General features: G+C 39.4%; 9 protein-coding genes, 2 long non-coding RNA genes and 1 pseudogene across 14 annotated transcripts in view; 7 read left to right on the top strand and 5 right to left on the bottom strand.

Annotated features, from left to right (window-relative positions):
* lnpa (limb and neural patterns a) overlaps positions 1 to 11,384 on the bottom strand; it is a 13,115-nt gene extending 1,731 nt beyond the window's left edge. Inside the window, exons 1-12 of the mRNA XM_052566306.1 lie at positions 11,218 to 11,384; positions 9,924 to 10,020; positions 8,848 to 8,889; positions 7,747 to 7,934; positions 7,545 to 7,603; positions 7,387 to 7,427; positions 5,722 to 5,805; positions 5,586 to 5,637; positions 4,927 to 5,112; positions 3,376 to 3,481; positions 2,406 to 2,476; positions 2,084 to 2,245 (exon numbers count right to left, since the gene is read on the bottom strand). Of these exons, the coding sequence (XP_052422266.1) occupies positions 2,084 to 2,245; positions 2,406 to 2,476; positions 3,376 to 3,481; positions 4,927 to 5,112; positions 5,586 to 5,637; positions 5,722 to 5,805; positions 7,387 to 7,427; positions 7,545 to 7,603; positions 7,747 to 7,934; positions 8,848 to 8,889; positions 9,924 to 9,950 (1,018 nt within the window). The 5' untranslated portion in view covers positions 9,951 to 10,020; positions 11,218 to 11,384. The remainder of the gene's footprint in view (positions 1 to 2,083; positions 2,246 to 2,405; positions 2,477 to 3,375; positions 3,482 to 4,926; positions 5,113 to 5,585; positions 5,638 to 5,721; positions 5,806 to 7,386; positions 7,428 to 7,544; positions 7,604 to 7,746; positions 7,935 to 8,847; positions 8,890 to 9,923; positions 10,021 to 11,217) is intronic.
* Positions 11,385 to 12,785: 1,401 nt separating this feature from the next.
* LOC127965503 (uncharacterized) lies at positions 12,786 to 16,266 on the bottom strand (annotated as a pseudogene).
* An 11,511-nt stretch (positions 16,267 to 27,777) lies between these two features.
* evx2 (even-skipped homeobox 2) lies at positions 27,778 to 31,428 on the bottom strand. Its single transcript, XM_052566293.1, has 3 exons — positions 30,790 to 31,428; positions 30,021 to 30,259; positions 27,778 to 29,548 (listed from the first exon to the last, which is right to left on the bottom strand). Exons 1-3 carry the CDS (start codon positions 31,190 to 31,192, stop codon positions 28,940 to 28,942), a joined length of 1,251 nt encoding a protein of 416 aa, XP_052422253.1. The 5' UTR covers positions 31,193 to 31,428; the 3' UTR covers positions 27,778 to 28,939.
* A 41,630-nt stretch (positions 31,429 to 73,058) lies between these two features.
* Positions 73,059 to 74,361, top strand: hoxd13a (homeobox D13a). The gene is given in 4 exon segments (XM_052566192.1): positions 73,059 to 73,546; positions 73,549 to 73,686; positions 74,137 to 74,228; positions 74,230 to 74,361. Coding segments are annotated over 4 exon segments (753 nt in total). The 5' UTR covers positions 73,059 to 73,155.
* Positions 74,362 to 77,104: 2,743 nt separating this feature from the next.
* Positions 77,105 to 78,889, top strand: hoxd12a (homeobox D12a). The gene is made up of 2 exons (XM_052566191.1): positions 77,105 to 77,735; positions 78,048 to 78,889. Exons 1-2 carry the CDS (start codon positions 77,174 to 77,176, stop codon positions 78,284 to 78,286), a joined length of 801 nt encoding a protein of 266 aa, XP_052422151.1. The 5' UTR covers positions 77,105 to 77,173; the 3' UTR covers positions 78,287 to 78,889.
* Positions 78,890 to 81,947: 3,058 nt separating this feature from the next.
* Positions 81,948 to 84,171, top strand: hoxd11a (homeobox D11a). Its single transcript, XM_052566065.1, has 2 exons — positions 81,948 to 82,705; positions 83,452 to 84,171. Exons 1-2 carry the CDS (start codon positions 82,108 to 82,110, stop codon positions 83,682 to 83,684), a joined length of 831 nt encoding a protein of 276 aa, XP_052422025.1. The 5' UTR covers positions 81,948 to 82,107; the 3' UTR covers positions 83,685 to 84,171.
* A 3,044-nt stretch (positions 84,172 to 87,215) lies between these two features.
* Positions 87,216 to 90,282, top strand: hoxd10a (homeobox D10a). Its single transcript, XM_052566062.1, has 2 exons — positions 87,216 to 88,853; positions 89,516 to 90,282. The coding sequence occupies exons 1-2, from the start codon at positions 88,133 to 88,135 to the stop codon at positions 89,788 to 89,790; spliced, it is 996 nt and encodes a 331-aa protein (XP_052422022.1). The 5' UTR covers positions 87,216 to 88,132; the 3' UTR covers positions 89,791 to 90,282.
* A 1,068-nt stretch (positions 90,283 to 91,350) lies between these two features.
* Positions 91,351 to 93,957, top strand: hoxd9a (homeobox D9a). The gene is made up of 2 exons (XM_052566063.1): positions 91,351 to 92,603; positions 92,911 to 93,957. Exons 1-2 carry the CDS (start codon positions 92,069 to 92,071, stop codon positions 93,150 to 93,152), a joined length of 777 nt encoding a protein of 258 aa, XP_052422023.1. The 5' UTR covers positions 91,351 to 92,068; the 3' UTR covers positions 93,153 to 93,957.
* Positions 93,958 to 97,746: 3,789 nt separating this feature from the next.
* On the top strand, positions 97,747 to 117,452 carry hoxd3a (homeobox D3a). 4 transcript variants are annotated; one of them, XM_052566061.1, is made up of 4 exons: positions 97,747 to 98,039; positions 113,583 to 113,645; positions 116,001 to 116,542; positions 116,704 to 117,452. In XM_052566061.1, the coding sequence occupies exons 3-4, from the start codon at positions 116,101 to 116,103 to the stop codon at positions 117,450 to 117,452; spliced, it is 1,191 nt and encodes a 396-aa protein (XP_052422021.1). In that variant the 5' UTR covers positions 97,747 to 98,039; positions 113,583 to 113,645; positions 116,001 to 116,100. The 4 variants fall into 4 exon arrangements, with proteins under 4 accessions (XP_052422021.1, XP_052422020.1, XP_052422019.1 ...); XM_052566060.1 differs by lacking the exon at positions 97,747 to 98,039 and adding an exon at positions 100,896 to 101,036; XM_052566059.1 differs by lacking the exon at positions 97,747 to 98,039 and adding an exon at positions 109,145 to 109,344.
* On the top strand, positions 103,683 to 108,173 carry hoxd4a (homeobox D4a). The gene is made up of 2 exons (XM_052566064.1): positions 103,683 to 105,271; positions 105,691 to 108,173. Exons 1-2 carry the CDS (start codon positions 104,803 to 104,805, stop codon positions 105,990 to 105,992), a joined length of 771 nt encoding a protein of 256 aa, XP_052422024.1. The 5' UTR covers positions 103,683 to 104,802; the 3' UTR covers positions 105,993 to 108,173.
* Positions 117,453 to 119,342: 1,890 nt separating the features above from the next.
* On the bottom strand, positions 119,343 to 120,928 carry LOC127965306 (uncharacterized). The gene is made up of 3 exons (XR_008155272.1): positions 120,791 to 120,928; positions 119,865 to 120,009; positions 119,343 to 119,714 (listed from the first exon to the last, which is right to left on the bottom strand). It is a non-coding gene; the product is annotated as an uncharacterized LOC127965306 (long non-coding RNA).
* Positions 120,929 to 123,686: 2,758 nt separating this feature from the next.
* Positions 123,687 to 125,342, bottom strand: LOC127965307 (uncharacterized). The gene is made up of 3 exons (XR_008155273.1): positions 125,136 to 125,342; positions 124,209 to 124,353; positions 123,687 to 124,058 (listed from the first exon to the last, which is right to left on the bottom strand). It is a non-coding gene; the product is annotated as an uncharacterized LOC127965307 (long non-coding RNA).
* Between the last annotated feature and the right edge of the window lie 18,837 nt (positions 125,343 to 144,179).

Here is a 144,179-nt window from a genome sequence, read left to right as displayed (position 1 = left end):
CTTCAATGGAAGCACTGAGAGCTCTTTGACTAATTCTAAAATATCTTAAAGAGCCACACAGATGGGAAATCAAAAATTACCTGTATTACAGTGTATGATGTAGCTGTCCATCAGTGTAAACAATGTGCAAATAATTAAACCAAAAAGTACACGATTTATAAAGTTATTGGCTTCTAAAGTAAGGAGTCGACTCTGAATCGCTGAAACGAGTCGTTATAGATTTCAGATCTTTTGCCCATCTCTATGTACGTCACTAGAACACTTTGCATAATAATCTCCGCCTACCGTCTTGAGAGAAACGAAACTCTGACCTGCCCCACCCCCCACACACACAGACGCTCTGGTTGGTGTGAGAGCATCATGTCGAGGAGACAGTGTTTTTAATTGTAAAGGCAAGTTTGTTTTATTTTCACTGCCAAAGAATGAAGATCAGAAGAACCAATGGCTTAAATTCATTTTCACCACAATACCAGATCAGTACAACAAATCCCTTTTGTTGTGTTCACAACATTTCACTGATGACTGCTTTTCTAATCTCGGTGAGTACAGCGGGATTTTCAAAGCGTTTGGCCATAAAAGAGGGTTCATTACCAACTTTATTTAGAATAACGAGCATCTCCGAATCACAACGCAAAGTATGATTATGAAGTTATGTGTTTATTTTCTCCCGAGCGTCTTATCAGTATGTGTGCTGTCTGCGCTGATCGTCATGTACAAACACGTCATTAAAATGAAGTGTAACTCCGTGAATACTCAACGAAGAGACATGAGAGCGATATCTATAGAAAGCTTGACATGTCTACTTTAAAACTAAACAAGTGCTGCCGAAAACAGATATTCTGATATGAAAACAACGCGATGTCTGTTTTTCACGTCTCCCTTCATTACATCCAATGTGACCACGCCCCCGAGCTGAACGCGCTATTCAGATTCAAACTGAATCGCGCTGCTTGAATACACCCACACAGAAGAAAAAGCAGCGAGACTGTTCAAGTTTTTTATTTTACTGTTTGCTTCGCGATGAGAGGAATAAGACATAATTCACCCCAAAAAGATGCTAACGCATTGTTTACCGTGGAGGTGTGTGCGGAACAACCAATCAAAACTGACTATGTTAGTTGACCAATCAGAACACAGTATGCTACCGAAAGGTGGGGTTTAAGGAAACTGAATCTTTTGAACAGCTTCGCACGAACCGTTTGGGGATCTCTGAGAATTGAGGTAATTTTAAAATGATATTTTGCCAAAACGACAATGTTTTTTAACCTTGGATGGATTTAAACCTAATGTACAGGACTTATAAACAGTGATAGGAAGCTTAGAATTTTCATCTTACTGGCTCTTTAAACTGTGTTCAGAAGATGAACTGAGGTCTTACGGGTTTGGAACAACATGAGGGCCAGTAATTAATGACATAATTTTTATCTTTTAGTACTTTAAGTACTAATAAACAGCTAATATGTGAATAATAGTCATATTCTAATTAGATACTAGTTAGTGAGAATTGGTCCTTATATTAAGTGTTAAAAACCAAAATGAAAATTTTTCCATAAAAAAAAAAAGAACACTAACTTTCAGAATGAAGATGCATAATTGAGCACACACACACACACACACACACACACTCAATGTATCATCAATCATCACTTGCTATTGACTGAGCACATAATAAGAGAAGAAACAGCAAGACAGTAGAGAGAGAGACAGAGAGTGTGTGTGTGTGTGTGTGTGTGTGAGTGTGTGTGTGTATGTCGGGTAGAGACACAGGGTAAAGCCCTACTAACTAGACAGCACTGAGGGGAGGAATATAAGACTCTAACGCCTTGAATCACCTCACAGATCTTCTCTCAGCACATCAGCAAATGTCCTCTCAGAGGGCACGAGCAGCAGGGACTCTCTCACACACACACACACACACACACACACACACACACACACACACACACACACTAGACCTGCAGTAAACAAACCCCACCCTTCACAAATCATGCTTTAATACCGCGCACAAGTCCTGAGAATATCAGGAGCATCTAAACATCATCTCCTGCTGCTGCTCAGGTGAACTCTGGTGGAGATCTGGTACCTGGGGCAGGAGGAGAGCTAGACAGGTCTGTCTCCATGGCAACAGCAGGGGGGTCTGACTCTGGGCTCGTCTTGGTGTCTGCGGTGAATTCTGGGAGACGCGGGGCCTGGGGACGTGTCTTCCGGGCCGGGTTCAGGAAATAACAGTAGGCACATCTGAATGCTAAAACAAGCGATAAAAACAAACTCATGAATATGAAAATATACATGCAGATCATTAATGATCGGTGAACGCATGTGTTTACATTCAGAAAACTTCCTCTTCTGGAATAAAGAGCTCGGTGACTTTCTGAACAGGCACAGCATTCTTCTCTCAAACTTACCAATATATTCAAACTCCTCCTTTAAAGCCATGCCATTATGAGACGAGCACTGCTGGCATATCAGAGCGTATCTGCAATAAAAGAGAGAGAAATCATTTCAACTGAAAAAAAAAACAAATAAAAAAACATTTTGTTTAAGTCTAAAGCTGTAAGAGACCACATGACAAAAACTGACCATATTCTAAACAGATGCTAGTCTAATAAATCTAGCTTAGCCTTCACAACTCAATTTACTCAAACTAAAGTACAAAACAGCTAACCAAGGCTGCATTTATTTGATCAAAAATACAGTATAACCGTAATACTGTAAAATATGTATACATTTTACCCAACTGTCTTCTAATTTAATATATTGTAAAATGTAATTCATTCCTGTGATGCAGAGCTTAATATGTCCCTGGAAACTGTAATGGGTTTTTCCTTTGATAAATAGAAAATTCAAAAGAACATCATTTATTAAAAAAAAAAAAAAAAAATTATATATATATAAATTATATATATATAAATAAAATTATTTCATTATTTCAAAATTATATCATATAATTCTGATCCAATTAATGCATCCTTGCCAAACAAACTTTTGAATAGTAGTAAATATTTTAAAGAAAGAAAGGTATTCTTAACCTTCAAATGTTAACATTTATTAACCAGCCCCATTATAAAAAAAAAATGTTTTTTTTTTTTTTTTATGTTTTATTTCATTCCAGTAAAAGTAAAAGTTTGATCATTTAGGCAAGTACCAGTACACACAATTTTTTTCAGCTTTTCTTATGAATTAAAAATATATATATATATATATATATATTCAGTATGTAATACAACCAAGCTGATATTTATTCTCTAGGTTTGGCTGAACAGAAGCTGAACTTCTCTGTATTATATGGTGATCTTTCTTTTTCGGAAATCACATCACACCATGATTTTGCTCAAAGTAAAGATATAAATCATGGCTTCGAGACAGAGCATTCACCTGTTCTGAGGTCCATCACCCACTAGGTACTCAACGACCCTGTCCATGGCTCCTCGCTCTCTGGGGAGGATGGGTCTGGCCAGCGGAGGACCTGGAGGGTGCATTCCTGCGCGCACACACACACACACACACACACACACACACACACACGTGTCAGTGCACTCCACAGACGTGTGACAGTATCTGTGGCTCAGAGCTGCGTGGCCGATGATGAATGATAAGGGCGACAGCTTTTAATAACGACACTGATATGGAGCTCCCTCCTCATGCCCGCTGTGATCCACACTCATAATTAATATAATTTAACATCAAGAGCGATCATAGCGAGAAGACTGGTCATTTCTGCCAGACTTGGCATAGTCAGGAATCCCTGCTGCTGACTCATTTACCAGCATATGGAGACGCCGCAGTGGACCAAGGTGCTTTTCACTTCCAATTGCTTCTTAAAGGTGTTTGCTTGAACAGGACCCAGACTGTTAGCACACAGCAAAACTTGCACGACTAACACAGCAGGCTCTGTGTCACCTGTCAGTCACTGCTAGCAGATGTTTGGAGTCGACTGCATGGGGATAAATGAAATAGCGCTATCCATCCAAAAGATAAAGCTGAAACAGCCTGCGGTTACTCCGGTGTTACTTTAGTATTAGTTTTGCACAATTAAAACATTTATTAATATTCTTGAATTAGCATTTACTTTTTATATTTTCAGATTTCATTTTAAATTGAATTTTTAGCTTTTTTTTAGGCATATGCGTTCACACCAAAAGCAAATAGATAATCAAATTCACGTCTACCGCGTCTAGTTTGCCGCTTGAACGTTTTGAATACATTCGCGCGTCTAGAGGTTCAGTAATTTCACTTTAATGGCAATGAATATGTATTTTTAATTACCGCTGAAGTAAAATAGCCAAACATAATATAGGAGCCTGAGAAAAACACTAATTTTAGAAGAAAAGTTAAGACCATTTAGAATTGTTTTTTTTATAAAACACAGACTGGAGTGGCTCTAGTGTTTTTTGTAGTATTATTTATATAGCAATATCATTACATGACCAATTACTTTTACATTTTCAGCTTTCGTTGAAAGTTTATTTATCGTTTTAGTCATTTTGTTGTGTGCTTTTTTTTCCAGCTTTATTAATTTTAGTTCCTCAACTTAATATCAGTAAATTGTCCATGCAACAATTTCAGCTTTATTCTTAAACAATTTTAATTAACAACAAGATCTTTTTGTCTGTTTATTTCTGACTCAATTCTGATTGCAATGTGTGCTCTGATAGTTTTACTGTGATTTTAGGCAAATGTAGCAGTTAAATCAGCTACAAAAGAAAAAAAAACACATGCATGCATGAAAAAAAACAAACAAACAACAAAACAAAAAAACACTTTGGCATCAACCACTCATACCCCTCTGATTTTAAGGGTAAGGTCAGGACTATGACTGGTCAGTTTTGTCCTTTAAACAACAACAACAACATTACAGATCTGTGATGAAAAACCATTAACAGCCCTTCTATGACTAGTAAAGCCAATGAGGTACATGAGACGCACCCATCACTGCTCCAGGCGTCCCAGCCGGGGTTCCAGGCCTCCGGATCAAACCATGTGGGGTTGATGTAGACAGACCTTTTTCAGGTGGCCCTCCCGGGGCAGAAAGTGGAGTGGGGGGGGCCGAGGGGCCAGGAACGGGTGGAGGACGTCCAGTAGGGCGAGGGGTCACAAGCCGCTGACGCAGCTCTGAGAAGGAAATGACACGATTCTGACAGTGAGATATGAAACCAGATAAGCTGAAGAGTACACCTGGGGTTGATTATCCCCACAGCCCCAGTTGGGGTGATCAAGAAACAGGAAATTTACTTAATACAGAAACCTGCCATTTCAAAGTCGACTCTGATTTCATCAGCAGGAATTATTTATTTATTCACTTTTTAATGCCATGCCAGCATCGAGGCTATTTTTTCGGCGATTTCTGAATAAATTAGCAAAAGGTTCTAAAAGATGTTTCAGATATTTTCACACTAGACAAAAATTCTAAAATGCATTTCTGGTGATACATTTTTACATTTCATCAGCAGGAAAGAACACGTATTAAAGATGCTACAACAAGTTATTACATTCCGATGACAGTCTGGAAAAAAAATAAATCATAAGAATGCCATGAACATGGGTCAACTGTGAGTTGATTTGAGGGAACAGATTTGATTGCTCACCTTGGCCTTGTCTTGGAGTCGCAGGAGGGCCAATGGGTTGAGCCTCTAACTCCTTCAGAGAAAACCAAGAAAAACACTTCAATATTTGCAAATTTAATGGAGTCATTTGTAGATTTAATTATAATAAGGTACTTACAAGCTTTTTCTTAGAGTCGGGGTCGAATCGCTCCAGAATCAGCTTGGCATTTTTGTAGGTTTCAGTTTCCATGACCTGTTCAAGCTGTTTGTGAAAACATTACAATCACATGAATCACAATTACATCAAATAATGATACCAACTGGTTGGCATTAATACTGAAGACACACATTGATATGATTTTTTATTTTTTATTTTTTTATTCCAATTTATAAAAAAATCCATCAGTCCAAGTCAAATGAAGGAACTAGACCTGCTGCTTATATCTGTGCTTAAAAGCTGAAAAAGTCTTCTGTTTAGTTTTATTTTAAAACTCCATTTCAGGGAAAAGAGCAAATAGTGCTAATTATTTAACTTTAATGAATAGAATAATTACAAGCCTTACTGCGATAATGGGGAGTGTGAAAATCCATCAGCTGTAATTATTGAAAGTTATTAGACATGACAGTGGATGACAAGCAATTTCTCAGATTTATTTCCTCCCATCACTAAACACTGTTCATTTTAAGACAAGTCGTTAGCCAAGCACTTTACCAAGTAAAGTCTCTTTGCCAATTACCCGCCGTCTTCATTGATTTCAGATTATTTATTAGGAGCAGAAATGATCTCTTTCTCTCACTGACAGCAGAGGGCCACAATATGATGAAAGGAAAAAAGGACGTTGTTGTGCTAACATTCGCATTAGTGGTCGACCGATATATAGCAAAGACAGATATATCGGCCGATATTTGGCCTTTTTCAAATATCGGCACCAATATCGAACTTTATTTTGATGGCAGTGCCTGAGTACACACAGTGCTCACACTCTCTCACTTGTTCACAGTCATCTTTCACAGTTCTGTCGAGATACGGATAGAAGTCTGTCTAATAAACCGATTATTTATCCGATTACTTTGTTTAACGGTTAAACAAAGAAATTAATGTATACAGAAATTGTTATATTGCTTTTATATCAGGCATATTAGTAATAGAAATGCAAACATTATAATACTTTCTCGTTTGCTGTCAGCATTAAGCAAATATGCATTTATATAATTTAAACAAATCAACGAATGACTAATGAACATTTAATTTCACAAACCTTGCAAACTTCGTCGAAGTCGAAGTCAAAACCAGCATTTTATCCATACGTGTTCTCTGCGTGACGGTCAGTCCGTATGAATTTAATGCTTTAAACTTGTTATTTCAAATTATACTGTCCTTTATGAATTTGCCCCGTCATATTCATGTCATTTTAACTCTGTACTGTGTGTAAAATAAGTGTTACCTTGGCTTTATCTGAAAAATCTGATTCCCAGTGCACACAAACATCCCAGAATACTGAGTTGTACTAAAGTATAATCATGTTTCTTTTACACACTTATTTTTGAATCCATTGTCAAACGATTTCAAATTACTTAAGTATTAATAATATTTAAATAATAATAATAATTTCGGCTCTATATCTGCTATCGTATACATATCGGTTGACCACTAATTAGCATATGACTAACCAGCTCACAGGGGAAGATGGGAGCACACGGACTGCGTGAAATTACAAACTCGCTCATATTAAAAGATCCAAACATATAAGAGAGAGCACCTCCACTTTCTATAAAGCTGTGAAAACAGACAAAAAAAACAGGAAGTGACATTCAAAGACATACACTGCTACTGATTACTCACTATTTTCTTTTTCTCTGCTCTCAGCTCTTCTAATTTTTCATCTAAGATGCAAAAAATAAAAAGAACAGAAAAATGAATGCGTAGATACGATGAACACCACTGGCTCATCCTAACATAGTGACCTCATAATGAAAACAAGTTCAGTAAGAATCTCTTACTGTTTCTCTCGGTTCGTTTGTTGTATAAAACAATCAGCAGTTTCCTCAGCAGCCAAACTCTGCAAACCGGAAAAGCAACTCATTTATAAAGTCATATGATCATTTGGATATTCATGCATTGCATATCAAAAGATTCAAGTAACTTCAAATTCATACTATGTGCCATCGGTCTGAATTCAAAAACTGAACTGAAAGTACTTACAACAGAGGAAATAGCAAGAATGGTGACGCCACTATTAATTTTCCTATCATCCGCTCTGGGATGTACCACACATAGACGACTGTACAGGCGATCAAGTACAGCAGGGCCGAGTACAGCAGCAGTCTGTAAACCCATAACTTCAGCTGCTTCTGGTTCTTCTCTCTGTATTCCTCAAGGGACTGGATATCCTGAGGGAGATCAATTAAAACACTCCATAAAACCCCACAAAGCCAGGAATTAGAGAGTGGCATTCAAACAGCAGAAAAAAAACACTCAGATTTGGAGTATAATTCATATTCAATCACATTTCTATCAAAATTACAACAAAAATAACACATGATGTCTTTAAAACTGTACCCGGTATTGAATACTAAGCCTAAAGTTCAAATATATTTCAGAAAAATGGCAATTAATGAAACTGTGTGCATGCAAAAGCTATCAGTAGAACTTTCAGGTGTATGTTTCAGCAGGATCAGGTCAAATAAATGCATGCATGACGGCTTAAGGACATCGAATTAAAGTAAAAATGTAAAATATCCTGCAGCATACAGAAAGTATGAAAGGAAAAGTTGTTTTGTCTAAACTCGAATCAAATCCCCATGACCTAAATACCTAAGGCAGAACTTGAGAGACAGGCTCTAATCAGAACCTGCAGAAATGAAATTTAACTGCGTACTGATCTAATCTTGTCAAGACACACACCAGGTCCAACGTGTTTAAATCACATTTTGAAGTCACATTAGAAGGCTTTGCTTCTTTGGTACAACCAAGTTATTTGTACAACACTCAAGCTCTGAGATATGGCAACTGAACAGACCTCTCTCAGTGAGGTAGTACTGTATAACCCCCATCTTAAAATATCTAATGACTGTCACACAGTGCCTTTCTGCAGCAGACATTTGTGTCTGTCTGTAACCATGTGTTATTCTGAGACACAACTGAACCTAAATTACATAGATAAAATAATAATAAATAAATAGATACATACACCAGTTCAAATTATTCCCATGGCCTGAATGCAAAAGGACACCTTCAATGTTAGAAAAGTATAACAGACTGAATGAGTGAAGTCAGGAAATGGTTGAAAGTGCAGTTTTATACCTTATCAAGACCCTCCAAGACCTCCACGGTGGTGGGCTTTGCCTATGGATGGATACAGTACAGTGAGCAACAATAAAGCAAGCTGGTAGGAGGTACAGATGTTCACAATTGGGACGTTTCTCTATTTAGATAGCAGGGGTGATGAACGGCGGTCCTGGAGAGCCACAGTCCTGCAGAGTTCAGCTCCAACCCTAATTAAATCTCACCCAGAGTAACCCCTTCAGACATTGATTAGCTTGTTCAGATGTGTTTGATTTAGGCTTGAAGCAAAACTCTGCAGGACTGCGGCTCTTCAGGACTAACGTTCACCACCCCGGTATATAGCATGTTATATTAATATCAAACCACACTCTTAATTATGAAACTTTTGAAGGAATAGTTCACCCAAAACATAGAAATCGCTGTAGATTTACTCATCATCATGCCATGCAAGACTAGCATTACATCACTTGTTCACCAATGGATGCTCTGCAGTGAATGGGTGCCGTCAGAATGAGAGTCCAAACAGCGTATAAAAACTTCTTGCGAAAATCAAGCATCAAAAGCAGTCCATAAAAGATATTATCAAATATGTCTGTGGATTTGGATGCAGGATGTGATTTTGATGGACATTTTCACTGAAGGAAGCATTATTATAGATTAGAGACAGTTTAAAGTTAAAACACCTTAACAATATATTTGTTTCTTACAAACATGCAGCTTTTTCCTTCAAGACTACTTGGATTATTGTGATGTTTTTATCAGCTGTTTGGACTCTCAATCTGACGGCACCCATTCACTGCAAAGCATACACTGCTGAGCAAGTGATACAAGGATACATTTCTACAAATCTGATGAAGAAACAAACTCATCTACATCTTGGATGTCCCTTAAGTGAGTAAAATTTCAATTAACTTTCATTTTTTGGTGATCTATTCCTTTAAGGCTTTGTAGCATTCAAGAAAGACAACAGCACGCCATACGTCTGTGTGACATCTCTTTCAATCCACTTTAAAATCAAATTGCAGATGTTAACATAAATACTGCATACAGCATAAGTGTACATCCTACAGGTTGAGTGAATGAAGCACGTTTACCCTCCAGCGAGACACCAAAGCCCCCATCTTGTGAGGACAGTCCTTCTCTCCAAGCCTGGGCTCTGTTTCTCCTGTCGTCCACACCAAAGCCAGACACCTGTTCACAAATAAAGGCAACCATTTCATTCAACAAAAACAATACTTAAGACACAAACAAGATTATGATCTATGTTTTCCACTTGGGAAAACACACGGATTAGATGAGAATGGATTATAAAACCTAAGTAGGCTTTTATTCACAAACATTTGGGTGCTTAAGTCACATTTATTAAAAGTGTGCATGTCTTCAAACAAATGCTGCTTGAGTTTTTTTTTTTTTTTTCTCAGAACCAAGTTAATTTTCTGATCCATTTGATTTTTAGTAGTAATCAAACGCACACGTGTTGATTATCATATTAGCCTGCAATATGACCCATGAATGTTCCAATACCTTTTGTCTTCCTATATCTATTGCTTAGTCATTTTAAACCAAACAAACGTATTTTTCGACAGATGCTTTGCTTGAAGAGTGCATTTGTGCAGTTCTACTTTACAAAAAATACCACTCAAAGTTAAGTTTTGTTTTCTGTTGCAATGACATCTGATCTTTCATTCAGAAATCATGGCATGCAATGCATGTGCAAGTGCTTCCAGATCCCACTGTATCTCACACATGCAGGGTCAGATGCATGAGTGACATCAAACATCTTCACAGCTCACACAAAACCTGGAGGCTCTGGAAAGTAACAAGACACTCCTCTATTTTAAACTGCAGAGTCCTCCAGAGCTCAGAGTGTTTGAAGAGTGGATAGTGGTGAGAAAACCCGCTGGAAGCACCAATGAAAGTCAGTTTATTTATAACTTTATTCAGCCTCACCCTAACAGCTTGGAATGCGGTTTAAGATCAAAATCAAACTCTTATATTCCGGGAAAATTCAGGTCTAGTGTGATTAAATCTAACATTTACTTACTTTTAAAAAACGATTCGCACTATATTTTTGAAACGATGATTAATCAAGAAACTTCAACAATTTCATTCTGTCAGCAAAAACATTGCGCTTTATACGTTTTAGCATAGCATATATTTTCCGACAGATTATGTTTCCTTAATCTATAGTATCAGGAGTATTTTAACGTTAAATGCAGACCTACAAAGCCTCACTTTGAGAAAGCCTAGCCTGCTGCTGTCAGCTGATACAGAGACGAGATTAGACGCCGTGTTGTGCTCTCTGACACGCACGCCCTGTTATACAGCGATTTTGTGCATAAACACGCCGAAAACAAACACAACAAACGATCAATGAGGATGCCTTACCCCTGAAAAAAAGATATTATCCAGACGAGACTCGCGATATTATTTCTGCACTTCCACAACCTACGTCATCAAACTGTTCCCACAAGCCCACGCGGCACGGACCTCCTCCACTTCACTGCTCTGTCACGTGATCGAGCACTCGCTCTCTCTCAAAGCGCGGGAAAATAGAACGAACATCACGCCGTGCTTCTGCAGAGTTTACGTCACGGCGGAAACAAGAGATTTCAAAAAGTTATACGCTATATATATGCTTATATTGAGTGTTTTAAATTAAATGATACTATAATAATACTATAACAGTGTTACTGTATTTGAAAACGTTACATTGCTGTATATGCTAATATAAAATGTGCTAATATAAAATGTTACATTCACATTTCCTTCATAATTAATGTTTATTTAAAATAGTGACATTAAAATAATAGTAGCTTGTAATCCATTTTAAAAGATATACTTGAATGAATGACCAATCAGTAAGAAACTTTGTATGAATAGACTTTTATGCTATTGACAGTACCAGTAATTGGCTTTGTGCCATACATGACACCAGTTTACTTGGATTAAGGTAATGGGACAGTAGGCTACAATTTACATCTAATATTCTGATTATTGCTTATGCATATTACTACAGTACATGTAAACTGGCAAAGACACACAAAACAGACACAGACAACTGTAATCCACTACTTTATGACTTATATGTCTTTTTTTATATATAGCATACTTTCTGGAGAAAAGTAGAACTAGAAAGGTCTGCATGAGGTGGTGAAATGTACATTGCAAATATGTGATGAGCAGTTTGGTTATTTTTTTATGTAGCTGAAGAAAATTAGCCTATACTAGGTTTGTCAGTTCCATTAATTCCCATTCCAAAAGATAAAATAAAAAAAAAAGGCTTGAATGTGAATATATAATGGTTGTCTTTGTTTAGGTGCTGTATAATATGATGAGGAGAAATTGGTATGTCCTTGTAGAGAAACAAAGCATATAGGGCATATTAAAGGCTATTCCAAAATCATCTTACCCTCAAATGTAGTTTTTCTGATGTAACTATATAAATATGCCTATTTAGGTTCAGTTATATATATATATATATATATATATATATATATATATATATATATATATATATATATATATATATATATATACATACAAACAAATAAGGCACATTTTTATGTTAACATATATAAAATGTACACAGTAAACAGTAGCAACCTGCCATTGTTTAATTAAGAAATTATTTCTTCCTTACACTTAAATTTAGTTTTTTTGGTGTAACCTAATGTCTGTTGTTCTTGTTCTGGTTTTGGTTGATTCAGTGATGTAACATAATATTTTTAACTTCAAATGAATGAAGCACATTTTAGGTCATTATTTCGGTCAGCTGCTCAGAGCTGACAAAAACAAAAACATACAACAAGAATGTATGTTTTGCCATTATTATAGAGGGTTAGAATTTGCATACCTTTACTGTTGAATAGTGAGTTTGGATACACCTTCTGGTGCTACTTGGACACGTCATCGTGAAAAACCCGGGATCATAGGGTGTTTCGGGTCTTTAATCTTCATACACCCTCACCCGGGCGACCCAACCGGGGGTGATCAGTCCCCGGCTTGTGTCCAAGTGGCAGGTTGCTCCACGGATCCCCCCTACGGATCCACAGCCACCGAGAAGCCCTCTCTGCGGCCTCTAAGATGTTTGTGGTGGCTTTTTTCAATCACTCCAACTTCACTCCAAGGAGTTTGAGGGTTCGCATCAGTGAGTGGCCAGCGAAGCCTCGGCACCCGACCTCGACTGGCTCGCAGTGAGTTTTCCAGCCATTGTTCCGACATTCCGAGCTGAGCCCTGCGTACTTAGCCCTCTTACGCTCGTGGGCCTCTTCAATACGGTCTTCCCAGGGGACAGTTAGTTCCAGGATAACCACTTGCTTGGTAGACTCAGATGTTAGCACCATGTCTGGGCGGAGAGAAGTGGCTGTGATGTTGCCTGGGAACTTAAGCTGTCTTCCAAGGTCAACCTGAAGCTGCCAATCATGAGCAGTGGAGAGGAGCCCCACCGTAGAGCTAGGCCGGTGGAATTGTTCCTTCTGCCCAGCTCTAATGAAGGTGATTGTTTGTTTGGGGGCTGCCTGGGTCTTGCTGAGCTGGATCGCTGTGCAGATGGAGTCCGCCAAAGCCTTTAGCACCTGGTCGTGGCGCCAGCGGTACCGCCCTTCCCCTAGCGCTCTTGAGCAGCTGCTCAAAATGTGCTCCAGTGTGCCCCTCTTCTTGCACAACTTGCACTCAGGAGTGTCTGCCAGGCCCCAGGTGTGCAGGTTAGCTGGGCTTGGGAGGACGTCATAGACGGATTGGACAAGAAACTTGATCCGAAATGGCTCTGCTTTCCAGAGCTCTGCCCAGGTTATTCTGCGTGGATCTGCATGTTCCCACCTGGTCCACGCTCCTTGTTTGGACATGCTGGCCATTTTGGTGTAGCGTTCTTCCTCCACCTCTGCTCGTATCTCGTCCTGAATCAGTTTGCGCCTCTCTTTTCCATGAGCCAGATCATAACGTGGCTTGGGAAAACAACCAAGACCTGCTCGTCCCATTGCCACGGAGCCCACCAGCGTTTTGTGCCTTAGTCGTGCCTCAGCTTTAGTGACGGCTTCTTGCGCCTGCCACTTTCTTCCGGTCTTCACGAGGATTCCTGCTGCTGCGACTTTTGTGTCTTTGGAGTCCCTGTACATCAATACCTCTCTTGAGCGGTGACTTTGAACTCCTCTGATAGTCCACTCAAAGGAAGATGCAACTTGGTGGAATGGCCGTAAAGGGCAATGCTGCTCAAGGACCGAGGGAGCCCCAGCCATTTTCTGAGGAACTGGCTGATAGACTTCTCTAGAACCTCGACTGTTGATGTTGGTACCTCGTAGACTAATAGGGGCCAGAGTATTCTTGGCAAGACTCCGTGCTGGTAGATCCAGGTTTTGAATTTTCCGGGGAGACCACATCTGTCAATCGCAGTGAGCCAGGTAGTCAGGTCGCACTTGGTTTGTTTTATGGCAGCTGAGTCCTTCAGGGAGCTATCAAAGAACATCCCCAAGCTCTTGACTGGTTTTTCAGTCACTGATGGAATCATGGTCTCTCCCAGGGCAAAGCGGAAACGGTCGGACACTTTACCCTTCCTTAGGACCAGAGACCTGGACTTGGCAGGCTTGAAGCTCATCCTTGCCCAGGAGATGAGCCGTTCCAGCCCCTGTAGAAGCCACCTGCACCCTGGAACAGATGTTGTCATCACTGTTAAGTCGTCCATGAAGGCTCTTATGGGGGGCTGACGGGTCCCAGATTTTGACTTGGGCCCTCTGCATTCCACCTCGGCCGACTTGACAATCATGTTCATGGCCAGTGAGAAGAGAGATACAGAGATTGTGCAGCCAGTGATTATCCCCTTTTCAAGTTGATGCCATGAGGATGTTACTTGGCCTGAAGAGACTCGTGCGCTGAAGTTGTAGTAATAGTCCAAGATGAGGTTGCGGATCTTGACAGGAACATGGTGTCTTACCAGTGCGGTTTCAACGAGCTTGTGTGGAATAGACCCGTAGGCATTGGCCAGGTCAAGCCAGAGAGTTGCCAGATCTCCTTTGCTCTCCTTAGCCTCCCGGATCAGCTGTGTCACCACCCCTGTGTGCTCCAGACATCCAGGTACTCCTGGGACTCCTCCCTTCTGGACTGAGGTGTCAATGTAGGTGTTCTTCAGGAGGAAGTCTGACAGACGTTGGGACACGATTTTGAAAAAAATCTTGCTTTCAACACTGAGCAGCGAGATGATGCGAAACTGATCAATGTTGCAAGAGCCCTCCTCCTTCGGAATCCAGACTCCCTCAGCGTACCTCCATTGCGCAGCTACTTTCCCTCTCCGCCAGATCACCTTCAGGATCTTCCAGAGACATCTGAGGAGCTGCGGGCACTGCTTGTAGACCTTATAGGGGACCCCGCTGGGACCGGGAGCGGAGCTGGATCTTGCCGCTCTAACGGCTTCTTCCACCTATTTCAGCGTGGGTTCAGCGCTGTCGAATTGGATCCCTGGTTCAGGTGGCGCCACCAAATCCCTGCAAGGTTCAAGGTCATGGTCCCTCAAGGTGTCACTAAAAGTGGCGTGGAGATGGTTGTCGATCTCCTCTACCGGGCAAGCGAGGTGGCCACTTTGCTTCTGGCCCAGTAGTTTCTTGATAAAGCTGAAGGGATTGCCAATGAAAGCACTACGTTTCTGAGCCCTTTCCTTGCCCTTCCTTCGGTGCCGTTCAGCTCTCCTCAGTGAGATGAGTCTCTTCCTTATGATGTTTGTGAGTTCTGACAAGGCAGCCCTTTCTTCTTCCTTGGCCATCTTGAACTGACGTCTCAGGGATTTTAGTTCTTGTCTCAGCTGACTGATCTTGGCTTCTCGCCGGTTGAGCTTCGCTGGATTCCTACCTCCTCTTCTTTCCTCGACACCAAACCGCTCTGCTCCCATGTTCATTATGATGGTACACATGGTCTGGAGCTTCTGGTCGACACTGCCCCTTGAGATGGATTCCAGGCACTTGTCTACATCCTCGTCCAGCTTAAGCCACTCCTTATTGTTTGCGGCAGGCCACTTCACCCTACGGTGTTCCGATTTCCTGCTTGGTGGGGGAATTTGTGTGGCATGGAGGTTCCGGGTACTGTGGGGAGATTCCGGACCCGGCTCCTCCTCCGTCTCACCAGGTTCAGCAGCCGGTGTGACAGTAACTGCTGCCCCAGCTGCCGTACCTGAGCGTAGCTTCACTTGATCCCTCCTGAGGCAGGCCATCTTTGCCTGGTGGATCTTCAGGCCCTTCAGGTTTTTGCAGACCTTGCCGCAAATACAGACTGCGCTCGTAATCCGTTGTACATTTGCTTGGGTCGTTACCGGTAATTCCGTCCGATTGGGATGCTCATTCTCCCCCCCTCTCGGGTATCCCTGGGGGTATATTTCTGTGGGGTTCTTCGTAGCTTGTTGTGGGTGCTCCCTCTCAGGAGCTGCAGGTCGGGGGGCTAGCCCTCCCTGCCCCCGGTTGCCGTCTTTCCGAGCTGTCTGCTGTCTCTCCAGCCGTCGCCACTCTATTCGTGGATGTCATCCAGACTTTCCTGGAGGTCACTGGCTGTGCCAGGTAGGTTTGAGTTTGGATACACCTTCTGGTGCTACTTGGACACGTCATCACGTCATAGTAATTATATTACAGGATAATTGGTTAATCCATTTATTTATTTATTTTCTGATGTTTAAGTAGTACATGGTCTCTGTCATGCATTGATTTATTCATTTTTACAATATCCCAGTATTTGTCATTAATTTGGCTATATGGATGTCTTAAACTGTCCTGAAATATAATAAAAGCTATATCATCCCATTCAGCACTTTACAAAGTACTGATCTGAAACTTTATTTTAAAATAAAAAGGTAGCTATCAGTGAATATTACACAAGACCATTTCAAGACTTCATGTTAAAAAAGCAACGGCAAATATTTTTTGAGAAACCTGCCAATGCTTCTGATGATTGGTGCTCTCTCTTCGGAATCTGATAACTCTGAAATGGAGAGAGGATGGGGCATTCAGTATGAAATCTAGAGCTAGCATGTGTGCTATAAGGACCATGCATGGGTTGGGTTGGACCATACTGCCTCAGCTGGAAATAGTGAAGATCAGCACCATGGACAGCAACTGTACTCATAAATGTATAACTTTCACAACACAGTGTGAGTAGATTAAATCCAGTGCACTGTCACGCTGCCAGTCTTTGTTTTCCTGGGTGTTCCCTAGTGAGCTCACTTCTCCTTAGGCACTTCACCATAGGCACTTTAATTCCGCTAGTCTGGTTGTGTCTTCACAGTAATTGCACTCCAATTAGAATCGCACAGGTGTTGACAATACTCTGTCATTAGTTTCCCTATATAGAGCCGTCTTTCTCTGTTGTCATTATGGAGTCCTTACCCTATGTGTCTCATGCTCTCGTTCCCCAAGATTTCCTCTACCTTCTCGTTCTTCCGAGTTCCCCGTTTCATCCGGTTCCCTCTTTTGGTTTTGTTTGTCTCTCATGACTGTTTATTTTGTATTTACCCTTCTGTTTAAATAAAACCCTTACCTGCATTTGGATCCAACCCTCTCTTTGTGTTTCTCCTAAACCCTACCGTGACAGAAGGACTCCATCAATCAAGGATCCAGCGGTATGTCTGCTGCCATGTCTTCATCAGCCAGCAAGCGAAATGGTTTTGAGGGCTCTCGCCTAGTGGTGTTCCGGGGGACCAGGGGAGGTCGCTCCGGAGCAAGCGGTCGAGAGGAGGTCCGGCAGCGATCGCCACTGTGGCCTCCCATCGAACCGAGATTCGGATGGGGGCTGCCATTTCCCCAGGATGTCCCGAGAGGAGAGGGGAGATGCAGATCGGCTGAGCCAGCGCCGTGGTACCAGATGGCCGCCAGTCCTGTGCAGCGGCACCAAATGGCTGCCAGCTCAGCCCCACAGCACAAGATGGCCGCCACCCCAACCCCACAGCACAGGATGGCCGCCAGCCCAGCCCCACAACCCAAGATGGCCGCCAGCCCAGCCCCACAGCACAAGATGACCGCCAGCCTAGCGCCACAGCCCAAGATGGCCGCCAGCCTAGCGCCACAGCCCAAGATGGCCGCCAGCCTAGCGCCACAGCCCAAGATGGCCGCCAGCCTAGCACCACAGCCCAAGATGGCCGCCAGCCCAGCGCCACAGCCCAAGATGGCTGCCAGCCCAGCACCACAGCACAAGATGGCCGACTCAACGACACCGATTCTCCATCGTAGAGGGCGGAGGAGGAGACAGGCAGCTACTGTTCCTCAGGACCCGGAGAACGTTCCCGAGCGGGCCGCTGCCATCCATGAGGCCATTCCCGATGCGGTGCCCGCTGCTGTTCCGGAGGCGGTGGCTGAGGCTGTTCCCGATGCGGTGCCCGCTGCTGTTCCGGAGACCGAGGCGGTGCCCGCTGCTGTTCCGGAGGCCGAGGCGGTGGCCGAGGCTGTTCCCGAGGCCGAGGCTGTTCCCGAGGAGGTGCTCGATGCTGTTCGAGAGGCCGAGGCTGTTCCCGAGGCGGTGCCCGATGCAGTTCCCGAGGCGGTGCCCGATGCAGTTCCCGAGGCGGTGCCCGATGCTGTTCCCGAGGCGGTGCCCGATGCAGTTCCCGAGGCGGTGCCCGATGCAGTTCCCGAGGCGGTGCTCGATGCAGTTCCCGAGGCTGTTCCCGAGGCGGTGCCCGATGCAGTTCCCGAGGCGGTGCTCGAGACAGTTCCCGAGGCTGTTCCCGAGGAGGTGCCCGAGGCTGTTCCCGAGGAGGTGCCCGATGCAGTTCCCGAGGCGGTGCCCGATGCAGTTCCCGAGGCGGTGCCCGATGCTGTTCCCGAGGCGGTGCCCGATGCTGTTCCCGAGGCGGTGCCCGATGCAGTTCCCGAGACGGTGCCCGATGCAGTTCCCGAGACGGTGCCCGATGCAGTTCCCGAGGCGGTGCCCGATGCAGTTCCCGAGGCGGTGCCCGATGCTGTTCCCGAGGCGGTGCCCGATGCTGTTCCCGAGGCGGTGCCCGATGCTGTTCCCGAGGCCGAGGCTGTTCCCGAGGAGGTGCTCGATGCTGTTCGAGAGGCCGAGGCTGTTCCCGAGGCGGTGCCCGATGCTGTGGCCGAGACTGTTCCCGAGGAGGTGCTCGATGCTGTTCGAGAGGCCGAGGCTGTTCCCGAAGCGGTGCCCGATGCTGTTCCCGAGGCGGTGCCCGATGCAGTTCCCGAGGCGGTGCTCGATACAGTTCCCGAGGCTGTTCCCGAGGAGGTGCCCGATGCAGTTCCCGAGGCGGTGCCCGATGCAGTTCCCGAGGCGGTGCCCGATGCAGTTCCCGAGGCGGTGCCCGATGCTGTTCCCGAGGCGGTGCCCGATGCAGTTCCCGAGGCGGTGCTCGATGCAGTTCCCGAGGCTGTTCCCGAGGAGGTGCCCGATGCTGTTCCCGAGGCGGTGCCCGATGCTGTTCCCGAGGCGGTGCCCGATGCAGTTCCCGAGGCGGTGCTCGATGCAGTTCCCGAGGCTGTTCCCGAGGAGGTGCCCGATGCTGTTCCCGAGGCGGTGCCCGATGCGGTTCCCGAGGCGGTGCCCGATGCGGTTCCCGAGGCGGTGCCCGATGCAGTTCCCGAGGCGGTGCCCGATGCAGTTCCCGAGGCGGTGCCCGATGCTGTTCCCGAGGAGGTGCCCGAGGCGGTGCCCGATGTTGTTCCCGAGGCGGTGCCCGATGTTGTTCCCGAGGCGGTGCCCGATGCTGTTCCTGAGGCGGTGCCCGATACTGTTCACGAGGCGGTGCCCGATGTTGTTCCCGAGGCGGTGCCCGATGCTGTTCCCGAGGCGGTGCCCGATGCAGTTCCCGAGGCGGTGCCCGATGCAGTTCCCGAGGCGGTGCCCGATGCAGTTCCCGAGGCGGTGCCCGATGCTGTTCCCGAGGCGGTGCCCGATGCAGTTCCCGAGGCGGTGCTCGATGCAGTTCCCGAGGCGGTGCCCGATGCTGTTCCCGAGGCGGTGCCCGATGCAGTTCCCGAGGCGGTGCCCGATGCAGTTCCCGAGGCGGTGCTCGATGCAGTTCCCGAGGCTGTTCCCGAGGCGGTGCCCGATGCGGTTCCCGAGGCGGTGCCCGATGCGGTTCCCGAGGCGGTGCCCGATGCAGTTCCCGAGGCGGTGCCCGATGCTGTTCCCGAGGCGGTGCCCGAGGCGGTGCCCGATGCTGTTCCCGAGGCGGTGCCCGATGTTGTTCCCGAGGCGGTGCCCGATGCTGTTCCCGAGGCGGTGCCCGATACAGTTCCCGAGGCGGTGCCCGATGCAGTTCCCGAGGCGGTGCCCGATGCAGTTCCCGAGGCGGTGCCCGATGTTGTTCCCGAGGCGGTGCCCGAGGCTGTTCCCGAGGAGGTGCTCGATGCTGTTCGAGTGGCCGAGGCGGTGCCCGATGCTGTTCCCGAGGCTGTTCCCGAGGAGGTGCTCGATGCTGTTCGAGTGGCCGAGGCGGTGCCCGATGCTGTTCCCGAGGCGGTGCCCGATGCTGTTCGAGTGGCCGAGGCGGTGCCCGATGCTGCTCCCGAGGCGGTGCCCGATACAGTTCCCGAGGCGGTGACCACAAGGCCGTGGCGGTCTTCTGCTCCGCCCTGGGGGACTCTGGCGGTGACCACAAGGACGTGGTGGTCGTCCGCTCCGCCCTGGGGGACTCTGGCGGTGACCACGAGGACATGGTGGTCGTCCGCTCCACCCTGGGCGACTCTGGCGGTGACCATGAGGACGTGGTGGTCGTCCGCTCCGCCCTGGGGGACTCTGGCGGTGACCATGAGGACGTGGTGGTCTTCTGCTCCGCCCTGGTGGACTCCGGCCTCGACCACAAAGACGTGGTGGTCTTCCGCTCCGCCCTGGAGGGTTTTGACTTTGACCACAAGGCCGTGGTGGTCTTCCGCTCCGCCCTGGAGGGCTCTGGCCTTGACCACACGGCTGTGGTGGTCATCTGCTCCGTCCTGGTGGACGCCTCAACATGTCCTTCATGGACTTATGTTTTGTGTTTTTTGAGTTCTGTTTCTGTCTGTTCCCTTTAGTTTAGTCCGGTCCTCCTCCCTCCTGGTCTCCCTGTTTTATGTTTACATTTCTGGTGTTTGTTCCCCATGTGTTCCTTTTCCGGCCCTCCGTCCCTCCCCCTGAGCCTCCACCTGTCCGCCTCCCTCCTGGACTCCTTGTTTTGTGTTGCACCTTTCCATTTCTCCTGGTTGCTCATGTCCCTGTTTTCTGTCCCTCCGTCCCTCCCCCTGGTCCGCCGCCGTTCCACCTCCCTCCTGCCTCTTTTTCTGTTGGGGTTTTCCTGAGTTTAGGTGGAGCATCTGGTAGCTGCTCCGTAGGGGAGGGGGTAATGTCACGCTGCCAGTCTTTGTTTTCCTGGGTGTTCCCTAGTGAGCTCACTTCTCCTTAGGCACTTCACCATAGGCACTTTAATTCCGCTAGTCTGGTTGTGTCTTCACAGTAATTGCACTCCAATTAGAATCGCACAGGTGTTGACAATACTCTGTCATTAGTTTCCCTATATAGAGCCGTCTTTCTCTGTTGTCATTATGGAGTCCTTACCCTATGTGTCTCATGCTCTCGTTCCCCAAGATTTCCTCTACCTTCTCGTTCTTCCGAGTTCCCCGTTTCATCCGGTTCCCTCTTTTGGTTTTGTTTGTCTCTCATGACTGTTTATTTTGTATTTACCCTTCTGTTTAAATAAAACCCTTACCTGCATTTGGATCCAACCCTCTCTTTGTGTTTCTCCTAAACCCTACCGTGACATGCACAGTGTACTTAGACCATGAGGAGATTCAGCATGTATTTGGCTGTAAGGTAATAATGCGTCTTACGTGAGTCACTGGAACCAGTTGTACAACATGTTTCTATGTCACTGGTTCAAGTGAACATGATCTAAAAACAAGACATTGATTATAACGCCATAGAGAAGATATGGGGGTCAGTTGAAACTAAAAATGTTTGGTTGCCAAATTTATTAAGTAAATGTAAAGTAAAGGGTAAGTAAATTAATTTTCCTTTTTTGTTGAACTATTCCTGTAAGATATACTAACATTGTGGAGCCACAAACAATACTTTTTTGGCTTGTGCATTTGTAAAAGCTTAGGTTGTTATCCTCTGGTAGTGGGGGTTGCAGTATTGTATACCACTTGTCCCCACAATACATAAAATCTATAAAAGATACATTAAAGGCAGATTGAGTCCATGCATCTTTTCATTATATCATTTTTGTTATGTCCATTTGTTTCTTAAATCATCACTGAGTAGTGTTTAATACTAAAATATGTCATTGTAAATGAGCTGCAGCATCTTTGTTAAGATATTATCTTAATTTAATATCATTCAGTATTTTAGCTAATTAAACACACTGATAGCAGATTGGACACACACACACACACACACACATTTTGTCCTTTTTTGAAAGATGCCGCATCAGAAGTATGTTGTATTGTATAGGCAATGGGATTCTATTTTTCTATTTTCTATTGCCTATTACAGAGTTCAAATATACAGTTATCATTGTAGTTTGACTCAATCCCATTGCACTTTGTAATGCCTTCAAAAAGTTATTTATTTGCTGTGACTAATTAGAGCTGATTCAGACATCTCAGATTCAATATCAGTATTTTCTCTAATAGGGTGTCTTTTTGTTTTCTATATGAATATTGATTTAAATTGTGTGATATAAAGCATTTGGTCATTTCACTTTGAAGCAAAACTAAATCCCCTGGAAATATGCAAAAATGATCATGTATCGTAAATATCTTTGAAATTTGTATTTACATCATTGACCACTGTCAATGGGGCTTCTTTAAAGCAAGAGACTGCTCTCTCTGTTTCAGTAAGATGGAAACTAACAGCGAGACTGACAGACTGCTCATGAGTTAGTGCGCAAAGCTGCTGCACTTCTTGTGAAGTAACAGCTGTCAAGAACATTACAGTGCAACAATATCTCTACGTGTTTTCATATAATGATGCGCGGGTATAGGGCACAAAAAATTTATTATTTCTTAAAAATCCGATAAATCCGCGAAAGTGTGATGTCATTTAAGGCAGGCAAAATTATTCGCAAGTACCCAATCAAGCCTCGGTGGCGCGCGCCTCTACGAGCTTTGCGCGCTACCGTTTGACCTGGGCCTGGTGTCACGATAACGATTGATCTTAGCGCTTAAGAACGTTTTCTACGAGTAATTTTACGATCGTTCGTTATTGTTTCACGTGCGTTTCCGAAAATTCCATGTAAAGCAATTACTCGTAGCTGTGCTTTAAGTGCTATTAAGGAGTCGCTATCCGTTTATCAAGTGCTGAAATGTCACGTTATAGAATGGCTCTTAATAGTGGTAATCGTTTATTGACGTTAACCAAGTGCTGCGTTCCAGACAGACAACTTGGATATAATAACTACAATACAGTACACTATTATATTATATTATATTATATTATATTATATTATATTATATTATATTATATTATATTATATTATATTATATTATAGTTTATAGTATTATACTTTACATAATAATATATAATATACTTTATATACAGTATAGAGAGAGAGTCCGGGTCCAATACATAGCTGGCTTTCGTGCACTTCAGCAAGTCATTGACGCATTTTTTTTCACCAGTCTTTGAAGCATTTCCTACATTACTTATTTTATTCATTCAGTCATTTAATTTAGATGTGTATTTCTATTTTTTCTGCCCTTTTTAATTATTTCATTTGTAAGTTAATAAGAAAATAAAGAAAACTAGTCATTAAGTGTACAATAAAGTTTAATCAATTGCTTTACGATTACTCAAGAGCACCCGTAGATCTTCGATGATTTTCAATTGATTTTTCAAATTTCAACAGACCGTAATATTAAGATCAGTCGTAAAATCGTTTTTACAAAGCTTCGTAAGCCTAAGAAGTTCGTAAAAACGACGAACGAAGAACACAGATTTATGTGGTCACCTGCAGGACAATCGGCAGATTACACCTTTAACTTGATTCAAGGGAAAAGTGATTATAATATAAGGATTTGATTGTACTTTATTGTACACTTTATTACTCGGTTTTATTAATTTATAAATTAAATAATTAAAAATGGCAGAAAAATACTAATAAATATCTAATTGAAATGACTGGACCAAAAAATGAATAAAATAATAAATTTAGGAAATATGCTTCAAAGACTGGTGAAAAAAAATCTGTCAATGACTTTTGACAATGACGAAAAAAGCCATGTATTGGACCCGGAAATTACGTCTCTCTCTCTCTCTCTCTCTCTCTCCATAAAAACATATTATATAGTATTATGTAAAGTATAATATTATACACTATAATAGGATAGTTAGTATTATATCCGAATTGTCTGTAGGTTAACATTTCAATAAACGAGCGTTTACTACAAATTTCAGCACTCGACAATTGGACAGCGACAAAGTAGCAGTTAAAGCACAGCTACTTGCAATTGTGTTACATGCATTTTTGGGAAACGCACTTGAAACAATAACGAACGCTCGTAAAATCATTCTTAAGATCTTAGATCAATCCTTATCGAACTTTGGGTCACAAATGGACTAACCCAACTTTTGGGTTAACAATACAATTTAAAAAATGTACTCAACGGTTTGGGTTAGTACATATTTTACTCAAAGTTGGGTTGAAACAACACAGCTTTTTTTGAGTGAAACTCGTTCACTAGGCTTCTTCATTTGAAATTGTGGTCAGTCAGACAAAGGATTAAGTCTATGGTTAATTAATTCAAGTAATACGGAATGAATGTCCCACTATTATTATGCGTTTACGGTACGTGTGTTTGTAGGTCATAAGATTAAACGGGAAAAGTAAAGCAATAGGCGTCAGCGTTTTCTGCACATAAGATGCATTCAAAATCCTTTCCAGAATGTGCCAGGTGACATTAACGTTATGATGTACAGGTGTGCTTGCCATAAATGCACGTTGAATTGGAGAATGCCCTCTGTTGGTGTTCGAGAGTCAGAGCTGTTGAGGTGAGTACTGATGATGTTAACATGTTTCACACTGCGAGCGAGTACGCTGAAAATACACTTTGACAAAATGTGATATAATTAACGTGTTATTTCAGTAAACTATTACTATTATGACCCCCATTTTCTCCTGCAAACCAGACCTCCTCATTGGCAGCTTATAGCAAACAGACAGCTCAGCCGTTAAAGCAAGTGAAGGCAATTTTCAAGGATAATTGCGAACATGTTTTAATACATATGCATGAAAAACATTTTCCTTTTTGAGGGAGAGGGAGCGACTTAACGTGCTTATGCAGTTGATTGAGGGGATGACCTGCTATTCAAAATGTTATTTGAGAACTATCAAAATGTGCAGACTTGCAAATTGCCCAGCTTGTATCTGAATTACTACCCCATTCATCATCATTATGGGTTGATAAGTTAATTTAACCATTTCATTCTGCCTTAATGAGCTATAGTTAAATTAATGTCACATAATATATGAAAGCAACATTTGAACAGAAGCGTTCATTTGAGACAAACAAGGGTGGCCATGGTTTCATTTGATGCATAAATCTCCTCATCACAGCCGGTGCTTCTGTTGCCACGAACCTTTTCCCTTCTGTTCCCTGTGTTTTCTTTAATGGTGTCAACAAAACAAAGCGCATAATAAAGCTTTGTTGAAGACTAGCCGTTGACGCAATGCAATCAACTCAATAGTCGTGCCATTGTTGGGTGTATTTTGCTATTAAATCATGTTCGGTTTCTTCTCATTTTTCCCCACTGTATTTTTTTACGCAGTCCATTCACTGAAAACTAAATTATGACAGCATATGGAGATCTATAACGCAGTATCACCCAGATCTAATATAGTTCGCATGTCGAACTGAGTATCCTGTTCGATTAGGTCCATCCCATCAACTGGATAGGATTGGGATCACCCTCGCCCTGCCTATCGCCTATTCTTCCCCGAGAATAATCAAATCTGACAGCTTTTGGGTAGCCATTTACCAAAGTCTTCTATCTAGTCGATTAAAAACTACGACCTGCCTTTATGGCATCTAATAATATAGCTAGGGTCTCATCATTTCATTGAGATTTTAGCGCACATGTTCAGTTGCGCGCACTGTTTTCCACTCGCCAGACGTGTTTGTGAAGTTCCACCTTAAAACAACAGTCTTTTGGCCCCACGTGCTCCCTGTAGTTCGGATTTTGTCCTCCCCGCAGCAGCTGTCACCTCGCATTACTCGCAGTCAGCTAAATGAAACATTATTCTAAACATATGCATCGTAATCAGTTCGGTCACACTTACAAGAGCACGCGTTAATAAGGCAATCAATCACGGTGGAACAAGCGAGTTGTTCTGCAACAGCTCATAAACAGTGTGTAATGAAGAATTGGAGGTTAGCATGACACGCGCTGATCAGATAATCAATGTCAAAGATGCGATGAATGTCAGTAAATGTAGTTTTTTATGTCGTTTCTATAAAATCTTCAATTTACTACAAGCAGTTCAATTACCCAGAAAATACAGTCAATTAAATGGGCGTGATTGGACAGTAGCGGGAGGATCATCGATCTTTGCATTTCTATCTTGGTGGTGGACATTTAATTTGGGGTTTCTATTAGCACCGAAATAAAGAAAAAATAAAATATATTAAACAAGCCGCAGATTTATTTTCTTGTCAAAAGCAATTCGGCTAAGGTGACAGACAGTTTGCTGCATTTTATGATGAATTCTTTTTTCAGTCTTTGCACATTGGATACAAAACTGATGGCGTTATTGTGGCCAGTGTTTTTCTGCCCTCTGTCTTCTCCAGTTTGCCTCTCCATCTATCTCAATGCTTTTGTTGTATGGGTTGTAACCCTCGCCTTGGTAAAGAGCATAACGAAACATGGCGATACATCACACTCTTGCTGCGCCTCTAATCCCATTTCTTTAATGGGGACGTTCAAAAAGAAAGCAACTTATCTCAAAGTCCCCCGGGAATATCCCGGTATATATTTAACCAGGCTGCAATTAACGACAGTATCAGCTTGTATCATTTAGAGGTAATGTAAAAATAATGGTAAATTATAGGGCCGGAATGACCCGTGATCGCAGACTCCATATTCCCTATAGTTTTAGTGTCGTTTTAATTAATGCCAGCCTCACTTTCTCACCAAAAAAAAAAAAAAAAAAAAAAAAAAATTGGTAACAGAGCAGGAACGCTTCACACTATTTGATTTTTTATTTTTCATTGATATATTGATTTTGAAAAGAAGATAAAAATATAAAAATACCTCCTTGGATTTAAATTCAACTTTTAAAAATGTACTATCAAAAAAATGGATTTACGTGTAGGCTATTATTGTTTACGGAACAAAACACTTAATTAGAAATGTAAGTAATATAAAGGTGTGTGAAGTGGACATTTGTGAATGAAACGTTGTAGGCAACATCTGTTACATTTGATTTTGAATTTGCTCGCCTTTTAATGCTTTCAGTTCAAACTGCAATTAGCCATTTGCAACGTGCACAATGATAACGATATTAAAATTTGCGTTTTAAATATTTATTTTCCAAGAACAACACCATCAATAAATAACATAATATACATTTCTATATTGCACATTTTTCTCAAGTGAAAATATGAAAATTCATACAGTCGGCAATATGTAAAATACAGAGACGTAATGTACAGAGTCGAACCCTTGGGATAGGAGCAAAACACTGGGATTTTAGTATTGTCATTCATTGAACAGACGGCAGCCAGCCCCGCGCAAAAACTCAGTAATAAAATCATAATAATTATAATAATAAAAAAAATCTGTTTGTTTTCTTTTTCCATTTGAAATGAAAACAGCAACGTAATGTACTTTATATACAATGAGTGATTTCAACATGATTTCAGGCCTAATATTTCTTTTTTTAAATTGTTCTGTAGTCTGGCGAATTAATGTCAGATTTAGGACCTAAAACAATGGTGTATTCCTAAAATTAAATAAATATCCAGCCAGTCACTGAATTAAAAAAATAATAATAATAATAATAAAGAGGGTAAAATCTGTGAAGCTAATAATTTCGAATCAAAGTCAGAATTTTAGTTTAATACAATTTAAACGTGATTATGCGTTATGACAAAATATCTCACCATTTGATCTGTACAAGTGCTAGTTTGCTATTTTTAAAATGTGGTTTTATGTAAGGCAGAATTCCGCCTTCCGTGGAAAAAAAATGTATGCAGACAGAAATGCATGAGCAATTTGTCTGAAGTTTGGGGTTGTGTGGATAATCCCATTATATTGTGAGTGAAGAGTCTCTACTGGGAGTATTATGGAAATATCGGTTTGGATTTAATGAGACTGCTCGCGTCAGCGGAACATCTCTGAGAGAAACTCTACCCAGGCCCACCAACGTCCCAAAAACAAGATTGGAAATAGGACTCGGTGGAAAGGTTTTTTTCTTTCTTTCTTTTTTTTTTAAATAATAAAAAAAGGAATTCTCAGGTAACGAATACCACGTTTAATACTGTACAATCTACACACCAAGAACAATGCGAAATGCTCAAGGTCTTTTATCTATCTTGTCTAATGACTTCCCACAGCGGGTTGTTATGCTTTGACAGCGAGTCTCAGAACGGGAACTTTCTTACATTTCCACATTCAAAGGAGGTCCATCAAGGTACATGATTGGCAATTTTCGTCATAATCTTCACATTATTAACAGCAGAATTGACATTGTAGCAGTAGTGCAGGTTTTCTGCGCCACACTCCTACATCAGGGAGTGTCCCTCGAGCAGCAGCACTTTAACAACACTGGTCCTTTAACCGAAGCTAAAGTGGCACAACCAGTGTATATCCTCTTTACTGTGGTCCAGTCTAATAGAAAATAATATTTGCATACAATTGTAATTAATAAATAATAATAATAATAATAAATAAGGACAAATAAAATTATTACTACAATATAATAAAATATATACAAAAAAAAAATAATGTAATTTTAGCTCATTTTATAACGCACTGTTTTAATACCGTGTGTTGCAACATATTTAAAAGGCCTTAGATTTCGTGTATTTTAAACATTTTTCTTAATATAATTCTGGGCGTAACAGGCCTTACTAGAATGAAAATTCTGTCCCTCAATTTAAAAATAATAATAATAAATGCATGTGCTTCAAATGAAGGGGTGCATGCCAGCACTAAGCTATCTATTGAGCGCGCTTTCTTCTCTCTGGTCCGGTGAGGGCACCGCGGTTTTGCTGAGAACTGCTGCCGAGTATGGCAAAAATCCGCTCTCGGACCTCTGGCCGGACGCCGTGCAGGTGAAATCAGAGCTGGTGCTCCTGGAGCCGAGTGCGCTGGCGGCCTGACTGCTGTGGCAGCTGAGACATGAGCACGGCCCGGTAGCTGAAGGCGCACTGACTGCTGCAGCGGCCGCCGCCGCCGCCGCTGCCGCCGCCGCCGAGCTGTTCAAACCTGCCGGTGACTGGTATAGTCCTGGATGCCGGAAACTACACAACAGCTCTGGGCGCGAATATGGATGAGAAAGCGCACGGAAAGTATCAAGGGGACGAATAGAGGTAGCAAAAGGTGAAGAAGCGGCTCCTGAGGCGGCTGCCGCGGCAGCTGCTGCCGTGACACCGACATGGGGGTAATAGTGTAGTGGCATGTGGGAATGAAAAGGGTAAGGCAGACTTCCGGTGGCGGCCGCGTGCGTCATCATATAGGTGTAGAAGCTGGGATCGGCGGGATGTGGCCAGGACATGGCGAGCCGCTGCCGCTTGTCCTTCATTCGTCGATTCTGAAACCACACCTACACGCATCCACAGAAATACACAGGTAACAATTAGGGATGAGGTGAACAGTGGCGAGAGACGAGAACAAAACAATTAAACTCTACCGTTTAGCATGGCTAAAACAAACTCAGAACTCAGTTTTTGCATAGCTTTAATGTTAAGCTTTATGATCAGAGGATTATTTGTGTCCTTTACGAATCGACCAATAATTTTTTTAATGTACCCCCTTTGGGCTGTTTTTGTGGTTGATAGGTAACGTGAGCACAGATGAAATTAGGCAGGTTTGCATCAGACAAAAAAAATAACAGATTTTGTTGATGTGAACAGACTGCACGTTCTCTGTAAACAGTATTTAGTGGAACGGATTCATTTTTAGATTGATAATTGCCATATGCAATTGCATTGTTTTGTTTTTGTAATCTATGCTGGTGGCTGTGAAATGTTAATATTAGCTAAACATTTTATAAACATTACAAATTAGACCTATACCTTTATTGTTGTTTCGGGTAGGTTTAATGCAGCGGCCAGTTCACATCTCCTGGGTCTTGAGACGTAGTTTTCCCTGTAAAATTCTTTCTCCAGTCTTCCGATTTGTTCTCGGGTGAACGCAGTCCGGTATCTCCTCACCTGATCCGCGCTCGAGCTGCTGGAGTTACTGATGGAGCCGTTCATATTCGACAGAGACGATGAACTTGTATTTGAAGCTCCTGAATTACTGTCGGAAAAACCTAAATCGAATAATGGAAGATATAAAATACAAATGCGTAATATTTTAAACATGCATATTAGTCTTTTATCACGTTGATTTGTAAGGTACATTAAAATAAAATACACAAGCACGTAAAATAATATGTGTGGTTTTATTTATAAGTGCAATTCATCTGAAATATGTTGGGATTACATTTAACTTTTTTTTCTCAGAAAATCAAAATGATTTTAAGACAAAAATAAAAGACAAACGCATTCACCGATTTGCATCAATTTAACACTGCAAAATTCACATAATGGGACACACAATGCAATCACAGATGATTTTAATTCGTCTAAGGCAAGGGTAAAATACTTGCAAAGCTTACAAAAAAGTATTTGGGAAATGCTACCATAAATTATAACATAACGTATGAAAACATGCATTTGAAAAATAATATAAAACAAATTCCAATGAGGGCTATATTTGAAACTTTGTGATGCCCACTCAAATGATCATTTGAACAAATGTATAAACGACTCCATCAAAGTTTCCATGTCGTTTGTTTACCTTTGCTATTGTTTTCCTTCTGTTGGCTGAGACTGCTCGGTGAGCGATGAGACGGGAAACCCACTTCCACATCGCTGTTCATATCGGAGTCAGGAGAAACTTCAGGGTACAGGTTTATTTTCTTCCTGTTTTCGGAGGATGAAACCTCTGTGGAGGAGGTATTGTCGCTGTGGTGGTTTCCGAATAAGCTGTCGATTTCGAATTTGCCTTTGGTGGGAATATCCCCGAGGTTACCGTGCAGCGAGGCTGAAGTTATTCTCGGACTGAGGCGACCTGCGTGCTGAGAATTTTCCAGGGCCTCGAGCACCGCGTTCCCGGCCGAGTCAGAGAGCCTCTTTCCTGCCGCTGGACTGTGTAGTCCCCTTTCCATCAGAATCATTTCTTTTCTTATCCTCTCCATCATGAAGTCGTGCAGAAAAAATCCAAAGTCCCAGGGCTGGTGCTCCGATGACTGGTGGCGGATCTAATCCGCATTCAGCTCAGCTGCCGCCTTTAAATAATATAACACCTTTATGAGCTGGTAGCTAAAAACAGAGGAATGCCAGTGTGGGCAACGAATGACTGCTCAAAATGACCCGCACATCCTCTCTGCTCCAGAAAGTCATTCATCAAAAAGTGGTTTGCGCCTTCGTCGTTAAAGGTGCGCGTGACGCGGTTCGAATGATCATTTATTGTAACAGGTTTATAAGCAAATAAATAGGAGAGAGACTGTCATCGGTTGATAGAGTCGGCCCTTGATCGGCCAGACGCGTATATCCAGGTGCAGAGAGAGAGAAGAAGTGAGGAGAGCAGCTTCTGATCTGACTCTGTTTTAGATGGCTCCTGGGGTTGGCCTCTGGGGTGAAATTGACAGTCTGATTAATAAAATGAGCGCGGCAACATTTCCCTCTTCATTTAGGAATATCATTATGCTTTGATTCTCTATTGTTCCTTCCTTCTGTTCTGGCTCTCCCTCTCTCTGAGCTGTTTCTTTTTTCTTTCTCTGTCGATTATTTCACACAGACGTTTCCGAATGAGAGGCATTAGTTAAAGATTTTTTGCATCCAATTAGAAGATCCCGTTGTGAATATGGTTGTTCGTTACAAAAGAACGATATTGGGCGCATTCAATTTAGTGACCATTTTAAACACCGTGGTTTTCTTATTTGTTGGAGATAGACTATAATTCAAGCGTTTGCAAAATATAATCTTATATAGATATTTTTTATTATTTGTTGGTTGAATTTTTTATTTATTTTATTGGTAGTCGTCTTCTAATACCTTTCTTGTTTATTTATTTTTGCCTTGGATACTGCTAAAATTTCTTGATGCATTATTTTTGTCAATTGATGGAATCCTCATTTCATAGAGTTAAAACTGACTCATCACCCTCAATGACAAATTTCGTTTATTAAATTCATGTTTACCTGTTTACTGAACCAAAATTATGTGATGGCACACAAAAAACCTTTTAATTTGTTCTACACCTTTTATCACAGATATAAACAGATGTCGACTTTACGTTTTACTGCTACATAATTATACTATGCAGATATTAATACTGTATAGGGATTATAATTGTGATCAGTGCCAGTCTAGATCGCTGATCACACTTCTATCTAATCTAATATGCAAAATGAATCAATATTTTACCCAATAACGTTTCTCACAATAGCATATGTCGACTATAGACATTTTAGCACACGTGTCAAACGCTGTAAAATAGGTAATAAAAATGTTTAATATGTGATGCTGAGTCTGTAGTCTGCGCTCTCAAATCAAGTGTTAACGTGGGGCGTGAGCGGCTCTTTAAGACGAGGTTAAGTTATCCACTTCAAGGAGAGAGAGAAGGGGAGCGTGACAGGGACGCGCGTTTTGCGTTCTTTGGCGCCCTCGCCAGCTTTTTCACAGATAATACAACAACTAAAATTCGGTTAGTTCATCCCCTAGATGTAGTTCAACAGAATAGACACACCAACCCATTTCTTCCTAGTAATAATAATTTAAGATAGTTATTGTGACATCTGTACAATCCAATGACAGACAAATGGAACTTGCAAAAGGGACAAAAAACTAAACTAGATTAACGTTGTAGAGTAGAAGCCTCTAAAACATGCAGTCTACAAAATGCAAGAGTGTTTGGTAAAATTCTCAGCTTTCGTATTTTCTCCTACAAGTTTTTCAAAAAGCTCCAATGTCTAAGTAAAAACGCTCGCAAATAAACAGCAGCATTGGATTACCAAAGCTTGAGCGCATTTCATTTCAGTTAAGGAAACAAACGGTAGCCTATTAACGTATAGCCTAATTTGTTATTGCATAACAAATGAAAACATAAAAATTAAATAAAAAAAAGAAAACATTTTGATAATTTGTTATTGCATAACAAATTTCAACTAGTAAATATATGCTAAAATCTTTTTAGACGACTCGTTATGATTAACGGGACTCATGTCGGAGGACGCTTGTTCAATTAAATTGTTAACCTAAAAATGACTAATTGTGTCAACATTAACACATATGCATGCCTGTCTGCTTATCTTTCGTCTGTGGAACACGAAAGTAGATAGCCTACGTAGTAGTTTTTTATATGTCTAAACAGTAAAAGGCAGTGTGACTCAAAAAAACATATACTGTAGCTATATTTTTTGGAATGACACGAGGGTGAAAGTTGAGAAGGATTATTTTTATTTTTATTTTCAAGTCAAGACCATTTCATTTATCCACTTCTCACAATATATATAATTTCAATGTAACTTTTGAAAAAAAAAAAAAAAAAAACACACTGATGTCCCAAAAAGTCCTGGGCAGTTTCATTAAAATATTTCTCATCTGGCTTGACAAAATATATTTAATGCTAATAGTCAGTCATGCATGTCATATTTGTTAGATCAACTAAGTAGATGTACATTCACAGTCAATGTGAAACTTAAAGTTAGGCTACTTACCAAAATTTACTTACCAAAAAATTTACTTACCAAAAGTTCCAACACAAAAACAACTCTATGCACAAGAATGCGAGATAGAAATAGAAATGCTCATGGGTGTTTTTTTATTTTATTTTTTTACAATTTTACAGTATACGCCAATGAAATAACAAAACACACCTGTCTGGGGAAGTCGTGGCCTAATGGTGGGGAAGTCGTGGCCTAATGGTTAGAGAGTCGGACTCCCAATTGAAAGGTTGTGAGTTCGAGTCCCGGGCCGGCAGGAATTGTGGGTGGGGGGAGTGCATGTACAGTTCTCTCTCCACCTTCAATACCACGACTTAGGTGCCCTTGAGCAAGGCATCGAACCCCCAACTGCTCCCCGGGCGCCGCAGCATAAATGGCTGCCCACTGCTCTGGGTGTGTGTTCACAGTGTGTGTGTGTGTACACTGCTCTGTGTGTGTGCACTTCGGATGGGTTAAATGCAGAGCACAAATTCTGAGTATGGGTCACCATACTTGGCTGAATGTCACGTCACTTTCACACCTGACGTTCATTTTGAAATGAAAAATAGCCCTGATGAAGCAGCTGCAACAAAGCTGAAAATCCTATGTAATGCTTTAGACGAATCTTGATGCGTCTATAGTACTTGTCGGTTGCAAGTTCATTCGTTATCAGCATAGTTTATCAGTTCAGTGTTTCCAAAACCATAGTGCCGAGAAAGCAAGCGCCATCGCAATCTTCTTGAAACTACAGCTCTCTATAGTGTGGCAAAATAGGCGAACTAGGCTGCGTTTCTCAAAAGCATTGCAGGATGTATATGTAGATGAGTGCTCCTGGAGAAATAGAGTGCGCTTGTAAGGACACAGACAGACACTTGCAGCCACCTTCGGGACAACTGCAAAATTACACCTAACCTTAATACACTTATGGTTAATATGTGATAACATGTATTAATACTATATTTACTCTAAATTATTAATTAAAATGTTTTCTTAATGTATACATAATTAAATACATATTAATTCGTTATTCTAGTACTCTTCTTTTCTGTTTAACACTGCTTTGACACAATTAAAACCTGCTTTGACACAATCTGTAGGCTATTGTAAGCGTTTAATAAACATACCCGTGGCAAGTACTGATTTGTGTGGACATAGCCTGCCACTATAACAACATATCCATTCAATAGAGAGAATGTGAGAGAACATGGGTGGAAACGTCAGCTGCCAAGCATGGCCATATATTAATCATATCTTGGCCTGCCAAAACGTGTCTTTCCATTACATCTTTATCCTGATCAAAAGCACCTACCTAGGCCTACCAAGACCCATGCTCAGCATGGATGCCATTTATTTTGGGCCGTAAAGAGCACACCACAGCACGACTTGTAAATGTCATCTTCTACTTCTTTATTGCATACTCCGTAGCTGCCTATTTAGTATAATTTTCATTGCCAAATCACTTTTGTCTTGTCCAAATACCCACACTTGCAGTCTTGACCACTTGAGAGTTAAGTTAAGTTTGAAAGACTTCAAAACGCCAAAGTGCATTGCCCTTAACGCACACTAAATCCACACTATCTTTAAAACCCCTCCAGAGTGCTATTCGTGGCTTAGTGTTTCCCACCATGCATCATGTTTTGGAATAAATCGTGAGATTTTTGCCCAGATCTTAGGCTACTATTACATATAATTTGGTAGAAAAACAGTGTTGGGCAAAGATGAGCAGTGGTGCTATTTATTTTGTACAACATTTGCAAATGCCTTTCATCCCGTAGTTAGAAGCACAGCAGCTTAAATTGTGTCACCTGTTATAGGGACTACCGAACAGATATTTAGAAGTTGATTTTAGGATGCAAAGTTTTTAAAATTAAAATAAAGCTAATCAAATACTTCAATTTTTACAACGCTATAAGTGTGTCCCATAAGGTAATGAAAAGTTCTGCACACACTTGTGGTCTTCATCCTCACTTGACTACTTTGGCCAAATACGGGACATTTCAAGATTCAAGATTTTATTCATCACATGCACAATTATATAGAAAATATATAACCACTAGTGAAATGTGTGAAATGGTCGTACATATAGGTATCAAAGAATGAAATAAAAGTAAACAATAAAAAATATTATAATAAAATATAAAATACAATGTATACTGTAGACTTTAATATAGAATAGAAAATAAAATGTGCATTAAATTATACAGTGATCTTAAATATTAAGATAGACAGGAATGTACAAGAGGTGAATGTGCAAACAAGCTGTGACACTGTCAATATATCAATTTGAGGTAGAGAATGGTGAATATCTTACTGATTATTAAGTAGAGACATGAAGATGTTGGCCAAGTTTGAGTTTAGGAGCCTGATGGCCTGGCTATGGAAGCGCTTGCCAGATGGCAGCAAAGTGAAAAGACAGTTACTGAGGTGGTTGTCCTTGATGATTTTAACAACTCTGCTTTTTCAGCATTTGAGGTAGATGTCCTGCAGAGAGGGGAGAGCAGACGCTGAGATGCGCTCAGCTAAGCGCACAACTCTCTGCAGGGAGAGAGTTGTTGAACCCCATTCACTTGTCATAAATGTAGTCAAGTGGTAAAGTGCAAAGACTCCAAGTGTGGGTATTTGGACAAGGGAAAACTCTTCTTCTGCCAATTAATTGAATTAGATTTAGCTTTAGATCATGTGCTGTTATCATGGCGCTACTGTTGCACAAAAGGGTGAGATTGGTGGCACAATAGCACAAGAAGCTTTTGAAAACCAATTTAAACTGAAAAAAGTATTATATAACTTTATAATATTATAAACACCATTCAGATACAAAATCTTTTTTTTTCTTTTTCTAACAAGGCAAATAGAAAGATAACACACTCACAGTCAGTATACGGAACTCACCGTGCTCTTCTATTTTCTCAAGAATAGGCTGCAGCCAAGCAGAGTCCGAGCGGATCTCCTGTCGTACAACATTTCCAGGATGCTACGCTCCATATGAATAGTAAGCAAATTCTCAAATAACTGATGGCAAAAATACTTCTGCTTAATGTTACACATGAGGGAGGAGTGTCAAAACTTCTCTCCAGCTATTCTACAACATTCCCTCTAGACCCAATCACCTCACACCTTCTCAAAGCAATCTCTCCTACACTCTTACCAGCACTCACACACATCATCAACACATCTCTCCTCATGCACCTTCCCCACTGCATTCAAGCAGGATTGGGTAACCCCACTGCTCAAAAAAATCTACAATCAAACACGTCTCTTATAGACAGCTACAGACCTGTCTCTCTCCTTGCATTCATAGTGAAAATGCTTGAACGAGTTGTTTTCAACTAAGTATCATTGTTTCTTTCACAGAACAACAAACTAGATGCTAGGTCAGATTTCAGGAGTGGCCACTCAACTGAAACTGCGTTACTGTCAGTCACAGAAGCCTTGCAGATTGCAAAAGCTGATTCCAAATTTGCTGGATCTATCTACTGATTTTGAGACTGTCAATCATCAGACCCTCATGTCTGCCCTCTCATCTCTGGGCATCGCAGGGACTCCACTTTGCGAATTTCAATCCTATCTCACTGGTAGATCTTTCAGGATGGCCTGGGGGTGGGTGGGGGGGGGGGTATCCAAAGCACAACAACTGGTAGTCACTGGGGTTCCTCAGGGATCAGTTCATGGACCCCTTCTCTTCTCCATATACACTACATCACTAGGTGCAATCATACAGGCATATGGCTTATCTTACCATTGCTATGCTGATGACATACAGCTCTATCCCTTATTTTACCAGATGATCCAGAATCTCTTGCTGCCTGGCGGACATCTCAGCATGGATTCTTGTCTTCCCTGCCACTCCAACTCTATAGCATAATTTCACCATCCAGCTAGGTTCTTCTACAATTACCCTGACATTTTTCGTTCAGAAATTTGGGTGTAATCTTTGATGACCAGCTGACATTTAGAGACCACATTGCAAAGACTGCTTGATCTTGCAGGTTTGCATTGCACAACATCAGAAAGGTTGAGGCTCGCATCATCTTCAACACATTGATGCTTGCATACAGAACAGCCACAGGCTCAGCACCCTCCTATTTCCACTCAATACTCCAAACCTACATCCCCTCCAGAAGCTACGCCTCATAGTACCTTTACAGAGAGGCTCAAAATCACTTTCCAGAACATTCTCGTTCACCATTCCTGGCTGGTGAAATGATCTTCCCACCCTTATCTGGAATGCTGAATCCCTGGCAATTTTAAAACAACAGGTAAAAAATCATCTCTTTCAATGCTTGACTTCATCCTTAAACAGTGGATGCAGTTTGTTTTTCTAGGGCAGCAACGGAGTGTAGCAAGTGCGTTTTGTGTGTTTTCGTCATTTCAGTGACTGCACGCCTCCAGGAGCTCAGCTTTTTCCGAAGAGAATCTGAAAGCTGTATTTTTCTTTTATAAATATGATAAAACTATCAGATTTTTGGACATATGAAGGATGCACTACTACTCTATAAGTGCCCAAGATTAACATGAGATTAAGTGAAACTGTGTATGTTATGTACCCCTAAAAAAGTATTTTTCTTTATTTATTCCTTCTCTTTCTAGCATGTACTTATTTGAACAATGCCTAAAACATTTCCTGTGTCTGTTTGCCTCTTTAAGAAGAATCGCTTTATGTATTCCCCAATTGTAAGCTGGTTTGGACAAACGCGTCTACAAAATGACTAAATGTAAATTTAAATGTTGGAGATTTTAACATACATGTTGATAATACAAATGATGGATATGAGGATTTGTGTTTACTGACCTAATAAACTTTTTTGGAGTCTAGCAAAATGTCACCGTTCATCGTTTTAATCATACACTAGATTTAATTATATCACATAGAACCGATCTTACTAATATAGATATCGTACCTCAAAGTGATGATGTTACTGACCATTTTCTTGTATTGTGCATGCTACATATTACTACATTAACTTTATGGCTCCATGTTATCATCCAGAAAGAACTATTGTTCCAACCACTAAAGATAGATTTAAGAAATAACCTGCTTGATTTATCTCAACTGGTCTGTGTACCCAGGGTGCAATTTATGAAAAAAAAAAAACAGAGGCGGGGGGGGGGGGGGGTGTTTTGAAACATTTTAATTAATAAAAATAAATAATGAGAACATGACCTAGATGACGTTAGCATATGTATGACCTAAGTGTGTCATATTGTATTGCCTCCCTATGCTCACATACTGCAATTTAATTTTGCCATTTCATTTAATTCTCAATAAAACTGTTTTTATTACTATATTTTAATGTTTCTGTTGTCAGACAATGGAATCAATATTATAATGACTGAAATGCGGTCCATTAAGACTACATAATCGGCTCTCAAACATTAATCTGCACTAATTAAATAAAATAAACATACGATAAAGTCAGTGGTTGTGCTGTGACTGATGTCAGCTATACTTGCTTGTAAAATAGAGTTAGAAGCAACAGAACATCCTTTTTTCTTTTACTGAAAGTGCTGTTCCTCTCTGTGCTCGCTGAACACAGCAGATACAGAGAGAGAGGCTTGCGCTGGGAAAGAGAGACCTTGCGCTCGTGCGGCAGCACCAGAGAGTCTCAGAGACTAAATAATGATTGTCCAAAAAGTCGCTAGATTTGTCGCTAGTCGCTTTTTTTGGAAAATAAATCTAGCGACAAAGTGGCCAAGCTTGCAACTCCACTGCCCAGCGGACCGGCTTCAACTGTCTCGCAAGTGTTGATAGGCTATTACTCGTGAGGTATAACCAATCAAAAAGTGCCATGGGTGGGACATTGAGCAAGTCTGCAGAGTGGTGAATACAGAGAGGATGAGCCAGCCAAAGTGGCGCATTTTAAAATAAAATGGACTTCAATCAAACCATGGATCCTTGATAAGTTTTGTGATCCGTCTCGCCACTAGTGTTGTAGCACTGATCACTTTGGGGGGGGGGGGGGTATTTAATTAAGGGGATAAAAATAATTAAGCAGAAGCGGGGATACATTGACCAGAAAGGGGGAAATCCCACGCATCCCCCCCGGGAAATCGCACCCTGTGTGTACCCATAAATAGACATGAACTAGACGAAATGACTAGCAACATGGGCACTTTCTTCTCTAATACATTAAAAGCTGTTGCCCCCATCAAATTCAAAAAAGGTTAGTGAAAACCATGGTACAACAGTCATACCCACTCTCTCAAGAAGAAAGTCATAATCTTGAGTGCAAATGGAAAAAGAAAAAATTCAGTCAGGTTTCAGGTCCCACTGTAGCATATAAAATGCACTTGTTAAAATTACAAATAACTTGCTTCTTGCGTCAGGCCAAGGCTGCATCTCATTGCTAGTTTTATGTAATCTAGTGCTGCATTCGACACAATAGATTATGACATACTCATAGAAATGATTACAAAACATTCCCGGTTACTTAACTGTAACCTTGTTCCTTAGAAAGCAGAACGAGATGCTGCACTGCTCAGTGCATTGGGAAACGTCTTATTTGTGACCAGCTGTGAATAATGTGTGTAACACGTTGATAGAATTGACACAGTGGTAATATAGTCTGTAATATAGTTGATGACATCATCAGGGCATGTGCCAGCAACACGGGGCTATTAATAGATACCCCACAGGTGCATCAACAGGAATATTTGTCTGAAGAGCAGTCCTGTGACATATTCAGTATGGCAATGCAGTGCAGCATCTCGTTCCGCTTTCTCAGAGAACAAGGTTACAGTTAAGTTCCCTTTCGAAAGCTTCAGTGGATGCTGCAATGCTCAGCGCTTTGGGAACGAGAATACCCACGCCGCTGTGCTTGCAAAATGTTATCAAACCACAAGAAGGCCTCAGACATTAGCTTGTGATGTTGACTCAAGGACATGAGAGCCCGGAGTAGCATGGACATCCAAACTATAAAGTCTTATGAATGTGTGCGGAGAGGACCAACCTGCCGCATCACAAACCTGTTGTCAGGGGGCACCCCTTATTGCCATGAGAAAAACCATTTTAGAGTCAGAAGTCTTATCAGACACTGATTCTAACGCTTCAAAGGGGGTTTCAACCAGACCCTGGTGGTCTGGTGGAGGAAGCCCTAGCACTAAGAATGGTATTAATAACATCCGGCGAAAGCCCTGTGTTCCTCTGTTGGTACCCTTCAGGGGCCAAACATGAAGATTCCACAGGTCGGGCCTGGGATGGAATATCTTGCCCCCTGCCTGAGACAGAAGGTCCCTCCTCTCCGGAAATACCCATGGCGAGCCGTCGAGGAGAGATATTATCCCAGAGAACCATACTCTGTTCGGCCAACATGGTGCTATCAGCAAGAGGCAAGAATTTTGTTGGCGAACTCTGGCTAGGACTCCCAGGAGCAGGGAGACTGGAGGAAACGCATACAGGCTCATTTTGGGCCATGTGTGCGCCATCACATCCAGACCCAGGCTAGGTGACTCAGAGAGAAGTAGAGGGGACATTTTACTGTCTGATGGGAGGTGAAGAGGTCAACCGCTGATTCGTAAATTTTTTTCTGTTTCACTTCCCCCATCGGTAGTGTCTGGTCAAATGCCCTGGAATGTAACCTGGTGTTGTCCACCTGTACTAGGACATGACAGCCTCTCAAATGATGGAGGAACTATTTCAGAGCCAGAAATACGGCCATCAGCTCGAGGCAATTGTTGTGCAAATCGAGCTGATGACCCCCCCCCCATTCCCCTTGAGCTGGGTGGCCATCCAAGACCACTCCCCAGCTCATCAGGGAGGCATCTGCTCGAAGACCCAAGATTGGGCACACTCCCCCACCCATTTTGGGAACCAGGAAGTATCTGCTGTAATAGCCCGACTCTCTCCTTGGACAAGGAACATGTTCTGTGGCCTCTTTGCCCAGAAGAGCCTGTAGCTCTCGAGACAGTACCTGCATCAGCTCTGGTTTCACGGAAGTGGAGACCACGCCATTGAAACGTGGAGGCTGACGAAAAAATTGGATACTGTATCCTATCCGTATTATAATCAATACCCATGCAGAAATGCCCGCCAGAAGTTCCACGCTGCCAGACTCTCTGAGAGTGGTACCAATTTTAACACTTCATTTTAAGGGGATGTAAGATGTTCATGTCCTGAACGACGGCAGGAAACACTGGAACATCTAACATCTTGCTGGAAAACCACCGCCCCCTGAAGCACAAGAAGTGGTGGGGATGGAGAGGTTTTGTGACGGTAACAGGAAGGGGCGAACGCTCCCTTGTGCGCCTAGAGCCACAAGCTCGTTGCCCTGAATCGGTGGACCGGCAGGGGAAGACCGTACTAGCTGCTCTAGAGACCTCCGTAGAGGTAGTGAACCTCTTAGCACCGCTAGTTCCCAGGCGGTAACTGAAAGAAGCACTTGCTGGAGATCGCTGCGCCCTGAAACACTGGAAGGGTTTGTAGAACAGTCTCCCGAGGGCACTGAAGAGAGATGGGTACCGTGTAATACGGTGCCAATGGCCCCTCCCCATGAGACAAATTCATGTCTCGATGAAGCTCAGCAACCACTTCCTTGTGTGCCCAGAGCAACTAGCTCAGTGACCTGAAGCGGCGGACCAGCAGGGGACGACTGTGCTAGCTGCTCTAGAGACCTCCGTAGAGGTAGCGAGCCTCTTAGCACTACTAGTTTCCAGGTGGTAACTGAGAAAATCGCTCGCCGGAGATTGCTGCACCCTAAAACACCGACAGGGTTGGCAGAACGATCTCCTGTTTTTATCTAATACCTCGATGTAAACCACTTCCCCCCTAATCAAACAAAGTGGCGGGGATGGAACAGTTTTGTGAGGGTAACGGGGCGGGGCGAATAGCTCTCGAGCACACACAATCCCGTAAAGGATTACCCCCACCAGCAAGTGCACCAGAGCGTCAGGACTTCCTCTTCTTATCAAGGACAATCCTGATGTCTGGCCTGGGAGTTTGCTGTGCACGGCGAACCTGTCCCCAATCCCTACGAGGGGGAGCACGGTTCGCCATGCTCTGCTTCTTAACCTCCCTGACTTTTGAAGGACCGGGGCGAGCCTGGGTGGCTGACGGGCCCTCCCTTTGAGTGTGGCGAGGAAGGAACTGAACAAACGCTTCTTCATGTTTCTTCACCTCCCTAAACCTGTTGACAACCGTATTAACCGAATCGCCAAACAGGCCCAATGGAGAAATAGGAGAGCTGAACAACATCACAGTAAAGAATACCCATCCTTTGCCATTGATGTCTTCAGCATTCCAGAGGTTACAGGTAGCATCCATCTTCACAAAACTGTATTTACGCAATGCTTATCATTTGGTCCGTATCAGGAAGGGGCATGAGTGGAAAACCACATTTAACACCCCCAGAGGGCACTTTGAATACTTGGTGATGCCGTTCGGGCTCTTCAACTCGCCAGGAGTTTTCCAAGCCAATTTTTATCAGTGTTTTATTCGCAATTTCAGCCAACTAGTCTCACCGTCTTGACCTCCCCCAGTACTGCACTCAGGTGGTCTAATGCAGCCGAAACTGTATTTTCCAACTTCAAAAGCCGATTCAATGTCTCTGCTGTCTTTCAGGGCTGTAGAGGTCCTTTCTAGGTGCTCATCCACCATCTGGGCTGGATACGTATTGGATCCGGGTGACTGCAGTGGCTATGGTGACCTCGGATTAAAAGAGAAACAGACTAATATTAGCATAGATGCCATTCTTCTAACGATGTAGCAAGTACATTATTTGTTATGAGAAGTGTTCTATTAATTCTTTAAAGGATTTGGATATTAGAAGTGTATTAATGTGTTGTGTACGCCAGGTTAAAGAGATGGGTCTTTAATCTAGATTTAAAATGCAAGAGTGTATCTGCCTCCCGAACAATGTTAGATAGGTTATTCCAGAGTTTAGGTGCTAAATAGGAAAAGGATCTGCTGCCCGCAGTTGACTTTGGTATTATCAAGTTGCCAGAGCTAAACCATTCAGGGCTTTATAAGTAATAAGCAAGATTTTAAAACCTATACAATGTTTTAATAGGGAGCTAGTGCAGTGTTGACACAACCGGGATAATATGGCCACTCAATAAAGCATTACAATAATCTAACCTTCATAAACACATGGATTAATATTTCTGCATTTGACAGGGAGAGCATAGATCGTAATTTAAATATATTTTTGAGATGGAAAAATGCAGTTTTACAAATGCTAGAAACGTGGCTTTCTAAGGAAAGATTGCTATCAGTTAGCACAGCCAGGTTCCTAACCTATGACAAAGAATTGACAGAGCAGCCATCAAGACTTATACAGCATTCAAGGTTATTACATGTAGAGTTACACACCTCTGTTTTTTTTCTTCAGAATTTAGCAGTAAGAAATTACTCATCATCCAGTTTTTTTTATCAACTATGCATTCCGTTAGTTTTTCAATCCGTTATGTTGCACTGGGATCACAAGAGATAGACCACACAAAAGACAGTATATGGTACACAACAGCTACCATCAGAGACTTACAGATAAAATTCAAGCTAGACACAGGAGCAGAGGTGAATGTGCTACCTGTATCAATAGTCCAGAAGATCCCTGGTCAAGTTGAGCTTCAGCCTACATCAACCGTCTTAGTGGCATTTGGAGGAATACGATCTTCCCCAACAGGTGTTGTGTTGCTGAAATGCAAAACAGACAAAATCACAAGCAATTAACAGTTTTATGTGTCCATTCAAGCAGATATACCGATCCTGGGCAGAAAAGCGTGCGAGCAGCTACGGCTGGTGAAAAGGATTGAGGTGCTTGCAGAGAAGTCTGTGACAACCAGTGTTTGGAATAACGGTGTTTAAAAGAACGGCGTTAGGTAACGACGTTATTTTTTCAGTAACGCGGTAATCAAACTAATTGCTTTTCCCGTCGTTACAATGCCGTTAACGTTACTGAACGTTAAATGCGGTGCGTTACTATGCATTGATTTAATAAACTATGCATTCCGAACGGACCCCTGGCTCACACAGCGAGTGATGTCATGTGTTTCATGGTAGCCAATCAGAGCCAGTGTTTTTACACACATGCCGGCACACGCGGCTGCGCCAGCGGCGCCAAACACACACACGCACGCAACAGCTACACAGAGATTCGCAGCAGAGATGGCGAGTCAGGAGCAATCCGATGAAAAGGTGGCATTTTCAAGGTGGAGATATAAGCAGTACTTCAAATTCATCGTGGTCAAAGGCAAGAAAGTGCATGTAATGTGTACATATAATGTGTGACATGCATCTACAAAGCTAGTGGCCAAAAACACTTTTCTTACAAAGATAATACTTGGAAGTGCAGGATAAAAATCTTGCTGTCTGTTGACGTGCAATAAATATTGAAAGTTAGTGCCTGACTGTTCTACTCATTTCAACTGACTTGTGAAAACTGCACAAAAAAAAAAAAGTAAAAATTCTCTGACATGTAGCAACTTTTTTTTATTATTTTTTTTACAGTAACGCAAATAGTTACTTTCCCTGGTAACAAGTTACTTTTATTATAGAGTAATTCAGTTACTAACTCAGTTACTTTTTGGAACAAGTAGTGAGTAACTATAACTAATTACTTTTTTAAAGTAACGTTCCCAACACTGGTGACAACCAAAGAGGACCTGGTCAGAATGCATCCATCAGTCTTTACAGGGCTTGGTGAGTTCCCAGGTGTTCATCATATACATATAGATCAAACAATCACGCCTGTCTTTCATGGATGCAGAAACATTCCACTAGCTGTTCAAGATAAGCTAAAAGAGACACTTCAAGAGCTTATGCACAGAGGGGTCATAACACCTGTAACAGAACCCACAGAATGGGTAAACAGCCTGGTTATCACACAAAAAAAGAATGGATCACTAAGGGTGTGTTTGGATCCTCGTGACTTGAACAAAGCCATTAAAAGACAGCACTATTCCATTCCCACAACTGAAGAAGTGTGCAGCAATTTGTCAGGAAAGTCTATTTTCACCATTGTTGATGAGAAAGATGGTTACTGGCAAATCAAATTAGATGAACCGTCCTCAAAGTTCTGTACTTTTAACATACCCTGGGGAAGATATAGATTCTTGAGATTACCGTTTGGCATCAAGTCTGCAAGTGAGGTGTTTCAACACAAAAAATGCGAGACCTTTGGTGACATACAGGAAGTCCACATCATTGCAGACGACATGATAATAGCAGCCACGTCACAACAGGAACATGATGACATTCTCGCTAAAGTGATGGAGAGAGCAAAAGCAGCCAATGTGAGATCCAATGGTGATAAGATCTAGTTTAACATAAGTACTGTGAAATACATGAGGCACATCATCTCACCTGAGGGCCTGCGACCAGAAGAGGCAAAGATGAAGGCGATCATGGACATGCCTCCTCCAGAGGATAAACAAGGTCTTCAACGCCTACTGGGTATGACCAAGTACTTAGCGCAGTACATGCCCAATGAAGCTTCAATCACAGCACCCCTGAGACAGTTGCTGAGAAAGGATGCTGTATGGCAATGGAACCCACACAATGATGCTGCTTTAGAGGGATTGAAGTCAGCTCTCACACAGGCGCCTGTATTGAGGTTCTACGACCACAAGAAGCCACTAACAATACAGGCAGATTCTGATATGCTATCACGTGCGACTGCGAGCAAAGAGGTTGATGAGGCTGGAGATCTCTATGATGAGAAAGTCATGCATGGCTTGGAAGCCACTGATGCACTGAGTCCACAGACTTTTCAGCAATTGAAAGAGGTCACTGCAGCTGACCAAGTCCTGCAGGATCTGTGTGAAAAGGTAAAGTCAGGCTGGCCACAGGGATGACGCAGTGTAAACATCAATTTACACAGTTACTGGCTTCTGCGACACAAGCATTCAGAATGACATTGTGATGGTAGGTGACAAGATAGTTGTACCTCATACATTCAAAAAAGTAATCCTAGAGAAACTGCATATAGCTCATCAAGGTGTCCAGAGAACAAAAGCCAAAGCAAGAAAATCCCTCTGGATGGAATGATGGTGGAGAAATGTGCACCGTGCCAACAGCTCCAGCCGCAACAGCAGAAAGAGACACTCATCAAACACGATGTTCCAGAGCTACCATGGTTGAAGGTTGGTGTGGACATTTTTGAGTTGAGAGGCCACTCTTATCTATTGCTGGTGGACTATTTGTCAAAATATCCTGAGGTCCTCATCCTGTCAGACAAGTCAGCCCACAAAGTAAAACTGAAAATGAAATCTGTTTTTGCCAGACATGGTATCCCGAAAGAAATAGTGAGTGACAATGTTCCAGTTGCAAGTTACGAAATGAAGTCATTTGCAGCATCACTCCCTTCGGTCACAGTGGGAGCCCTCCATCCGATGCATCAAACCACACCTCTTATTCAGTCGAAAGGGGGAGTTTCCCCTCCGGTGCAGCAGAGCTGCAGCTCCCTTTGGACACAGCGGGAGTCCTTCCATCAGTCACGTTTTACTGCTTATTCAGGATTGTACAGGACTCTCCCTTCCAGAGCAGCAGAAACGTGGCTCCCTTTGGTCACCATGAGAGCCCTCCATCCGACGCTTCAAATCATGCCTCATATCCAGTCGCAAGGGGGACTCTCCCTTCGGATGCAGTGAGAGTCCTTCCATCAGTCGCGTATTGTTGCTTACTCGGCATCGGACGGGGCTCCCCTTCCAGTGCAGTAGACCCACGGCTCCTTTCGGTCTCAGGGTGAACCCCCCCGTCTGAGTTATGTTGCATGCTCAATGACGGACAGGGATCTCCCTCCATGTGGAATAGAGTCACAGCAGGAGCTCTCCATCCGATGCATCAAACCGCGCCTTGAATGTTCTTGCCTATTCTGCATCTGACGGGGCTCTCCCCTCCGGTGCAGCAGACCCACGGCTCCCTTCCATCGCAGGGTAAACCCCCTGTCTGAGTTATGATACATGCTCAAGGGCGGACAGGGATTTTCTCCCGGTGGAATAGAGCTGCTGGCTCCCTTCGGTCGCAGTGAGAGCCCTCCATCAGATGCATCAAACCATGCCTCGCATTCAGTCGCAAGGGGGACTCGTCTTTCTGGTGCAGCACAGCCGTAAAACCATGCCTCATATCAACCCGCAAAGGGGGACTCCCCCTTTCGGTGCAGCAGAGCCGCAGCTCCCTTGGGATGCAGTGGGAGTCCTTCCATCAGTCGCGTATTGTTGCTTACTCGGCATCGGACGGGGCTATCCCCTTCCGGTGCAGCAGACCCACGGCTCCTTTCGGTCTCAGGGTGAACCCCCCCGTCTGAGTTATGTTGCATGCTCAATGACGGACAGGGATCTCCCTCCATGTGGAATAGAGTCACAGCAGGAGCTCTCCATCCGATGCATCAAACCGCGCCTTGAATGTTCTTGCCTATTCTACATCTGACGGGGCTCTCCCCTCCGGTGCAGCAGACCCACGGCTCCCTTCCATCGCAGGGTAAACCCCCTGTCTGAGTTATGATACATGCTCAAGGGCGGACAGGGATCTTCTCCCGGTGGAATAGAGCTGCTGGCTCCCTTCGGTCGCAGTGAGAGCCCTCCATCAGATGCATCAAACCATGCCTCGCATTCAGTCGCAAGGGGGACTCGTCTTTCTGGTGCAGCACAGCCGTAAAACCATGCCTCATATCAACCCGCAAAGGGGGACTCCCCCTTTCGGTGCAGCAGAGCCGCAGCTCCCTTGGGATGCAGTGGGAGTCCCTACATCAGTCGCGTCTCTTTGCCTTATCAGCATCGGACTAGGGCTCCTCTTCTGGTGCAACAGTTATTTTGCATGCTCAATGGTGGCTGGGGATCTCCCTCCCTTCGGTCGCATTTAGAGCCCTTTATCCAATGTGCCAAACTGCAGCTCGAATCTCATTGCCTATTCAGTATCCAACGGGGCTCTCCCTTCCGATGCAGCAGACCCATGGCTACCTTCAGTCGCAGTGTGAACCCCCCATCTGAGTTATGTCGCAAACTCAATGGCGGCCAGGGATTTCCCTCCCAATGGGGTATGGTCGCAGTGAGAGCCCTCCATCAGATGCATCAAACCGTGCCTCGTACTCAGCCACAAGAGGGACTCTCCCTTCCAGTGCAGTTGAGCCGCAGCTCCCTTCGTATGCAGCAAGAACCCTCATTTTTTTGATATCCGGCATCGTGCTCCTCTCATAAGCGGCACGGAGGGCTTGCCAGTAAGATGTTGCGAGCCGCAGCTCTCGTCGAACACTGCACGGGCTCTCCCAGTCGCTCTGCGCTTTTCTTCTCAACACACATATTTTGGGGGGCAACTAAATTTAGCTCTCTGGCTTCTTTCCTATGCCTTTAAGCTTCTTTTTGGGAGTTATTTGGGTTCGGGCTATGCTCCGGGCCCAGACACCTCCCCCAGGACAGCACGCCAAAATATGCCTACTATTCACTTTCAGATTAGATGTAAAGGTGAACTTGTGAAATTGAGTTTTTTTTACCAAATTTCGGGAGGAGCACGATCAGATAATCTGCAATTTGGCACAGGTGCATCTCGTTTAGCTAATCATCTTAACTAGCACACAAGGGTATATAGATCCAGTCTTCCTACCTCCTTTCCCACGACAGTTTTTCGGCATCCCTCCTCCACCCCAACTCCTCACTTCTAATCTATCTATACCAAATTAGGGATAGGGGGAGTTATTTGGGTTCGGGCTATGCTCCGGGCCCGGACCCCTCCCCCATGACAGCATGCTAAAATATGCCTACTATTCGCTTTCAGATTAGATGTAAGGGTGAACTCGTGAATGCTGAAAAACTGAGGAAATGTGCTCAGTAGAGGGTGTTCTAATAAGAACATGAGCTGCACAATTTAGGACCAACTGGAGCTTACATAGCAATTTAGAGGGAACACCAGTGAGAAGGGCATTACAGTAGTCTATACATGAGGTGACTAGTACGCGAACAAGAACTGCTGTATTATTGCTTGAGAGAAAGGGACTTGGACGGTTAATATTATGCAAGTGAAAATATGCAGTCCTCCTAATATTATTAATTTGAGTTTCAAAAGGCAGTGTGCTATCCATGATAACACCCAAACTTTCAGCCTGAGAGGATGGACAGAATGCATTATTGTCAATGTACAAGGAAATAGGATATAGACAAAACGAATTTAGTGCCAACAAGTAGGGCATCAGTTTTGTTCCAATTTAAATTGATGTGATGATTTGATGACTTGCGATTATGAAATAAAAAGCTGGAGCAGGACAGGGAGGATATGTCATCAGAATGGCAGGGTAATAATAATAATAATAATATTAATAATAATTAACACAAGCAAAAACTCAGCAAAGCCCAGGAAAAACTCAGGAACTTTCTGGAACAAAATGCTGCAGCTCCACCACAGCATGCGTTGACTCAAAAAAAAAGAGTTTCCCAAAAGCAAAGCCTATCGTAGTCAATGGACAGCCTCGACAAAAATGCAAAAATACTCAGAAAGAGCGGAAATTAAACACTCTGTGAAAAAATGTCATTTACACATTCTCATGCAACAAGTACACATATTGGGTCAATATGTTGGGTTATCTTGAAATTTTTTGGGCCATTTTTTTCGTCATTGGGTTATTTTTAGTTATAACCCAACTGTTGGGTTAAATGTGTTTCCCGTTTTACTCCATTAAAATTTTAATGGTAGAGTCAGAGATCAGCGCGGACATCAGCGGCATTCTGTCTGATGAAGGGTAAGTAACGTTAACTGTTAATATAATCGTATGATGTATATAACTGTTATAACATTAAGTAATGTGTCTGATACGTTAATTATAATTTTTTTAATACGGTAAAAAAGTTTTTATTCCCTTTAGTCCATTTGTTTCCCCCAGAGAATCAGATCGATTGTAAATAAATGCTCTTCCTGTTTTTTCACCAGCAATAATACATTAAAAGATTAGCTGCAAAACGTTTTAGACAAGTATTACTTAAAGTCAATAAAAATGTCAGGTGAATTGTGAAAGTTTGACGAAATCATTAGAATTAAGCTAGAAAAGCCGCTGGGACCATTTATCGGATCGAACCAGTGAATGAAGCTGCTCGAGAGAGCTGAGCTCACACATCAGTCATGCGACAGACAGCAGACTCTGTGAGAATCATTTGAATGAACCTGCAGTTTTCTGGTATAAAAGTTCAAAACCCAGACGAGAGAAAAGCACGCAGTAATGAGGCAATTCGCACTTTCAGCTGAAATTTATACCAGTCCCCTCCTACAACCAACCTTTAAGAGGGGAGCGTAAAACAGAAGTCATATTCGTCTTAGCCTATCTGGGATGAAGATTAAAAAAATTTTCTCTTCAAACTACGCAAAGCAATAATAATTAATAATTTATTCAACATTTATTTGTACACTGAACCGAGAACCGTTTCTGTCAGACGCGTCCGATTTGAGAACCGAGGAGCTAATGATACTGCGCATGTGTGTATTTTGTATTGCTTGGCGGGAAAGTAACCTATCCTACAGAAAAGCATTAAAAACTGCTAGATCCGATTACTTTTCTTCTCTTTTAGAAGAAAACAAACATAAACCCAGGTATTTATTCAATACAATGGCTAAATTAACAAAAAATAAAGCCTCAACAAGTGTTGACATTTCCCAACATCACAGCAGTAATGACTTTTTAAACTACTTTACTTCTAAAATCAATACAATTATAGATAAAATTGTAACCATTCAGCCTTCAGCTACAGTATCGCATCAGACAGTGCACTATATCTAAACCAACATGTATGTTTGACCATATACCATCTAAGCTCTTAAAAGAGGTGCTTCCAGAAGTCATAGATCCTTTTCTGACTATTATTAATTCCTCATCGTCATTAGGATATGTCCCCAAAACCTTCAAACTGGCTGTTATTAAGCCTCTCATCAAAAAAACACAACTTGACCCCAAATAACTAGTTAATTATAGACCAATCTCGAATCTCCCTTTTCTGTCCAAGATACTAGATAAGGTGGTATCCTCACAATTATATTCCTTCTTAGAGAAAAATGGTATATGTGAGGATTTCCAGTCAGGATTTAGACCGTATCATAGTACTGAGACTGCTCTCCTTAGAGTTACAAATGACCTGCTCTTATCATCTGATCGTGGTTGTTTCTCCCTATTATTTTTATTGGATCTTAGTGCTGCGTTTGACACAATTGACCACAACATTCTTTTCCATAGACTTGAACACTTTGTTGGCATTAATGGAAGTGCATTAGCATGGTTTAAATCGTACTTATATTACCGCCATCAGTTCATAGCAGTGAATGAAGATGTATCATATCGATCACATGTGCAGTATAGAGTACCTCAAGGCTCAGTACTAGGGCCGCTACTCTTCACGCTTTATATGTTACCCTTGGGAGATATCATCAGGAAACATGGTGTTAGCTTTCACTGTTATGCTGATGATACTCGGCTCTATATTTCTACGCGGCCCGGTGAAACACACCAATTTGAAAAGCTAATGGAATGCATGGTCGATAAAAAAAACTGGATGACGAGTAATTTCTTACTGCTAAATTCTGAAAAAACAGAGGTGTTAATTATAGGACCTACAAAAACTGCATGTAATAACCTAGAACACTGTCTAAGACTTGATGGCTGCTCTGTCAATTCTTCGTCATCAGTTAGGAACCTAAGTGTGCTATTTGTTCGCAATCTTCCCTTAGAAGGCCACGTTTCTAGCATTTGTAAAACGGCATTTTTCCATCTCAAAAACATATCTAAATTATGGCCTATGCACCTTTATTGGGTGACCATATTAGCCTGGTCCTGCCAACACTGCACTGGCTCCCTATCAAACATCGTATAGATTTTAAAATATTGCTTATTACTTATAAATCCCTGAATGGTTTAGCACCTCAGTATTTGAATTAGCTCCTTTTACATTATTATCCTCTATGTCCTCTACGTTCTCAAAAATTTTATAAAACCCAGAATATGTCTTACACATAACATACTAATATGCTTTTAATATCCAAATCAATTTAAGGATTTTTAAGCTGCATTAATTAGGTAAACTGGAACTGGGAACACTTCCCATACCACCCGATGTACTTGCAACATCATTAGAAGAATGGCATCTACGCTAATATTAGTCTGTTTTTCTCTTATTCCGAGGTCACCGTAGCCACCAGACAAGACGACAGGAAACAGATAATCTGCACAATCTGACTTTGCGGCAGCCTGGAATTGAACTACTTGTTTTGTCTGGTCAGAGGAGAACTGGCCCCCCAACTGAGCCTGGTTTCTCCCAAGGTTTTTTTTCTCCATTCTCCATGGAGTTTCGGTTCCTTGCTGCTGTCGCCTCTTGCTTGCTTAGTTGGGGACACTTCATCTACAGTGATATCGTCGACTTGATTGCAAATAAATGCACAGACACTATTTAAACTGAACAGAGATGACATCACTGAATTCAATGATGAACTGCCTTTAACTGTCATTTTGCATATTGACACACTGTTTTCCTAATGAATGTTGTTCAGTTGCTTTGAATCAATGTATTTTGTTTAAAGCGCTATATAAATAAAGGTGACTTGACTAATGTTATGAGCGCAAGTAAACCGAAGGTTTGAATTCAAGGGTAATCATCACCAATGACGCCATTACGTCGAGCGCAAAAGAACTGGTGAAACTTTTTCCTCAACCGGTTTATTCAATCGAACTGTCCGAAAGTACTACTGGTGATCCGAAAACTGATGCAACCGGTTCTTGACTTGAGTACGAGTCAATGTTTTGTTCATTATCTGGGTCGGCTTGGTGTTCAACTTCAGTTCTCTCTTCACAGCAGTTCAGTCAGTGTACTGTTTGAGTACCGTATTTTCCGGACTATAAGTCACACTTTTTTTCATAGTTTGGCTGGTCCTGTGACTTATAGTCAGGTGCGACTTATTTATCAAAATTAATTTGAGATGAACCGAGAGAAATGAAACAAGAGAAAACATTACCGTCTACAGCCGCGAGAGGGCTGCTCAGTGCTCTTGTAGCCTACACTAAGCAGCATATAGCGCCCTCTCGTGGCTGTAGACGGTAATGTTTTCTCTTGGTTCTTGGTTCTAAATAAATGTGACTTATAGTCCAGTGCAACTTATATATGTTTTTTTCTTCATCATGACGTATTTTTGGACTGATGCGACTTATACTCAGGTGCGACTTATAGTCCGAAAAATACGGTAAATGAACTACTCCGGGATATTGGTTTGTTTTAACTCAGAGGGAGTGTCAGCCACATTAAAAAAGTTTACATCTTAAGTCATTTGTGGATTAATGCTTATTGCAGAGGTGAACCATTTTAAACGATTCAGTTCGATTTGGTTCAAGAAGATCCGGTTACATCGAGTGATTCGTTCGCGAACCAGATATCACTACACTGTTGTGTTTTGAACTTTCTCACAACAGACATGGAAGAGAAGACAATTCTGAATAAAGTCGTAGTTTTTGCTATTTTTGGACCAAAATGTATCTTTGATGCTTCAAAAAATTCTAACTGACCCTTTGATGTCACATGGACAACTTTGATGATGTTTTTATTGCCTTTCTGGACATAGACAGTAGACCGTACGCAAAGTTTCAATAGAGGGACAGAAAGCTCTCGGACTACATCTAAAATATCTTAAACTGTGTTCCGAAGATGAACGGAGGTCATTAATGACATAATTTTCCTTTAAAGTTTGAGCATATTGTTTGCAAACTGCAACTGATTAATTAATTAAAAACAAAGTAGTTGATATGCTGTGTTGTTTTTGTTCTTTATTAGCAGTAATATGAAGTTATTAGCCGTGTCCAATGTATTTTTAGTTGGTTTTCATGAGACCCCCCTTGAAATGACCATGACCCCCCATTGCCCCCCAAATTAAAATTGTCTGGAGCCAGCACTAATTAATTGTACTGTTAAAGTGTTTTTATGTTTTATTCATGTTGAATATTGTGTACATAAGTGTATTGCCGTATTCCGTCCAACAAAGCTTCCTTTCCTTTACAGTGTAATTTTGTTCATCCCTTAGAAGTCCAAATCAGTTAAAAGGTAAATGGTGGTAAAATTTACTCACATTAGCCACAAATATTGCCTCAAATTTGTTTAACTTGCGCTTTCACCTACTTTTGTCATTTAAAGGCCTTCGTGCAGAAATTGTCTTTAAAGGGGGGGTGAAATGCTCATTTTCACTCAATATCCTGTTAATCTTGAGTACCTATAGAGTAGTACTGCATCCTTCATAACTCCAAAAAGTCTTTAGTTTTATTATATTTATAAGAGAAAGATAGTCTGTACCGTTTTTTCCCGGAAAAACACGAGCCGCTGGAGGCGTGACTTGTGGGCGGAGCTAAAGAATCACAAGCGCGATTAGGCTTTTGCATTGAGAGCTGGAAGCTGTGACTTTACCCTGAGGAAAAAAACATCATCCAAAACAAACCATGGCTAACAGTCAGATTCAGCCATATATTTATGGTCCAGAATCAGATCCAGAGGCTGAAATTTAACAAGAGCAGCAGCAACGACGTTTCTATGTGGTATGTATTGAAACTGTATATATTTGCTTAGCGGTTTTGGAAAATGACTAAGTTCCACTTTATGTCGTATTTTTTTTTCTCTCTTTTTTTTTTTAAGGTGTACATGTGGAAAGTGCAGTTTGATGCCAACATCACATTTTGTTTACTTGATGTGCTTATGCGCTGATAGCTAAGTCAACAACACAGAGATATTTGAAGCAGTTTTATTCACCGCCTGCGGTTCCAACACACGATCGTGACCCTTTTTCATTGGTACTGCATTATCCTTAAGAAATAAACGATATGCAAATCCGGCGTCAAACTGGGCCTTGTTTGTAAAACAAGCATCTTCGAAATGCAGGGAAAAAAAAAAAACACTTGCACAACTCCGTTAATGCTCTGTAAAAATAAACTCTATCCTCTGGTCCCTTAATGCTGTTTTTTTTGGGGTAATCTATGCAGGGTTGTCTTTCCCTGGCAACCAAAAACACACTTCTTTTGTGACATTTCGCTCTCGCTCTGATCAGTGAATGTCTCTGCTCTCAGTGCTCTGCTCTATGGGAGCTTGCGCTCTTCCGGCAGAAGTGCCCTTAGGACCCATACAAGGAAATTCCGCTCCATCTAACGTCACACAGAGCCATACTCGAAAAAAACTTTTCGAAACTTGTGACAAACCGGAAGGAGAATTTTTGGAACAAAAATACTCCTTCAAACGTACGACTTAATTTTTTAAACTTTGTCCATGTTTAGCATGGGAATCCAAAGCCCGGTTCCCCGATAACGCTCACTCTTAGCGTGGTAAGAAGACCTCGAAAGATATATCTTACCAAAGTTGTTTATGTTCCTAAGTGTGTTCCCCAAAGTGTCCCTTAGGAAGCTTCTTAGCACGCTGCCTCTTACGTCCGACGTTACAAGAGTGCTGTCCAAAGTGAGGATGCTGAATTAGTTGGCATCGATTGCTCAGGAATCTATTTTCCACTTCACGCGAAGGTGCAATACAGCGTTAAGAAAGACAACACTTTCTATGCAAATTAAACATTCCTCAAATTATTACAGTAACATTTATTTTAACAAGTTTAAGTTATCAGTAGAATATAGACTATAAATTAAATGATCAAATGGTCAGTAATATGTTCACACGATATGTTGTGACGGTTAGATGCACCGGAGATCCCTCGCTAATCATCCACCCTCCTTATCCCGTTGTGCCACTTGTGCCGCTTCTTGACATGGGTTTAACGACTTATAAAAATTATATAATACACTTTTATATTAATGGTAAGGTACTTTACAATCAGAATTGATTGGCAAGCAGCTGCAGTTACTTCTGTTTAAAGCGGTATTGATTGCAATTGGTTTATGTTTTTAATAAAAAGAAACCTATCTACAATGAACAGAAAGAGAGAGAGTTAGATACAGAATATGATGGGGAAGCAACGTAAAAAAGGGCACCAAGCCTCTCGTCAGAGGAACCTGAAGTTTTGCTGGACATTGCCACCAGGTCAGAGATCACACCCCTGTCGTCCACTATAACCTTTCTTGATAAATAGCCTACGCCTGATCAATCATTGATGGATTGGCGATAGGTATGAGTGTGCCATCCACCAGTATGTGATCCCCGGCATGGCGCAGAAGGGCGTTGGTGACAGTGTGGACTCACCTCCACACAGAAGTCTTGATTAGGCCGTAGCCCTCTCCCACGACCTCGATGAAGCAAAAAAAAAAAAAAAAAAAAAAACGTAGCGCTGGACTTCAGGGCTTAAAGCTAAATTTAAAGCTAAATGTTAGCCTGCCAGCGCAGGTCTGAGAAGGTCCAGCAGCTCCACAATGAGTTGTCTTGGGAGGCATATTTTTAATATAGCCACGTCAGGTAAAATGTCAAAAGGGCTTAAGTTTTGCCGAATAAAAAAATTGACATGGACTAAACTGCGTCCAGCTCCGTCTTTGATTCAATACAAGGACACGTTGGTCGCTTACTGGACACAACCATGATTACCCATTTATAGAGCTTAGTCATTTAGAGCCAAATTGTTTGACAGATTTTAATTATCAAAAAAATTTATTGACAATTCGCTTTAATTACATTACGAAAAAGCCTAGGCTAATTACCACCATACTAGTTCTGATACCACATAAAGTCAACTTCATAAATAGGCCTGTATCCATTGCGAACATAATTTATTATGAGTCTTAAAATGTCCATAACATAAAATCATTGTCAACATACCATAGTTTGACTTGTACTGTGCTTTCTAAAGACTGCTGTACAGTAGCGTCTTGAGCTCAAACAATGCTAAGAGACAGCTAACAAATGGTCCAGACCAACCTTACGAAAGTGTGACTTACAGAAGATATACTCAGCGTACGAATGTGTCGGGAATCATGCCATAAGGTTAAGAGAGAGTTTAAGGAATAGATTAAGAACTACTTAGCGATAAGAACGTTTTGGGGAACCGGGCCCAACTCTTTAACAGTGTAAAAAACTCAGTATGCATGAAATAGCATTTCACCCCCCCCCCCTTTAAAATCCTTCCTGCCATCTGCACCATACCACAAATGGGAAAATGGTGTGCACATCATATTCGGAAATGAAGCGGTCTTTCATTGACATTCAACCTGTAAGTAAAAGCAACACTTAAAATTACAGTGCCCTGTGTAGTCAAGTCACCTTTATTTGTTTTGTAAAAGACACACGTTGTACAATACAAATCGTTCCAAGAAGATATTTTGAAAAAAAAAGATAGAATTTAAATTTTTGGGTGAATTATCACTTTAACCAATTTAAATTCGCTATAGGTTTAACTCGTTTAAATTCATTCATTTGTGAAGTGAGTGTATCAATGTAATATCATCACAATACATGTTAACTGAACTTAAAATATATATATATATATATATATATATATATATATATATATATATATATATATATATATATATATATATATATATATATATATATATATATATATATATATCAACAAGGGACTATATACATATAGAACAAACAAGGGACTCATGCACAACCATCACTAAACAGAAAGACAGTCAAGGATCATCAGGTAACAGAACACAGTATTAAGAACCAAGGGTTCCCAAACTTTTGAGTGGGGTTATTTTAATAATTTCAGCATTTTTTTTGTCTTGTGAAATAAATGTTAAAATATTTTATGTACAATATCTTACTCAGGACAGTACTAAATAAAAAATAACATGCATTTAGTATGATCTCTCTTATTTTTTTGAAAATTACTCAAATTTTCACAGATTGGAAGTCGTGGCCTAATGGTTAGAGGGTTGGACTCCCAATCGAAGGGTTGTGGGTTCTAGTCTCGGGCCGGATGGAATTGTGGGTGGGGGGAGTACATGAACAGCTCTCTCTCCACCTTCAATACCTCGACTTAGGTGCCCTCGAGCAAGTCATCGAACCCCCAACTGCTCCCCGGGCGCCGCAGCATAAATGGCTGCCCACTGCTCCGGGCGTGTATGGAAGCATATGGGTAGCATTATTCAATTCGGGATGTAATATGCAAAATGACAATGCAATATGTAAAATGGCAATGCATTTCTGTATTTACATTTACATATACCAATACATTTGTGTAACATTTGGTGCAAAATGAAAATTAAATGACATAATTTTAATTTGTCATTTCCTACACCAGTTTTTATATGTAAAATTAATATTAATTTTAACGCTTTATAAGTTGCTAAATTAAAATGAAAATGTATTACAGAAATGATTAGATATGTCTAACATGTTCAAGCAAAAACTGTGGCAAAATGATAATTCAAATGCTATTTTTCTTAATTGCATTAACACTCACAGTCAAAACACTTAACGATTGCATTTTCATTCAGTGTCCCGCAATGAATGTAGCAAAATTCAAAGTGCACATTGAAAATGCATTCCGAGCCGATCACGTCTCCGCCCCCTCGAGCCACGTCAATCACTGCGTGAACAAGGTGGGGCTTGCAGAAGGTCAAGAGACTCAATACTCAAGAAGAGGATTCAAGAGAAAACATGGACAAGACAGTTGTTCCGTGTACGTTTTGATCATGTCGGTTTATGGCTTAAATATTTCATTCGCACTTGTGAGTGGAGCTGAAACACTGCTTTCATCTGATTGGTCGAATCGCTCCGCCTTCAGCTCGGTCTTTTTATTCTTTCAGGCAGAATAAGAGTCAGTGCGAGTGAAGCACTGTAATGTCTGAAACCACCGTTCACTGTTAATTAGCATAATATTTGAATCAGATGTAGCTGGGCACATAATTCGTGCTGTTGAGACCTGCAAATTATTTCTAGGTTGTAGTATTGTATGAATATTATCCCACTGATAAATACAGTGCAAATAGTTCTCTCTCTTTGGATGAAAGTGAAGTGGAAATAAAAATCAATAATAGACTGAACAGTTCCATGTCTGTAACATTTACCACTCTCATCTTTTAAGTCATAAGGCACTAGGTATGTGTGTGTGTGTGACATTAATAAATAATTGTAAAAATGAATATGGTGGTTACATTTCTAAATAAAAATAGTAAAATTAGCTCAATGCTGCTCAGTGCTCCTGTAGCCTACCCCAGAGCGCCCTCTCGCGGCTGTAGACGGTAATGTTTTCTCTTGGTTCTGAATAAATGTGACTTATAGTCCAGTGCGATTTATATGTTTTTTTTCCTCGTCATGACGTATTTTTGGACTGATGCAACTTATACCGAAAAATACAGGTAACATTATTATTATTATTTATTATGAGAGTAATTGACACAGACTAGAACTTTAATGTTTCACCAAATTCAGCTCAGATCTTAAGACTCGTCTGACTTGTGTTGCTGTATAACTGGCCAGACTTAACATCCCAAAAAATCTTATTTAATTTTGTTTAAAATTAAAATTTTGTTTTCTCTTGAATCCTGTTCTTGAGTATTGAGTCTCTTGACCTTCTGTAAGCCCCGCCTTGTTCACACAATGATTGACGTGGCTCGAGGGGGCGGAGACGTGATCGGCTCGGAATGCATTTTCAATGTGCACTTCGAATTTTGCTACATTCATTGCGGGACACTGAATGAAAATGCAATCGTAAGTGTTTTGACTGTGAGTGTTAATGCAATTAAGAAAAATAGCATTTGAATTATCATTTTGCCACAGTTTTTGCTTGAACATGTTAGACATATCTAATCATTTCTGTAATACATTTTCATTTTCATTTTGCAACTTATAAAGCGTTAAAATTAATATTAATTTTACATATTAAAACTGGTGTAAGAAATGGCAAATGAAAATTATGTCATTTAATTTTCATTTTCATTTTGCACCAAACGTTGCACAAATGTATTGGTAAATGTAAATGTAAATACAGAAATGCATTGCCATTTTACATATTGCATTGTCATTTTGAATATTACATCCCGAATTGAATAATGCTACCCATATGCTTCCATAGGTGTGTGCTCACAGTGTGTGTGTGTGCATTTCGGATGGGTTAAATGCAGAGCACAAATTCTGAGTATGGGTCACCATACTTGGCTGAATGTCACTTCACTTCTCTTCACTTCAGATTCTGCAAGGGGTGCCCAAACTTTCGAGCCCCACTGTATTTGTAAATGTGTTATTTTTTGAGTAACTTTTAGCCCAACAGGATTTTAACCCAATGGGTTGGGTTGAAATAACCCACAGATCATGGGAAGGTGCTATACCAACCCATAGTTGGGTTACAGGTTGGGTTATTTTAAACCCAACATTTTTTGTGTGCGAATATCTGTGTTTCATATTTGTGGCGAATATCGTAAACAACGCCCTTTCGACCAATTCGTACTTATTTTAGGAGGTGGCTAAAGCCGGGCATACACTGTGCGATGTTCATCCGATTTTGAGCTGAATTCTGACTCGTCCAACTCTTTTTCGGGTTGGTCAGGGGTGCATTTCCCAAAAGCATCGTTAGCCAACTATGATCGCAGGTTCCGTCGTTACCAACGTAGTTCAATGATTCGGTGTTTCCCGAAACCATAGTTCAAACGAACATTCGCAAACTGCATCGCAAACTTGTGTCGTTGGAACGACAGCTTCCCACCTGTGGTTAGAGGCATAGTTCGTCGTTAGTTTGCTGTGTCGACGTCATTGATTGCGCTGCACCTGGGCTGTGTTCTATTCAGGCTGAGTTATCGACCCTATGCCCTATTCCTTTAGAAGATTTCACCATCCAATTTGAGTGATTTAAAAGACTTAAAGTTGTGGTTTAAGTTTATCACATAAATCGCCTTTTTATTATTATTACAAATTCAGTTTGAAACTATAGCAGCGTGGCCCTCGCGATTATTCTCCCTTCGAAGTGCCCTCTGAAAGCATTAATCTTGCCGATTAGAACGCAGCCATTGTTTTGTTTGTGCGAAGAAACGGTGAGTTTGTCAAGTGAGATCTATTTCGACCTCACTCAGACCGTCACCACGGTCTTACCTTGAATGACGCCATTCCTCCGCCTATCCTCGAGACCAAATATCAACAATGTCAGGTGACTGACCTTAGGGGTTGGCTATATAACATCCAGGTGAACCAACCACTTCCTCTTGCCTTTCTCGCCTCATCTGAGACCGACGCGGTAGAGCGCATTGTTTTTGATTACAGGAGAGATTAGTTTCAATCCGTCACGTTTTGTGCAGGTGCTTCAAGTCCCTGAGGATTGCAGTGGTTTTTCTCCTCATTTAAATATTTCGACGTGTCGTCGGAACGCATGTCGGTGAGTATTTCTTTATTTTTCTCTGTTTGTTTTCAGGCATTTATTGATGGTTCTCAGGTCAGCTGTTCGCAGCAGACGAGAGTTTTCTTTTCCATTTACTGCGTGTGCGCACGTAGAATGATGGATATATAATTTTCTAAGGAGTTCTGTTCGCAGACGTATTCTGAATGATGAGTATGAAGAGTGATTCGTCACAATCTTTATATTAAATTGTACCTGGTTAATTGTGTTTAACTAATACCAGACATATATTTTTTGTGGATTAAAGAAGTGTTCAATTTGATTATGATCTAGTGATTCGTCACAGTCTATTTGTTAATGGCATTTTTGCTTGTTTTTTTCAATTAAATGCTGAGTTATTTTGGAGTCTCGCAGTTCAACTTCCAGAATTAGTTAAATACTGTGATTCATTACAGTTTATTTCCCTTTTCATGCACTATCATTATATGAGTGACCTGACCTCGGACTTGTTGTCATGAGTCACTCAAGGTGTCGTTTTTGCCAAACTAGCATACACCCAAGAGATGGGCATCGCTGTCCCTCCTGTTTGGGTATGCAACATGTACTAGATGATATTGAGGATCCCTGTGCAGCTGCGTTGGAGCTATCTTTGCGGGAAAGAGTGCAAAGAGCTAAACTGTTAACTGGTGGTAATAAAGAAATTATTCCCAGTAGTTCCTCTCATAAACGTAAGAGGCCAGATGCAGGTCCTGACATGCCTCCAGATAAAATAAAGAAAGCCACAGTAGTCCGAGATCCCAAGGATGACACTCAGTTGCAAATCTTAGCAGCATTGCGTGACTTAGCTGGTAAACTTGAAACACGTAATTCTTCAGTAAACACACAGCCATCTGCACTCCGGACTGGGGATGAGTTGACATCACGTCAGAAAGAGAGGGATGATTATACGGATGCCGTCTCACTGCATGCAAATAACTCCCTTTATGGTAGTGAGGAGAATGCAGATGAAAACGAGGGAGAGGAATCCAGGTCTGAGGTTTCAGAAGGAAGCCTGCATTCTGATGTTCTTTCGCGCATTTTAAGTGCAGCAAGGATCCTGGGCCTTAATGCACAGGAAGAAGCTACAGCTCCAGCCCCCACACAAGGTGTATGGGCGAGTATTTCCCCTGCACAGCCTACTGTGTCAATCCCTGTAGCTGAGGATTATTCCCAGATGTTGAGGAAAGCCTGGAATAATCCAAAAGCGGCACCCCAGTTTAATGCAGGATGTAGACGGTTTGTTAAGTTGGATTATCCCGCTGAGAGTGGTATGGGGAACATGCCATCAGTGGAGCGAGAGATCGCAGCTTTAACCGCTTTGGGACCTGATAAGGTTACTGACAATCCTCGTTGTCCCGGTAAGGAGTGCCAAAAGACAGACCGGTTAATGAGCCAGGCATATAATGCAGCTACTCGGGCAGCCCGTTCAGGAAATGCTCTAGCAATAGTTTTGGCTGCGTTAAGAAAGGTTGTTAATAAGGAAGAGCGTGATGTGATGAGCTTGATTGACACAGCACTCATCACACACTCACAGCTTACCAGGGACATAGGGGCATCTATGTCGTCTGCAATTTTAGCCAGAAGACAAATCTGGTTGGCTCAAACATCTTTACCTGACGCAATCAGGAAGGATTTGACTAATATGCCAGTGGTTCCAGGACGGATATTTCACACTGATGCACAGGCTTTACTGGATAATGCTGATCAGGCAAGACGCAGAAGGGAGTCAGTTCAGCAAACATTTGCTGGCCCTACCAAATGTGGCCATAGGGCTGCTCATTCTTTTCAGCCCCCACACTTTCCTCGTTCAGAAACTTGGGGGTATGACAGAAGACGATCTAGGGGTTACCAGTCCCATGATCGAGGAACCAGACCTTTTTATCAGGCTCCCCAGACCGACCAGGCCCATAATCCAGTCAGGGGAGGACCACTTAAGAGGCGTCCTTCCAGGGGTTTCAAACCCCGGGGAGGCCAGGCATAGCGGTCTCTGTGTCGTCGGAGAATGCTCCCAACTGTGCCTGGGCAGTTGGGAGAAGGTAACATCAGATTCCTGGGTCCTAGATACCATCAAGACAGGATACAGGATACAGTTCCGGCGGCGCCCTCCTACTTTTTCAGGCGGTCATATGACCGTAGTCAGAGACCCAGTCCAGGCACAAATTTTGGCCAAAGAGATCACAGTTTTACTTCAGAAAAAGGCGATTGTACAGATAGACCCCAGCAAACAGCTCACTGGGTTCTATTCAAAGTATTTCCTGGTGCCAAAGAAAGACGGGGGACTTCGACCCATTCTAGACTTACGAAAGTTGAACGAATTCATAAAGGTATTGCCCTTCAAAATGCTGACTACAGCACAAATTCTGGAATCCATAGAACTGGGAGAATGGTTCACTTCCATAGACTTGAAGGATGCCTATTTCCACATACCCATCTGTCAGGATCACTGCCCGTTTCTTCGCTTTGCCTTTCAAGATCGGGTTTATCAGTTCAGGGTCCTTCCATTTGGCCTGTCTCTGTCTCCAAGGGTCTTCACCAGGGTGGTGTCAGCAGCCCTTCGTCCCCTTCAGTGTGCAGGTTTGAAGATTCTGTCATACCTGGACGACTGGCTAATTTGTGCTCCTTCACGCAGTCAAGCCATGAGGGACACCGAAGTGGTGCTCCAACATGTCCAGTCTCTCGGGTTCAAAGTGAACTGGGAAAAGAGCAATCTAAGTCCCAGACAACAGACCGTGTTTGTAGGAGTTTCGCTAGATTCCCAACTGATGACGGCAACTTTATCACCCCAGAGAGTGGTACAGTTGATCAGTCTAACTCAATCATTCCATCTGAACAAGAAGGTGAAGTTAATTCAGTTTCAGCGATTGTTGGGCATGATTGCAGCAGCAGCAGCTGTGGTCCCACTCGGCCTTCTCAAAGCCCGTCCACTACAACGTTGGTTGAACAGCTTTCACTTGCATCCCAAATTACACAGACATGTAAGGATAAAGGTTACACGAAGGTGTGTCCAAATGTTACACCCTTGGAAGTCGTTACCGTCACAAGGGGTTCCTCTAGGCAACATCCCAGCGAGGCGGTCTGTGATAACGACAGATGCCTCTCTAACAGGGTGGGGAGCAGTTTGGGAAGGCAGGTCCATCAGGGGACACTGGAAATTCCCCTGGACCACAGAGCACATCAACGTGCTGGAACTCAGGGCAGTCCATCTCTCCCTGAGGGTTTTTCTCCCGTTGTTACAGAACAAACATGTTTTAGTGAGAACAGACAACATGTCGGCAGTGTGCCACATCAATCACCAGGGTGGCACCAGATCAGCGCGGTGTCTCCAGGTGACACAGGAACTACTTTCTTGGGCATTTCCAAAGCTCTCATCACTCAGAGCAGTATACATACCGGGAGTGGCGAACAGAGCGGCAGACCTGCTGTCACGAACTGGACCACTCCCGGGAGAGTGGCGCCTCCATCCCGAAGTGGTGAGATTGATATGGAGGCGTTTCGGTATGGCGAAGGTCGATTTGTTTGCGACCACGGAGACAACTCATTGCGATCTGTGGTATTCCCTGAACAGCCAGGGAGGCCCTTTAGGGATCGATGCACTATCTCAAGAATGGCCGGAAGAATTGTTGTACGCTTTTCCACCCCTACCCTTGATCCACCTTGTGATCAATAGGGTAGCTTTGGGCCGTCACAAGATTTTACTTGTGGCCCCACGTTGGCCAAAGAAACTTTGGTTTCCGACCCTTGTACGTTTGGTCCAAGGTTACCCTTGGCAGTTACCACAGAGAGCAGATCTCCTCTCTCAAGTGGAAGGCCAAATCTGGCACCCCAGTCCAGAGACACTTCAACTATGGGTATGGCCCTTGCTCAGTCCCTCTCTGAAGGCTTAGATGAAGCTGTATTAAGGACAATAAATAGTTCTAAGGCACCGTCTACGTGGAGTAACTATTTTAGCAAGTGGTGAATATTCTCAACATGGTGTCATGACCGACAACTAGATCCGGCCAAGTGTGACACCAGTTTGGTTCTTCGTTTTCTTCAAACATTGATTGATTCTGGGAAATCAGTTAATACCATAAAAGTCTACATTGCAGCCATCTCACACTTCCATGTGTCAGTGGATGGTGCAAATATTGGCAAACACCCTTTGGTGTCTCAATTTCTTAAGGGTGCAAAACGCTTGCGACCAGGGAGAATTATGAGATCACCTGCTTGGGACCTTTCTATTGTCTTACAGTCACTGGCCAAAGCACCTTTTGAACCTTTGGAGCAAGCAGATCTCAAGTTCTTGACATGGAAAACAGTTTTCCTACTGGCGATGTGTTCAGCCAAGAGAGTTGGTGAGTTGCACGCTTTATCAGTCAGTGAAGACTGCTTGAGATGGAAGGCAGAAAAAACAGGGGTTTTTCTCTGGCCAAACCCATCATTCTTGCCCAAGGTCCTTAAGCCTAGCACAATAAATCAGGTAATTGAGCTTGATGCTTTCCGTCCAGATCCCCTTTGTTCAGGTGAAGAGTTGGATCATTGTTCTCTATGTCCTGTTAGGGCATTGCACACATATATTGAGCAAACTCATCAACTACGACAGTCACACACACAACTATTTGTATGTTTTGACAAGAAGTGTGCAGGCAAACCTGTGTCTAAGCAACGGTTATCTCATTGGATAGTGGATACCATTTCACAAGCTTATGTCAGCCAAAATCTACCTATCCCTGGTGGTCTGGTTGCTCACTCTACCAGGAGCATGGCCACTTCCTGGGCGGCACTGAAGGGGGTAGCACTATCGGACATCTGTGCCGCAGCCTCTTGGAGCAGCTTGTGCACGTTTACGAGGTTTTATAGGATTAATGTGGCAAAGCCAAATCCTTTTGGGTCTGCGATTTTATCTGCGGCTAAATAAACAGGGGAAGGAAAACATGCTAGTCCCTCGTGACCCTGGGGGTATAAGTCATCCAAGGTAAGACCGTGGTGACGGTCTGAGTGAGGTCGAAATAGATCGTAAGTTATGACTATAACTATGGATCTATGAGACCGAACGATGACCGTCACCATCCCTTGTCACTCGGGATGAACTGGGGCGTTCCAGGCAAGAGGAAGTGGTTGGTTCACCTGGATGTTATATAGCCAACCCCTAAGGTCAGTCACCTGACATTGTTGATATTTGGTCTCGAGGATAGGCGGAGGAATGGCGTCATTCAAGGTAAGACCGTGGTGACGGTCATCGTTCGGTCTCATAGATCCATAGTTATAGTCATAACTTACGTTATCTTTGTTTAATTTTTATTTAAAAACATTCCAAAATACATAGGTCTCATATAACAATATTGCTAAAACAGTGTGTTAGAGGTTTTCACTTATATAAAATGTTAACACTCAAATTACAGTATTTTTATAGTAAATTAATTTTTAATTTTAAATGAATGTACCTAAATAAAGTAACAAAAAATGTATAAATAAGTGAGTGATTTTGTTGTTTTTACAAAATTAGAATATAGAATACTCTCTACAAATGTTTGTGTGTGTGTGTATTCATACACAAAAACATTTGTAGAGAGTATTCTATATTCTAATTCTGTAAAAACACGAATTTTTGAGCGCTGTTCATTGAAATAACCCACAGATCATATATATATATATATTGTGACGAGCACTCCCAGAGGAATCAGCGTCGCCCTGGAAACCAAACCAAAACACCTGCACGTCCTCGTCACCGGCTGATCGGTCACAGCTGCTCCCCATCAGCCAGCACATTGAAAAGCAGCACATGTCGCACTGAGAAGAGGTTCTCAAACAGAACGCAAAGCTGGACTAACCCCTCTCTCCTATCCCCACAGAAAGCAGCGAGTGACCGACAGCCCACACCTTTTGGAGCACGTCAGGACACCCACTTTCCCCTTGATTGGCACAGAGGAGCACGGAGAGCACACGGGGAGCACCAACCAGCGGAAAGCAGATCAGGACACTTCACCAGGCACCCTTCACTTTTCAATAAACCCACCCTCCGGGGCTTTTGATTTCACGTACCTCTTGTCGAGTGGTTCTTCACCCCGTGACAATATATATATATATATATATATATATATATATATATAGAGAGAGAGAGAGAGAGAGAGAGAGAGAGAGAGAGAGAGAGAGAGAGAGAGAGAGAGAGAGAGAGAGAGAGAGAGAGAGAGAGAGAGAGAGAGAGAGAGAGAGAGAGAGAGAGAGAGGGTATACACTGTTTGCTAAAGATTTTTTTTTATGTTTTTAAGTGTTCATTTAATACATATCGGCAAATAAACCAAATATTTAACAGAAATTATGTCAGATTTAATAAATGGTTTAAACTGCAGTGGTGTCTGGATGCTACACAGGTGACAGGACGTATGGGCAAAGAGGACATGTCTCCAGCAGCCAGCTATAACCAAAGCCATGCACCCTCTTCAGCCACCTGCAAACTGCAGAAGTGGCCCACACAAAAGAGTCATGTGTGCTTCCATCACCTACCCATTAGGCCATCACCCACCACCTCCATACATTTCCAGCAGCATAATAATGCAGTGCAGCTAACAACTGAATTTAAGGCATTGTTTCTTCTTATTGCCCTCTTAAGATGTGAAGCCTGATGTTGAAGGGCCAGACTGGAAAGGGCCTGATGTTGGAGGCCTGGACTTTGAAGGCAAAGGCCTGGTTGATGCACATATCCATATCTCCATGGATCCTTCCATTGCAACAGGCCCCAGGATGGCCAAAACTGTCTCTTCCTCTGTAGGGACAGGAGGAACTGAACTGATACCCCATCAGTCTTGTTTGCTTCCCTCTTACGTGCCACAGCCCTCTGTTTTGTCACACTTGCGAAGTCCCTCCACTTATTCCTGACTTTGTCTGGGCTTTGTCCATATCCGTAGCTTGCATCGTTTATTTTTTGAGTGATTTCTGCCCAGATTTTATTTTTTTCAGCATTTGTAATGCTGTTTTTCAGCTTTGAAAATAGCTGGACTTTACTATTTTCCAACACCTTCTCGAAAAGAACTGCAATTTCAAGCATTTAAAATTGGGGTTTTTCGTTTCATTTTCATTAACGCGTCAGAATGGCAAGAAGACATAAATAGGAAAGATTGAGCAAAATAAGCAATCCACAACAGTACATCACAGTTTTTCAAAACCCATCTTTTTTCAATTGTGGTTAAGCAGCCTATCAATATTACATAAGAAATAGTATAGTATCTGAACTGAAATACTATCTGAAATTGTGAAATTATTTTTAGTGGGATCAGAAAAGAGCACATTTTTAACTCCGTGTGTGTGTATAATGTATTGCAGAACAAATGAATGATTCGTTATTACTCGACTCCTACGTAACGTCATTTCAAAAGCGTAACGAGTCGAAGAAAAGAGAAAATAAAACCAAATTACTGTAGGTGGCGGTATGTGCTCATGTCTCCAGTCAGCCATTAGATCGAAGAAGAAAAAGAACGACGGCTCAAACCAACATAGTTTGAACTATGGATCTGCGACACAGGTACTGGTTTCGGGAAACACTCATGACTCGTTCGTTTTCATAAAGATGCATCATACTATGGTGGTTAATCTGCGAGCTGCGTCGTTGTACGGGAAACGCACCCCAGATTTTCAACATTGTCATGCGTCATTTGTCGTGCAGTGTACAAGGGGGGAATGAGAGGCGATCAACCTCTCCCGACCGGTGTTCTGTCGATTTGTCCTACGCTGTCAGATTTTCCTACCTCCCACCAAAACAGTGGGTAGTACAATTCCACAACGAAAATTCTATTGTAAAGTTATGGTTTATTAACGTCTACACCTACCACAACCCTAATCATACCCTTACAGTACTGCAAATACAGTAATTATGTGTTATATTCGCGGTTGTAGCTAAAAGGGATACAGTTACAGGAAACTAACAATAAATATTATTTTCTACCAATTAGATTGCGTTTTTATTAAAGTCTACAACTACCCCAGCCCTAAACCTACCCTTGCAGTAATGCAGATACATTAAATATCGTTGTTTAGCATGAGACAAATGACGCGATATTGATGTGCGCGTGCGCAGTAAACCCGCGTAGGAAAATCTGACAGGGTAGGATAAAATGTCAGGACACCGGCAATCGGTTGGTCGGATGGATTTCTGACATTTCAGAAATTTTGGTCGCCTCTCGTGAGGTATGGCACAGTTGAAGCAGGGCTATGAACGGTTTCCCTCACTGCGCATGCGCAAGACCATAAACGAAACATGTCAGCCTTTTCGACGTCATCGTCAACTTACAACGACAATGCCAGAGAGAAAAGTTGGGAGGATATAGCTGCTGAACTGCAGCTGGCCGCTTTTTTCTTTTTCTTTTTTGACGTTTCAGCACACAGAATTGCGAGTATTACGCATATTAAACAGTGCGTTTATCCCGTGTATGCAGTGCATTATTTTTAATGTCAGTAGTAATTTGTATCGCTGAAAATTAATGTCTGTCGTTTAACTTTTATTATTATTATTATTTTTACTTTTTTATTGTAAACAGTTGGCAAATATTGCCGAGTCGTCTCGCTATTCAGCTGCTTTCATCTTACCTCAGCTCGCATTGAAATGCCGCGCAGCTCAGCTTCTGTGAACTGTAAATACCGGTTTAGCGCTGAGAGGCTGCACTGAGCCGGTGTACCTACACTAAAATATGTTCAACCAGTTCTCAAGGCAATTCGTAGATTTTTTCACGAGTTGCACAATTCGTATGAATTTGCACGAATGGCCTACACCTAACCCCACCCCTAAACCTAACCGTCAATGGGGTTTAGACAAATCGTATAAAATCGTACGAGTGAGGTCATACAAATTCGTACGAATAAGCCACCTCGTAAAATACTTACGAATTGATCGTGAGAGATAGAGTTGCAATGTTTGATTCAAGTTGGTCGGGCTGGCTATTCGTATGGGCCGATGGAGGCTATAAGCTACATTTAGCCTACTAGCCTATAATTCATTCTTTATATTTACGCAATGGGCCAGCCCTCATTGTACAGCGGCTCACCGGGAAAACTCCCGCTGGCCCAGGTGGCCTGTCCGCCACTGGCCCCAAGTGTCTTCTTTCTGAAAAGAGAAGCATTCATAAACTGCAAACATCCTTTATCTATTACCTTTATTCAAAGGTTGCCTATCTATTTAAATATTTAATTTGCCTAAATTTGAAAACTTTTATTATCATTATCATGCACCCTTACATCATTATAAAGCCACGTGGACCAATTTTATCATTAAACATAATAAAAGAATGTTCACACTCTGTTTCAACAATCGAAGCTCTGCTTTTATAAAATATCAGAGGAGTGAACTCCAAAAACAGACAAAACTAAAAAGGCAGTATACTGCGATTTGAGGTCTTCTGAGGCTACAGGAGGACTGATTTTATAGTATAGTCAAACTTTAGTTATATTTAACTGTGGTATGTTTTAACAAATGTCTAATTCTGGCTTAATAAGCGTTGTCTGTAAAAGAAAAAAACAAAAAAAAATGTACCTCAATGTTTCAGTATTGCATTATTATGCTGAGCGGTGTTAAAATTTTCTCTGTGCATAAATTAAACGGTAAGTCACTTTTTAGTCACAATCCACCACTAATTTATAAGCTTGAAAGTGGTTTCAATTATATTGGTTAAGGTGTGGAATGGATTCCGTTAGTCTCTTAGAGTGAAAGCGAATTCAATTTTTATGATTATTATTATTTTTTTCTTCTTTTAGAACTGTGATTTTGAAGATTTGATTTACACCACATGAACTAGCGACTTTTATTTAATGGTACCGTTAGACTACCATAAAAAAGCACAGTTAATGGTTAACACAATTTTAAACAAACAAAATCCACCTGTGAAACAGAAACCCTGACTCAATTAAAACCTTAATCTATCTGCAAAATAAATGTAAATTGTCACATTTGCGTTTACGATAATAACATTAACTGCGTTTCTATTTAATGTTTCAGTTATTGTTTGTTTGGAAAATGGCATCCCTTGAGCGTCTGACATTCATAGTGGGAGAATTTATTTTTAATTACAAATTTATCCACATTCGACTTGACTGCATGCTGCAATTGCCGGGTAATTGATGGCATTGTGAAAGGCATATTAGTTTTACTGCTTTCTGTGGTATGTCAACAAACTGCAGGCTTTTTGTTAGGGCAGGAGAAAAAAAAACTGCAGGTTGTCTGGTCTCTGCTCTAATTGTGTGCGTTTGAGGGATCACAGGTGTTTAGTGTTAGTGCCTATGCGCACAAAATCAAGACCTCTACTTGACAAAACCCCAAAAGGAGTGGTTAGCTTTGGTAGGCTAAATCATAAAAGTGACTGTAGATCTCAAAGTTTTTATGAGTATTAGAATCCTAAAGAGCATCATAAGAAGACAAACTCCTAACCACAAAATTACACGTACACTTAGTTTTACTACATTCTTCATAAAGACTTGTTTAATTCAATTCAATAAATAATTTATGTGTTGCAACACGCATTTTCCTCCATTAACAACATCGTTTTAAACACACACACACTTTTTTTTTTGAAAAGTGGGTTCATCCCATAAGCGTGAAGGTTTTCATACTGTACAAACTGTATATTCTTTGGCCCTACCCTACACTTGACCCCAACCCTCACAGGAAACTTTGTGCATTTTTACTTTCTCAAAAAAAACTAATTCTGTATGATTTATAAGCGTTTTGAAAAAATGGGGACATGGGTTATGTCCTCATAAGTCACACTCTCCTTGTAATACCTGTGTCATACCCATGTCATTATACAGAGTAGTGTCCTGATATGTCACAAAAACATGCACACATTTCTGAGCCACCTAGTGCATTAAAAATTATTATAGCAGTACGTTCTGACATTCAAATTAAATTTAAATTATGGCTAATGTCTAATGAGACATCCACTGCTGTGCTGCCTAAGCTACAAGCTTTGATTGTGATTGAATAATTGTAAAATATATCAAATAAATGCGAAACCAAAAAAAAAAGTTGTTTAACCATGTTTATTCCCCGATTAAACTACCTTAAACTATGTTCACGCATAGACAAGTGAAAACTACACTGTGGTGTTGTTCAAATTCAGCTTAACTATTTGCATGTCACATGGTGACAACTATCCAATCAGGTACCAGGTTATCTGACCAACGTAATTAGTCCGGAAAATAAACATAAAAGCTATTTATAAATGGAGATTGTTCTCTCTGCACAGTTTTCTTGGATTTGAGCTCATAAAATACTATGTGTTAAATTGCAAAGTATTATATATTTTGTGTGCAAGTAAATATGGAAGCAAGGGGGTTAAATGAGGAGTTAAGAAATGTTTACCTGTCTGCCTTCAGGGCGCACTCAAGCCGGTCAGCGGCAGAAACTCCGGTGTTCTCCACGGCGGAGCGACCGACTTCGACAAGCGCTGAGTCTCTCACTCCTTACGTTTCTTTTCCAGCCAACATTGGCACAAGCTCCTCAGTCACTTTTGGATGTCGTCTCGTAAGTTGTTATGGTTGCAAAGTTTCACAGAACGCCGTGTTTCCGTCTAGTGTTGTAAAACAGAATGCGAATGGACAGTCTGCCAGTAAACCCGTGGACTATGGCTGGCTTAAGGAGGTCGCTTTTTACCAAAGTTACACAGGTTCCTACCCTGTGTATTTTGATTTACCTGTAGTTCATAAAACAATGGCGGAGATTCTAGACATGAGACGTGTTTGACGATGGAAGACCACCCGCCGTGGAAGTGGTCAAACAATTGCAGCAGGCAACTTTATTGCTCCAAAGACCAGACGCAGAGCCGGCATTTCTGGAAGCCATCATTAACAGGTAAAACTTGTGAGATCTGCTCTGTGAATCACTCCTCGCCTCTCTTCATTAGTTTTGACACCGCCTTATTAAATGCCACGATCATGACCGTATTAAAGTAGTTAAAATAATTATTAAAAGAAATAATAAGTACAGGCTATGTCCGACGAAATAAATCAGGACAAAAATAAAAAACGTTCCCTGTTAAGTAAATTGTGTTTTTTATTATTATTTTTAATATTTCTAATTTTTACCTGGCTTTCTTTGGATGGAAATTTACAAGACGCTATTTATTTTATTTATTTTTTTTAATTAAATTAATGTTAACATTTATATTATTGGAAGCTCTTTCTTTAAAAGGCTGTTTAAGGTAAATTGCAATAAATGTTACATCATTGTTACTCCTGGAATAATAAAAAGATCTTTTACCAAAAGGCAGCCTTATGATTATAATGATTTGTATTTCCTAAGAGGGAACAGGGGGTTCATTCTGTCCGCGCGGGAGAAAGAAGCGGGTTCCTTACACAAAATTGCAACTGAAAGAGCTCGAGCGGGAATACACCAACAACTACGTTCATTACAAAGGAAAAGAGACGACTGATCGCTTTTTATACAAACCTGTCTGAGAGACAAGTAATAATATGGTTTCAAAATCGCCGGGTCAATGATAAGAAGAGACCTAATGTCTGCATTTAATTTTAAACCTATTAAAGGTTTACTCGTGCATATGCTGATTTATATTTATATAGTTTAGAGTTTAGCCATATGTTATTTTTTCATTCATTTGGGGGGTTTTCCTCACAGTTTTTTTTTAATATAATTTAAGTATTGTTAAACAATTGCCATTAGTTGTTTCTACACCATAAGCCAGGCCACTGATCTTTCCTTTCAGGAATTTTCGTTTCATGTGAGTGGAGTGCTTAGTCTTGTATAGTAGTATTTGTGGACGGATCTGTAACTTTGACGCTAATATATATCGAGCATAATGTTGATTTAAGAGATCCGAGCGACTAAAAGTAATTTGTGTTGAAAGACTGAGGCTGGGTTCTACGAAGCACCGAGTAATAGCGTGGAAATTCAATCATAAAGTTATTAAAGTGTTTTAATTTATTTATTGCAATTGCAAAGCTACTGAATGAATCAATAATGCATTTATATAGAGCTTTACGGTGTATTGCTGTACACCCAAAGCGCTTTACAATCGTGTATTCAACTGCTTGAATTTAATTTTTAACAGCTAATAGACCCGCATTTTTATGTAGCCCTACTTTGAGAAACATTCATGAATTTCAGTAGTACGAATTGTTTAGACCTTTAGCGGTCTGTAAATGTATTTTAAACATGAATAAATGGGAACTCATAGGCTTCTGGTAAAATGTAAGCTATGCCTCAAATGTCCTCGAAGTCGCTTTGGATAAAAGCGACAGCTTTTGCGTAAACGTGATAAATGTGAAGAGTAAAGTTTTAGATACAATATTTAAGTGAAATATCCATACACGGTTATTATTTTGCTAAATCAGCCCACTAATAATTGTTTAAGTGTTTGGCTGATTATTTAAAGATTCACTGAAAATCTTTGAAAATCAAAAAAAGACAAGAGAAAAATCTACACAACACAAACCTTTTTGTTTCCTTTCAAATAGAATTGCATTATTCAAAACGTTAACAGGTTTTAAACTGGGTCTTCTCACTGACCTTGAGACGTTTTGTCAGACTAGACCTTGACTTCAAGAGGTCTCGTGAATAAAACTGGCCACCAATTCATGAACCTGCATCGCCACCTACCGGTTACTGTGTGCCTTACCTTTAAGCCCAAATACATGTCTGCATTAAAAGCAAACCATTCTGACAATTAATTCAGAAGCTTTGATCATTTAATAGAAAATATGGCACTTTAAGGTATGAATAAATATGTAACATGCAGTGGCAAAAAAAAAAAAAAAAAATAGAACTAAAAAGTTATATTAAGTTAGCCTATATTTGTTTGGTCAGAAAATACTTCCCCTGGGGACTCTCATGGCAACTCGCAGCGGTTTTACGTTTTGCTGAATAGCTGGCAAATTCATGCGAGGGTTTAACAACGGCTCAGTATCCTTTTAAAGAAAATGTTTATAGTTCTCTGTCACGCTGTTTTCAGCTTTTATAAGCGAAGCTTTTCATCAAATTGTCTGTCTGGTTGTTTGGGACAAATTGTAAATTAAATTTAGACTATGACAAACGGGTTTACTGTGGTTTGTAAATGCACTTGGATTTGTTTTTGGTGAATCCGCGTCTGGACTTTGACCTTGAACTATACTGATGTACAATATCATTTTCATGTACACATTTTAGTTTTTTTAAGGTTGAACAAATGATTCTGGGCTTTTGTGTTGTCTTTGCCAACAGCATGTGACTTTCTAAAGCAATCCGACTTTAAAGGTTTTCTTGAATTTACTGGACCCGTAAAATGTGGGAGGTTGTACTGTCTCCACTCTTTCCGGAAACTGCCTGTTTACAATAGTCATTTTGCTTGCACGTGCGTGTATGTGCACATTCTTAAAACCGTGTTTTGGATCATCTGGACAAATCTTTGAAGGTAAGATTAAATATAACTTGTGTTTCCTACAGTGTCAAATGTGACGGACAGATTACAAAGAGAACCCGGCATCTAAAGTAGGCTAATGTTTAATTTCTTGCGCCGATAGCTGGGCATCTCAAGACAGCCGACTTAAATGTTTATGTAAGAGCTGTTTTTTTTTTTTTTTGCACTTTCTATATTTTACAGAATATAAATAATGAATCGTGCTTTACCTAAACCTTATTTTAAATGTATAGATTAAAATGAATGAATCGAGTTAAGATATCGCCACTCTGTAAGGAAATTATTATTTTTTTCAGGCAAAATAGAAAGGGATTTTTATTTTTTATAGATAATACTCTATCAAAATTGTAATAGACTATTGCACAGAAAAGATTTAAAGATTTTTTAAGCATGTGTTTGTGAGCCTAATGTTTTTTAAACCCCTGTTTACTTAATAAAACACGAACGCAGTTTTTGACTATGTAGCCAAACCAGAGTGTGTGTGTATGTGTGTTATACATACATATATATGTCATATGTAAAACTGCATTACTAATGCAGATTTTTTTTCTATTGTTTTCTATATTTGTTATTTTATACATTTGCTTGTACAATAAATAATTTACAAAAATAGAGAATCATGCATTACCTAAACCTCTTTTACTATAGGCCTATATATATATATATATATATATATATATATATATATATATATATATTAGACCAGAAACTGAACTGTGATGTTTTCAAATGCTGTTTGCTATTTTATATGCTTTTTATGCAATGCCTATTTCTGACTTTGCAGCACGACCGTCACATGGGCGTGACCAAACATTTGACTTTGCATAACACGTGATGATGCATTAACAAATCAACAATTACCTTGCTAGTATTCTTTAGGGGTTTCTAAAAACGGTTTTAAGAAGCGTTCGGGAAAGCTCGTCAGAAATGTGCGAGCACAATCTTCTTAGTTCTGGGTATGTTGCTCCTCTTTTGAATTTTCACTCTTCCGACTCCCTGTATCTCCAAAACTTGCGAGGCAATGGAGTCCATCTATCTGGGCTTTCGCAGATGTCCTATGGTAGAAGAGAGCTGTGCTCGCTCCCGTGGACTTCTCCAAGTTCGTGCACTACTCCGACCCAGAGCCGCGCCTACAGTGGCTACTCTCAGCCGTTCTTTAGCAGTTCAGCCGCTGTGAGCGCTAGCCTCAACACTCACAAGAAGGGCTCACTGGAGGAATCCGGGAGGTACTACTTCCAAGATGTCAGCCACAAATCAGAGGAGCCTGGACGACCTAATGCATCTTACGCGAGTGAACAGAGACTCACTTCTGACTCCGCCAGCAACGAAGTTTCAAACTTGGAAAGGCGACAGCAGAACAGGCTTGCACAGAATGAACTTAACTTCATTGACCAGCCAGTGACTGATGCTTCAAAGCAGTCTGTCAGCTCCATCGCTCAAATGCAGCCATCACTGGACACCCCGACTATTAGATCAGCCTTCTCCGATGGTACACAACTTCTTCCTTGATTTCAGTGGATTTTACTCTGTGGTCTTTGTATGTGTGATGTTATAAAACCGTTTGCTTTATTCAGTTATAGGCAAGCTGTTTCAGACATTGAGTTTTCCACGCTTAACTTTTCAACACAAGTTTGTTTTCAGACAGGATAAAAATACAAAGAATAATAATAATTAAGCATGCCCCACGATTAAGTATAAATGACAGTTGTGTTTTTAAGGGTTAACATCGATGAAGATATAATTCAGTGGTTTGCAAGAATAAGTATTGAATGGTTAATATTTTTCTCTCTATTTTTCCCAGGACTGCCGTGGTGTCCCTCACAGGTGAGATCAAGAAAAAAGAGGAAACCTTACACGAAGACACAGTTAGCCGAACTGGAGAACGAGTTTATGATGAATGAATTTATAAACCGACAGAAACGAAAGGAGCTTTCTGAAAGATTGGAACTGAGTGATCAGCAAGTGAAAATCTGGTTTCAGAACCGCAGGATGAAGAAAAAGAGACTTATGATGCGCGAGCATACCTTTACTGTTTACTAATTCTTTTCTTTCTTTCATTATAATAATAGTCTAGGATTTGTTTGTTTTTTTAGGTGGTGGCATCATTTATACAAAGTGACTTTTATGACGGAGATGCAAGCCCCCAAGCCCTTCTATCTGGAAACGATAATCTCCAAAAAAACTATGAAATGTAATTTAATATAAAATAGAATATAATAAAACTGAATAAACTATGGAATAATTACATTTGAAATTTATATGTATTAGCCATGAAGTCGCTGTATTTGTATATGTCTGGATGTATGTTTTTGGTAGAAAAACGCTAATTCCAAAGTGGTAATGCTAGCTTGCTATATATAGTCTAAAAAAAGATTTTGTTGTTTAAAACCGCAGCAAAAATTAGAGTAGGCACGTCGTGTGTATATTGGGTTCATATCATACATTCTGGCGTCATTTAAAAGTACACTGGGCAGCTAACAGCTAACTGCAGTCAGACATTCCAACCTTTAGTAATTTTGATGAAACCTGATTAGTATCTTCCGATCTAAAAATGTAAGTTTTGTTGTATTTTAACCTAAAGTGTTACGTGTAATATTTATTCAGTGTTCTGTAAATTCTGCATTACATTAAACATCTGCTTCTTGTGCGATGTTTGTCTGGTTTAATTCGATGGGTGATTCTAAAATGCTCTTCTAGAAAGCAGTGGTGCCTCTAGTCCAAGCTCAAGTTCGTTTATGCTAATATATAAACACCGAGTGCGAATATCTGTATTCTATGAATCGCCATCATTTTATATTTTCTGAAATTATATCTTATTGAATTAAAATGAATTTGAACGAGCTAACTAAGTGCTGTAACTATGCGGTAAGGGTGTATAGGTCAAAAAAGATTGAACGGCTAAACAATTAATTTCGTCGCTACTAGTATTTCCTTTTGTAGATATTTAATACAACCTTATTATTTTAACTCTTTTTTTTGTTTGCTTCAAATAGTTTGTTCACATTGCGCCCTTAAATAAACTTGCTAATTATTAATTGGAATAACTATTCATTTTGAAAGAGTATATGGAACAGGAAAATCAGTGGTACCATCAGTTGATATATATAGATAGATATTTTAATATCACTATGGCAAACTAGTGACATATGGACAATGTTCAACGCCATCTTTCCAATCCACACGTAATGTAATCACACTGTTTTTCTGCAATATATATTGGTAAACAATGTGAACAAAAGGTGTACACACACACACATAATGTAGGCCCTTGTAGTTACATTGTAAAGTGGTTATTATTCTTCGCAACTTAAAATCATGATTGCACAGCACTACCGCTGTACAACTTCACCAAATATAAGTATATTACTACCAGTATATTATTTCATTAACATTATCCAGTATTACTACAAATATTACATAGTTAATTTTGGTCCAAATTGTCTTGACAATTCCCTTTAAATGCGATAAAGACCGAACTGTGTTGAAAGACAGGACAAGAAACAAATGGAATGAAATTTTCTTGAGATCACTGCCAGACGTTTTTCGACCACTGTAGTAACTGGGGGCGCCAATACAAAGTTAAGGTCAAGTTAGTGACCGATATTGTCAAATGAAGACAAATATAGAAATCACACACACACAAACGTTGTGCATTTTTACTTTCTCCAAAAATTATTTATGGTTTATAAGCGTCTTGAAAAATGGGGACATGGGTCATGTCCTCATAACACACCCTCTCCTTGTAATACCTGTGTCATACCCATGTCATTATACAGAGTTGTGTCCTGATATGACACAAAAACATGCCCACACACACACACACACACACACACACACACACACACACACACACACACACACACACACACACACACACACATATATATATATATACGATTTTGCAAAAATAAGGCCATAAGACCAAACAACATTATAATTAATTTGATGCGCTAATGCTCAGTACAGGTTTACATTATTGCGAAAATTGTTGTATTTGGTGTTGAAAAATCTTTGGACTTCACATCGACTGTTAAACAGACCTTTCACTTGCTGTGCTCTTACACTTTGGGTTCTATCCAGAACAAAGGAGTAGCACATGAAAAAAAAAAAAACTCTTAATTATGGATCGTACAAGATTTCGTTAAAGACTTCACTGCGAGATTCAGCTATCTTGCTATTTACGCGAACATGAACTTTAACATCTGTTAAAACTAAATCAGATTTATTTAATCGTTTATTTATTATGGATTGTTTATTCATTGTAAATATAGAGGCCGTGCGACAATTTTTATCTGTATAATTATTACGTCAATTATTATCTGTATAAGTCACTACAGGAAGATATGCAGATTAAATAATAAATAATAATAATACATTTTTTTTAATAAAACCAGTACAAGTCAGTACAAAAACAACGTAACTACTTTGTTTGTTTATTTGTTTTATAAGCTTAACACCAACTTTGTGTGTATATATATATATATATATATATATATATATATATATATATATATATATACATATGAGATGTGTATATATCGGAGGGGGGGGGGGGGGACTTTAAAGTTGAACTTTTTCTGTAGTCTCTCGGTAGGAATATACAAGTCACTTTTTACCTCCACCCAGGACACTACACCAAAGCACATCCTTTTGCTTGTGCAATAAAATGATTTGGTTGGCGGCTGATGGTGATTGCCGGCTGCGCATTGTCTCAGACCACAGACGTTCAAAGCCAGAACAGTTGTTTTGTACTTGGCAGTGTGAATCTGTGTATCTCTTCCTGTTCTCCCTTTCAATCACTGCGTCAAGGAATTTCATTTAAATCGTGGCTACTGGAATACATTATCAGACTTAAATGGAGATTTTACTTCACGCTAAAAAGAAAGGTACAGTTGAAAATGTTATTACGCTTTACTAGCTTTATATTGCACTTTGCCGTTTTTGGAAAAGCTTTCTTGTATACCGTTTACACTGTGACTTAATTTTTACTTTCTGTAGACTGTGCAGAATAATCAGAAAATGTTTTCACTGGCATCACGACTGATAACTATTTGATGAAATGCATTACCTTTTTGTGTGCTCCTACATTTTTCCTACTTATTTTTTTCCCCTCTGTCTTTTTCAGTCTTTTATATGCCTTATATGTATAACCCAAGGTAGAACACAATATGGACTTTCCAGGAATTTTCTTAAAAGAGTATATTACAGCTTCAGAAACTTGCATATAAACCGTGTGTTTAAAAATGTACAGTGAATTTTGATCATAATGCATGATAGTCTCAGTTAACGAGTATCGGGAAAGAAAGAGGTTAAAACATTGCAGTTTTGCATCAGTCGTCGAAGTTTTCTTTCGGCCGTGGTGGTAAGAGGTTGGGAAACCTAGGAAAATCTTAAAATAAAGCAACTGAATAGTCCAACTTAACATGGTGCGTTGGAAATAGATTACTTAACGTTGTAATACAGGTACTTTATTACTATTGTATGATTTTAAACGAAATATTTAATGTTTTATTTTATTTTCTGTGATTGTTTACTAATGCCTTGTAGTGCACACTGGGAAAACAACAAGGGAGTTTAAAAAATGTAGCCAACCAATGACCTTCTCCATGCGGTTACCTATGAGCTGCTTACTTAATGACTGATATTGATATATGGTAATTTTTTTTTTTTTTTTTTTTTTTTTTTTTTTTACCGTATCACATGACACAATTACCTCAAGAATCGATCACGATGAATTGCACGTCAGCGTACGTTTCCGATTTTTTCTTCCTCGCGAGTCCTATCCACACGCATATGGTGCAATAGATGGGCAAAGTTTAACAGTCAAGCAGACGATTTTTCCTCTAAGACTAAAGCGAGCAATGACGGACTACGAGGATCGCAGCAACTGTGCATCTAATATGTATTTACCGTACTATGTTTCTGCTCCTGATTTTTCGTCGGTCTCATCGTTTTTACCCCAAACTACAGCGTGTCAAGTCAATTTTCCCTATTCCTCCAACCTAGCGCAAGTCCAACCTGTTCGTGAAGTGACTTTCAGGGACTATGGACTGGATCATCCGAGCAAATGGCATTACAGGGGCAATTACGCTTCGTACTATTCAACTGAGGAAATAATGCACCGAGATCTCCTGCAGTCATCAAACAGAGCGGAAATGATTTTTAAGAACGATTCCATGTATAGCCATCACGGTGGTACTAACTCCTCGTGCAATTTCTTCACCAACGTCGGCCAAAATGGGGTGCTTCCACAAGGATTTGATCAGTTTTTTGAGTCTGTTAACTCTGAGAAGCCCAACCCTGAGCAGTCCAAACAAAAGCCAGATACGAGTGTCCCCGGAGATGCTGCATGCAATGTGTCTACAGACAGCGCGGAGCAGACCAAACGAAACCCCACCGAAACCATGGAGGAGGAATCCTCAATATCAACCTGCGACGAAGAAAAGAACAGCGACTCAAGTAGGTCCACGCTTTTACTTCACATTACTTTATCGGTTAGCTTTTATGTGCGGCTTTATAAGCATGCAAAAGTTTTTATGTAGCTAGTAAGATTCTCTTTGCTGTTGTAAAAATCTTTACGATGCGAAGGCGCTTTCGTCGGATCATTATATATATATATATATATATATATATATATATATATATATATATATATATAGTTATAGTTATATTTAGCCTAGCCTATATATTTTCGCGGTTAAATTGTTGCAAAGATATAAATTATCGTTTTGATAAGAATCGTGAAAGAGCAAAAGGTTTTAAAAACATTCGGCTTATTGCTTGATTCAGTGGTAATTACTTATATCACAAAATATTTTAACTTAGAAGAGAAACACTTTAATCTAATTACTCGTGTGCGCTTGCGTGCATGATTTTCGATGTTCTCGCGCGTATGTGTGTGTGTGTGTGTGTGTGCTTGAGCGTGTGGGCCGCTTGCATGCTTGAGTGTATTTCATGTGTCAGAGCTTGTGTTGTTTTAAAGTTTATGCATACATAATCACGTTTTTGTAACTGCAATGTGAATTACACAATAGAACAGTTATTGTGAAAACGGTTTAGGCATTGCATTAGCAGCCCATCTGAAGTATAGAATTGACTCGAACTTTTAATGTTATCTCCTGACGTATCTGCAGTTGTATTGCAAGCGAGTTAGACTTCAAAATTATTTTAATGTAATCATTGTAATGTTACCTTTCTCTTTGTAGGTGCAACAAAGTCCAGAAAAAAGAGATGCCCATATTCGAAATACCAGATCCGAGAACTTGAACGAGAATTCTTTTTCAATGTTTACATAAACAAAGAGAAACGTCTGCAGTTGTCCAGAATGCTCAGCCTTACAGACCGACAAGTGAAGATTTGGTTCCAGAACCGAAGGATGAAAGAGAAAAAGTTGAACCGGGATCGTCTCCAGTATTTCACTGGAAATCCATTGTTCTGAAAGCCATGATATTGACCGATGAGACGCTGAAACGATGGATATTCTATTATGGCATAATTGTGGGACATCATCCATTCGTCGGACACCTGGGTTTTTTTCACGTCAACTCTGTATTTTAATACTATGCAAAATATTTGCTATCAAAAATTAATGAGATCTGCCATTCAAATTCTGCACAAATGATCTACAACAGTGTATTCGCGATGACGGAAATTATGAGTTATCAGGAACAGATAGGTACCTCGACAATCTCTTCATACTCTGTGTTAATGCCACTGAAATGCAGTAGCTTTGTATTTGTATTTATTTATTGTGTTTTGAATTGTTCCATGAAATACATTCAAGTTCTGCATAAGCAGCAATACGTTTGGTTACATTAAATCAGTACGTAATTACATTGAGGTAGAACTGTGTATGCATTTATTCGTTTGAAGCATGTAATGTATCTATGTATTGAATAAATAAAAAAATACACCATATTTCCATCTATTACTCTTACGCCTCTTGTGTGTGATGGTGCGCGTCTAAGTCAACCACAAAATTTCTTATTTAACAGTTACATTCAAGTTATTTAACAGAGTTGCATTTCTTAGTGTTCGGCCTTCTTATTTTTCAGACGAATACTATATGTTTTTAATCATTACACAGGATGGAAGAACGTGAGGTAGAGAGAGGACTATTTTCAATGGTAACTTAAGGTCTTTGACTAATTCCCTTCCTTGTATGTTGTTTTACACTTAGGCTATTTACTAAACCTTGAACAGTCTAGACAGTACAATAAACTGTGGGCAGTAAATTAAATTGGGGCTATTGGACCCACTATCCACTTCTACTGCGACTTTGCCCTGAAACACAAAGGGTGCAGATGTTTTGTTTTTCTGTCTAGAAAGATGTGCACTTAGTATGTGATAAAATAAAAGTTACAAAAAGTGTCTTTAAATCCTCGAATTACAATCCAGCGCACTACACATCACCGCACTTCTATAAACTTAACCGGGCCGATTTATGACAAATGTAGCACGATAATACTCACAGCAATTGGCTTTTCCGTAGTGGTTTAGAGAGTTAGATGTCGTCAACAAATGTAAAACTTAAAATGAATTATTGCATTTGAACTTCTGAAATGTCAAGGTCTTCAGTCTTCACCCTTAACCTTTTTGAATAAGTAAAGGCGCCTTTTTGAGGTTCTCTTTGAAAAACTACGCCCTCTGAGAGGCGCCGCAGTGCAGCACGGTCCAATATGGCCGCTGCATCCACTCGCTCCACTGGCAACAACGACCTGCCTTTAAAGGCCTCCATACAGATAGACCTACCTCTTACTAGGTTAAATACTACAGACAACTACACATAGACGCCGTTTGGCTACGTGAATATAAACCCATGTAAAAAAAAAAAAAAAAAAAATATATATATATATATATATATATATATATATATATATACAATCATATCACCTCCTCAATAAGGCTGCGAGTGTTTCGGTGGTGTATTCTTAAGACTATGCTTAAACAACCAAAACGATTACAAAAGACTCTTGGTGAATACATTGTTTGTTGATTATTATCTCATCAGTAGACATATATTTAAGAAGCGACTACTCTGTGGAAGCAGAATGGAAAAGCAAATCTGAGTTCTGTAGTGCTACGCAGAAATATACGAGCTATTTTTCCCCCTAGATATGAGTTTGCTAATTGTTTTAGCTGTGTGTACCACATATCCAAGTTATTAAATGTTGTGTGTTTTGTAATTTATTTCCTGTCATAATAAGGAATGTTAGACATCCCTTAGTTTATTTACATTTTGTTGATACTGCTCGAAGCCACGAGAGGGCGGACTTACAGCAATGATTTGACCTGGTGCTATGTGTAATCCAAGTGTAGCTGTTCTCAAAAACAATGACTATGATCTTGAGCGGAGTTATGTGATCTAATTTAATGTTTTTACGCCCGCGTACTGTTAAAGGCAATACGTCATTATTGCTATTCAATTCTATCCTTAATTAGATTCATGCTGCTTCATTATATTTCAAAATAACATAGAGAGAGAGAGAGAGAGAGAGAGAGAGAGAGAGAGAGAGAGAGAGAGAGAGAGAGAGAGAGAGAAATAAACGGAAAACCCAGCAAATATATTTTAGTTGTATACGTTGGATTTATTTATTGGGAAGACAATTTCTGTATACATCTGCCTAGTCTCATTGCCTTTTACACACCTTTTCTCTATCCGTTCAATAAAGAAGATCATACATAAATAGAACCTTATTATTAAAACTATTATAACTAGTATGATTGTTCTTGTTGGTTTGTTGTTGTTGTTGTCGTTACGTTATATTGCAAGCATAGCCCATTACAACGTAGCATATTTTTAAGGTCTTCCTAAGCTTTTAGTTTTATAATATATTTTGTAAGCCGTTCTTTGGGAGACGGCAGATTTGCGTGTACACTGGAAAAATAAAATGAAATGTAATACTTCTAATGATGTATGGATTTTAGCATAGCGTAGCAGCAGTCCACCATATTTAGGTAATTGTTAAACTGTACGCATCTCTATGGCATCCTCTTATTAATCGTAGGTCTATTTTTATTCATTTCATCTATTTATTACTCAACATTTATTAACCAACAATTTAAAAAGCCTAGACAAAACCTTTGTCGAAAAATCATAGCCTGCACTATTTACTAGAGAGTAAATGAGTATAAATGTATTTATCTTTAAATTTGAAAACCGAGATAAATTATCGATTTTTTATATTTGTCGGCCTATTTGACATGTGTGATCAACAAAACAGTATACTTCCAAATATGAAAATTGTGTACCGGCTTGGTGTCAGTCCTCTGGTGTCATGTCAGTTCTCTGCAGTGATTCTGTATTTGTTTATATTAATTATTTGGGGAAACGGATAGTGTTTACGATTTACTTCAGTGTATGGAAACCCAAGTATTTAGCGCGTGTATGCGTGCTTTTAATGTTTTATTAAAATGATGTAAAGAATTTGCCGTGACTATTCCTTAATTGAAAATTATGTTAAGATTTCTATATAAACAAGTTCATAACTCCGTAGAGCTATTTTACATTTTAGTTTTTATGTATACTATATAAGGACAATATTACTGCTTTGTGACAATATACACACTGCCGATGATTAATTCAACAGCATATAAAGATAGCATTTAATTATGTGCGCATTTTCATTGTATCAATTTCTGAGATCATTTGAAAACCTTTGTAGATGCTTTTTAATTCTGCAGACATATTTGCATATATAGTCTTAACGAATATTAGTGTGCATCGTTTGACAGTATTTTTTTTATTGTAGCATCTAACATGTTTTTGCTGAGTGAGTGAATTTTTTTTAAACCATAGTGTTTATGCGTTTTATGTGTGTGTGTGTGTAAATATATATATATATATATATATATATATATATATATATATATATATATATATATATATATATATATATATATATATATATTACAAGACACGATCGTATAAATTGATTTATAAAAACCCTCTTCAATCTGAACATTTATAAGAACTGCATTACTTGCGCAAAGATGAAAATTAATTAAAACCTTTGACTTCCGCTATAATTTGGTATGCTATAGAAACAGCCTTCCTTACATCTTTATAATGATAATGTGAATGATAACGTGATATAACACACAGTCTGGCTAACATTCAATTGTTATTTAACAAGTACAATGTTTATTTAATTTCATTTAGAAAATAACAGCAAATAACACACATGGTATTACACGAATTATTATATAGTTATCACATTTGAATTTCCTTTGCTTATGATAAAACGGCCTGACTGCAAACAGGCAACATCCATGGTGTAGAATAGAATATGGATTATAAAGTCAAACAAAGAAAATAAGAAATCACAATGTTGCTTTTCACCCTTCATCCAGTTAGCGGTGTTTGGGTCCGACGCCTCATTTTGTTCGGTTTCGTTCTCAGTATTTTGCCTGCTGAAAATGTGAACTACGAGAAATTCCTTCTGCGGTGTCTGCCGACATTTCTTCTCTTGACCTTGGAGTTAAAGTAAATGCAAAGTAGACTGTGTTGAATTCTCTCATTTATTTTCCTGGTCCTTGCACTTTTTTTCAGAAGTATATTTTTTGTCAAATTTCGTCACATTTTGTCTTAATTGTATATGGTATTCTGAAAATGTATTTAACAATGTTATTTTGCCCGTCTTGGAACCAATTTCAAGTCCTTGTTCTAGGTGTCGCTGTTGACCACGTCTAAAACTTCAAACCTTGTCAGTGCGCCCACGTGACGGGGAAGAGCCTGCGTCTCAAGGCCATTTTCAAATTTCATTGGTGAGAGTGTCATGTGGTTGCAGAGAGACTCTTTGGGTTGTACAGGGATTGTTTTGCTAGATATGTCAGCTTACAGGGGACACTTCTCTGCTTCTTAAAAAAAAAAAAATACTCTCCAAAATGTCCTTTCCCAACAGCTCTCCTGCTGCAAACACGTTTTTGGTAGATTCCTTGATAGGGGCGTGCAGAACAGATTTTTATTCCAGCAGTAACATGTACATGCCAGCCACTGCAGAAATGGGAACCTATGGAATGCAAACCTGTGGACTCCTGCCGTCTCTTGGCAAACGGGGGGAAGTAAACCACCAAAACATGGGCATGAACGTCCACTCATATATACCTCAAACTGATAACTGGGCAGATCCATGCAGGTCCTGTCGATTAGATCAACCGCTCAACCAGATGTCCACCTGCACATTTCCACAAAGCATAAAAGAAGAAACGAACTGTTGTATGTACTCCGACAAGAGAGCAAAGGTCAGTTCGTCCGAGATACCCGCGTACTCCAACCTGATTTCCGAAACATGTTCCGTTGATAGTCCCGAGATTCCTGTCCCTGGATATTTTAGACTAAGTCAGACTTATGCGACGGCGAAAAACCTGGACTATGACAGCGAGACGATGAGCCCGAGCACTACGTTAATGCAGCTGAACAGGGTGACTCCAAAGGCGCAGTCAACGCCCTTTGTCGAGGTGGAAAAGAAGCTTCCGCACGATCGGGACACAAGGAGCTCTTCCCCTGCACAGACTCCGGAGCCCAAAGTCAGCACGCTGGAGGAGAAGAACTGCTCAACTGAGGCGTCTGTCTCCAGCCCTGAATTGCCACACAGAGAAGGCAAAGGTGGGTACAATAAACGGATTAATCGCGTCTTGGTGTAATGCGAACGCTCCGGCATCATAAAACCCAATATAAAACACAAACAACCCGAAAGTCGTAATGTTTAATGGGAGTCTTACTCAGGTTGCAGTAAAAGCCTTAACAGGAAACAGCGCTGCGAGGGCGCCTTAACATCAAATACCTTTTGTTGCAAGTGACTTGACAATCTTTGTTCAATATAAGCAGTAGTGTCTCGTTGAAATGTGTTTGCAGCTTTATCCATTCAGCACGAAATGAATGTACTTTCAATGTAGCAACCATTCATTGCCATATATTTGTTACTAACTGCAACATTGTTAGTAGGCTATAGCTTGACAAAATCATATTTCTGGTAATTGTAGGCTATAAAAAATGCATTGTTATAAGGGGTAATTTAGCTTATTAAAACTTATTGTTAACTGAAAAAATAAAAAATAAAATTAACACAACAATTCAGTAGAAGTACGGACCAAGGACCAAGCGAGGCCACATGGGCTATTATTTAGACTCAGTAGGCTACATTAATTATAATGCACTGTAGGCATAGGTTTGATTATGATAACTGTTTTAGCAAGAATACTCTTTCTATTTTTTTTTTTCATGCAAAAACAGTGTCTTAATTTCCCTAATTTATTTTTGTTTTGCAGAGTCTAAAAACGACACACCCACGAGCAACTGGTTAACCGCGAAGAGTGGAAGGAAAAAAAGGTGTCCGTACACGAAACACCAGACCTTGGAATTAGAAAAAGAGTTTTTATTCAACATGTACCTGACTCGGGAGCGCCGTCTAGAGATAAGCAAAAGCGTCAACCTCACTGACAGACAAGTGAAAATCTGGTTCCAAAACCGCAGGATGAAACTCAAGAAGATGAGCAGAGAAAATCGTATTCGTGAACTCACATCCAATCTCACTTTTTCGTGAGCATGAAGACAAGAGCATTTCAAGAACTTACCTTCCGTTTCGGTCCGTCTGTGTTCTCCTGTATAATGTTGACCCGAGGGCAGGGTGCATTATTTTGGCTACTTTCACGTTCCAATGTTGTGATGGTTGCTAAATCTTTGTCATTTGTTGCTACATCTTTGATTGCATTTGAAATGTGAAGCCTTGTGTATTTCAGTATGTTTCGCAGGGTATAAAACTGGTGTGAGGTCTTAACTTATATAATAAGATGGAAACAGATTGTTACGAGCGGTTTCATTTCAGAAGGGACAGATAAAAAATGTCGCAGAAACATTTGCGCTAAAACGGACATTAAAGCACATTTGAAAGTAAAGGGTACCCATTCTTTCTCCAGTGAAAACATACATTTATCTGAAATAATTACGTATAAAGGTTTCTGTATAATAGATGTTTAAATGTGTATGTATCAGTGCATGTTTGTGGCATGTGGTCAATTGACTAATAAATTCATTATGTCATAATAATGTTTGTTGTACAATTTGTATAAAAACGTTTCTAAACCACAGTTTAATCAGGACCATATTACATTCCCCAATAGTACTACCCTCACGCGCACAAGAAAACATAGTCCGTTATTATCAATCCGTTATTTAAAAAACCCTATGTTAAATATGTGAGCAAAACAAAATCATTTAAAAATATGATCTTATGTTAAAATACAGTCCGTGTCTGGGTCTGAATTTATGTCATTTTTGTACTTTTTTTATTCCATTGTTATGAAAAGGTCCAAAACTATTTAAATGTTTTGATCGACGAAAAAGCCTTGGAAAACTAACGTGCTCATTCATTCTTTAAATTAACATACAATACAAATTCAAATAAAAAAGTGACTTAGAACTAAAAGTTCTTAGTTCCTGTATGCCCAGAAAAGAAATCAAAACGTTTACGAAAATGTAACTAACTATGCATGGATCAAATATCAACTTCATTTGCTCAGATTTCTGTTCAAAAGAGACCAAATACTTATTTTCGTATCTTGTTTTAAGATTATAAATATGTATTAATGTTCTACATTTTCCTTTCTATAGCATTGACCACACACTTTCTAATGTGCATCTAAACAAACACAAAGCCACACGTCTCTATAGGCACATGCTCAGATGCCTTCAAGTGTGTGACCACAGATGGGAACGCAGATTATCATTTTGACCAAAACTGTAACAGCTGAGCTCTAAGTGACAACATTTCGACAAATTTTACCATATTGCAAACAACATTTTACCACTGAGATTATTTTCCACAATAAGGAAGACATATGGAATGAATTAGACTATGTTTAACCTCTCTTTACACAAATGATATACTCTTTCTTGGACCTTTTTGTTATTTTATTGTAATGTGACGTAGCAATATCCGCTTTATGACCATCAGTTATTCAACATAGTTGTCGCCACCTTATTCATTGTTCGAAGTGTATATTGTCTAAAAAAGACGAGGATATTCCCATATTTATTATTATTATTATTATTATTATTATTATTATTTAATGATAGACACGTGGGTCAAGACACTTTGAAATGCCAAGAGTCATTTTATTAAGGGAACATTAATACATAATCAAATGCACCTCATAACATTTTTATTGATGCACATAAAATACTATGACTCGCTTTTCAATACGTACCGAAAATATACACAAATATTACTTCCTGTGTCAATCATACAACACCTTACAGCCAGTATAAAACTTACAACAACTGAATTGCAGATCTTAACACTAAAGCAGCGAGGAGCGTTTATAAAATATGAGAATCTGTGAGGCTGCTGTGGTTCGTTGTTTTACAGCATGTTATTACATTTATTTTACGAGGACTTGCAACTCGGAACTCTATAAAAACTTTACAAGGCTAGAGTATGACATATCTTATGACGATATTTTGCAAGATTTTACGCTGCTGGAATCGTCTGCTTAGCTATCAGTGGCGAGGGCTGGGCACTGAAATAAATGGATGCATTAATATGAACTTGTTAAAAAAATCAAATAAAATAAATACAGGTTGAATGCAGAATACCAATACAGCTAAGTTAAGATGAAAATTATTTCTTATCTTATTTTTTAGTAGTACAAATCAAGCATACCGTTATCAGCGGACTGATTTACTCTCTGTATTAGTAAATATGATCACGTGATTCATGTAACCAATCACTGGAGATGAAGGCAGCAAAAATACTATGATTGTTCAGAGGCAAGGTCTCGGAAACAGAGTAACGTTTTATATGCGTTCGAAGGGATCCAAAAATGTCGGGTAGTTCAGCTCTCAGTAGCTATTATGTGGACTCTATTATGGGGCACGACACGGAGGATGTGTACGGAGCGCGTTATGTCCAGGGCTCACACACAGTGAGGCCGTCAGGTGTGGCGGAAAATGCGGACTTCTCCTCGTGCAGCTTCGCTCCAAAGTCAGCCGTGTTCCCTGCGTCCTGGACCTCGGTTCACCAACCATCTACTGCTGCTGTGTCCGGACTTTACCATCCGTACGTCCACCAGAGCCATCTTTCGGACAACAGATACGTGCGCTCCTGGATAGAGCCAGTCTCAAGCCATATCTCTCTATCGGGGCTCCACTCCAGCAGTCGGCACAGCGGCACAAAGACTCAAAGTTTACCGTCGAAAAGGACTGAATGCGCGGCGTTTGAAACTGAGACACCCGTGGTTCCCGAGTTCAGCTGCAGCGCTGTGTCCGAGAGCGTAGACCAAGCGACTGAAGAAACGGTTACAAATGATATTTCGAGTCACGGTGAACCTAAAGACGAAAAACAACAACTTGACCCAAGTAAGTAAAATGAATTGCCCCTTGATTTACAACCTTCAAACTGCCCTAAACTGGAGGTTTTACAAACCTATAAAAGTGTCTGAGCTCTTAACACGGGCCGAAAAATTTGTCTGTGAGTATATATATATATATATATATATATATATATATATATATATATATATATATATATAAGAAAAAATTGTTGCATTCACACTCACTTTACAATATTTTAATGGATATATAGCAAAAAGTTATCTTTGATATTGGCATGAGTGGTCTAATCAGTTGTGGAAGTAAAGCTTATTTACGTGCTTTTTTCTTTCAGGCAACCCGGCAGCAAACTGGATCCATGCGAGGTCAACAAGAAAGAAACGTTGCCCTTACACAAAATATCAGACTCTGGAATTAGAGAAGGAGTTCCTGTATAACATGTATTTAACGAGGGATCGTCGTTATGAAGTTGCACGAATCCTGAATTTAACCGAGCGGCAGGTTAAAATCTGGTTTCAGAACAGAAGAATGAAAATGAAGAAGATGAACCGAGAGAGAAGCAGCAAAGATCCTTAGTGAACAGTGTGCTTCGGGCTCAGCTCAAAAGCTAATGCGCGCTCCTGTAATATGCTAGGTTTAGGATAGATTTTTTTTTAAATTTAAAATTTTAATTTACTTGTTCAAATGTCATCTTCTGTTTGTTGGTGTATAGTTATTATTTGAATTACTCGAAATAAATGGATATTCCACAATAAACTGGGTTATATTTGGCATAAAACGCCTAACATCTGTTTCCCAGCACCATGGTGGAGTACTGCATTCAGGGTCGGAGAATTCAGTTTCGTTAAATTCTGAAGTTACTTATCCTAACTCATAAAATTCCTACCACAAAAAATAAATATATTAATTCATTAAAATATATATAATTTTTTTTTAATAAAATAAAAATAAATGTCTTAATGTTCAGTTCTTAATGTGCTGTTCATTCAATCTGTTAATGCATGCTAAACCCGCTATTCATCTTCATGCAGCCACATTTAATAATTTGTTGTGCTTGTAATTTCTTTTCTTTTTTAAATTGGACATTAGTACAATCTCATATCTTTAATATTTCTTTTCTAGTGTATTTCTAGTTTGAGCTCTTTCTGTTGTGGTAGATGCATCAATATGGTCTAGATTATATAAGAAATTCGAACTTTTTAATTTTTATTTCTTCTTTTTTTACATTTCGTTTTGTTTTTCACACTGAAGCTTGTTTTCAGTGCTGTATAGTGAATTTGGGTGTAAGTAGGCTTTGTTAAATACTCTACTGGTGCACGTACTGTGAAAATGTTCCCTTTTTTAGACCATGTTTTATAAATAAATGGCAATTTAGACTGCACACTACTGTATGTAAATACCTTTTAAATAACAGCAATGCGATTTTATGTTGCTATACCCTGCAACAAGACTATTTTTGTTTCATGCTGAACACAAAATACAGATTCATTGTTAGGCAATATTGCAAAAAATAAAAAGGTGTTGCAAATAACCTCAATTTATCGTCAAACCTGTACCAAGAATTGCTTTAGAGCAGGAAGAAACTGGGTCCAATAAAGCTTTAGAGAGATCTAGACGTCTGGTCTAAATGAGTTTATGGTATAGGACTGTAATTGCTCTTCTCTTTGAAACTAACCACACTGGTTCTTTGTGTCTGTTACTTGCACACAAATACGTAGACACTTTTCTAGGCGTCTTGTCGATGTATTATTGATGGTGAGACTAAAGCAACATCGACCCCCCAGTACACTGAAAGTCACGTTTATTCACGAAGTGGTCCACTCTACAAACATTAACTCTTTGCTAATCTTTTGGGGTGTAACTATTACAACAAAATGCAACAGGATTTTTTTTTCATCTAAGAAAAAGGTAAATTAAATACTCAAGACAAGCTTGGTAGCTAATGTCTGTCATGTATTAGTTGCAACACCCATTTTAGATTCTGAACAAATAGACTTCAAAATATATTTAAATGACTGGAAACGTAACTGAAAAAAAAAAAAAAAAAGATTGCTTTGCATCCTGCAATTTTCAAAGAATGCAAGATTAAACAGGGGGTGCACATTATTGCCACTAGAGGGCACAGCTGATCTGTGAAAATAATGGGCTGCCCGTGGTTGTGCACACTTACTTACAGGAGCTTAATCAGATATCAAAACAGGGTAACTACTGGAAAATGAGTTAAATACGAATTTGCTTCCAGAAAGTTCATATGTCGGAACAAACATATGCGTTCAGTTTTCCCAGTTTGCATCCGTACTTTTCATTGTCTGTTTTGAATAAAACTATACATGGTCGAGAAAGGGTAAAAACAAAGAGTTAGGCCAGTGAGCATGAATCTCAGTATGTGTGGCTAAACAGATAAATGTATATAGATGAATGGTGTGGATAAAGTATACTTTATTATGACGGTTTGGGGGTTTCGAGCTCTCTATCAAATTTGTATTTGCTTATTATATTTATAATGACACAACAATTGGGCTAAAGGCGTTTAGATACTAAGAGAGGTAAGCATACTACAGTTTGTTACACTTTACTTTCGCTTTGACATAATGTTTCTTTTCTTTCAACTACAAGTGCAATACAAATGGAATCATCAGGAGAGCAGCCATTTAGAAAATACATTTAAAAAAGAAGGCTTAACTCAAAACAGCATAGAGCAACATGTTACAAAGCCATGTGTTTTGTGTGTTTTAAGCATTAAGGCTCTATCCTATTATCCTATTATAGATACGAAGGTTTTTGTTTGTTATATCGTAGAATATATATTCTACTATACATATTTTACAAAACAACTATAAACTAAATCTAGTTTTAAATATTTATAAAGTTACATCTGAAAAAAAAAAGAAAAACATATATAGACTATAATTCTGGTAATTCAATGTTTCATCAAAACAACACTTTCTAATTATTATTATTATTAGTAGTAGTAGTATTAGTATTAGTAGTAGTAGTAGTAGTAGCAGCAGCAGCAGTAGTAGTAGGCTAGTAGTAGTGGCCTAGTAGTACTTTTATTATTATGAATAGTAGTGGTAAATTAATACATTTAAATGTAATGTAAACCCAGTATACGCCGAACAAGTACAGCGTTTTGCTGACTCCAAAACGTAGATGGAAAAGAGCAAAACATAGACTTAATCTAATTTTCCTTTCCTCTCATTCCTCTCCCTCCCCGTCCGTCATGTGATCTATAACTAAAAGCAAACGTGTTTTGAGGCATGTTGTAGCACCCTGACCGCAGAATTTGGCTGTGGGCCTGTTCAACAAATACACCATTCAATAACAGCAGCTCTCAATCATATCTGATTCCACTGGCATTAATAAGTAACGATCTGACACCATCAATGAGTTCTCACTTTGTCGTCCCTTCACATAACACACTGGACGATGTATCCTCTCCTGCGGATCAACATTTCCACCAAATGCTGAACGGTATGGAGTATTGCGACTGCCAGCTCTGATGCAATCATTCTAGCTGCTTGGGAAATCTGCGACACAGCTATCAGACGAATCCCGGTGGAATTACGTGTCACTGCGACCGCTCTAAATTTTACGCACACGATATCTTTCAAAGACAGCGGGTCTTTACGACGCTGCGAGAGGCCGGGTCCCCTGTAAATCGTCACTGGCTCGGCACCAGCGGGCCTAAATCAGCGCGCGCCTCCGTCTCAGATGTTCCCTTGGATGAGACTTCAAGGTTGTCGGGCATAAAACCTGTTTTCAGATTACTGTAGCTTCCCTTTGAATATAAAGGCGTTCCCGTTCAAGACCCCCTAAACCTCTCCATACGCCCCTATATTCGAGCCTTGAATTAAATTATAAATTTCTGAAAGGGATATGTCAGAAAATAAAGGAATATGCCTTACCCCGAGAGAAGGTAATTATTTATTTATTGTCTAATTTCAATTAATTCGTTTACTTATTTTTTTATTTAAAAAAAATATTTCTAATTATCTGCACGCAAAAAAAATATTTTCCCTTAAATAAAACATGGTGACTGCAAGCAATATTAAACCCGAGTTAAAAAAAAAAAAAAAACCTGCAGGTTTTACCTGATATAAAAAATAAAAATAAAAAAATAACAAGAAAAAAAAACATTAAGATTCGATTTCTTTAAATAAAAATTTATTGTTAAAAAAAAATTGAAACGAAAAATGTAGTGTTATTTGATTTTAAATTAGCAGTTTAAACATGAAAAATGAAAATTATTCATTTGAATGTCATTATGTATTAACAGTTTTGCACAATCAAAATACATCCAATCATTATGTCTGTCTGTCAGAGCTCGTGTTAATCTGCTGCTTACAGCTCTTCTGACACCTCCAGCCGCAGAACTGATCATCACCAGTGCTTTTGACACACAAACAGAAACACAGGCAAATGTGTTTAGCCTACATTTTAAACGCCGACAAATGATAACTTTACAAAATTCTCCCACTTCAAATACCAGTTTAATGAATCGATGCTCTGTCGATCGTGAGAAGAACTATATTCAGAACGGTGTATTTCGATTGTCGTTTATAAAATACATGTATATATAATGATAAACTATTCAAGTATTAGCCTACACATTTAGCTTCCTCGCAATTCCTGACGCGTTTTCTAATATTATGCACTTTGAGCATTAAGTAGCTAATTATTAGGCTACATATAGTTACGATTCTTTATTGATCGCCGGTGCTTACTTTTCTAGGCTAATAGCTAAAATTAGTTTCTAGATAGGCATTACATTTATTTAAACTAATTTAATTATATTACATATTTTATGCTTACAAAACAACACAACCGATGTACATTTTAGAGTGCCTTTACAATTTCTCTATCTATCTATCTGTCTCTCTCACTCCTTCTCTTTTACTATCTTTCACACACCCACAAACACACTCTCTTTCAGCAGATGTCTGTGACTGTATTTTCTTTGCTGAGGAACTGCAGCTGGCTCAGTCATTATGCGCAAAACACTAGAGGCTTTGCGGCAGCCTAGATTCCTTTTTGTTAGAAGACAATTTACAGCTTTGTAATAGATGTTTTTATGAGCCTATTTCGTCTGTCATTGGATGCCACTGGTCATGTGCAAGACGCAAACGTCTTCATGACCCCTTTTCCTGATTTCCCAAGCGATGATTTTTCCACTACATTATGTGGCTAAAGGCTCCAAATCCAAAATACATAGTTTGCTCAAATATTTTTAAACATGTAATTTTGCTGTGTACTGCTATCTGTGTCAGAGATCCAGAGGACAAACTGAAGTCTTTGGTAACGTGTTACCGATTACGTATGTTGTCAGATGCTAGGGGTGCTACAAGAGTTGAATTTCTAACCAGAGCAAGCAATACAGTACTGGACGACTGATTTGAAAGAAGCTTCATAATATTCACCAGCAGCGCGGGAGGCGAAACATGGATTACAGGGCTTTGTTTGGTAAGTTTAGATTTTATTAGATTGAACGTGCTGGAAAATACATATCATCGTCATAGCACAGTCAGAAATTACCAGCAGGTTTTTGGTTTGCGATAATAATTTCAGATTGTCACAGCAACATAGACATGTTGATAAAAAATAAAAAAATAAATAATAAACTCAGTGTATTCTCTGTTTTTGCATTTAAAAGATAAATCAAATAGTAAATATTGTAAGCTTCCTTTTGGATTCTACTAAAAGCTTGTATTTATTTGGGTTTTTTTATGTTTGCCTAGCTTCACTAGATCTTCATTTTAATAATTTGACAGAAATGCTTGATTTGACTCAGCCTTGAATATGGACAATATGAACTTTCTGAAAACATCCTTAATTCACAATAACTGATTTTAGTATTGCTGTGCTAGTATTTATCTCATTCGAAAAACCAAGAAGCAAATCTTCCAAAATTAAAAAAAAAAAAAACGTTATGTAATTTTTTAAATGATTTAAATCATTGGATAATTTTATGACCGATTCTTCTTGTAATTTTTTAGTTTTAATGTTGATACATCACTTTTATATATTACAATGATATATATACAATTGGAATAGAATAAGTGTCAGCATTAAAATGTAAAAACGCAAGAATTATTTATACATACTGTGCATAAAAACAATTATTTACATCGATTTAAAATATTCAGACGTTATTGTTTATGTAGCTTTAATTACTGGACGAAATTAGCATTCACAGAGTTTAAGAAAAATGTGGAGAAATAGAGAGATTCTGAAAGTGTGTAAAACTGTGGAGGTGCAGTTGTTGTGTGTTTTAATGTATGCCTCCCTTAATGGTGAGAATGGCGCAGTTTTTTTGGGGAAGGGAGACAGGGTCTGCGGAACAAAGACAGTATTTCACAGTCAGCTGACAGGCCGCTGCAGAGGTATTTACAACCTCACTGCAATGCGGCAGAAGAAGCGAGAGGAGCCTACAAACGAGATAACCCAAACCAGAGCAATACACACTCATATAGGCCTACACATTAAATACAATTACTTTAGGACGCACTTCATATCCATTTTACATTTTTTATTGTTATTTTATCGCAATACAAACTTGAAATGCTAGCAAATAATTACATTTTCGTACAATAGTTTAAAATTATTTTCATCATTTGATAATCATGCGATGCGCATTGTTGTTGATTTTTATGTATCTTTTGTAACCAATATACAGTGTTATTTACAGTGTTGTCTTTTAACAAACCAGATCACATTACATTAGATATTCTCAACTGTGCATGTGCAAATGTGTGCAGTCTAATGTAGGGCTATAATGTATTCTGTATTGATACATTATTTGAATAGTGGTGATATTCAAAGTATGCATGTAAAATTGTTATGTAAGCACTTCTTGTAGTTGTTCAATGCACAATTTCTGTATGAGCAGCTATGCAAAAAATATCTGTTCCGTAACTAGGTACACAACACCTAGGCATTTGTCTGCTTTGGTCAGCAGGCGGAGCTGTTGTCTAACACTCTGGGATTTGCTTGCCCCGCTATCTGCAGCTTTGTCCTCGAGGTCATTTCCTGTATCTGTGATTGGTTGTCGCAGTCACGTGATACAACAGTCACACACTTCTCTTGTTAACTGATAGAAACACACATTTTTAGAAACAAAAACAATACTTTCAGGTTCTGCGCGAGAATAGTCGGAATTACTTCATATTTTATTTAATTACTGATTGTTATTTAGCCTTTTCAATTTCACGTCTCATAATTTTTTCACTGTTGGTTTAAAAAACAAAAGTTGATTTACATTTTAATGGTTTCAGCATTACAGTCATAGGCTTTAACTATCCAAAATATTAGCAAAAATAATAAATAGTAATAATAATAAAAAATAAAATATATAACAATATCCAAGTGAGTTTGAAAATCTCAAAACACTCACAGTGACTGCCTTGTAAGCACATATCATGTCTCTTGAATGAGCTGTAAAATATTTTGAGTTAGGCTCAACTCAGTTGACTTTATATTCATCTGGCTGGATAAAAAAGAAAAAGAAAAAAAAAAGAAAACACTCCAGAGGTGAGAAAATATATCCTACCAGTAAATGTTATTGTATAGCCTATGAATTGATGTTTTATACGTGTGTATATATATGTAAATGTAAATGTATATATATTTTATATATATAAGTAAATTGTATAAACCATAAATGTATAGGCTATAAGAGTAACATGTATGTGTATGTATAAATTAATAATAATATGTATATATATATTTTTTTTTACTCAGTGCAGAAGAACTTTCCCAATAGCCATTCGACACTCGCCATATATGGCGCTAATGTCTCTCTCTCTCTCTCTCTCTCTCTCTCTCTCTCTCTCACTAGCCTTGAATTTAAATAAACCTTGAATTTACAGTCAGAAAAAAATCTCTCATTAGTTCTCACATCAGAGATTTTTTTAAACACCTCATTTATCCTAGAGTGAACTGTGGCAAAATAACGTGCCAACTTAAGCAATGTTTTCCACCCTTTTAAAGAAATTGCCTACACCGACTAATACTACTTGGACAAGAACGACAAAAAGTATATGCCAAAATATCCTATATCGAAGACATTAGTCTGCTAGGATACAAAAAAATAATCTCTAGTTTTCGACAGTAGTTTTCCCCCCTCTGAGTGCAGTGAATGCAAATTGAACCCCGTGTCTTTATTTCCTCCTGAGATCAGAGTAATCGCCATTATTGAATAAGTGCAACTTTCAGGATTATTTATGGCACCCGCGCGCTGTCATGAATGGCTGTAGGGAAGCACGTGATACCATTAAACTTTGTTTTATGGCCAGGGAGTTGACAAGCCAAAATATAATTCACATTGTATATTAGAAAGGTCGTTCAGACGGTTTAGGAAAGATCCCAGTATGGCTGCAGAGGAAAGAGGCTCCTCGCTTATTTTGATCATGGATATACAAACTTATCGATGCGCTTTACGTGATACTCCTGCTTCTGGAGGTAAGCGTGTCCTCAGTGCGTGGCTGAACTTGTGCGTGCTTGAACTGTGCCATAATGTTTAAGGTGGTTTCATATAGTCAGACTCCAAACCAGCGCTGATGTGTTTCTGTGAACTCCTCTTGTGTTGTTGTGCACACTTTTGAGTGGTTGGATAACTATGGAGAGAAAAAAATAGGTTGTAATGGAGGTGACGTAAATGTTATGCAGTAGCCCGGTTTTTTGGTGCAGTTGTGGCGCCACGTTATGAAAGATTGTTCCCGTCGCTCTTCATGGGCTTAACTTGTATACACGAATTCAATTATGATGATGATGATGATGATTATTATTATTATTATTATTATTATTATTATTATTATTATTATTATTATTATTATTATTGTAGCCTAAGTTAAAATGCACATTTTCGATACGAGGGCAAATGTATATTGCTTTACTTTCAAATTATTTGTTTATAATTGTTTTTGTTGGATTCCAAGTGCGAAATACACATGGGCCTATATCGAGAGCTGTCTCTGATTACCACTTATTTAAAAATACCAGACCAAAACTTTTTTTTAATATATGCATTAGACCTGCAAATTATTGCTACGTAGTTACACCTGTTGTGCAGTGCTCTTCACTGTGATAAAATAGTGTATCCTAATGTTTATTTCTAGAGAGAAATATGGATACAAACGAAAGCATAATTTAGTCGATACAGGCGCTTTCGTGACATATTACTGAACTTTGTAATAAGCAGGTTTTTATTGGCCAGCTCTCTAGCGCCCCCAAGCAAAAGAATCGTACGTTCTGGCCCTAAACAATCTATACATTGTGTTAATTATTTTTTCCTGAATAAGTGACTGTTTAGACTGTTGAGAAAAACACAAAAGAACAAAAGTCCTTTTCATTAAAGCCTGAATTAAATGGTCTGAATTAACAATAGCAAAGATGTCCAATTTAATGTGCATGTTATAAAAGTAGCCTTAACAAAAAAATACACAATTTAGTCAGTTTTATCCAGCTTTACCATTTCAGTTAAATAATGATTGAGAGTTTTAATTTGCTTTTTTTATTTTATTAAACATTAATCAGCTAAAATATATCTGTGCATTCTATGAAGAGTAATCCAGAAATTTTGAACTAAAGCGTTTGAGAAAGATCAGATATTTAATTCGATGATAGCCAAACTGGGGCTAATTCTCTTGTGAGTCAAATATGTATTTATTTATTATTATTTTTAAATAATTAAATCATACAACTGTCGATTATTAAATAATTGACCATCAATTCTTCATACAAAAAAAAAATATTTCCAACTCGACTCAAGTCGAGAGTTAAAATAATAAAAACGATTCGTACTACAGAAATCGCAATGTAGCCTACATGCGAATTATTATTATTATTATTATTAATAATAATAATAATAATAATAATGCAACAAGAGATCTTTTCATTTAAAATCAAAGGTCACTACATTTGGTGGCTGTCTCTTTCTTTTGTTCATCAGTAACTCGGCTTTGACCCGCCTGAACAAGTCGCAAAGCAAGGTGAAACACGGGTCACGCTGTCTAACTAAAAAGAAATAAATACATCTATTAAAAAGCTACACTGTCAAGCCACGCTTGGTAAGTATATAAAATACAAAAATGAATTAATATATTATTAATAATAATAATAATATCAAGAATATGGCCTGCGGAATTCTGAAACTATTATAATTTCTCTTAAATTTAAAAAGCTATGACCACCTGCTCAAGCATCATGCTCTAACACAGTTAAACAAGATACAGGTCAAATTAATCAAGCTATGTATTTTGTATCTGAATGGAAATTCATAAGTTTTTTTTATATATATATAAATAATGCTAAATCCCAATATAGGAAGATAAATAAAAGATATTAACGCCTTTGTTAATAAAATTAAGATGCAAGGACAAGCATTGGAAAATATTTTTAGATACCGAAAGTTTTGGATCTTACATTTTTTAATAGATCCAAGGTTTTGGGGCACCTTTTCTCTGGTGTCCGCGAGCGAAGGACCACAGGAGCCGGTTATCAGAGAAGAGGTCATGCATTATCCATGAACTTTCCTCCTTTTCCGGTACCGCTGTCTCCTTGCAAAAAATAATGAAACTTTGTGATGTGTGTTGTAAATGATTCTGCTTGACCTCTCGACCTTTAGCCTTCCTTTATATGCTTCTTGACGGTATCCAAACAGCACACGGTTTTGAGGCCACCTGATCAATTTGAATGCAATGACAGCATCTCACAGTGAGTAGAATTTAGCACAAATCCTATACCTGGATGAATATAATAATGTTTTGTATAGAGATAGGCCTATAGAATGAGATCATTTTTATTAATGTGTGATAATGTATTACATAAATTTGAGCGCAGTGCGCAATGTCTGAGAAATGGAGCTACGGGGATCTATTTGGAGATTTCCACCCTTTTAAACAACTGTATTATCAAAAAGATTGTTACAAAGCACGGAACCTAGTGTAATCTTGGAAATTAATTATACGTAATGGGACACTTTTAGAACGGTTACAGTAACGAATTCAATGTATAAAGAATTTTTATTTTTTTCGTTTTGTCTGTTGAGCCAATACATGCCGTCGTCTATATATACCCTGTAGAACCGAATTTGTGTGAAAAAAATGACAGTCACAGATTCGATCCTAGGGGAGTATATGGTCGATGCAAGAACCTCGAATAAAACTTTGTGTGTCCTGAATCATTTTCTGCCATCTAATGTACAGGGAATACATGCAAATGAGCTAATATGTGCTTTGGAAAACGGCATCTGGCAACGAAGAACCACTTTCTTACTGGAGAATATGAAATGATAAGCATTTAATTGCATGATTGCATAATATGATTATATGATTCTGATTACGTGAACTGTCATGAAACGCTTTGGTCAGTTGTGTCAACATTGCATCTGTTTACGTGCTGGTGCTTTGTACTGCGTTTCTTCCTGTTTTCAGAAAAAAACAAGTCAACATTTTTAACCTTTTATAGCGTTGAACTCTAAGTGAGAGACAGGACAGAGAGCAAAAATGAACGTGAGCAATATTTTGAAAAACGTTAACAAACTTTGCACATAGTCTAACCTTATGAACTGCCAAGTGGCTCTTCTGTTGTATGTGGGGTTTGATTATTGATTGGCACGGCGCATTGAAGGCGAAGCAGGGCGCTCTATACAGAGAGCTGAAAAGATGAGAAGCGCTGGAACGATGAGACTCCAGTAACTTCTGCGTGACCTCTACATGACAAAGACGGTCTCCATCAATTGTCTGCTGGCTTTATGTGACTCTTTTTGTGCCTTGGGCCGTTTTTTATCTTTTGTCTTGTTTTGTTTGTACCAGTCAAATTCCCTGGGTTGGGTTTGATTTAGCTTGGTTGAATATTAATTTACTAAATGGACCAAATACACATATGTGATGCACATACATGTTTTTATAAGAAATCATGAAATGTGTAATAAGCAGGGATATACTCTCCCATGTGATGATGGGTATTGCCAACTGGGTCTCAATACACAAATATAATTTGTCTTTTTTATTTTATTTTCTATCACAGATCGGGTATTAAATCAATTCATTTTTCATATTATAGCCTATTGTTACCGTCCTAATTGAGAGATAATGTGAAGTTTGTGAAATCAGCTACTAGGTGTGCACAGCTTCTTCTCGGTTGATGGAGTCCCTCCGCCTCGATTGGCCGAGCTGGTCACATGGTAGCCTAACTTTATTCAGTTGACAGCAAGTAGGAGGGCTTTATGGAGGGAGGAAAAAAAGACAACTCGAGAAAAATTAGTATTTCCTACCTTCAGAAATTAATGGCCATGAGTTCGTACATGGTGAACTCCAAGTATGTGGATCCAACATTTCCTCCTTGTGAGGAATATTCTCAGAACAGCTATATACCTGAACAGAGCCCAGGCTACTACAGTCCGTCGCAGGACACTGATTTCCAGCATCCCGGAATCTATTCACGGTCAAACTACTCTGAGCAGCCTTACAGCTGTAACACTGTCCAGGGCTCGTCGGTGCAGCCTCGGGGTCATGTGCAGGATCCAGCCGGCCACCCGAGCCCTTACCCCGCACAGACAGAGCAGTGTCCTGCGGTCCAGATATCCGGACCCAGGACTTGTGGACCACAACAAAACACAAAGAGCCAGAACGGGATACCAGCCAAGCAGCCTGCTGTAGTTTATCCATGGATGAAGAAAGTGCACGTTACTACGGGTAAGATTCACTCTCTTTGCTGTCTGCTTGTAGGCCAGCCCTATTCTGCTGTTTTAGTCACAGTTAAAACCATTCATTGAAATATTTATGGGTTCCTCTGAAGGGGCCGCCAATTACACCAGCCATAAATTTTTATTGCTTAGGAAATAGGCCGCTAGCTCTGTTGGACACTACTGCAGCCCATTGAGTCCACTTGGCCCAAAGCTTTGAACTGAATTATTTAGCAGTGGTAAAGTTTGAAATTATTCCAGTGCAGAATATTTTTTTGGATCAAGTTCGAGCAAGTGGGTAATTTTTTATTTCATTTCTTTATTTATTTTTGTTAAAGTTTATGCATTAGGGAGCGATTGGTTGAGTTGTTTTATTTTATATTTTTTGTTCTTTTGTTTTAAACATAAGTCTGTTTTTGTCTTTCTCAGTGAATCCGGATTACACGGGACCAGAACCCAAACGTTCTCGGACAGCCTACACAAGACAGCAAGTTCTCGAACTAGAAAAGGAGTTTCATTTTAACAGGTATCTAACAAGACGGCGTCGCATTGAGATCGCGCATACCCTCTGTCTCTCTGAGCGACAGATCAAAATCTGGTTTCAGAACAGAAGAATGAAATGGAAAAAGGATCACAAACTCCCTAACACGAAAGGAAGATCGGCGTCAGCTGGAAATCAGCATGCACAACACGCTCAGAAGGACAGCCAGACAGAGATTACAACTTTATAAGTGGATATCTCTCCCTCCCGCCAGATGTACAGATGAACTGTATGTAACAGACAATGCTTCATTTGACATTGCATGGTAGCAAATCATGACATGATGGGTACAAGTGCCAAAAACTGAGAAGCAGAAGCACCCACCACGACTAAATGCAGCGTAAAAGCTGCTATGCATTAAAATCCCAAATTTCGATATTTACAGTATTGTAAACCCTTTGCAACTGAGGCAAAGAGGATATGATGCATCGAATGATGGTTCACATGTCACCACGAGGTACAGTAAAACATTATAAAGCTCACGCTATTTTACACAAACCTGCCAAATTTGTTTCAGAGCATGGTTCGTTATAGTGTCCCTATTTACACATTTTTTTTTAAACTCTGTATATCACCCGTTTCCTCTTTTTAAAAGCATAATGGCAAGTTTACGCCTATGGCGACTCAATTTATCCTAACTTAATCATTAAAGAGAACTTAAGTAAGTAATGTCCAGCATATCATAAATTACGAATGTCCTAGGTGTTTTTTTTTTTTTTTTTTTTTTTTTTTTTTGTACTTAAGTCGGGTGCAAGTAATAAAAACTAAATAAAATTAGTTAATACTAAGGGGAAAAATCGTCGCCTGGGAAATTATTTATTTGTAGACTGAAAAACTGAAGACATTTCCCTCTCAGCCTCGTTTATTGTGCGCGCCTCATTAAAGGTTTACTTTCTAAAAGCCTATATTTCGGTCAAAGGACTTTATTGTGTAATTTTTAAGAATTTCGTTACAGACGTTTTATATTTGTTTATTGCAGCTTTTAAAAATGGTGTATTTAATCGAGAAATTCTCTTTTCTTACACGAATATTCCATGCTTTATACTCCACTAGCTATAAATCCTGCCCGACATCTTTGTAAACAATATAGCTACAGTTGCAGAAGCAGTTTTCTTGTCTTCCAGATGTTGCCTGAAATTCTTGAAAATCAGCTTTGTATTTTCATTTTAGATACACTTTTAGTCCTCAAGATGTTTGAACCCTCTATTTATTAAATGTTAAAAAGCTTTATGTTCTACGTGAACGTAAGTATCCGTTCAGTAATTTTCAAATTCAGTTTTTAAGTTCTTAAATATATGTATATATTTCTGTATATTGTGCATATTTTCTACATGCATATTTTGCAGTAATTAAATAAATAATATGCAGAGAGGTTTCACCCAAACTCCGTCATATTGTGTTTAAAATAGAAACTGAGATTGGAAAAACACGCATCAAGCACTTTCATACACATTATGTTATTTTTGAAATTGAATTGGTGTTAAATCTGAAATGGTTCTCCAACAGTGATTAAACTTAGTCGCTCTGCTATCATTGTGGTGTGTTTGTCTCCTTAAACAAAAACTCGAGGCGTACATGCATTGCGAAGCAGTCTTCACATTGAAGCCTTCACGTTGAGAGCATGAAAAGGTATTTTTACAGAAGTTCAACAAAAGCCTAGCGGGCAGGTTCATCTAGAGGACAGAGTTTCTGTTGCATTAGACGCTTCTGGGCCTCGAGCATTGACCTCTACACTCGTGACCTGATGGACCTTCAGTCAGTTCTCAAAGACGCTTTTGCGAACAGATGCACTAAAATTTGTTCTTGTGGAGGACGGGGTGCTTTAAAAATGTTTAGGGCTGTATTCATATTGGCTTGCCTTACAACTGTGATTATTTGCCACACCGTGTGACATTTAGAGTTTGTAGCGTGCTTTTCAGTTTCTGCACGAGTCCTACATTAAAACCACGGTTATGCAGCATCTGCCCAAGATTACGATAACTGTTAAACTACAATCCATCAGCTCTGGGTGTTTTGCATCATCATGAAAGAAAAAATCAAGTCAAAGCATTATTGACAAACTGGAAGACATCCATTTTGGTATCCGTGTATTATTAAAAATACAGAGAGTTGTAAGCGATCATTAGGCTACTATGCTAAATAACAACAGTTTATAACATTCAAATATTACACAAACTTCTCTTAGTTTTGATTCTTTTCTTGCTTTTGTTCTCAATGCCTAAAATCGTTGTCCATCAACACTTGGAAATGTTTGTGTTTGCGGTATGTGTGTGTGTGTGTGTTTACCACATTTTGGGAGGAAAATATGTACCCTGAAGTGAGGTTAACATGATAAAATCTCTCAAAACCTCAGTTTGGAGGCGTTCTCGTTTGTCAAAGCATTGGGTCTATATGCAAATAGTAAATAGAGCCTTTTTTAAAAAAAATGGTTACAAATGCCTTAAGTTTTCTGCTAGGGTTAGGTTATAATATTTATAATTAGGTGTATATAAAAAGCATGTGTCCATTTAGATTGCTAAGTAAACGTGTGTGAGAGACAAAATACTACTATTAATAATTTTTTCAACTTTTTCAATTATTTGCAAGTAAATTGTCTGTAAATATAGGTCTGTAATTTAATGTTACAAATGCTGTGGAAAAGTAAAGACCTTTTATGTCAATAAAAGCCAATTCTATCACAATCAAAGAGAGAGAGAGAGAGAGAGAGAGAGAGAATGAGTAAAGCAATACACACTTTCAGGGAGGACACATGTAAAGTTTATTTCAGGCGAAACATCTACAAACATGCATGTTGAGTAGTTTTCTGAAAGCAATTTTTACAGCAATTATTTTGCTGAAAAGGGAATTATATATTGCATATGCATGGTCAATAGTGTACCGACTATACACGTCTCTCTCTCTGTGTGTGTATGTGTGTGTGTGTGTAAATATAATTTCTTATTTATATGTTGATATGTTCGTGTGTGTGTGTGTGTGTGTGTGTGTGTGTGTCAAACAGCACTTATACAACATCCCAAATATCTATTTTTGTTTAATAAGCCTTGTGCCTATGGTGAAAACCCGCCACGCAGGGTATCGCTCCATTGTCTTCGCTTCCAGTAAGGCTTTCTGAGTATTGACCTGGATGTCTGAACAGAATAAATGAGAGCCATACGCAGTTGCATTTGTAATGACACTGCACCGATACTACCGCCGCTAACACAATGCTTCTCAAACGGCCATTTTTGATTTCCAGCTGTTCGTTGAAAATGTCTTCGCCCGTCGAGACAACCCGTTAAGATAAATCAAACTGCGCTGTCGACATCCCAAGATAGAATTCGGTATATGGTTCCGTTCTAGCCTATATCTTTTTTGTTTGACCACGTGATTGTCTAAATAATTAATGCAGCACGTCCCCTAGAAACACGGCGTCGTCATTAATCGCGAGGACTCTATCAGACTTGAAAACTGAAGAGATCCAAGAAAATAATATCCAAACGGTCCTGTATCTCACCCCATCGCAACCTGGACACTCGTACAGCTTTTCAGCCAATGGAGCATCGGTAGGTAAACATTTAAGATTAATATTTGCACCGAGACAGCGACTAAACATATCTGTCAGAATTTTGATAAATAGCGTCCTTTGATTCGGTCTTCTTCGCGGACAGACTGAAACAACTTCAGGCTGATTGTGATTTATTTTTAATTTATTTTATTTTTTTATTTTCTTGCTTAAAGAGCCTCAGCATGAAGCACTCCCAATCTAAACCTGTATCAATAATAATACAAATTGTGAAGTAGCACTAATTTTATTTTTAAAGCACTGAAGATAGACTTTAAGGTAATTATTTTCTCATGTAATATAATGTTATATTGATGCATTTGTGTATGAAAGATGTGGAGTCCAGTACGATAGTGTTTATTGTTTAGCCGCCAGGCCTCTTTGTGATTTATAATCCGTCAGAGATGCTGTTCTTTCCCGATTTAGTGGCGATTATTTGCGGAGACGTATATGTTTGCTTAAATAAGAAGGACATGCTAGAATTCATTGTCTATCCGGGAAATCATCACACAGCCCAGTTACTGACGTGAAGTATTGCGGGAATAAATGCATGTTGGATCCTGACAATTCTACAACAATTAAAACAAAAACAACAATATCAACAAAACAGCTTAAGTAGTACACACACACACACAGAAAAAAATGGCATCGATCCAAAAACAACATTTCATTGATGTCAAAAGCCCCACAATACCCACTCGTTTAGTAATGGAGCGTTCTGATCGTGGATCTATCCATAAAGTGTCTCGAACTGCTGGAGAGGGATGACGGTGATCTGCATCGTTGTAAATCATGCTCAGTAATTCCTGAAAGGGCGAGAGGCTGTTGGGGGCCGGGCGTGGACTGTAAATCTTTCACTTTTATTAGCCCGTGAACATATGCTGCAAGGGGAGAAGACTCGCATCCTCTCCTCAGGACAAGCCTGCGCTCGGCCGCGTTCCCAACCGTTTCATCTCCATCTTCCCATCCAGCTACACATCCATGCAGCACAACCGTAGAACAAGCATTCTTATTCAGATAACATATAACATAACCGACCTGCATTTAACCTCTCAAATTCTGTTTTATGGGTATTTGCATTTGTACTTTAGAAGCAATTGGAAAACAGAGTGTTAAAAAAAAGGTTAAAAAAAAGTATTTTAATACACAACTAGTAAAGATATAGGCACCGAATACCCAATTTTACATTTCATGCTTGCATATTGATCAATACACACTCTTGCTTTTTGAGAAGAACAATATAGAATTTGGGATGATTTTGATGAATCTCTTTGGTTGAGGAGGTCATACATTGCTGTCATTGCCTAAACCATAATAGTCAAACAATATTTCAGTGGTTTCTTGTAGCCTATAATAAACGGAGTTCTGTTCTAAACAGTACCGAGCAAAGAGGAACAAATATATATTTGATCATCTTCATTAAATTAAATTAAACTAAAAATGCATAATGATGTTGCTTTTTTTGCAACGGTCTTATCCACACGACTATTACACTGCGTTTAATGTAAAGAATTAAAATGAACAAAAAGGTGAAGATGTTCAGTGAGTCATTGGGGTGTGAAGAAAACTAAAGCAAATGTTTCACAGATTATCCAGTTATTTGTCTTTCAAATAAAGACAACCCAGTGCTACAACCTTTTTTTTTTGGCTTCATTTGAATATTGGTTTTATTATTATTTTATTATGCCTGGGTTTCAAATCCATAATAAATAGCAATGTAGCTTTTTTCTTAACGATACACTCCGATACAGTGGCTGAGGAAGGAGCGAGTTCTTGTGCAAAATGATTGTACAATGATGCGAGGCTGGAGGGAATTTTAGTGCTCTTGCTCTTAAAAATGTATTTGTGAGGTGAGGCTGGTTGGAGTAACAGTCTCAATCAGGACAATCTGCGATCCGGATCACGTGAACAAATATGCCTGTATTTTAAGGCAGCGCCTTTATTTGTCATGATAAGGTTTCCGAAATATACTAATGTTGACTCATTTGGCGAGCCTTCCTCTGTAAAACGTTCACTTTTTTTCCAAATGGGAAGTTGATTGCAAGTAATATTTCGTTTTGGAATAAGAAGACCTTCTTGGCTTTTTATTGGTAGCTGAGTGAGTGGCTCCCATTCTTTCGGGAATACTGTCTGCATTGGTATATGGAAATGCCTGGAAAAGCGCGAGATCAGTTTTAAGACAGTACTGTCTATAGACAAAGGGTGAAGGATATATCCCAGCAGCCGAACTGAGAGATATTGAGACTAAGAAGCACAGCTGTAATAAATTGACATCACAGGTAAGCAATTGCATGGCAAAACGTAACCTTTAAGCGTGGGTTTACATTAGGCCGGCGTGAAAATATGATTTATTCCATTCAAAGCAGCTGATCTTTATTAATGTCGTCGCCTTGCAACTAAGCAAGTGCGATTTGAAGACAAAAACTGAGACTAGTTTACAGATTTGCGCAACCTTGACTATTTTAGATGGTTTGCATGTGGTGATATCAGTCATAGAACATTAAAGGTTATTTTAGCTGCTTTATGTGACATATTCTGCTTTTTGAAGTTGGCCATACACAGCATAAAACATCTGTGTCATACAATGCGAGATCGTTAATCACAACATGCATTTATTACGGCAATACTTCACGTCAATAACTATGTGATGACATATGTGGGTTAGGGAAGACTATTCTTTTAAACATACATGTTTCCGTAAATTCAAATCATTTCAGTCTCTGATTTCGATTTGGTCAAAATTACTAAGATTCAACTACTCAAAAAATAACATTGCATAAATTCAAATTCTGAATGGGAACCATATTTCTCATGCAATAAAAGAGTCTAATAAGGGTCTCATATGAATTCATTTCGTATGTAAAATTAAATTAAGATACGAAGTAGATTTTATTCTTTCTAATGAAGCAAAAGCATCCTATGACAAGACAGCCTACATGTTTGAAATCTAAACATATATGGTGGTTTAGAATTAGGTTTTAAGACGTGTGATTTCTAAACTATCCCCGTAAAGAATTATTATTATTATTATTTATGTTAAAGCCCGTTTTGCAATTTAATGCTATTATTAATAACAGGTTTTTGGTTTTGATAATTTATAGCCTACATTTCACAAAACATTAAGTTCTGTAATTGCATTCTTCTGCTTTGTGCGATATGTGGTAATTTAGTTTAAACTTTGGAATTAAAACCACAAGAATTTGTTTTAAATTTTCTCGCATTTTGTACACATTACTTCTAATATAGAATTTTAAATACTAGGACCTAAAGTGATAGTCATATATAAAAATTCTACAAAATAGACAGACTTAAGCATCCAAAACAGAAACAAATATACATGTATATATTTAGAGACCGACTTCTAGAGTCCATTATTTTTACAGCCCATTGTTCTATTATGAGTACCAAACTTACCGTGGGAGTGCGTGGGCGAAAACACTGTTGCCTAATAAAGACAGACCGTGTTCGGCTGCACTGGTCGCTACATTTATCCCATTAAGACTTTGAACATGACACACACGTTGAAAATACTGGCTACATACATTTTCTTGTTACCGGTACTTTTGCCAACGCTGCGGTCCATCACCAAATAACAATAATATTAATACTATTAAATATCCCATAGCCTTTATCAATGGTGCTGTCCTCGTCTCATGATTTCGAAAGGATTTTCAGAGATGCATAGACCAGGTCATCTGTCTAGTTGGATGAAGATTAAAATATCGTCTTCAGGCTCTCGCTTGGTTTTAAAATCACCGGTGAAAAAGTTGTGTGGTGTGGATTGCATTGTGACTTAAGTCCCTTCCGTCCGTTGTTCATTAATCAGTGAGTTATTGGAGAGGGAGCCAAAGGTCACCCAAAAGGCTTATGAGTGCTAAATATTTTGGCCAGCATCTCTTTGTGTAAAATCGCTTATGTCAGTTTTTTTTTCCCTCTCCCAACTACAGATTTAACTGCTCCTAAAACCATTCAGGTCTTCTATAGAGGCGAAATAAATTCGTTCGTTAAGAAAAAATGGGAAATCATGTAAAAATGTTATAAATTTGTGGTTTTAAGAAGTCAACGCAGATGGCCTTGAATTCACATCTAGAATGGGAATTCTGTCATGTTGCAATTGAAAATGTAAGGCGTTGACAATATTCGCACTCAGAGGCAACTTACATAATCATGAATATAACGGGGAGCTGGAAGAAAAATCCGATCAAGAAACTGAGATTTAAAATATGTTTTATTCTTCAGGTCGCCGTCTAAATTATGAAGATCGCTTGAGGAGAAACAGAGGAGAGAAAACCACAGACTGCGGTAAGATATGTCTTGATATTTAAGTTTACACTGAAATTAAATAATAGTAGCTTTATAACCTGCGGTGTATTGCCCTGTGTCTCTTATTTCACAGCTTACAACACAGATAATAATAGGCCTAAAAAAATAATATACATGGTTTTTGTGTAAATACAAAAATATTTTGAAGCTCTGGGCTTAGACAGAAAATTAACAATTTAACTCGAACAACAATTATTTACGCACTTTTACCAATAACATTTCGAGGTGCACAATATTTTGTACACGATAAATACAACATTTACACTTAAAGCAAAGTATAAAATGCCAAAGCATTGCTCTCTTAGATATATAAAATACATTTAAAAAATAACAGAAACATGCAAGCAGGAAAAAAAAAAACAAGAACAAATATTTCCATCCGCACATTCTTCTTAATCTAGAGTATGTCCTTTACTAAAATCCACATCTCTCCGCGCAGTTGGGCAAAAGTGTGGTCCATTACAAGCAGTTAAAGGAGGTTCAAGACAGGAGTGTGTGAATTAGTGGAGTAGCTGGATTTATACTGGCGGGCTGCAGGCTCTGGCTTTAGCGGGACATTCTTGCCCCCAGCCATCCTCCTACGCTTAGAGTTTTACCCCTCTGACGGTACCAAGTCTTGAGGAGAGATTTTCTTCTCACCCTCTGTGAGGCATTTACGGCTGTAGTATGGCCAGTCATAAATTTTGGCGGCCTCCACAATGACAGGTGCGTTGATATGTATTGTGCGGAGCTTCAGGCCGTCTAATAACTACTGTATTGAGCACGAGCTACAGTCACTTAGGTGAAAGCTATCTTTAGAATAAGACTAGGAGGAAGACGACCAAGTTACCCAGAAAGAAAGAAAGAAAGAAAGAAAGAAAGAAAGAAAGAAAGAAAAAGAAAATCTGTTGTGTCTTTGTGGTGTATTGCAGATTTATATCTCAGTTTGTTGCTAGCAGACTTTGCTATCACATATGAACCAATTCTTATTTGCATACTTGAGTGATCCACCTCTAACAACTAACATCACTTTAACAAGACTTTCTCCGAACTCACCGTGCCGTATAATACATATTAAATATTAACTAGGATTTTAGGAATCAATTGAGTTCAAGTATTACAGAATGTCCCAGAAGCTCCCTAACAATCTAATAAAAGCTATACACTGTTTATATGTATTAGGTGCGAAAGGATGACATTACTGACACTAATTTGCGTCCCTATAATTTATATCTCGGACTTTGATTTATTTCCATATAGGCTAAAGATTGCATTTTCGTATAATGTTCACAAATGCAAGAAATAGAGTGCATGGAGCCCTGCCACCAGTTATATCAAAATTCACTCGATGAATTTGTAATGTACGACTATGAGGGCGAATCTTTACGTAATGTCGAACTACGTGAAAGATGCACAATTTCAGGTTTTAGACAAACAACAACTGATATACATATACAACTGGGAGATTTTTTCACACACACGTGTATATAAATATGGAATTTCTGTTTTTTTTTCTTTTTTTTTTTTTTTTTTGCTTCAATTATGCTTAAAGTCTCAAAGAGACAGGGAAGAATGGGATATTGTTTGCAGAGAAATGCTGATTCCCCTTCTGCTGCCTTATAGTTTCACTCAATGGGGTACTTTCAGCACAAGTTAAACTTTAACCGCCTTGTTGCATTCATGCCAAGTTCTGAAAGTGAAAAGTCAAAGGGGTTTATCTTACAAAAAAAAAAAAAAAAGAGAAAGGCCCTTGGTGAAAGATGGATGGAAGTTGGTAGTTCACAACATATTAACTTTTATTGTTAAGTGCTTTAAATATTCTAAAACATTTAATTTAAAACATCATGCAAATCTGTACATTCCGCCCTTTTTGAGAGGCAGGAGACCATATGTTCTGTAGAGCAATAAGACATTGACTGGACACTTAAACAAAATGACAAAAAAACTACAGTTGATAAGTCAGTTAAGGGAGCAACATACACTGAATGCAATTTTTTGAATACTATTTTGAAGTATTTTCACTACACAACTTTGTCCTGCCATCTTTACCATAGTGCATTATACAAACAACAACAAGAGGTAAAAGGAAATGAAAGAAATCAACAAATTTAAGAGGAGAAAGGGAATACAGCTGACACCAGAAACTAGAGTTGGGTAAAAATCTATTTCCATCTTATATTTAAATATTGAAAATGCCATGGGCTGTACTCAATTGCAGTGTTATAGGTTTAGAATGAGGAAGTATAGTTCTGTGTATGCAGATATGGAGGTTTTTAGTGAGTATCACTGTAGCACCTCACATCTATGACTGTTTGAAGTTTAAATTCTTAGCTGATTCGTTTTCTTTCTTAACAGGTCAAAGGACAGAAAATCTGTGGGAAGCTCCTATCACGTGATTGACAAGTCCATGCAACTGGACAGGGGTTCACAGGCTCTCTTAGTTTGAACCTTCGCAATGCAGAAAGCCACTTATTATGACAATGCTGGACTTTTCGGAGGATATTCGTACCCTAAATCTGACTCCTATACATACGGTCCTACACACCAAGGCTTCTCATCCTCCAGCATGGAGAACGACTTTCAAAATCCAATCTGTCCCATCCAAACCACGTCAATACGGCCACCAGCACATAAAAATGGAGACATCAGTGGCAGCTGTATGCGACCGAGTGCCAGCCAGGGCAACAGCCAAACAGAGAGTATCAGTGAGCAGCAGCAGGCCGCTCCTTTAGCAGCCAGCTCACCCAGCCCTAACAGCAGCTCCACACAAAAAAAGAAATCTCCCAGCACCACTGGCTCCAGTACTGCCACCCCAGTCATAGCCAAGCAAATCTTCCCTTGGATGAAAGAGTCACGCCAAAACGCAAAGCAGAAAAACACCAACTGCCCAGCTGCAGGTATGGATTGTTTGTATGCAATGCTTTTCTCTAAGACTGGAGAGAGCTCCTATGATTATGACCTACTTTGGTTTGTTTACAGTAGGCCGTCTCTCTTTGGCCTTTAAGTGATGTAATAGGCTGTATAACAATTAATCCACTGCTCTGCTCTCTGTGTTCAGGAGAAACCTGCGACGACAAGAGTCCACCCGGCCCTGCCTCGAAACGAGTGCGCACTGCCTACACCAGCGCCCAGCTGGTTGAACTGGAGAAGGAGTTTCATTTTAATCGCTACCTGTGTCGGCCCAGAAGAGTGGAGATGGCTAATCTGCTCAACCTCACCGAGCGCCAAATAAAGATCTGGTTTCAGAACAGGAGGATGAAGTACAAAAAAGATCAGAAATCTAAAGGCATAATGCACTCTCCCTTAGGACACTCTCCGGACAGAAGCCCGCCGTTAAGTGGCTCGAATCACATTGGATATTCTGGTCAGCTTCCAAACGTAAACGGCCTAAGCTACGACGCGCCATCTCCTCCGTCCTTCGCCAAACCGCAACAGAACATGTACGGCTTGGCAGCCTACACGGCGCCACTGGGCGGCTGCATACCGCAACAGAAAAGATACCCGGGAGCAGAGTACGAGCACCACAGCATGCAGGGGAATGGGAGCTTTGCAAATGCCAATTTACAAAGCAGCCCTGTTTACGTCGGGGGAAACTTCGTTGATTCAATGCCAGCGTCGGGCCCAATGTTCAACCTCGGTCATCTTCCCCATCCCTCATCCGCTAGTGTGGACTACAGCTGCGCGGCTCAGATCCCGGGTAACCACCACCACGGACCGTGTGACCCCCACCCCACATACACAGACCTCAGCTCTCACCACGCGTCTCAGGGAAGGCTGCAGGATGCACCCAAACTCACGCATCTGTAAGGATCCCATCAGTGTGCTTAAGCGAAACGTCGCGTTTTTATTACCTCACTAGTTAAACTAATTTATAAAATTACACTCTGAGAGAAACATAACGTACTATCCTGTATTATTCTGATTGATATTACTATTACTGCTACGATTGTCATTATTTTTAATAATAGCTGAGGTCCATTTCTCTTGACTGTTGAAGATACACACGGTTGTTTGGTAGTTGTTTGGTTGTCTGAAGGACTGTACTGGCAAAATGAAGGCAATTTCAATAACGTACTGTTACTTGAAGGTAAGTTCTGTAGATTTGACGGTATAGACATCCGTCTTTATAGAGATGGGATTTGTAGAGAAAAAAAAAAAACATTGCTTCTTTGTTAAGTCGTCGGTTCCTCGTGGGTTCTTCATTTGATCCATTAAAATACCATTATTTATTGTTTTCCTCCAAGATTGTACGACAAACATTTATCTTGAATGAGTATACTATATTTATTATTTATCGTTTTAATGCACATTATTTATCTTCTCATGTATACTATTTATATAACAATTGTAGAATTTATTTTGAGCAGAAGCCGTTGACATTTCGTTGAACTGGTGCAAACAGGTGATAACGTAGGACTGGCGTATTTCTTTCTTCATTCGGTAATAAAATATTATGAAATGAAGAATTAAAAAGAATTTCGAAATTGTAATTATTATTATTACATCCAGTAATTGGAAATTTGGCAATCTCTTGTTATCGCCATGTCATCATGTTGCTTAAAAACACCAGCACATAACGACACATCCTCACGTTCATTATAAATGTTATTTTGTAAGTTGCACTGTCCAAGCATAAAATGATGAAATGGTAACGATATGGAAATGTTATATTTTATTGTGTTAAACATTTTGTAAATAAAGTGCTTAAGCTAAATGAAATTGTAAATGCTACATCAATATTAATGTATTTTCTTTTTCATTCTTAGTATATTTATAGTATATTTGAACATTTTCATATTGTGTGTGGATATGAATGGATTTCCAACTTGGATTTTGCTCAATTCATAAGGCGGAGACGCCATTTTGGAAACATAAGGATAGTAAACAAAGGAGACACCTTCTCTCTCACCCCCATCCAGATGCGCGTGAATGTGCGCGCGCACGTATCACGGCTGTTCACAAAACACAAAAGCAAACCTCACCATTGCATTTATCTTAAATTTGGTCATTTAAATTTTAAGAGAAACTGCATAACCATATAACGTGAAAGAGATTAGCGGAGGTTTTATTATGATTTAGGAAATCGAGTTTTCACAAATATAAAATTTCCCGCTGGTTAGGGTACTTATTAAATAACTTAATGTAAAGATTATGCCTTTCTATGTGGTGCAATGTGCAAATCTAAATAAATTGCCTTTTCTGGATGGTGTGCACAAGTGTTGTAACCTACATCCCAAGATTAAAGTATTGTTAATACTTTTTAATGTTTTTATAGACTGGGAGCTCAGTAGAAATTGTGATACATCATAAGGCCCAAAGCAAGTGTTTTGTCTTATAAACAGTTTAATATAACATTTACCTGCACCATTGCGCAATAATACATATAGGTCTATGTATTTTAAAAATACACCTTATAATGTGGTAATGAATAGCCTAAAGCGTCACTGCCTTTGTAAGCACTGGCAAGCCGTCTCTAACAGAATAGGCTCTTTCCCGGCTTCCCCCTAGCGAGGCATTTCAAAGCTCATTAATCAAAAACTCGTCGCTTTCAGTCTCGCTACTGATTCCAGCTCCTTATGAACAAAGCTTTTTGCTTTCTCAACCAGTGGCGGTTCTACATTGAAATACACCCTGGGCGAGACCCCTTTCGAGCGCCCCCCCCCCCCCACAAAAAAAAAAAAAAAATAGCAAACAAAGTTCTGCACAAACAGCAATATTTTATTATAACAACTGTTTTCATATGATGTGAGATCATTGCATGCATGTTTCCAATTTGCCATTCCTGCACTTGTTAAATTGATGTTCCTCTTGGAAAACAATTTGCAGCAGAAGCAAAAGAGGCTGTTGTTCTTAATTGAATAAATCAGCCAACTTCTTGCCATCTTTTCACCACTTACTAATGTCTTCATAAAATATTAGTGGTGGCAACTTCTCACATTACTCTCATTCCTACGGAAAACAAAGCCAGGTGGCACTTTACTTGGTCCTCTGTGAACCAGCTCAGTCCGAATCCTGTCAGTCAGATGTGAGGGCCAGTGGGGCTCAGTGGGGGTTCAGCTCCAGGCATTTCTATCAGACAGCATATTGGCATATTACTCAAAACACATAGCAGTGAAAAAACACAGTCCTACTCATAAATTATCAGAAATATTAAAATTACATTAAATTGCAGTTGTCTTGTAGCCCACACACATACACACACACACACAATATGCACACCTGAAAGCTCATGCTGGGTAGAAGTAGAGGCAAAGAGGTCTTCATCCTCAATATCAGATATTTGTGGAGACATGTGTAGCGGAGGAGGTGGTTGGCTCATCCTGACCAGTGGCAGAGGATGCTCCAAAATATTTAAGAAGTGCCCCTGAAATTGCAATTTAACTGCATTTGAAATCAAAAGACCATAGGATAATGTTTTATAAAGCTAAAACAGCCTAGGGTCTGACTCAAAACATAATAGAAGGGTTACATAAACATGCTCTTACACACTAAATGTCTGTCATTACACGCTATATCCTCCTAGACCCGGAAATAAAAAACATTTATTTATTTTATTCCCCCCCCCCCATGTCATCACATTGTTTAGAGCATAGAAACAAATAGTAAAAAAAAATACATTGAAAAATTATATTTTATTCACGTTATGCTATGGTCACTGGGACTCAGTTGTTTAAAAAAATAAAATGACTTTAAATTATATGTATAGGCAAAAACAAAAATTTTTTGGGTTTCAGGATATTTTTCAACCAAAATTTGTATATCAATCTAACTTTCATGGAGGTGCCATTAGGTTACTGCCTCAAATTATACGCATGACACACTTTTAGTTGTGACTTGTAAAACTATACTTAGGAAACTATCCTTAGCATACTGTGTAGCAAATAAAATGCCATTGGTTATTTACAGGGCCTAACGTTAAACCAACTGATGGAAATAATAACTGAACTTTTAACAGTTTTATTGCAAAGCACAATATTATAAATTAGATCTCGTGATTGAGTTGAAACCAAATTATTGTTGTATAAGCATAGCAAGCAAGCATCATAGCAAAAAGGCTAACAAAGAGTTATACCCACCACCAATTAACATTAGCCTTTCATTCATGAAATGGATACTGTAATCATACAGAGACAATAGTTGCATACCTTTATCTTTTGCTCGTTTCTCCTCTTCTTCTTTTCTTTTTTTTTCGAAATTGGGCACCTGGCTTTGACCTTTTCTTCTCCATCTCTGTTTTTTTGGCACTCGACAATCAGCAGATTTCCCATCCCCCCAACTGTCACTCAGGACCAGAAGTCAAGACTAAACCAATTCACCTTGATGACCGCATAATCGTTTTGTATTACCTAGTTTCATTTGCAGGAACTATAGGCCTGTATTATAACATTATGAATGAAATGTGCGTTATTTGGAAGAAAGTCGAGGTGTGTGACTGACTTTAGCCTATTATTAATTATATTACTAGTGTGGATCCCCCGTCCCCGTCCACCCCCGCCCTGTCCGTTCCATTTGAGAGAGACCCAGAGGTGAAACGTCGCACGCGCCTCTCGCCCCACTCCCTTACACTTCTCTCACAACACAAAACTTCAGTGGATATTTTCAGCAAGCAGGGGCGCCGGCAGCTGCAGGGAGCGCCAATTTGCTAATTCCACACACAGTGAAATGATATAAATGACGAAAAACCGCTTCGGGACACAGATGATTTTTTGTTTATCTGCTCGTGCTGCCGCCCCCAATGTGTCACGAAAAAATGACGCCCCGGGCGGCTGCCCGGTTCGCCCGTGCCTAAAACCGCTACTGTTCTCAACTGTGGAAACACATTTCAAACTGCAAGAGGCCAAACTTTTTCCTAAGAGAGAGAGAGAGAGAGAGAGACTGTGACAACACACTCTGCCTGCAATCATGGCATGGATGAGAGAGAACTCAAAGCGTAGTGGCATAGAGCTGCAAATGCTTTAACCACGGAGGGTAAGGGCATAGATTTTTTCACAGTCTCGGTTATTAAAATAAAATATCAGTCTATTTAATAACGACTAGATAACAAAGAGCAATGCCTACATCGAATGGGGGTGGGGTCTAACTAAACAAATTTTCTTAAGATTTGTGCACTGGAGGAAAGTGTTTAAAAGTAAAATAAAGGCCTCTAATCAAATGTAACATTTGTTTCCTGTGGCTATATATGCTGTTTTGTCCAACCTTCTAATGAATTTTACTTGCGCTATATATTAAAACGATACGTTCTGGTATCAGCAAGCGTTTTCTTCAATCATCAGCAATTTATTTGTATTTTCAGTATTTAGAAGGTATCAATGAAATGAGAATGTAAAAAAAAAAAAAAAAGTTAGTAAGGGTTCATTGCCGCTCAGGAAATAAATTGTTTGACACAAAAAATAAGTTAGGCTAATCAAAAAAGGGAGTCCTAACATTACACGCATCTTTCTACTTCTGTAATAAGGGATAATAATCCAAAATAACACGTACAGCCTGAGTAAGACAATTAACAAATAGCTATATGACAAAAATATTCATAGGATATTTTAAAAAATATCGGGACACTAATTTATATTTCTGATTAATTGGGCCACATCAATTGGAAGCCATCCTGCTTTGATGCTGTTATGAGAATGTTCTAATAATAATAATAATAATAATAATAATAATAAAACACATTTCAGATGTAATTTAGGTCATCTTGTCTCATCAGAACAAGAAACAACACCCCAAAACGGTCTGTTAGATTTGACTAGCAGTCAAATCATTGTCTCTTGAGCTCTAAAACACCAACCAACTCACAAACCATCGTTTGCCTATGTGAAAATCAGTATTTAATCATGGATTTGTCTTATGGATATAGAAAACCATGCTTTCCCTCAACGGGTTAGGCTACAATTTCTCACGGGTCTGTTCTTGAGCAAGCTGAACAGTGCGGCTTGTTCATATTTTTGAATGGGCTTTGACAGAAGCAACCAATTCACTTTTACGTCGCGTAATGCGAGCCATTACGCTTTATTTCCCTATGTTTTATCGGCTTAAAATTAAAAGCTCTCGATAACACGTTGCAGAAAAATAGTGCAAGTCTTAGTTTGAGCGCTGCAGTTGTCATGGGTATTTGGTAGCTTGAGGTCATCAATCACTGATTGTGCACAATTTTCCTCGACAGCAGTTCCGAGTCTACCGAGGGCAGAAGCCAGATGCGCTGCGTCTATCTTCAGCTCAAAAGGGACAAAAACCGCAGAACCAAGCACTCAATTCATCACACGCTTTAATGATGAGAGAAGCATTTAGAATATTTTTGATTATTCTTACCTATGATTCTTGAACACAGAACACAGTATAGCCGGAAACAAACATATATTAGTTGAATTTAGATTAACTAATAGGTAGAAAATATGGCATTAACCCTTGTGAGGAGAGTAATTCATGCGTTTCAGCTTAATAATGTGCTTTACTGTTAATGGCGTGTGAATTTGACATTGAGGCCCTTGAAAATCCTGCAAAAGAATTTCATTTCGCGAACAAAACAAATAATGTCTTGGGGTTGGTATATAAATTCATAAAATGAATCAGATCCAGATTATTATTACTACGCGGTGAAGCGCTCTGAGAAACAAAGATATATACTGAGCACTATAAGCCCCCAGGCCAGCCGACACATGGGTCGCTCTCGATTGGTCAGAGTAAAGCGAGGCCCCTCCCCTCGTTGTTGTCGGCAATATTTACATGTTGAGACAGAAAGTACAGTTAGGTAATGAAGACAAGAAACGCGAGCTATCATTCACCGTTTAAAGTGGCGCTTTAAGAAACATAATGACCTCGTTCTTCAACTGTTACCCGGGTGGGAACTTTATGACTTTCACGGCCAAGTACTGTCAGGATCAGAGGAAGAGTGCGCCCCCGTCTTACCCCGGAGGCACCCGAGAGGGACTGACGAGAACCATTCTGGATCACAGTGGCGGTTCTACATTGAAATACACCCTGGGCGAGACCCCTTTCGAGCGCCCCCCCCCCCCCACAAAAAAAAAAAAAAAATAGCAAACAAAGTTCTGCACAAACAGCAATATTTTATTATAACAACTGTTTTCATATGATGTGAGATCATTGCATGCATGTTTCCAATTTGCCATTCCTGCACTTGTTAAATTGATGTTCCTCTTGGAAAACAATTTGCAGCAGAAGCAAAAGAGGCTGTTGTTCTTAATTGAATAAATCAGCCAACTTCTTGCCATCTTTTCACCACTTACTAATGTCTTCATAAAATATTAGTGGTGGCAACTTCTCACATTACTCTCATTCCTACGGAAAACAAAGCCAGGTGGCACTTTACTTGGTCCTCTGTGAACCAGCTCAGTCCGAATCCTGTCAGTCAGATGTGAGGGCCAGTGGGGCTCAGTGGGGGTTCAGCTCCAGGCATTTCTATCAGACAGCATATTGGCATATTACTCAAAACACATAGCAGTGAAAAAACACAGTCCTACTCATAAATTATCAGAAATATTAAAATTACATTAAATTGCAGTTGTCTTGTAGCCCACACACATACACACACACACACAATATGCACACCTGAAAGCTCATGCTGGGTAGAAGTAGAGGCAAAGAGGTCTTCATCCTCAATATCAGATATTTGTGGAGACATGTGTAGCGGAGGAGGTGGTTGGCTCATCCTGACCAGTGGCAGAGGATGCTCCAAAATATTTAAGAAGTGCCCCTGAAATTGCAATTTAACTGCATTTGAAATCAAAAGACCATAGGATAATGTTTTATAAAGCTAAAACAGCCTAGGGTCTGACTCAAAACATAATAGAAGGGTTACATAAACATGCTCTTACACACTAAATGTCTGTCATTACACGCTATATCCTCCTAGACCCGGAAATAAAAAACATTTATTTATTTTATTCCCCCCCCCCCCATGTCATCACATTGTTTAGAGCATAGAAACAAATAGTAAAAAAAAATACATTGAAAAATTATATTTTATTCACGTTATGCTATGGTCACTGGGACTCAGTTGTTTAAAAAAATAAAATGACTTTAAATTATATGTATAGGCAAAAACAAAAATTTTTTGGGTTTCAGGATATTTTTCAACCAAAATTTGTATATCAATCTAACTTTCATGGAGGTGCCATTAGGTTACTGCCTCAAATTATACGCATGACACACTTTTAGTTGTGACTTGTAAAACTATACTTAGGAAACTATCCTTAGCATACTGTGTAGCAAATAAAATGCCATTGGTTATTTACAGGGCCTAACGTTAAACCAACTGATGGAAATAATAACTGAACTTTTAACAGTTTTATTGCAAAGCACAATATTATAAATTAGATCTCGTGATTGAGTTGAAACCAAATTATTGTTGTATAAGCATAGCAAGCAAGCATCATAGCAAAAAGGCTAACAAAGAGTTATACCCACCACCAATTAACATTAGCCTTTCATTCATGAAATGGATACTGTAATCATACAGAGACAATAGTTGCATACCTTTATCTTTTGCTCGTTTCTCCTCTTCTTCTTTTCTTTTTTTTTCGAAATTGGGCACCTGGCTTTGACCTTTTCTTCTCCATCTCTGTTTTTTTGGCACTCGACAATCAGCAGATTTCCCATCCCCCCAACTGTCACTCAGGACCAGAAGTCAAGACTAAACCAATTCACCTTGATGACCGCATAATCGTTTTGTATTACCTAGTTTCATTTGCAGGAACTATAGGCCTGTATTATAACATTATGAATGAAATGTGCGTTATTTGGAAGAAAGTCGAGGTGTGTGACTGACTTTAGCCTATTATTAATTATATTACTAGTGTGGATCCCCCGTCCCCGTCCACCCCCGCCCTGTCCGTTCCATTTGAGAGAGACCCAGAGGTGAAACGTCGCACGCGCCTCTCGCCCCACTCCCTTACACTTCTCTCACAACACAAAACTTCAGTGGATATTTTCAGCAAGCAGGGGCGCCGGCAGCTGCAGGGAGCGCCAATTTGCTAATTCCACACACAGTGAAATGATATAAATGACGAAAAACCGCTTCGGGACACAGATGATTTTTTGTTTATCTGCTCGTGCTGCCGCCCCCAATGTGTCACGAAAAAATGACGCCCCGGGCGGCTGCCCGGTTCGCCCGTGCCTAAAACCGCTACTGCTGGATCATCATGTCAACACCCGATTAACCTCGAACCTGCTTCAAGGTTCTTTTGAAGTGCATCATGATAGAAACGCTCGTGAGTGGGGTTACACGGGTCCCGAACTTGGTTTAACTGTAGTTTATGCATGCTGCACGGAAACCTACACTCATCTCAACGAGCATTGCTCCAACAATAACTCTGGACAAATACAGTTTAGGCAATGAGATAAAACGCGTGCTTATTAGGGTGGCAGCTCCCAACGTTTTTCTCAGGTATGTTGCGATATTAGTTTAGCTGTCAGAGCAAACAGTAGACTTGGATTAATATGCCAAAACACGTTGGGATGACGTTTGTTCGTTTTAAAATGTGGTATTATACCTACAACAAACAATGTTCATATATATATTTTTTTATTGCATTGTCTATACTTTTTACAGGCAAACACTGCTGCCCTCAATGTTTTCACCAAACAACTCACTGAACTGGAGAATGAGTTTCACTTCAACAACTACTTAAATTAAGAAGAACCGAATAAGTACCTGTGCAAATCAAGAAGAACCGAAATAGATCGCGCTGTGCACCTGAGCAGAACCCAGGTGAAGATCTGGTTCCAGAGCAAGCGGATGAAGAGAAAGAAGGAAGGCCTGGCTCCCCATCTGCTCTGTCACCACCCTGCTCTCGCTGTCAAGATGAAAGTGCCTATAGGCTACATCAAACAAGCAGTTCATTCAACCTTTACTCATGGTGTAGATTTTAGCATCTAAATGCCCTTACTGATTGCATGAATATTTCATGAATATTAAGCTATGTAGTCCTGAAACTGTGCTTTGAAAAAAAAAAAAAAAGATTAAATCGTTAAGCATAATTTTGCCGCTTTACATTTTGAATCGTTGAACATTTGCATTGGGTAGAGAGTTTATGAGGTGCAATTTTTAATCACAACACTACACCCCTGGATTATTTTGATCTCAAGTGTTCGGTGTAAATTTTTATAAAAGTTCTTATAAAATCACTGAATTGAAGTCCTGAACTAATAATAGAAAACAATATTTCTACTAGTGCTTTCAAATTTAATCGCGATTAATCGCATTTAAAATCCAAAATCATATTTACATGTCTATATTTATATTCATATAATTTATATTATAAATAAATATATTCAATACATACTCTTTATTTCTTAAATATGTACATGCATGTGTGTGTATTTATATATAAATAAGACAGCACACATACATATCTGATGTAAACAAAAACTTTTATTTTTTTGATGCGATTAATCGTTTGAATGCAATAATGTCTACCAATCCATGTTAAGTGTCCAGACTGATATTATTATCAGCAGTGATTTTTTACAGAGCAAATGCAGCGACTTAATTTCAGGACTGCAACACTTTTGTATTCCAGGTGGAAATATTCCTACAGGAAATGTTAACAAATTACAAGCCAGGTTTTCTTTCAAATAATAAAGTTGATTACATTTTATGTTGGGTGTGAACTCAAACAATTAAGATAAGAAAAATTAGCGGGTTACACAGGGTTGTACACAGATCAGTTCAATAGAAACAATCCAAGAACTGTCATTACTGAGCACCAAATCCTTCTTTGTCCCCTCTGTGCCCTGAGTTTGACATGACATGATCATGTCAGCCAAAACATACTACTCTGAGAGCAGTGTGTATGACCGATTAAACAGCAGAGCTTGACTCACGTGTAGTTGGTTCTTTTCCAGGAAACAGTATATTTGCTCTTCCTAAAAGTCAGCATATAAGGTCAAACGTGTCTGAATCATTGCTGAAAAAGCACATTCCTGAAGTTTAGTTGTAGAACAATGCCCTTTCACCAATTTCTCTCTTTTTAGAATGAGAAAATGACAGTGTGAAAAAAGAGTGGTGCAGGTCTCCATACATCATCACATTATATTATGGCCTCTATTTGGGGCAAAGCTACAGTTGTCATAAACTTGAAATTAATGAAGACTAATAGATACTAGTTACACGTTGGCACAAACAAACACACTGGCATCATATTAATTTTTTCTTCATTTTTCCAGATGTGCAAGATTTTCAGCATACTGTATATTTGACTGACCAGCAGTTGATGATTTTGATTTATTTTGATCATTAGGATATTTAACCCAGCATAATGCTCTCTCTCTCTCTCTCTCTCTCAGAGGCCAGTCCTTTCTTTCTCCTCCACCATCCTGACAGACAAACAGATCACACAGGAAAGATGCCATAAATTACAGGAGCACTTTACCACTCCACATAAAAACACCACACCCCACCCCCACCCTTGATCCATATGGATGTCATCCTTTATGGCATTCTCAGTGGGAAATTATGACGGAATAAAACACATCTTCATTTATCTTTTATTTGGCTCTACGATGAGAGATTCAGACACTCCGAGTTCCACAGAGCATCATCGTAGCCCTCAGACGTGCAGAGAAATTGATTGTTTTTGAAAATGAACCTGGCTTCACAATAAATTACACTTCTGGATTCTGAGCTGTGTGTTTTTTTGCTTAAAACAGAAGCTGATTGAATTAATGCTCTAATTTATGTGGAGTTACAAGTGCACCTATTACAGTAACAGGGTTTGGAATTTAATCTGTCTGCATGATAAAGAATGAATCTCTCTACTTTTCATTTGTAATCCCAGACACGTTATTTCTGTAAAATGGCCTCCCACTATTAAATATGAAAAATGGCTGGCGGACAGCTTTGTTCATGGGTTTGGGTTTTAAACGTCACAGTCTTTCTATTTAAAAAGGAAGCTTAAAAATGGGTAATTAAACATCTTATCAAGAGCAGGAGACACCTATGTAAGATCTATTCTGAATGGTTACCTGAGCACAGAAAAGATCTTTATCATACTCACATCCACAGGTGACTACAGAGCACAAATATCCTGTTATATTCCAGCACAGCTCCACGCTCCACTCCGCTGCATTACATCAGCCACTTTTATGATCTATCTCAGAGCAAGAGAGCCGATCAGGTTGCAGACTAATACAAGCTGCAGTAACACATAATAAGCCCTGCAGTCATTGTTTATGAAAATGAAACCTGAGATTATTGCTGTGATTGTTGAATCTGTCAGTTGTGCATCTACTTCATATGTCTGATTTGGAAATGTGTTGATATTTGCTATGATGTTGCGTATTTGAAAAGTGCAAATTAACAGAAGTTTCAGGTATCTGAGATGAAAAGAATACAATCTCATGGCAATTTGTAACTTTTTTTTTAAATTGGTAGCTAACTCATATGAATTCAACTATCATTTAATGTGAGATTGGTTTGGATGGAAAGCAAGCTGTTTACAAATTCGTTAGACCACACTCGTACAAACTATATTATTCGTATGAATTTGTACGAACTACCTACACCTAACCCCACTTCTAAATTTACCCATCACTGAGGTCTAGACAAATTGTATAAAGTCATACGAGTGAGGTCGTACAAATTCGTATGAATTAGCCACCTCTTAAAATACGTCCAAATTGGTCAGGAGATAGCGTTGGTAATGCTGATGCACTGTAAATAGTGGTAAACAACAGGCTCATTGCAAATCATAACTACTGTACATTTGGCAAATTGGTGGCCATTCATGTGAATTAGTATAATCTCATTTGTATGTTTTCGTACGATCAACTTATGCCCATAACATTGGTCATGTTTAGGGATAGTCCTTGTTGGTAGAAATTGTAATTTCTAACATGATTTACATTGTGAAGTGAGAGAGTCCACTAGTATTAATATTTTTTAAAGGCGGGTAAAGACATATCTCTTTAAAGTTGCTTATGAGTATATTAGTGTTTGTAGTGTTTTTATAGTAATTTTTTTGTGTATAGTTTTTGTATACTTTTATTCTTCTACATTATGTTCATATTTGTTTATACTTGTTGAATCATTTGTGATTATCTTAATATTCTATAATAAACTCTTGTGTGTGTGTGTGTGTGTGTGTGTATATATATATATATATATATATATATATATATATATATATATTTATATATATATATATATATATATATATATATATATATATATATATATATATATATATATATATATATATATATATACACACACACACACAAGAGTGTTTGTGAGAGTATGTACAACACGTATTTACAATAACACTTTCCTGTCTCTCTTGGTCTCTTTCCGTAAAGCTCTTGCTCAGTCAGGAGTCCTCTGGGTTGTGTAAGGGGAGCTCGGTGTGAGCCGGATGGGTAATTAGTGGTGGGCAGACTGGGTCCATTATGGTCCATGTTATGATCACACAAGAAGGCTGATGAAAGCCCATGTCGTTTGCAGGGGATCTCAGGAGTGTTCTGAGATTGCCTTCATTAGGAAATCTGATTCTCTGCAGACCCATATACAAAGACTGACTGGATAGATACATATGTCTCTCTCTCTCTCTCTCTCTCTCACACACACACACACACACACACACAGTACTTGATGATAATGGAGATTTAGGGTGATATGTCATAATATTGAAAAACGGGGTTTATCTTCATAGAAAAGAGAGTGATCATTGTGTTTGTGCAGACTGTAGCAAGGATGACCATACGTCATCATACAAATTTGCTGATGCATAATGTATGCACGAGAAGGGTGAACTGAACAGGTTATTATCTGTCAGTGCAAGAACATAGTAATGCACTTAATCAATATCACATTCTCTCACAGGGACAACCTCGCTTACACATGACAAGAAATGACATGGAGATATATCGAAGCACAAGTCGAAAATCACTGGCTATTTCTTACACAATCTAGGGCAAAAACTCGAAGTGACATTGTAGTGATAAATTCACAGAGCTTTTGTACGTTGTATTTTAATCATGGTGCAACCGCACGCACGCACACCCTTTGTGAGGTTAAATTATTCTACACTCTAGCAGTATCCATTTGATTTCATTTGTAGCATGTCTTGTGGGCAGCAGGGGTGAGAGACCCTTGGCAGTACTGGGAGTGGAGCAGCGCACATATCTAGTGTGTGGAGACACAGAATTGACAATGCATTTATCTTTGAATAATGTAAATGTCTGGAGAATGCGGTGGCTGAGGGGGACAGAGTGAGCACGGGACACTGGGGGGGGGGCAGGGCCTGTGCTGTCAGGCTGCTTCCAGCCCCCCTCCCTCCCTCCCTCCACCTCATCCCTCCTTCCTGTCCTCTGCTACCGCTCCACTCGTTCCGCTGAGGCCCGCGGCAGCTCCTCACAGCTCATTTGCGGCAGAAACCAACAGGGAGTTTTCAGTAGAAAATGCCGCCAAGCCCACCATTTGTGTTTCTTTCCTTTTCTCCCATCTGCACACTTTCTGTTTTCCTTGAAATTCCATGCTTCCCACACCCAAAGGGATGAATTATAATTTCTGCCCTTACCAAATGAAAATTATAGAGCGATTCCTGCTGAAAAAAAACCCACACATACACACAATAGAAACCATCACAGAATTTGAATGGTTATAATGGGAATTGTACTGGTTTTAATGGAAACTGTGATGATGCCTATTAGACTCTACTGGTAACTGGTAACCTTCTGTTGGTGGCTTGTTAAAACCATTAAATCCTAATGGAATATGTCCCAAAACACACTACAGGAAACCATTTTCTAATGGTTTTAATGGTGAAGATGTTTTGTAATGTCTGTATTGGTCTTTTTTTAGTGGAAACCATTGTAATATCTGTGATGGTTTCTATTTTTGTTTGTTTTTTAAAGAATTTTGTCTTTGAACACTATCTTTGCTTTAGGCCTAATTCTGCAGCCGGTGAAGTGAATTCACTTCTTGTATAGTTATTAAAGGTTCCCGTGTGCATTGTAATGTTCGAAGCGGATGTCATAACAAACATCAGCACCCTTGGAAAATTTTAAACGAGTGGTTCATTCATGAATTGAAATCTGAGCATCACACGCCAACATTTCAATGTAAAAAACGACAACCAGAATACTCATCTTTGAAAGAAAGCGAAAAGCATGACCTTTAGCATGTTAGCAGGAACCGCTAAATGTGATTCCAGATGGTGTTCGTTACAAATGCTTTGCTTGAATCATATGTTGAATCAAGTCTGTGCTGTGTGCACTTACGTATATGTGTATGCATACAACATGTTTGTTCGTTTCAGTGTGTGTCAAGTTTGTTGGTGCCCGTTCAAACAGTGTATGTGTGTGCGTTCTGTGTTGTGACGTATTGTGCGAACAGTGAAATGGATGGGAGCTGGCAGGCAGACAGTGTTGTTCAGTGAGGCAAAGTGCCAGTAAATTGTTTGTCTTCTGCAGTGCAATCCTATAATTCTTCTGGGAGCGGATGACATTGTGCTTGCCAAAGAGAATAATGATAAATGAGCTAAAATCAAACAGGGAGATTTTGGGATGCATCCTGAGCAGCAGTATAATCTGAATACATTTGCTGTCCCCTGGCTGATCCTTGTCCCTCCTGCTCAGCACCACGCTGACTTTAAGATGTCTGACCTGCATTTCCACACAACAGCAGAGGACACATACAATAGTGCAAACATTTACATTTTATATCTGTGCCATTAATCAACATCTAGAACAATCTGTATTGTTTTCAGACGGGGGGAGGAGCAGTGCACTTACACGACTGACACATTCTGTTCGGTGTAGGACTGTCCCGCTCCTATGCATCGAAGAACAATATGTCTGCCTGTGTGAGGGCTCCTATGTCCAGTAGAGTGTGTGTTTGTGTGTGTTTCGCCATCTGTTTGGTCCCCCGAGTGTCATAGTGACATGGTTCCACCTTGCTAGCACTGGTCGCCAGCATGGTGGTAGCACACTTGTTTATGCTAAATGAGAATGAAGCTTAAATATGGTGAGGGTCTTAAAAAGATTCCAGGTTAAGTGCGGGTGTGGATGTGGTTTTAAACATTTCGTAAAGCCGCGTTTCCACCGCAGGAACTTTACCCAGGAACTAGGGACTTGGTCCGGTACTTGGTGTGTTTCCACCGCAGGAACCAGGAACTAAATAAAAGTTCCGGGTAAAAAAATGCCCCCCAGAAAGTCCCTGCTGGCGAGGTGGTACTTTTTTAAAGTTCCGGAACTTTCGGGGGCGGGACTTTGGCGCTAAACATGCTGATTGGTTGAGTTCACGCAGCATTGGTTGAGTTCAACCACCATTTATTGGATCAACATTTTCAAAATATTACTGTTATTGTGTCATGAAATGTAATTTTAAAAGTATTTCAGGCGAGAATGTAGTTGTTTGAAACTCAAATCTGTTGTTTATTTATAAAGACAGCGCCTATTTAAAAATGTGTTTCGCCGATCTCGTAGACGATGAGCTCCACTCGATCAGCGGGAGCTCAGTCCTCATGTATCCGCAGAGAGCAGCCTCTCCTGGGATAGACCTTCTGATATGCGCCGCTGGCTCTGATGTGTCTTTAGTGGTTAAAACATAACATATAATTCAGCTGCGGGGTAAATCTAACAGGTTTTCTTTGGTCTGTATTCAATTTATCTATATGTAAAAATGAAAATAAAAAGGCAAGTCTATATAATATTTCTTTCATTGTAATGGCTGTATATAACGTTACACTTATCCCTGAACTAAGTACATTTCTGCAGCTGTTATTATGTTTAAATGAAAATGAAAGGAGGCAGTGGTATTTTATATCCTATTTCGTTTTATTGTAAATATACTGAGGGGAAAATTGCAGTAGCCAAAGCGATCTGAGTTCACGCAGCATTGGTTGAGTTCAACCACCATTTATTCGGATAATTTTCAAATATTACTGTTATTGTGTCATGAAATGTAATTTTAAAAGTATTTCAGGCGAGAATGTAGTTGTTTAAAACTCAAATCTATGGTTTATTTATAAAGACAGCGCCTATTTAAAAATGTGTTTCGCCGATCTCGTAGACGGTGAGCTCCACTCAATCAGCGGGAGCTCAGTCCTCATGTATCCGCAGAGAGCAGCCTCTCCTGGGATAGACCTTCTGATATGCGCCGCTGGCTCTGATGTGTCTTTAGTGGTTAAACATAAAATATAATTCAGCTGCGGAGTAAATCTAACAGGTTTCTTTGGTCTGTATTCAATTTATCTATATGTTAAAATGAAAATAAAAAAGGCAAGTCTATATAATATTTCGTTTCATTGTAATGGCTGCATATACACATATCCCTGAACTAAGTACATTTCTGCAGCTGTTATTATGCTTAAATGAAAACGAAAGGAGGCAGTGGTATTTGATATCATATTTCGTTTTATTGTAAATATACAGTAGGGAAAATTGCAGTAGCCAAGACGAGCTGACTGAAGTTATCAAGTATCATATATATATATAGTATATAGTTACGCTGCTGTTTATAGATTTACCGGACTTGCGTAGTTGCAGACATCACACTCCCCAGTCGAATGCACAAAGTCTGAACTAATTACAGAGGATGCACGTCCAAAATCAGCGTACTTTTTTTTTTTTTTTTTTTTAAATCAGAGGTACTTTGTATTGAGAAACGCGCGCAGACCTACGTCACCAGTCATTTGCCTAATCTACCCGGTACTTTACACCGCGGTGGAAACGCAGAAAGCAACAGGTCTGGGGGGAAAAAGGTTCCTGGGAAAAAAGTTCCTGGTAAAAATGTTCCGGGTAATTTCGGTGGAAACGCGGCATAAGAGGAATATTAGGCAAATCATGCCAACTGGGAACCAGTAAAGCAATGAGGTGTGTACAGAAAGAGTTCGGGAGCACCGTTAGAGACGCCCCTGGACCTACACACACAATTACACAATTCAGTCCATTTAACACATCACCACAGCCGTGGGAACACACACTGATGCTGAAACATTCAATGATATGACCCACTGTTTATTTAAATGCATAACTTCGGTGTACTAAATAAACATTATACAAAAAAGTAGGCAACTATTGCATTACAGTGATGCTTTGAGATAAAAAAATACTGTGGTACTCTGAAATATACCATGTAATGAGTGATTAGATTTACTAAGTACTTCAGAGAATGCCAAGAATACATGGTGCATGTGAAACACAGCATAAAGAAATACAACAAAATGTATCTATAGCACAGCGTGTTAGCGATAGCACAATAGCAAAATATTTGTTTAGAAGAAATGCATTCGCTATCTTAAATGTATTCTGATATGTTTTCTTAACCTGGAATCTGGAAAAGAATATACTGGATCTGGATAAGAATATACTGAGATTTTGCTGCTCATAGAACATGTGAATGCTATGTGTTTATTTAAGAAATGAATTGTGGTCAGAAGCAGAGATTCAGGATGAATTATGAACTAAAAGCACACACCACAGTACAATACTGGGCAATACAGTACAATTCATCACATCACAGGGTAACAAAAGCACTGCACAACTCATCACAGCACATCCCAATGCAAGGCAACACAGCACAACAAGTCACATATCAGCAAATGTCCACACAGGGCAACACAGCATACCAGCGTAACATACAGCACAGACAAATATAATAAAACACATCACATCACAAAAGCACAATACATCACATCACATCACAGCATGACAACATAGTGCAAGACCTCATATCATAGAGCTACAAATCACAGCTAACAGATTTTTTACAACTATAGTTTTTTTTAGAGGTTATTCTTATATCAAAGTATATGGAACATTCTTATAGCATTATTAATATTTGATAAAAATTCTTATAATGATGACATTCTCGTACTCCAGTTGTTATTTGTGCTTAACTATTCCCATAACACTGAGAGACAACATTCTTAGAATCTTATAGATAAACATTGATTCTGGGTCAGAATAATGTTATGGAACCTTCAAACAACATTAGAATCACTGTACATTTAACAACTGTACATTTTAACATTCTTAGATTACAATTTACAAATTACAAATTAAAAATAAACCTTAAAAGAAAAAGAAAGTTCGAACAATGTTTTAAGAAACATTTTTTGTAACATTCAACTGATGTTATAATCACCTTTATAGTAACCTATATTTGTTGCGTTATAGAGTAGCACAACACATCTCAGCATAGTACAGTATAGTATACATAACAGACAAATATATTAAAACAGCACATCACATCACAAAATATCACATCATGATAGGGCTTGGCACGATACATCACATCCCAGCATATAGTACACTAAAGCATAACAATACAGCATACCATCATACACCACAGACAAATATAAAAAATGACATAACATCACATTACATAAAAGCACAGAACATCACATCACAGTAAATACACATAAAGCACAGCAGCATACACAGCATAAAGTACAGCATACACAACAGACAAATATAATAACACAAGTAACATCACATAACAGCACAGCATATCACACAACAGTGCAACACATCACAGCATAACATAGGACGCAGAACACCACCGTACACCACAGACAAATAATAATACACAAATCACATTACATAACAGCAGAGTGCAATACATCACACTACAGGGCAACACAGTACAACTCATCACATAGCAGCACATCTCAGAGCAACAGAGCACAACACATTACACCACGGCACAACACACTCCACAACACAACGCTCTCAACACTGCACAACTTACGTGCCTCAGCCTGCCTCCCACAGACTCACTCTATCTGTCTCAGGATAATCAGTCTTATTCTGTGGTCGCTCCGTCTGCTCCACCACGTCTCTGTGCTATTTTAATATAAAGCTATAAACTCCATTCCCACTATCATCACTCTTCTCTCGCTTCAGTCTCTGATCTGTGAGCCTCCACTGTCAGTGCTGATTACATCAGTGTGTCTTTGTGTGTTTATACTGCTGTGTGAGTTTTCAGCACAGCCGCTCCAATTTATTAAATACAAGAGAGAATCAGGCCTGACCTCACATCTACCTGTACATGTGCAATGCACATGCACGACCCTATTATTATGTTTACAGAAAAAATGCTCATAATGAGCAAGGCCTGCAGTTCTAGATCAGAGATGTTTTTAAATACATAAAAACAGCAGTATATAATTTCCTGTGTGGAGGAACAACTATAAGCCCATTATAATGTAGTTGATTTGAATCAACTAGACCTCATGAAACACAAACCATTCCAGCGAGAGTCGAGAGACATACACACTGACGAAGGACTTGAAATGAAAGAGAAAGGCTAATCTAACAAAGTCATAAAGCAAACATAATATAGATTAAATACTAATTAAATCTAAACCTTCATGGTTCAACCAACAAACAATTGGACTGAACGTATGTTAATAAGTATACAATCTTTCATCATAATAACCATTGGTGGAAAAGGAAATCAAGTTATAAGTATTTCCAGGTTTCGGTCCTTCGGGGAACTTTATGTCTAAGATAAATGAGAGTTGTACATTTTTTTTTTTTTTTTTTTTTTTAGTCAACGAGGAATGAGGATTGTGATCTGCTTTTGCAAACGCAGAGAGATCTGTGCATTAGACAGCCGACTCTGAGCCACTGGCAATATTGTCTCAGACTGTGCTGCGATATAAAAAGTCTCTGGACACAATTTCATTTCTGTCAGAGCTGAAACAGAGCTAGCACAATGGATTTCTTTCAGCATTTTGCTACTGCCTCAAACTGAGTAGCTTTGTTTGGTGCAATTGCACCCATTCTCTGTCTCTGATACTCTTTCTCTACCATTCATTCAGCCTTTCTCTCTTTCTTTCTCATCCCCTCTTTCTCAGTGTCTAACACACATAAGTGGGAAGTTCTGTACTAGACCATGCTTAATTATTTCATTAATTCATTCAGTCATTCAGAATCATTTGGACCAATATAAACCAATGTAACTTAAAATATACTGTCACCTGTCTTAAAACTATAGGTAAAACAAATGTTTTGTTGTAATATGAGTAGCATGCAGTCTATCGAGCCTCATCATCGCAGCCAAAAAAGATCCATTGCCAGTGGTCACTCATTGCTTGAATAGTTATGTGCTTTTTGAATGAATATACAGTTTTAAAGGTCAATTCAAGCAAAATATTAAATATTCTGTCATCATTTACTCAGCCTCATGTCGTTCCAAACCCATAAGACTTTCATTCATCTTAAAAACACAAATTAAGAGATTTCTGTCCCTCCATTGACAGTCTATGCAACTACCACTTTGACACTTCAAAACCTTCATGAAGAGATGTAATACATGTCCACAAGAACTGGACGGTTTAGTTTATATTTTCTGAAAAGATTAATTTAGGCATTTATTCACATATTTACAAGGATCAGCGAACATAAAACAGAAGCTTAACCATAAATGCTTGATGTGAGAGAGCAAATCTCATTAGCTCTTGTAAAAGCTCAAACGTACTGCGTTACGCATGGGAATAAACCTCACACTCTCAGAAAAAAGGTCCAAAAGTTGTCACTGGGGTCCAACGAAAATACATTTTGGTCCAAAAATAGCAAAAACTACGACTTTATTCAGCATTGTCTTCTCTTCCGTGTCTGAACGAGTCATTATCTGGCTCGGCTCAGTATTCATCTTCAGTTCTCTCTTCACAGCAGTTCAGTCAGTGTACTGTTTGAGTGCATGAATTACTCCGGATATTGGTTTGTTTTGAACTCAGAGGGACTGTCAGCCACATTAAAAAAGTTAACAGTTTAAGTCATTTGTGGATTAATGCGTATTAGAGATGCGAACCATTTAAAATGATTCAGTTCGATTTGGTGAACTGGTTCAAAAAGATCCGGTTACATCGAGTGATTCGTTCACGAACTGGATATCACAAACTGCAGTGAACGCGCTCACAACAGACACGGAAGAGAAGACAATGATAAATAAAGTCATAGTTTTTGCTATTTTTAGACCAAAAGGTATTTTCGATGTTTCACAAAATTCTAACTAACCATCTGATGTCACATGGACTACTTTGAAGATGTTTTTCTTACCTTTCTGGACATGGACAGTATACCGTACACACAGCTTCAATGGAGGGACTTACTGGTTTGGAACGACATGAGGGTTATTAATGACATAATTATGATTTTTGGGTGAACTATGCCTTTAATAACTGATGTGTGTGTTGATTCTGCATGGTTTGTGAATAAAATCCTAAATTAAATATTTTCTTCATATATATATATATATATATATATATATAGCGAACAAATCACTTCACAAAATTTGGACTAAACCGTTCAATTCATATGGATTAATTTTATAAACTCTTTGTGAATTTGTTGAAGCATCAGTGACTGTCAGTGAATGGAAAAAAATCCCCTGGATTTCATTCCAATATCTCCATTTGTGTTCCGAAGATGAAAGAAAGTCTTATGGGTCTGGAACAACATGAGGGTGAGTAAATGCTGACAAAATTTTATTTTTGGGTGAAGGCTTGACTTACGAAACACCATAATATGAATGTATAAGATTCTCCAAAGGAGGCATCTCGGTGGACAGGCTGCGTTATTCCTGCCTCTGAATAGTCTAGAGATGAACAAGGACCTGTTTTGAATGAACGGTCCCGAAGTGAGAGAGATCTCAAGACAGCATCTGTGTGCCAAGCTGTAGCACTTCATTAATCCCTGCTGACGCACTGTACCACAAATCAATCTCGCAATCTGTGTCCAAGAATGTGTTTCACAGCTGACCTCCATCTGCTAAAACAGTGGATTCAGCCACCAAAACAAACCTTCTTCTGCTGAACCCACAAATACAAACCTACAGAAAACCGGTCGCTAAGAAAAAATTTTGTGTATTTCTAGAGGTTATCAAAGAAGTTCTCCTTCCCTGCTACACTGCGTTTGCTAACGGCCCCACGGACGGCCACCCAGGACTCTCTATTGATCTGGCTGCGGTGTGATTAAGTACAGTTTTACATTAAGGTCACTCCACTGCCTCTCTTTCTTTCTCTCTCCCTCCATCCTTCTCTTTTTCCTGAAAGGGACACAAGTGCAATGACAGACTTTTCTTCAGCCTAAAGCTTAAGGGCCATGTGTATGATATAGTGTTGTAGTCTTAGTCCAAGACCATATTGTCCAGACTAGAAGCGGTCTCTGACTTTTGGACCCTACTGTATAATTCCCTTTCATTTTTAGTGTACTGCACCAACATACATATTCTGATAGCACAGCTCGAAGAAAATAAATGACCAAACCTATTCAAACAGACACATTATATAGGACATCAAAACTCATTTTAGTCATGTACTACTAAACGTGACTTTAAATCCCATTAATCAGAGGAATTAGAGAAAAAAGCTGGGGATGAACACAGAAGGAATATATGTGAACTTGGGTAGAGTGTGTGTGGTTGGTTGTTTGTTTGTTGTGTGGCATGAAACACAGTGTGTTCACGTGTTTGTGCATGTGTGTGTATGTGGTTAAATGTTTTATTTAATTTGGTGCGTTTGGTTGTCCTGCCCAGCGGTGCCAAAACGATCATTTCTGGACTGGCAGGTGATAAATAACACTCTCTATTATGATTAATACTGTTCGCCAGAGAAAGAGAGAGAGAGAGAGCGGGAGAGAGGATAACAAACATTCTCAACTAAAACAACACAACCACCAAGCAGGCAGGGAATAATTGTTGCAGTATCATGGGAACTAAGATAAAAAAAATATATATCTTTCCTTTCTCATGTAAAATTCCTCCACATATATACATTAAATTCGCATTGTGTATTGCTTGGAACTATCAGGAAAAAATAAGAAAGGTATGACCTATGGAACAAGTTATTTGGTAACACTTTAGAATAAGGTTCCATTAGTTAATGTTAGTTAATGTATTAATTAACATGAACAAACAATGAATAATACATTTATTACTGTATTTATTCATCTTCGTTAATGTTAGTTAATAAAAATACAGTTATTCATTGTTAGTTCATGGTAATTCACAGTGCATTAAGTAATGTTAACAAGCACAACTTTTGATTTGAATAATGCATTAGTAAATGTTGAAATTAACATGAACTAAGACTTATAAATGCTGTAGAAGGATTGTTCTTGCTTAGTTCATGTTAACGAAAGTAGTTAACTAACATTAACTAATGGAACCTTATTCTAAAGTGTTACCTTTTTAAGTATTCTTATCCGTTTTATTTTTAGTAAGTGGGCAGAAAACTGACGAAGAGCTGGATATAAGCTTGGTTTACCTGCTCACATAAGCTCTAGACTTGATCATTCATTGGCTCTGACTTAGTTTACATAAAACAACAACAACAACAACAAAAAACAACAATGTCATTTCAAGGTGTCCTTAATATATTTAAATACTGAGTAATATTAATTAACTACAAGTACTTACCATATGGTTATGGGGTTAGGATTAGGGTTTGGTTTAGGGTTACCCGCATATAATTATGCATACGATTTTTTTTATTTTATTATTATTATTATTATTATAGTAAATACATTTAACATGTGTAACAAGGGGCAACTTAAAATAAAGTGTTAACCAAAAATTTCAGTAGCACTTCAGGTTAGGGAGCAGTTCTCACGATAAGCTATTAGCATGCACATTAATAGCATATTCACTGTTTATTAAAACGTATAAAGCACATATTAATGCCTTATTCTGGAAGACCATATTTTAGATCCCTTATTCTACCCCATACTTAATAACTACTCTACTAACTATTAATGATCAGTAATTAGGAGTTCATTGAGGCAATAGTTAATAGTGAGGACTGGACCTTAAAAAAAAAAAAAACATACATTTTCTTAAAAAACAGTGTGCCGAAACATGTTTGTTTGTAATAAAATATTTCAAGAAGCATTGCTGGTTTATTTTCTCTAATAGTGGATTGCTTCCATGATTTTATGTAGTTTGATACATGTTTTTTTAGTGAAGCTGCACCAGAATATTTGCTATAACTTTACTAATGCTAAAAACTGCAGACACCTATTGCACAGAGTTGTGGTAATTGAACTCAACTGGAGTTAAAAATGAATTCGGACTTGGACGCACTTGGATGGATTTGTGCTCAAACTTGACATGGACTCAAGATTACAGAAAAAATACACATCATGTATAACATTAAATAAACAGAAGTATAACAATATAAAATTAACATATAAACATCTCCCACTCAAACTCAGTTGATTAAGGACTTGGACTCAAGTCAAACTCAGTAAGGTGGTCTTGGACCCAATACTGCTGTTGCATTCCCGGGTCAATTTTGACCCAGTTGAACATGAGCTTATAAAACATTATTATTATTTTTTTTCTTAAACATATTTTAATTCAAACAATATTTGATCTGATTAATAACTTCTGAGTAATAATGAGTGAATGTAAAAAATAAATAAATAATAAAAAAGCCTCTATCTATATCTGGTACTTATTGGTATATATACTTAATCTGGCTAAAAAGTGCCGATTATGTGAAAGTTATATCAAACAAGTTGTTATTTCTTTGATGTGCTCATTGTAGAAAGCTGGTATGTGGTTCAAACATAATTTAGTTTTGTGCAAAACCTGAAAACCCCAAATCTAAGTCGGACTCATTGTTTTCGAATAAGCTCCTTAGTGCTGTGGATGAGAGTTTCATCGTTGCCATGTTATTCCTGAGTGATTTATTACATAAACACAATTTATCTAATTTCCGTCCATCATAAGCTCCTCTTGTCCTCAGCTTCTCTCGTCAGTTTTGTTCATCTGTGGCCCACACAATGACCTAAGCCATCCATCCCAGAGTGGATCCTTGCTTTGACCCCGGTGTCTGGTCCAGATAGTGACCCCAGCAGGGTGAGGCGCTGGTCACCGAAGGCCTAATGAGTTCACAGTTCCTCAGCTGAAATGAAGGACTGTTGATTGAACTGTGTGTGAGAGAGCTGCAGGCTACAGGCTGGCTTTGTGCTCTCAGAGCTGCTGTCCAGTGTCACATAGAGGGCAATGTTGTGGCAAGACGACCTGGATGAAGCTTGAGGGTTAAGTGGTGTCACAGTGCATGTTCAGCCTCTGCAACAGTCTGCCTGTAGGCAAGGCTTGAACCCGGTACTCTGAGAACCAGGCGACGTGGTGCCTGACTTGACTGAGGATAACCAGAGAGTGACTGGCCATCCCCAGTCAACAAACTAAAATTTCTCCACACATCCCAATATTGGCTAGGTTAGCTGCAGAGACTGGATGTGGGAATATGGTTGATTTAGTATGACGTACTTGCACTTTGTGAGAGCTGTACTTCATTACTGATATCATTCCATTTCTAAATTCATCTGGTCATTTCATTATTTAACATAACTAATAAAATACACAGAGATCACTTCACACTCATGACATTTTTAAATAAAATAATTTCATTTTAAACAGGCAGGCTCATATGACCGCAGCTGTCCAATGTCTACTGAGAAATATTTTATTTTATTTTTTGGTCTTTTGATTCACCACTAACCAGAAGACTCGAGCAACCATATAAGATTTGATAAAAATCGCTGCAGAACACTGTTAGAAAATGTGTAGCGATGCCTTGGCGAACACCTTAGCATTATGGCACTGATTTTTGTACAGGCAAGCACCACTAACTTCTTAGTTTAGTTACTTCACCACTAAAAATCAATTTATATATGACTGATGTTTGGGCAATGTTCTTAAGTTTCATTAGAGTGACGTTCTTTCTGAAATTCCTCTACCATTAACACCAGAAGTCTGTTTTCCAAGTGCTTCAGGAGTATTTGACGTGCTCAGACCTGTCAGTGTCTGGCTCCCGTCTAACTCGCTTCTCCTTTCAGATTTATCTGGAGACCAGCTGCTACATTTGTACTCACTTTCCTTTGTGAGGGTATCGTGCTTAATCTGAGACACCTTTATAAGCTTAAAATCCAATATTGTTGATCTTGCTGCTGGCTTTGTTGTATTACGGCTGGGAATCCGAAGGCCAAGATTGTGGATCTGTTGGCTATGTTTGGAATGGCATTTACCATGTTATTATTACCATTTATGCAATAATTTGCATATTATTTCAACTGCTGTTTTATTTGTTTATTTACATTTTTTCATATGCATGGAATTGCATTTGCCAAAATATACAGTAGTCTGTATCCCACAACCCATACTCTTACATTTTCAGGGAGACATTAAACAAAAATGACATTTTTTTTTATCTTATAATTTGGCTCATAATATTCTCAGATCATCAAATTTGTTTTTACTATTTTTTGGATTAAAAATGATTTGTAACACACTGAAGTAAACATACATGGTGACTACGTCACTACAATGTGCTGTAGCATACTACTACCAACTGAATGGTTTTTATTATTATATTGAGATATTATTGCTGTATACTGTGTTACATGTAGTGCATATTGTGTGCTAGTATTCCATAGCCTTTGTGTGTGTATATGAGGGGTTTGCTCTGCACAGAAGAGGCTTTGTACCACATCAAAGACAAGAAAGTTTCCAGACGTTCCTCTCTGTACTGTACAGCTTTAGTTCAGCTGCTGCTAATGATTCAT

This window comes from Carassius gibelio, chromosome B9 (assembly GCF_023724105.1).
Source record: "Carassius gibelio isolate Cgi1373 ecotype wild population from Czech Republic chromosome B9, carGib1.2-hapl.c, whole genome shotgun sequence".
Taxonomy (NCBI): domain Eukaryota; kingdom Metazoa; phylum Chordata; class Actinopteri; order Cypriniformes; family Cyprinidae; genus Carassius; species Carassius gibelio.
Note: the sequence above shows the minus strand (reverse complement) of the source record. Positions and strands in the feature narration are given on the sequence as shown.

Bases quoted from the DNA above. Each gene is read 5' to 3' on its own strand.
- evx2 (XM_052566293.1), bottom strand. From the start codon at position 31,192: ATGATGGAGAGGATAAGAAAAGAAATGATTCTGATGGAAAGGGGACTA. The intron at 30,260-30,789 runs GTAAACAAACGA...TATTCGATTTAG, and splicing joins GAAGGAAAACAATAGCAAAG to GTTTTTCCGACAGTAATTCA. The intron at 29,549-30,020 runs GTATAGGTCTAA...GGATGCGTGTAG, and splicing joins TACCCGAAACAACAATAAAG to GTGTGGTTTCAGAATCGACG.
- hoxd12a (XM_052566191.1), top strand. From the start codon at position 77,174: ATGTGCGAGCACAATCTTCTTAGTTCTGGGTATGTTGCTCCTCTTTTG. The intron at 77,736-78,047 runs GTACACAACTTC...TATTTTTCCCAG, and splicing joins TAGATCAGCCTTCTCCGATG to GACTGCCGTGGTGTCCCTCA.
- hoxd11a (XM_052566065.1), top strand. From the start codon at position 82,108: ATGACGGACTACGAGGATCGCAGCAACTGTGCATCTAATATGTATTTA. The intron at 82,706-83,451 runs GTAGGTCCACGC...TTCTCTTTGTAG, and splicing joins AGAAAAGAACAGCGACTCAA to GTGCAACAAAGTCCAGAAAA.
- hoxd10a (XM_052566062.1), top strand. From the start codon at position 88,133: ATGTCCTTTCCCAACAGCTCTCCTGCTGCAAACACGTTTTTGGTAGAT. The intron at 88,854-89,515 runs GTGGGTACAATA...TTTGTTTTGCAG, and splicing joins GCCACACAGAGAAGGCAAAG to AGTCTAAAAACGACACACCC.
- hoxd9a (XM_052566063.1), top strand. From the start codon at position 92,069: ATGTCGGGTAGTTCAGCTCTCAGTAGCTATTATGTGGACTCTATTATG. The intron at 92,604-92,910 runs GTAAGTAAAATG...TTTTTCTTTCAG, and splicing joins AAAACAACAACTTGACCCAA to GCAACCCGGCAGCAAACTGG.
- hoxd4a (XM_052566064.1), top strand. From the start codon at position 104,803: ATGGAGGGAGGAAAAAAAGACAACTCGAGAAAAATTAGTATTTCCTAC. The intron at 105,272-105,690 runs GTAAGATTCACT...TGTCTTTCTCAG, and splicing joins GAAAGTGCACGTTACTACGG to TGAATCCGGATTACACGGGA.
- hoxd3a (XM_052566061.1), top strand. From the start codon at position 116,101: ATGCAGAAAGCCACTTATTATGACAATGCTGGACTTTTCGGAGGATAT. The intron at 116,543-116,703 runs GTATGGATTGTT...CTCTGTGTTCAG, and splicing joins CACCAACTGCCCAGCTGCAG to GAGAAACCTGCGACGACAAG.